This window comes from Eublepharis macularius, chromosome 12 (assembly GCF_028583425.1).
Source record: "Eublepharis macularius isolate TG4126 chromosome 12, MPM_Emac_v1.0, whole genome shotgun sequence".
In the NCBI taxonomy this organism is placed as follows: Eukaryota; Metazoa; Chordata; class Lepidosauria; order Squamata; family Eublepharidae; genus Eublepharis; species Eublepharis macularius.
Genome location: NC_072801.1, coordinates 48,692,854 through 48,814,262, shown reverse-complemented (window position 1 = coordinate 48,814,262; position 121,409 = coordinate 48,692,854). Strand labels below are relative to the sequence as shown.

Below are 121,409 nucleotides of genomic sequence, written 5' to 3'. Positions count from 1 at the left end.
CTTTAAGGTGCCCCTAAACTCTTGTTTTGATTCTGTGGCTATAGACTAATACGGCTATCCACCTGGATCAATAAAATATGAAATGTTCGAAAGTCAGTTTGGTTAGAGGTGAAAATGCAAAAAAGTAGGTCCAAGGAATGGATCCTAAACTTGAGTTTGTGCAGTTCTTCAACCACTGTGTAGGTGGTCCTTAAATTAAGAGCACAGTCCTCAAGCACTAAGTGTTTTTTAGCTCATTGAAAGAGGCTGCTTTTCACATGAGTGGAAGTGCCAAGTGCTGGAGGAACAGGCTTTGTCTCAAAGAGCTGCCTTCACAACAGAAAAGGGTACTGCACGAGTGGAAAGCAAAGCTTAAGGTTCAAGCCCTAAAGAAGAACCAGAGGCAAAGGTAAGGCAAGGATGCAGAGTGAACAGGAATCCGTTTCAGATGTTACTTGGCATGGGGGTGGCATTCAACTGTGCATGTTAGAAGTACACTCTACCTGCAGTCCGCCTGATACATGTGGTCACCATTTTGTCTCAATCACTGAGTTTCCAGCTTCAACAGCACTCAAACACATATTTTTAAAGGCAAGGATATTTAGCAAGAAAATATAGACAGCGACCTATTCAGACAAAATAGTGACTGCACATATCAGAAGGCTCATGAGTAGGGTTCAGCCCTGATTGGCCTGGGTTGCTGGATGATGCTCTGAGTCCTAACAAAGATGGCTTCTCAGCTCACCCAGCTCCATTTCATTCCTTTCCTCTCTGAGCTAGCTTTCTTCAACCAAGCTCAGACCACGATGCAGATATGCCAGAAAGAAGCTGAAAGAGGCATGCTATTCATCAACCCAGCATGTCCCTATGCTGAACTAGCTAGGCATGGGAGAGGGCTCACATTCTGATGGACGGGTGACATAAGCAATAAATGGATGCCAAACAGGCATGCCTAGGTAGCCAGCTCTCACGTTTTTAGATAGCTTCAGTAAGGTTTTCTTATTTTAATGTCTGATACCTGTGTAAAAGTGCTTTATGCTTTTCTTGGCAAACATTCCTTGAGCTAATAAACTTGACTTTTGTTTAATCTGAGTCTGGAATTCATGACTTGGGCGTGGGTTCACCCCAGAACAAACCTGGAGATGGGAAATCGAAGGTCTTTGGGAAAGGGAGAGCTTTCAGTCCAGCATCCCACCTGCCCTATTGCTGAGGTGGCTGTGATCAGTGCTCAGAATTGAGAGGAAGGGAGGTGACCTTCCCAACACGTGCCATAAAACACCCCCAAATCAGACACTTCCTTATCCTGTTCAAATATTAACTTTAGAAATTAGTTTGAAGTGTTTACCAGCTGGGTTATGCAGAAATGGCTCTTAATGATAGCGAAAGTGATATTCAGAAAGGAACATTTGATGGTACGTTTGCAACTCTCCTGTAAAACAAACAAGGCATCTAGGCTACACAACCCCCCTCTCTGATAGTTGTGGTCAGTTCCCCTTTCTCCACCACTATAAATATAAGAGCAAGGAGGTGACTTCCTCAAACCCACAGTTGGGGTACAAGAAACTTCCACGAATCTCAAGGTGAGTTACTGGAATGTGCACAATTTGGATTGGGTTCTATTAGCTTTTTCACAGGCAATGGAGAAAAGAAGGGCCCCTTTAGAACACCCAAAAAGGCTATACTGGGAACCCAGACAGCAGCATGAACAAAAGCCATCCAGAACAGGAGCCGCAGTGAGGAGAGGAAATGAATGAGAATTTGCAGGAAAGCTGGTAGGATCCCACCCTTTATCTCAGTTGCAGCCAGGTAAGCATAACCTCTGGGTGACCAGCAAGTACATTCGTTACCAGCAGCTGCCATGTAGCAGGTTATTGGCTGTTCCTTGTTTGCCATTTTCATAGTCCTTTCTGTTTGCAAATATGTAACTTGCTGCTTCTCACAATGAGCTACATGAGGTAAGTTCTGCTGAGCCACATGCCTAAAGCTTGCTTTTCAATCAGCCCTTTACCTGGGCCTTTGAACAGCCACCTGATCTAAGCAACTAACTGGTAAGAACATTCTTCTTCATATGGGCTGCCTCTACAAGGTGCCTGCTTCTTCTCTTCTGGTGACTGGCCTTGGTGCTTGGTGCTGACGGGAGGGGAGGCTACCTTCGCTGCTACCTCCTCATCAACACAGAGCGATTATGTCCTCAAAAGTCCTAAATAGAATCACTTTGTCCACACTTTACCATGAAGGCATAAACAAGGGGCCAACAAGCTGAATCTGAGCTTGGTAGCTAACTGTTATATTTACTACCCAGCTGTAAAGCTCGTAATATTACCTCATACTGTGTTAATGTAAGAAAACCAGCTGTTATACTTGAAAGACTAAAGTTGCTATCTTGAATTTCATCTGAATTAACTAACATTTTTAAAAAAACATTAAGCCACAGGGTTCCTATTTATTTTTATCGGTGGTGGGGAGAGCATCCTCAAGTCAAAGCTGACTTATGGCAACTTACTCCCGGCACGGTTTTCAGGGCAACAGATTTACAGAGGTGGTTTGCCATTGCCAGTTTCTGCAACCCTGGCCTTCGCTGAACGTCTCCCATCCAATTACTAACCAAGGTTGACCCTGCTTAGCTTCTGTGTTCTGATGAGATCATGCTCACCTGGGCTATACAGGTCAGGGCATTTATTTTTATTTGTAACAGACTAACATGGCTACCCCCTTAGAACGTTATTAATTTTTTATCTTATGGGATGCTTTGTCCTTTCAAATTTTTAAATTTTTGCAGCAAATGTGTGATGTATACCAGCCACTCAGGGAGATCTCTTTTGTGACAGCTGAACAAAATCCCTAATGTTACATTTTGGGCTTTTGTTTGTTTCACAAAATGTGGAACAAAAATTGGGTCTCTAGGAGAACTGATCTCTGTAGTCTGGAAATCAGTTGCAGTTCCAGGTAGATCTCTAGGCCCCACCTGGAAGTTGGTAACCCTATACCAGTGGAAAACTGGCCAGTTTGCAACTGGGGTTGCCAGCCAAACACTGGCAACTGGTAGGAGTTTTAGGGGACAGAGGACATTCAAATAGAATTTTGATGGGACCCTAGAGCATCGCTCTGACATCACTTCAGGGTTCACACCAGGAGTCATGTTGTGGCATTACTGTGATAGCCATTTCCCCATTATGAGGACAAAAGACTTGGCCTCCCTATTTGAAACCCTACTGCCTGCCACACACAAAAAAACAGCAAAACATTTAACTTGCTTCATATCTCCAAGCTGGACATCTGTTAAAGGTACAGAAGGCTGCTTTTAAAAACAATGGCAACTTTATTTCCAGCATGTGACACCCACCACCACCACCCCAGGTAACATCTGCCTCCTTTACATTTTAGATGCATCTGTGGCTCTGTGTGCTTGTTATGTCCTTGACTATCAGCCAATCATTGGCCAGCAGCAAGAATGTCACCCTCACAGTCTTGAAGAAAACGGTGCAGAAAAGTCCTCCAACAATAGAAGGTAGGGATTGGAATAGAGACTGGAAATGAATAGAGATCCCTGGAAATTGTATACTTTTTATTTTTTTTTGCAAACACTCCTTCAGGTATTAAACTTAACTTTTGTGCCATTTTTAGTTTTCTTACCAAGTGCAAAGGGACCTTCCTTCAGCCCAGGCCTGCCGTTGGCAACTGAGCACCTATGCAGCAATTCCTGCTTGGGGACCATCAGTAGCTAGACTGCTCTACAACTGTCCCCTTGTAACACTCTTTTACCTGATAGGTGCTTGGCCAGAGCCATTTCCTACCAATTAAGGCTCACTGAGGAAACCTCTATGGTAGTTACAGAGCATTACCATTCTTCTATCAACGTCTCCCCCCCACCCACCAACATGACACTTGATGCTATGCCTATAGAATAGACTGATTCACAATAACCAGATCCCAAACTCATATCCCTCCCTTTGCAAAGGAAGGAGTCCTAAACAAGTCTACTCAGAATCCAACTCAGCTCTACTCATTAGGACCTACTCCCAAAAAAGGATTCTTAGAATTGCACAGAAAAAGACCAAGGCCATTTTCACACTGCTCACCTTCTCTCGGAACGACCCGGAACATCACACAAAAAACGTGGAAGATTGCACAACATCGCACAAATCTCGCACGAGAAAACGCGATCTTCCGCGTTTTTTGCGCAATGTTCTGGGTCGTTCTGAGGGAAGGTAAGCAGTGTGAAAATGGCCCAGATCTCCCAATTAGTTTTAACAGGCGGTCTCTTTCCTAGAAAAGAGATTAATTTAACATATTAACGAGAAATCAAAAATTTACAAGTTAATCAAATACTAACAAGTTCATAATTTACCAAGACATTTTCCCACCATCAGTTAAATAAACACAATAACACATCAGTTAAATAAACACAAACACACACATAATTGCACGACATCGCACAAATCTTGCGCAAGAAAACGCGATCTTCCGCGTTTTTTGCGCAATGTTCTGGGTCGTTCTGAGGGAAGTGTGAAAACGGCCCAGATCTCCCAATTAGTTTTAACAGGCGATCTCTTTCCTAGAAAAGAGATTAATTTAACATATTAACAAGAAATCAAAAATTTACAAGTTAATCAAATACTAACAAGTTCATAATTTACCAAGACATTTCCCACCATCAGTTAAATAAACACAAACACACACATACACAATGTTCGATCTTTGACCCACAGCCATTGTCCCACTTCTTTCTTGTTGCTCACAGCTTAGTTGGAATTCTTGAATAATTGATATCTGACCAAAACTGATAGCTTGGCCAATCGTGAAGAATTATTTCTTTACATACTTAAAAGACACAGGATTAAAGAAAGACTATAAATTGGGGGCCTTCAAGGATTCACAGCAAGCTGGAACAATATGAAAATCCCACCCCACCCTCTAAACTGTCCCCATTCCAGGATTCTGTATTGTCTCAGGGACCTGAACAATCATTTATCTCCATTTCCTCCCTTTAATTGTATCCTGGTTGCTGTCAACATTTCATCCATTCTGCTGCACTTTCAGCAACCTATTTTTCGGGGGCGGGGGGTGCAGATGTTAACAGTCAAAGTCATATTTCTCTTCATACCTGAGAAGTCCCTTGGGTAGGTAATATGACCCCTATTTTGTCTGTGGGCGGCTGCATCTGTGGGTGGTAGATTTTGTCATTCACACCAGGCCAGCTGGTTTACTAATAGATTGAGCTCAAAAATCTGCTTTAGACAAATTTTGGTTGTAATTCATAATATTGTGCTTTTTCTGTGTTCATGGGGAGGGGGGAGTATCCTGAACTTCTGATCTGGTACCCCCCTCCCAAAAAAACTAAAGACTTATACAGATAAAAACACTCATACAGAGTAGTTTTTTAAAAAAATTATAAAATAAACAGAAATTTTTCAGATTTTGCTGTTTAAATTTTGCACTTAGTGTCAACATCCAGTCTGATTTCAAGACCTTCAGCCAGTGTAGTGTTTGGGATATCAGACTAGGATTTGGGAGACAAAGGTTTGAATCCCCAATCCATGTGAAAGCTTGCTGGATGACCTTGGGTCAGTCACACGCTCTCAGCCTAGTTTACCTCACAGAATTGTACTGTGAGGATAAAATGGAAGAGAAAATGATGTAAGTTGCTTTGGGTCCCCATTTGGGGGAAAGCAGAATTGAATGAAGTAAAATAAAATAAATATATGTAAACAAAAAATGGGGTCCTTCCACATAGTCTAGAGATCCTAATATTATTGTAAAGGCATGCTGCAAGCACATCATGAAGCAGTAGCTCTCATAACATGAAGATAACGAGAGAAGGAGCCGAGGACTTCATTTGTTTTCAGCATTTCAATCTTCACTCTATTGTTTTCCTCTTTTCATTTTGTTGTTTCAGTTGACAGCAAAGGCAAAAAGGCACCTGTGATCCTGAACAGAAACAGTCAACATCCTAGCAGGAACAATGATGCTCTCAGTGGTACCACTCTGAAATGGGTTTGGTTCCAAGGGTCTGCTCCCAATGGTGCTGTGTCCATCTGGAATGATTATGCCAAGAGGACAGAATACCCTTGCTATGAGCCAGGCTGCACTCCAGGTTTCTACAGCCCTAACAAAGGTCCCTACTGTTTTTATGCTTATGGAGACAAGGAACATAAAAAATCTCAGTTCTGGCTTTTGGTAAATGAAAATAACTTTGAATCGCTGAAGTGGCAAGAGGATTCCTGGGGTGATGTTCCATCTAATTCTATAAATAGCTGCCCAGGATACCGAGCATATGTAGGGAAAAACAAATATGGCCTTGGGAAGGTAGATCCTCGTAATAAAGCTTTCTTTATAGGGATTAATGGTAAGGAATACTGGTATAAATATTATGATGTTCTAGTGGTTTACAAAGACTATCTCTCTCAACGCATCTACAATGTTCGTTACATGAAGAAGAGGGGGACATACAGCAATCAAGCCTTCACCTTAGTTTCCAGCAGGGTCACCAACAACAACTGTAAACCAGTGAAGAAGATTACAACCTTATCCAAAACTGTAACTAATGAACGTCGCTGGGATTTTAGCACTTCCCTCTCAATAGGTGTGAGCGCCAGCATGACTGCAGGGATCTTTTCGGTACTAGAAGTGGGATGGAGTGTTACTATGGAGACAACCTTCAGTTGGAGTGAGGGTTCTACAATGAGTGAATCAGTCACATTTTCAGAAACAGTAGAAGTTGAAGTTCCACCTAACCACATATGTCACGTGACAATGGAAGGCCAAAGAATGTATGGAAACATTCCCTTCACTGCGACAGCAACTCGTGAATACCGCAATGGGGAGAGACGAAGTGCCACAGTCCAGGGAGTCAGCAAAAATACTATTGTGGCACATGTGGATACCTATGTAAAGAGGTGCCAACCCATCCCAAATGCAACTCCATGTAAATAAGTAAGTCAGGGGCTTCTGCCAACTCTCTCGCTGCATTAGCCCGAGCAGAAACAAGAAGTCAAAATGTGCTGTTGTGGCACTTCAGAAGCCAATAGGTTGGATCCAGCCTACTTTTTCAAGCAGTCTAATCCAATTCCCCTTCTTACTACAGCCTCAATCCCACATGGCTTTTGTCCATTCAGGTCCCGTGATCCCCAATGTGGCCTGTTTGGTGATCAGAGGCAAACCACCCCCTCCTTTTTTCAGCAGTGGAAAAGCTGGCTGGATCTGACCCAATGAATTTATTTGTAGTCTGTGGTTTGATAGGCATCATCCTGCTATATTAGACATATGGATTCAAAAAGTCAGTCTTCCAGTTTCCACCTAGAGCTTTTTCTATGTTATCACAATTAAAGAGGTCTCCTGTCTTAATCTTAGGCATGTTTACTTAAATGTATATCTCACTTCTTCCAGTAAGCCTTTCTCAGAAGCAAGTACGCACAGGACTGTAACCCAGTTAGCAATGGACAAATACCAATATTGATGAAGCAAGACTCAAACATTTATAGATAGCAAAACAATATTTACAACTTAACAGCACAACAAGCCAAAATTCAGATAACCGTCCATGTATGGCATTTTTGCTACCTGGGGCTCCAAAAGCAAAGGGGTTGACAAGCAACTATCAAGCTGGCATGCAGTGTCTGGTTCGATGAGTTTGATGTCAGGCTGTGTCATGCACATGATGAGCTGAGTTCTTGGCTACAGAAGCATTTACCATTATAAACTAGTTGCTCTCTAAGACTGATCCAAAATATTTTTCCTTGGATGCAGATGCCTTTTAAATGAATTGGACATCCTTCTAGTTAGTATGTTTTAGAGCACTTCAACACCTTTTATCTTCTTATGTTTAGATGGCCTTAAGCTAAGAGCTTGGTCTTCTTCGCCAGTTTCAGCTGTCCAAATTTATGGCTCAGCAGAAAAACAGGCAGCTAAAAATCCTTTCATTGTTTGACAATCTTATTTCATGTCAATCTTTCTAGACACTTGTCCTTGTATAGATTCAGATGCTGTTATGTTGTTAGTATATTTCATAAACCCTCTTGAAATCAATGTGAAATCAAAATGGACCATTCAGTTTGCTGTTGCTTGTTAGATATAAGTTAGAAGCCAATAAAGAAGATGTAAATTTCTTGCACCTGTGGTTATCTGGAATTTTCTCTACCTGAAAACTATGCCACTGTATACGTTCTTCGCAACATACACTTTTTTTTTAAAGATGGAACTATTTCAAATAGAATATGCTTCCAACAGAGAAACAGAGCATCTACAGCTCAAGAACAGAAATATATTTGGAGTGGGGGAAGGTATTAAAAAGCATTCATTCATTAAAAAAAAGAACCCTAATACAGCCCCAAGTCCTTACACTTCCTCGTGTTATACATTCTGAGTCAGTAAAATCTTGTCTTGAAAAGCATTTAACTCATTCCAAAAGGAAAAGTCATTTCACTCATTCCACAGGCGCTTTTTCCCCAAGACACTGGCAGAGGTTCTGGGGTTTGGCTTTGCCAGTTCCTGGCCACCAAAGACCATCTAGGACAGCAGATCACTGGAAACTTTCCCTATAAGTTAAATGGCTAGTGCACCCCTCCATCCCAAGGAGGCCCATCATAAAACCTACATTTTCAGTCTGGCTGCAGTTGTAGACTTTCTCATGCCTCTGAGCTAGGGTTGCCATCCTCCATGTGGGGACTGGAGATGTCCCAGAATTACAAAATATCTCCAGAGTTCCCCTGGAGGAAATGGATACTTGGGAGGCTAGACTGTACGGTATTATACTCCACAGAGGTTCCTCCCCAAACTCTGTCCTACCCAGGATCTGCCCCCAAATCTTCAGGGCAGATTTCTTTTACATGAAAGATAAGGGGACACCAAGGAGCCCTTCCCCTTAGTCTCCATCAGGGTCACCAAAAACAGCTGTACTACAGAGTGATTCTGCACATGGACAATGCACTTTATCAATCGTTTGAGGTGGATCTTTTGTTCTGCACACAAAAAAATCCGCCCCCGACACCCCCTCCGGCGCCCCTCCAGTTCCCTCGCGCCCGAGGCCATCACCTACCTGGCCTCCATGGGCGCGCCGGCCCTGAATAGGCATAAACAACAGCATGGCTGCAAGGATTGTTTCCAGACTGAACAATCTTTGACTGAAGTGAGGGTTCTACAGTGAAAGATGTTAGTCCTTAAGGGACAAGTAGGAGCCCTCTTCTTCTGTGTAGGAAATAGCACTAGAGGCTGAATAATGTTCAAAAGAAACAGCAACTTTATTGAGCAGGCAGGGTTGGAATAATGACAGTCAGTGAATAAAAGTGCTGAGGTAAAATTTGTTGGTAGAAAAGAATACTCTTTAAGTTACAGGCAAAAAAGTTTCCTCTGAGCTTAGTTTCTTATTCTTAGAACTTTACTGTGAGAGGTGATTGGTTTAATACTTTAATTTCAGCAACAATGTTTCTTCATAGAGTTTCCTTTTTCAACTCAGGCATCCTTCCTGATGTTAGTTCTACGTTATTTTCCCTTTACCCAGGGTCATCCTCAGAGCCACACTCCCTATAGACACTGGGTAGAAATTATTCTTCTTTTCCTAGAAGAAATAACCCTTCTTCACTTGGCTTGAATGGGAGTCTCCACTTACCATTCAATCACTATTGCTAAAAACACACCCTCAGTTCTATCTTGGCTGTGTAAACGGGTTTGTCTGGCTTTTATAGTTGGAGGCTGCTGAAGTCCTCCAGAACAACAGATGCCTGTTTGCAAGGCCTGTGCCTCCATTGAGGTAGGTCCAGCAATGCCTCCAGCTCTGAGGCGCCGGAGGGGGCACCAAGGGTGAGGGCACAAGCTGCGGAGCTGGCGGCAGCAGCACGTGAGCAGCGGAGCAGGAGGGATGGGAAGCCACCCATGCGCCGCCCCAGCCACCTGCCATGCCTGGCCCACAGCTACTGCTGCATCCCGGCCCTCCCACACTGCTGCCACCGCCACCAACACACACCCCTGGCCGGGGACAGCAGCCACGGGACAGGCACAGCAGGCATCCAGGGTAGTGCGCAGAGCAACAGATCAGGAGGGCTGGGAGGATGCACACGCACTCCCCAGCCACCCGCTGTGCCTGGCTGGGAGTGCACACCAGGGGTGGCAGCATGGGGCATTCTGAGCAGGCAGCCCTTCCACCCAGCTGCCCACTGCCCTGCAGTCCAGGTGCATGTACGCATACAAGAGGGCAAGAACAGACCTGAAGCTCCCTCCCCCAGCCTCAGGCGCCAGAAACCCTTGTGCCGGCCCTGCCTATTTGAGCAGAACATCCAGAGGGCGATTCTCAAACTCTAAATCTGGTTTATGAGAAACTTCCACCAATCCCAAGGTGAATAACCTCCAACACAGCAATTATCCTGGCTATAATATGCACTTTTTTTGTCCCAGATGCCACAAGGGTGGCATGACCTGTGGAGTAACTATTTATTGATCTCCAGGCCCCTGATTGTCCTGGTTGCTGTCTTCTGCATCCATTCCAATTTGTCCACATCCTTTTTGAATTGAAGCCTCCAGAACTGCACACAATACTGCAGGTGGGGCCTGACTAACATGGTATATAGTGGGACAATGACATCCTGTGATTTGGCTGCTATGCCTGTATTAATACAGTCCAAGATTACATTCACCTTTATTGCTGCTGCATCACACTGACTGCTCACATTTCACTTCCCATCTACTTGTATCCTAACATCTTGTTCTCAAACACTGCTACCCAGAAGTGTATCCCCCATAAAGTATATATCTGTTGCATTTTTGTTATCCAGGTGCAGAACCAGACACTTATCCTTGTTAAATCTCATTCAAATCTGCCCACTTTTCAAGTGTGTTCAGATCTCGTTGAATTCTCTCTCTTGTCTTCAAGGGTGTTTGCCACTCCTCACAGTTTGGTGTCATCTGCAAATTTAAGGAGTAATCCCTTCACATCCTCATCCAGATCATTTATATAAATCCATTTTAATTTCCATATTTATGTATACATTTTCCTTATAACCACCTTTCTACAGCCGTATTTGGGAAGTGTTCAAATTAAAACAGCACCATAAAACAATCACAAAATCAGTATAAATAAAGAGCACAATGCATTCTATTCCTCTGCGCACTAGAGGGTGCTACAATCCCATATAAAAACGTACTCTCTTGAAGTCTCAGCTGCAGGGGAATAGAAAGGGTTTTTTTATCTCAGTCCCCCAAGGCAGGCAGGCACCCGGAAGATCGCACAAAACTCACGCCATAAAAGCGTCTTCCCAGCACAATTTCTCAGCACGATCACGTTTAATGGCCCTTTTTCTGATGTCATCAGGCCATTAAAGGGGATTGTGCTGGGAGATCTCTAGGAAGACGCTTCATGCTGTGAGTTTGTGTGATCTCCCGGGGCGCGTGTGAAAACGGCCGGGGTGGGTGGTAGACAAAATTCCAGGGGCCATGGCAGGTCATGAGATTTATATCAAAAGATGATTTGGTTGGGTCTTGGTGGTGTCAGGAGAGACCTAGAAAGAACAGCAAGGCTCCCCATCCCCCACTAATACCCTAAGACTTTTAGGATACTACCACATATCATTCGATTTCCCCTCACCTCCCATTTGCTAGCTGGCTTTATTTTCCCCCATACGGAATTGAGAAATCACAAGCAAATGAGGAGGGGGATATATTTCTTATAGGCGTAGACTTCACAAGAGGCCCATCATATACTGTGATACGCAAGCTATTCTGAAACATGCATGAAGATGGATCTTCGTGCTGGAAGCTCTGAGGTCTGCAGTAGCCAGCAACTAACACAGTCTCCCAAAGAAGCCTTCGGCAATATATCTCCCAAAGAACTCTGCATGATTTGATCTGTATTGTTTCTTTAGAGCTCTTTGCTGTTGTGAGATGCCTATTGCTGATAGTGTAGTAGTTTAACTGCATCCTATAAGGTACAAAATGCAAAGACACCTTCTAGGCTCACAGCAGCACTGAGTGTTCAGCCAGCACTTTTGTGTGCTTCTGAAGGAAACATAAGCCCAGAGGTGCCACATCAGGTGCCGCAGGAGGCACGGCATGGGCGCTCAGGGAGAGGGGGAATAACTGGCATGCTGACCTCCAGAATCCAACTGGATGGAAAGGGCCAAAATTTCACTAGTCAATGCAAGTTCATTACCCAGAACAGAAAGGCTTGCACCCTGCAGGCTATCACAGGTTAGTTCTGTGATAAAGTTGCAGCACCAAAGCGAGTTTTAGAAGAACTCATGAGTGAAACATGAGGTTTCTCATGAATCGAGGATTGTTTCGTGTTGCCCCTCTTGACTCATGTGTTGACACATACATACACACACAAACAGATCCTTCCACATTGTAATTTTATGCAAGGATGTAATTTGTAGAAGTAAGCCAGGATGGTCTATGCAAATGGCTTAAATGTGGAAGTCCTGAATTATACTTACTTACTGAATGACTGACTGACTAATAATAACATTCGATTTATATACCTCCCTTCAGGACAACTTAACACCCATTCAGAGCAGTTTACAAAGTATGTTATTATTATCCCCACAATCACCCTGTGAGGTGGGTGGGGCTGAGAGAGCTCCAGAGAGCTGTGACTGACCCAAGGTCATCCAGCTGGCTTCACGTGGAGGAGTGGGGAATTAAACTCAGAGCCAAGCTGCAAGTGATGCCTTACACAGGTTGGACACTTGTCAGCTTCCCTCAAGTTTTGATGGGAAATGTAGACGTCCTAGTTTTACAGCTTGGCTCTCCATTACAGCTGCAAGACCAGGATGCCTACATTTCCCATCAAAACTTGAGGGAAGCTGACAAGTGTCCAACCTGTGTCAGGCGTCACTTGTAGCTTGGCTCTCAGTTCTTCAGATTAGAGTTCCACCACTCTTAACCACTACATCAAACTGGCTCTCCAAACACTAAATGTACTTACTTACTCACTTACTTCCCCACCTTTCTCCCCAATGGGGACCCAAAGCTGGTTACATCCATCTCCTCTCCTCCATTAGATCCTCACAACAACTCTGTGAGGTAGATTAGGCTGAGAGTCTCACTGGCCCAAAGTCATGCAGTAAGCTTCCATGGCAGAGCAGGGATTTGAGTCCGGGTCTCCAAGATCCTAGTGTGATAGTCTAACTACTACACCACATTGGACCTTAAGCCAAAGGCAGAATCCTCTTGCCTTGAATGTAGCCAGAGCTGTGCAGAAGACAGGGGCCACAGCAGGTCCATAGCCCCAGTGCAACTAGTGGGTACACTGCCCATCTGGGAGCACTGACTGTCACCCTCCAGCCAACTTAAACCACCACCCTACCCGGCCAGGGCCAGGGCCAGCCCAAGGACTCGGGCACCTTAGCCAGCCACATTGGCATGCCCTCCCTGCTGGCCTGCCACTGGGCCCACCATGAAGTAGGGAGGAGGGAGTGGAACCCAGCACTATAGAGCTGGAAGCTGCCTGCTGTCCCCCGGGGCAACATGGGGGAAAGGGAGCAAGGCAAGCCAGGGAGGGGCAGTGCAGCCAGGGGCACCACTTGCCACCCACAGCCCTTTGCTGCTCCTACCACTACCCCGCTCCCTGATGTCCTTGGAAATCAGCTAGGTCTGCCTGGTTGGTGGGATTCCTCTTGCCTCCTCCCCTCCCCCATATTAATGCTCTGAATTCCATATTTATTGTCCACTGTCCTCTCCAGTGGTGACTCAAAGCAGCTTATATCATAATTCTCCTTTCTCCATCTTATCCTTATAACAACAACCATGAGGTAGGCTAGGCAGCAAGAAGAAAGACTAGCCAGGGCTTTTTTTCTGGGAAAAGAGGCGGTGGAACTCTCAAGAGAGAAATGAGGAAGAGACACACAGGCCCCTTTACAAAATGGCCTCCAGGGGAACTGATCTCTGTCTGGAGATCAGGGGAGATGGGGACTCCGGACACAAGAGGAGCTGGAACTCCATTCTACTGTGTTCCCGCTGAAAAAATAGCCCTGAGACTAGCCCATCCTTACCCAGTGAACTTCCATGGCAGAATGGGAATTCAACCCTGGCCCTCCCAAATCCTAGCCTGGCACTCCAGAGCATGAGCCTAATTCTCCCAATTAAGATGCCCCCAGCTCAGTCATCTTTACCATTCTTAATTAATGCCCCCCTTCATGACTATAACTGTAGATGGTGATCATGCATTGACATTAAGAGTGTAGTCCCAAGCAGAGTTAAATCCTTTTAAGGCCATTGAAATCAAGGGGCTTAGACGGGAATAAATTTGCATAGGACTGCCCTGTAAAATTCTAATAGCACTTGGACTTGAGTGGGCTGTAGAAGTTTCTGTCAACTATGAGGCACTCACTGATATTTCCATTCATTTCTGTGAAACTCTGCCTGGAAATGTAGCTGCTCCATCTAGCCTCAAAGGCAACTTATGGCCTTGAAGGGGCACCAGTCCACCTGGCCTAGTACCAGGAAGCTTCTTGACTGCTACCCCAGAATACATGTTTTGCCCCCTACTCCCCCCCATCTTTTGGTGACTACCATCCATGCTTTCTTTAACCTGAGACAATAGGAAGAGATTTAGCCCAGGCTGGGAACCAGGCCCAGAGGCTAAGATTTCCAGCTCCTCTCTGGCAACCAGTGAGGGGTCAGGGGGCTTGCCGGTGAAAGACTGATGTCGTGCCCTGTGTGCTCAGAAGTGACATCAGCATGCTGCCATGATCACTACTAGGGATGCTCTGATATTTGGGCAAAACTCTTATCTCCCACTTCCCCTGGCAACATGCTGATGTCACTTCTGGGTGCACCATTTTTCCATGTTGGCCAATTGAGCAGTGATAGGAAGTTCCTCCTGATAACATAGGCTTCTGAGTTGGCCACCAATGGTGGGAAATCACCTGGGAATTTCCCCATTGCCTGTCCATTGCTGGCAATCAATAGGAAGTGACAAGCCACCGGGAGATTGCCCGCCACCGGCAGGCAACCCAGGAAAGCACATGCCAGGCACACTCCCAGTGGGGTGCAACAATGTCACTTCCTGGAGGGACATCATCACGCCAACCGCAGGTGTGGTCTCATGCTTCGCTGGGGCCAATTTTGCCTCCAAATTGCCCAGAACTAGCCCCACGCAAAGTGCAGGAGCACACCCATGGCCGTCATGATGATGTCACTTCCCAGAAATGACATCATCAGGCAAGTGCCTGGAGCACGCTCGCAAGAACAATCATAAGAAAGGCAAGAGGTAAGTGCCAGGTCCCCCATCTGTTGCTGGGCAAGTATAAGGACCTGGCAACTTTATGGTGCCAGGAGATCCTCCACTACTAGTGGAGGCATGTAAGGCCAACAGAGGCACAGCACCCTAGTTGAAATAACGGCCACAAATGCTTTGCTATATGGAGAGCAGAGCTGTCCCTGCCCAGTCACCACTGGGGAGGACCAGTTCCCTCAGATCCAGCCAAAACTGCATCCCCTCACCTGCTTTTCTACTGTCCACATTACTGGTCGCTAGGGTTTCCAGGTCTCTATACCCTCCCAGGGGGAGGGAGGGGCTCAGGACTTAGCTTAAGTAGACTCCTTGTGCATGCCACTCCTGGCCATGAGCCATGAGCCATGAGCACTTCTCACAAGGCCAATTCTGGACCTTTGAGGCCAAAATTGGTGCCAACAAATCACAGGAGCATGCCAGCAGCTGGCATGAAGACATCACTTCAGGAACTGACAACATCATGCCCGGCTGGAAGAGCACTCAGTGCACATTTTCCCATGTTGCCTGCCAGTGGTAGGCAATTGCTGAAGGGCTTGCCAGCAATCAGCAGGCAATGGGGTAAACTTCCAGGAGATTACCCACCGGTGGCCTACTGGGAAGCCTATTGGCAGCAGCACCAGCTGACATCTCAGAGGAAAAAGTTGCTCTGGATGCTCCTGCAGCATAATCTGAGCAAAGTCTTTTTCATGGGTGCACCGCAGAAATAAATATTTATCTGTTGCATAGTAAGCATTTAGATTAGGAGCCTGGAGACTTAGGCAGCTTAAGAGCTTTTCCATCCAAGAACATTCCTGCCTAGAGTATTTTTCCCGGTTGCCTTTTCCTCCTCCTCTGCCTTGCAGCAGGCCACAAAACCTGGGCCAGAGGGTTCAGACCTTGATTGGTCCAGCAGAAGCTTCCAGTAGTAGCTCAAGGTGTGCATTTCACACAGGCCAGCATCCACCTCCAGCCCCCTTGCCCTGTGTGGCAGCAGGTGAAAGCTGTTCAGAGTCAGACAGGGGATGAGTGAGGGAGAGACAGCAATGCATCACCCTCTGAAGAAATGTTCCTTAATTGGATTGCACAACTGAGCTCTTCCCCATTGGGAAATGCTGGTTATACAGTTGCTTTAATTAGGTGTCTTATTTAATTACATGGGTGGGGGAGTAGACCAGCATTTTTGCTCCCAGTCCCTGTCCCAGCCAGCTGAATAAAGGATGCTGAAGACATTCATGACCACGCGATGCCTGGAAGTCCCAAAGGAAATGCTTTCCATGTTTTCTGACTTCCTTCTTCCTTCCCTGGAAATGGCTCCAGTCCATGCCTGCATACAGACACAGCAGCAAGATCCCCCTCCCTGCAGTGGACGGTGGTGTCTTCTGCTCACCTCTTGCACAGGCAGGGCTAGCATGACAGCAGCCTATCACTTGGATGTTTAGGGCAGGGCACCTCTGGCACGGCCTGTGAACCTCACCCACCTCACTGGGCTGTTCCTGGCTTGGATAGGAGGGGCCTCCTATTTGCTCCGTATAAGATGCTCCCTAAAAGCCTTGGAGCTTCATCCTGTCTCATCAAGCTGCCCTGAGAAGCCCAGGACCCAAAGAGGGAGAGATCATGACTGGTAAGTGCAAGCAGCCAGCCAGCAGCTGCCTGGGCTTAGGCTTCAGGAGCACAAATTTATTTATTATTTATTTATACACTTTTTTCTCCCCCAACGGGGACTCAAAGAAGCTTACATCATTCTCTTTTGCTCCCCTCTGTGTCAGGAAGCCTTAGCCCACTGAGAGACAGTAAGTGAGCACAGCTGTGCCCCTTTTTGACTGCCTGAGAGCCAAGCTACAAGTGACAAATGATATTTGCCTGGCAAGTGAACTGACTCATATGTATTCCTCCCTGTTCACTTGCCATTCACTTGCTCTCCACTTGATCAAGTAGAGCACAAGTGAATGGCAAGTGAACAGAGAGGAATACATGTGAGTCTGTTCACTTGACAGGCAAGTGTCATTTGTCACTTGTAGCTTGGCTCTGAGTGCTATCAGGGGCAAAGCCTAGGTGGGCTGCTGGTCTATGGGATAGATAACATCAGTGGGGAGCAGCACAGCAGGCTCTGGGGCATGATGCACATGGCTGGAAAAGAAGACTCAATGCCCTTTCTTGGCAAGAGGGACCGATGGGCATCAGGATACAGGAGCACAATGGTCTTCGGTTTTCAGACTCACAGCGGAGAGCTCTAGTTTCAGGCAGGTAGCCATGCTGGTCTGCAGTAAAAGAGCAAGATTCGAGTCCATTGGCACCTTAAAGGCCAACAAGAATTCCAGGGTATGGGCTTTCGAGAGTCAGAGCTCCCTTCGTCAGATACAAGTAAGAGTATAGATTCCTGAGTCCTTATATCCCAGGCAGAAGGTGGGAGGGGACTAGCAAAGAAGGAAGTCAGGAAGCAAAGGTACAAGTTGGAATTAACTTGCTTAGAGGCGGTTGTAGTTTTCTATGTTAAAAAAATAAAAAAAATTATTAAAAAAAAACTTGCTTAGAGGCGGCATGTGAAACGCAGGAAATTAGCATGTGTAGCGAGATAAGAACTCCACATCCCTATATAGCCCTGGGGGAGCCATTGTTCTCAACTTGCCAATTAACTCAAGTTCAGCAAGCTCAGCAAAGTTCAGCGGACAACCTCATTAGTCCGGCTAAGGCCTGATTGCATCCATTTGCATCTCCCTGGTGCCTAGCAGCCCTGCCAAGGCAGCAGCAGAGCCCCTTCTCCGGCAGATGCCAAGTCCTTGCATGTGTTGAAGACAAGCTGGCAATGCTCAGTTATCGATCTGAGGGTTGAAACTACAGCAAATGAAGCCTGAATTGGCAGCTCCCTAAAGGCAAAGTTTTCTCTTCAGCTGCCTCCTGTGTTATGACCTGGGGCTGTTCTTTTCCTAGGAAATGTTGTGTATGCTGTTGGGGCAGCAGATGATGGTGTTAGTGGAGAGTGCACACTTCCCCCCATTTTAGAAAAAAACTTAATTCTAGGGGAAGCCTGAAACAGGCACCTGATAAGCAAGTGCCTTGGGGCTGACTTTTTTGTTTGCAGCTGGCCCAACCCAAGTAGAACTCCTCCAGGGTTCTAGGAAGGGAGCAATCTAGAACTCCCCCCCCCCGAGGGGGCTGGAGAAGCTAGCAAGCTTGTCCCAGTGGCTCCAGCTTGCAGCATCTAGAATGCAACGGGCTCACGAGGAAATGCCCCACTGGCTTGCCTCCTTGTGCATTTGCACAGAATTAACAACAATGGAAGGGCACACTTAGCACATTCCAGCTGTGGATAACTCTGAATTCTCCATCAGCATTACAAAGTGCCTTCAGAACTCTGTTTTCAGAGGCTCTTTGCCACTGAGGCTCACTTACAGTTGTGGCTTGGCAATACACTACTGGCTTTGGAGGAAATCCCCGTCAGGATCCTCAAGAGAGGCCCAAGCACGCAGCCCTTAGCCAGCGTTAACTCCTGCCATGAATACGGGGCAGTGCAAGAGCTCAGCTCTCTCCACACATCCAAGAACTTATTTCTTGGTTGATTTCTTAAAACACTTCTACCCCCTATCCTATACAGGCTCCTCAAGTGGTTTACAAGAAACATTAAAACAATAGTCAGCAAAAACACAACAGCTCAAAGCAAACTGCCTAGCAATAGCAGTGACCAAACATAGAAGGACCAACACTGCACTGAAACACCAAACTTCTTCCTGACCAAACCAGTACAAACTCCCCCCAGGCAGGGCATTCTGAAGGGCCTGCACTGTGATGTTGACTCACCCTGCCTCTGGCAGTGAGGCACACAGAGGTGTTTATGCTGCTCCTTTTATTGTTTTGCTGACTTTACTGACACTGATTTTGCTTGTGTATAGTGGATGTTGATTTCTTATACTGCTGAAAGTTGCTTTGGGCCCTTCTGTGAAGCAGCCGATGAGGAAAGAGGCAGTTAATCCATGTGCTGCCCCAGAAATCCCTCACCCACCCGTCTCAGCTGCCACTTGCTGCAGAGTGCTCCACCAGCCCTGGGCCATGAAGCAGAGGCCTGGAGATGTGGAGTTGCACAGCTGAGGGAGAAGAGATTGCACCAGGCTAAACAAAGTCAATTGAGGACATGCTGGGTGGCCAGGCAGATAGTGCCCTGGCCGTTTGCTCAGAATGCCGAATTGGGGGCCACAAATGACGTGCTCCTTCTCCACAAATGGTTGGCAGAGAATTGATGCAGTAAATGCAGTGAACTTTCTGATCCAGAAAAACAACCTCTGTACCAATCAATGGAATTCATGGGATTAATTTGAGGGCTGACACCTGCAATCACCCGAGCTTTGGGGTAAATTATATTCAGCTTATTTACAGCAAGGAATTGTAGGAAAGGAGGCCCCTTGGCTGCTTATCTGGAGGTTGCCAATTCTAGAGCAGGCAGGCAAAGGATGATCTAGGACCCCCCCACCCTCAACCATGGTTGGTGCTGGGCAGGACACGGGTACTGCTAAAGCAGAGTCTGTCTGGTCTGGATCTTGCCTCAGCTTTTCTCCTCACTTTCTTACAGCAGAGACTCTAGCAAATGTTGACTGGAAATGGGACGAGAACACTGTCGCCCATCACACCGACCGGTACAATACCAAAGAGCTGGTGGTGCGGCGGGGGCAGCCCTTTGTGCTCACTCTGACCTTCAGTAGGACCAAGCCGTTAGGGAACAACCTCACACTGATCGCAGAAACAGGTATGTTCCTCTTTCTCTCCTCTCCCAGCTGGGCAATGCTCCCCTCTCTGGGAGACTGGCTCAGGCAACACTTCCCCATGCCCTAGCCTTTCCCACAACATAGTCCATTGAACATGGCTGGAAGTTACTTCCAGTAACAAAGCAGGAGTCCTCTCTGACACTTGTACAAAGGCAGCCTCCAAAGGCCATCTTGATTGTATATGGATGTGCTGGGACTGCCCTGTTGTCTTCCTTGTCCTCAGATGCAAACCCTGATCTTCAAGCAAAGACACGCATGGCCTTTGCTGTGTCCAACACACTAAGCAGCAGCTCATGGAGTGCAGTCCAGACATCTACCGATGCCAGATCAGTGAGTGTCTCCATTTCGAGTCCACCAAATGCCATCGTTGGACGCTACAAACTCAGCATGACGACTAGCTCTGGGAGCAGCAGACCCGACAGGAGTCTGGGCACTGTGGTGCTGCTTTTCAATCCTTGGCTGGCAGGTACAAAATGAATGAATGTTGTACGCAACAGAACCCATTGTCTGCTATGGGAAGCCTAGCCATTCAAAACTTGTCCCTCAGTGTATCCCGCTCAACTGCAGCCCTTAGGCTTCAACAGGACTATTGGCAGGCAAATGTTTCCTTATTTCTCTCTGGTTGCTTCCACACAAGGAATTTTCTGCAGGTGGAACACTGCATGCCCCTGGTTTACTAGGAAGATTTCATTGCTGTGCTCTTTCAGAGCACGACTGCTGGGATTTTGCAAAGAAAAACTTATGAGGGAAATGGCTTGTGGACTGCAGGCAGAACCTCTATGTGACTGCTCTGCCTGCAGCCCAGGGTTGCAACTTGCCAGGTCCTCCCAGCACCTGGCAGGAATTGAGTGGAAGTCACTCTCCCTTCTTCTCTGTGCATGCATGTGTGCCCTTGGCCCATGTCAATGGCATCACTGCCGGTGCAACCTGGAAGCAACAGCACTGCATCAGGCGGATTCTTTAAGAATCAGGACAAAACACAGAGGGTTTCGTGCCAGAAGTGACATCATTGGCCCAGGTGCATGCCCATATCCCCAGCCTGCCTCTTCTCGTTGGAGCTCATGCCTCCTCCTGCCAATCAGTTGTGATCAGCAGGCAGAGGCATGAATCTTCAGGTGTTTGCAAACCACCAGCAAGCACCTGTCAAGCCTGCTGAAGCCCATCTAAGGGGGAGGGGCTTAGCACAGCCTTCAAAATGGTGACACTAGACATAATAGTGCCCTTGTGGCCACCACAAGGATGCTGAAGTTTTTTTTAAAAAAAATGCACCCATGGGACAGCAGTTGCTGGACTATGGTGAGATGCTTTCCAGGTCAACACTTCTGACTTGAGTCTAGGGTTGCCAACTTCAGACTGCAAAACTCCTAGAGATTTGGGGGTGGATCGTTGCAAGGGCAGGACATGGGGAGGGGAGGGACCTCAGCAGGATATAATGCCATCGAGTCCACCATTCAAAGCAGCCAGAGGAACTGATCAGTGCAGTCTGGAGATCAGTTTAATTCTAGGAGAAGTTGGCAACTCTGCTTGGGGTTGGCAACAGTTTCGGCTCTCCCACCAAGAGCTTTCTCACAGAGAATGCTGTTTGCCTTTCAGAAGATGATGTGTTCATGCCAAATGATGCTGAGCGTGAGGAGTATGTCCTTTCTGAGTTTGGTCTGGTCTTTTCGGGCAGTGCAGATCATATCTCTAACTTTGGATGGGACTACGGACAGGTATATTCCAAGGGAGGGAAGGGACTGAGCAACAGGGAAGAATTCCAGAAATTAGATGTGTGTGTTGAAATGAGCTGGCTGGTATGTAAATCCCAGAGCACGAGGAGCTGAGCCCAACCTCTGAATTTCACCATTGCCCATAACGACGTCCTCTTCCGCACTCTCTTCACTTTTCCAAATTGTGAAGAAGGAAGAAGACAGAAAATGACAGGCAAACCAAAGTTGAGGGCTCTTCCTGCTATCTTTGTTCTACAGACATGAAAATGGAGGGGGGTTACTACTGATTCTTTGAGCAAGGGTTGTGGCCTCAGGTCAAGCTAAATGAGACACCAGACATGGGTTCATTCCAGTTCATTCCATTTAGTGTCAGGCTCAACAAGATGGCAGGCATGGGTTCATTCAAGTGAACAATGATGCAATTTTACCTGGGAACTGTAGTTTACAAAGACAGAGCCACATGGGCTTGCTGAGGGACAGGAGGGATTCCTTTGCAACCCTCCGCTGCATCTGCCAGCTGCTTGTTTGGCTCCCTACATCCAGTCCCACTGGGTGGCACCACAGCAGTGGTCGTGCATCTGGGGCTGTGAGCTGTTATGCACTGCCACCTTCCTCCTGCCTTCACTCCCCCTGGGACTGCAGGGTGCAGCCACACAGAGCGTGAGGGGAAGGAAACAGGCTGAGCAGACAGCAGAGGTGGCAGAAAGCTGTGAAGAATCCCTCCCATCCCACAGCAAGCCCATGTGGCTCTGTCTTTGAAAACTACAGTTCCAAGTAAAATTGTGTTACTGGCCACTTGAATGAACTCATGCCCACCATCTTGTTTAGCTTGACGCTCAGAGCCAAACTACAAGTGATGTCTTACACAGGTTGGACACTTGTCAGCTTCCCTCAAGTTTTGATGGGAAATGTAGGCATCCTGGTCTTGCAGCTGTAATGGAGAGCCAAGCTGTAAAACCAGGGCGCCTACATTTCCCATCAAAACTTGAGGGAAGCTGACAAGTGTCCAACCTGTGTAAGGCGTCACTTGTAGTGTTCTTTCTGCAATGCAGGATCCAGTAGCTCTCTGAAGCCTTCACTGAGGAGAGCGGGGATACTTAGAGCAAGTTTTAAATAGTTACAGCAGCTCCTGTTCTCCCTCCTCACCTCCCCCTCAACTTGTTAAGTGTGAAATATAGGAAGGTATGACAGAAAGGAGTGGATGGTGAAGAGCACCCCAGGGGGGCTTTTGGGTCTTCGGAGAATTCTCAGGAAAAGCCCCAAATTTCCCCCAAGAATTCTCTGACAAAACTCCATTAGACCCAGCCCATTCTGAGTGGAGACAGGCCACTTTTGCTCACCTCTGTTTCCTACCAGTTCATTTGGGAGGCTGTGCCTCAACCAGTGAGGATTTTTAGAAAGAGCTCCCTGGGTCAGTCTACAAACGGCAGGACAGAACAGACTGCCTGACTAATACCTTCCTCCATAAACAGTTTCAAGAGGACATTCTGAATATCTGCCTTACTATGCTGGACCGGAGCAGAAGCTGCAAGCAGGACCCCCAGGGTGATCTGGCTCGCCGAAATGACCCCAAGCATGTTAGCCGGGTGTTGAGTGCCATGGTAAGAAGAGACTGGGAATATTCCCTCTTTGGATACAAGGGGCTTCTTTCAGGTGCGTAGCCGTATCGCTCTGCAGTACGATGGCCAGATTTGAGTCCAGAGGCACATTAAAGACCAACAGGATTTTCCAGGGCATAAGCTTTGAGATTGAAATCTCTCTTTGTCAGACACCAGATGAAGATATTGTCAGGTATTTACAAAGGGAGCGTTGACTCTCTAGAGCTTATTACCACTGGACTCAAAGTTTGCAATGGACTAATTTATGTATACAAAAATAGAAAAGAGTCCAGTAGCACCTTTAAGACTAACCAACTTTACTGTAGCATAAGCTTTTGAGAATCACAGTTCTCGTCTTCAGATGCATCTGAAGAAGAGAACTGTGATTCTCGAAAGTTTATGTTACAGTGAAGTTGGTTAGTCTTAAAGGTGCTACTGGACTCTTCTCTATTTTTTGCTACTACCAGGGCTTTTTTTCTGGGAAAAGTGGAACTCAGTGGGTTGCCAGCACAGGACCACACAATGATGTCACTTTGGGTCAGCTGGAACAAGGGGAAGTTTTTTAAAGTTTAAATCACCCTTGGTGAAAATGGTCACATGGCTGGTGGCCCCACCCCCTGATCTCCAAACAGAGGGCAATCTAAACTCCCCTCTGTCTGGAGATCGGGGGTGGGGCCACCAGCCATGTGACCATTTTCAAGAGGTGCTGGAATTCCATTCCACCGCATTCCCACTGAAAAAACGCCCTGGCTACCACAGACTAACACGGCTAACTCCTCTGGATCTTTGTGTATACAAGTGCTGTCAGATGCATCTCATCCCCAGCACATCCTGGGAACAAACGGCATGCAATCACACACCTTCACAACACTTCCCCTCTTATTTCCATCCCAACTGAGTTTCAAGGGGAAAGAGTAGGACCATCCCTTCCTTTCTGAAGTCAGATGTCTCCAAGCCGGCTTTCATGTCCAGCCACAGACCAGGTGCTGGCTGTCCATCCATTAACCAAAAACATGGTAATGAAAGTTTAGTGGCACAATCACAGGGGAATCCAGGCACCCAGGACTCCATTTCAAGAACACAAGAGAGATGTGTTCCGTGGCAGGATGGGTGGCAAGATTCCAGAAGCTCCAAAGACCGGTTCTTGGATGTATTGCAAGCAGTGCTGAGCGGAAACAAACACACACCCCTTTGTGATGACAATGGGAAACGGTGCACAGTCTGGACATGTTCAGTCATGGGATAGAACAATGGGTGGGAATTCAACATCAGAGAGAAGGAAGCGATGCTGAGAGAGAGAGAGAGAGAAGTGATGGGTCAGTGTTTCTTCCAGCAGTCTAGTTGTGCTTTGCAGAGTTACTGGGGCTGAAGGCTGGTGGTGCTGCTGAATGCACATCCCGTTGAAAGTGATGCCTTGCACGTAGTGGGTCTTGGTGCGCAACTAAATCTGGATGTTCGCCATCTGCACTGCATGACTTACACTCACATTCTTGCCCAGCTCCACTAGGGCAGCTAGACTTGCCTGGGACTGGACCAGGGGAAAGTCTCACCACGTCACCCTGGCAGGGAGGGAATGAAACTGCCTGCATAGCTTGGTGAGGCGGGGGCTTTGGACCCACTTCCCTAGGCAACAGCCAGGAATGCTTCCTCTCTCCTTCCAGGTTCTGCAGGAGAAACAGCCAATTGAGGAAAGGAGGGAAATGTGGCTCTGGGCAGGTGGAGGAAGGCAATTCCACACAACAACTGAGGAGTAGCCAAAGGATGTTGACCTCAGACTAGCTTCGCCTGTCTTGCAGGTCAACAGCAATGATGACAGTGGAGTGCTGAAGGGGAACTGGAGTGGCAAGTACAGAGGGGGACAAAATCCAAGCAGCTGGACGGGGAGTGTGGACCTCTTGCGGAAGTGGAAGGCTTCCGAGTTTCGAGCGGTGAAGTTTGGGCAGTGCTGGGTCTTTGCTGGAGTGCTGACCACTGGTAAGTCTCCCTCTGTTCTCTCTGTGCCTAGCCCATGCCCTGCTAGGGTGAGGTATTTGCCTAACCCAGTCTCCAGAAGGCTAGGTTAGAGTTACAGGCTTTGTTCCAGAGAGTTTAGGGCCAAACATGGATGGGAGCACATGCCACACCCATGGATGATACCACACCAAGGTACTTCTCCATCCAGGATCCCAGGCAGAGGAAGGTCTTTCCCAAGGGCTGCTCCCTGCTGGGAACAGAATGTGTCCTGCATGCAGAACTTGTGTTCTCACCTTGAGCCACAGCCCCTCCCTGCTTGTTCCTGATAGGGTGGGGCTTTCTGCAAGCTCCGGCAGGTGGGTCCAGATGTGCTGTCTGCCACAAAAAACAGCTTCGGAGCCCACCAAGGAAGGACCAGCCCCAGGATTCCCCCTCTCTTTGTCTCTGTCTTTTAGTCCTCCGATGTATGGGAGTGCCCACACGCATGATTTCAAACTTTAACTCTGCCCATGATGAAGACAGGACTCTAACTGTGGATGAGTACTACGATCCCTCTGGAAACTATCTGACAATGGGAATAGATAGTATCTGGTAATTATTTTGCTGCCGCACGGCTGTGGGTTCTGGCAGGCAGTGGGCTTCTGTGCACAGAATAAGGGCTCAATGGCATGGCCAGAGAGAGAGATGGGCAGAGGCTCCACAGCTGCAATCTATGAACTCTGTCCTTTCCCGCCAGGCCATCCCCTCTCCCACACCACCCTTGCTGGTTTTCTGGTCTTAACAACAACTGCACTTATTTACCACCCTTCTAGACCGATTAGTGCCCACTCAGAGCAGTGAACAAGGTTAGTGTTATTATTATCCTCACAATACAGCTGGAGAGCTGGGCCTGAGAGGAGTGGCTCACCCAAGGCCAATTCCTGAGCTCATCGCAGTAGTGGGAGTCAAACCAGCGAGTGCTGATTAACAGCCCAGCCACTTAACCACTGTGCTACAGAAGCTCTTCTGGCCACACAGGCAATGAGGAGCCACACATTACACAAACTTGAGTTTGCTTTTGACAAAACTCCAACCCACCTTGTGTTTAACATGTTACTGTAAGCTTACCTTTAAAACAGTGGGGGATGGGGGGGGCACAAATCATCTCCTGTGCTCTCTGAGGCAGAAGGGGAGTCTTCATACTCTCCTTTCACCCCCCCACATACTTTTACTAGCTGGGAAAGGCAGAAGGGGAGGGCTATTTGCATTACTGACTATCCCATGGGTCTGCCAAGGATCTTCTTATATTGTCTAATGATGCCTGGGAAGATGTGTGGGCTCCATGGACCTGCCTTGGTCTGCCCAGCAGGGCTATTCTGGAGCTCTAAAATTCAGCAGCCTCTGGGGCACTGTGAGGCAAATGGAGCCCAACACAGCACAGTCTGGCCAGCTCACCATGTTGCCTGCCAGTGAACTTTTCCAAAAGCAGCTCTGAGGGACCCCATGGCCATGTCATGGAACCCCCTCCTCTGCTTTTGGTATAAAGAAGTTCTGGGAAGCGTCTTCTAGTCTCTAGTCTCACAATCCTCTTTGATGTCTTCTGGGTTCACCTGCTCATTCATGGTTGCAGGAACTACCATGTGTGGAACGAAAGCTGGTTTGTTCGACCTGACCTTGGCTCTGCATATGATGGGTGGCAAATTTTGGACGCAACTCCACAGGAGAGAAGTACAGGTATGGGGAAGCTGCTCTGCATTTTACCTAAATCAGCTCCTTGCATGGGTACTGTCACAGAGTGGAAATACATGTTGCAAATTACCTGGAGATGCTCAAGTGCAGGATTTTATGTTTGGTCTCAATTCACATGCAGGCTGTCTTGCTCAGCACATGTGCAAGCCGCTTTCACAAGCACTCCTTTTGTGTTATTGCCTTTGCAAATGAGTACAAATGCTGAATTGGGAGAGCAGAGCTCCAATTCAACTCTCTTTTTGCAGCAAGAATTCTTGGGGATGGACACTGTAGAGCAAGTACTTTATTCTCCTCTGACTTGCCAATTTGCAATTCTTTAAGGTATGAGAAAGTGTCAAGATCTGCATTTCAATGAATGGATATGGGAGGTGGGGGAAACTGAGAATTTGGCAGTTGTAAATAGCCTGGAATACTTTTAGCAGTTGAGGAGGAACTGATATTGAATGTGTGAATGTAATCACGCAGATCAAATTGAAGTGTGACTGTGCGAGCGAGTGCATGGGAAGTTGGAGGGAGGACACATGCAACTAGATTCACTTGAGCGGTCCTAAGTACTTCGTAAAGGAAGCTCGCAGACTCACTGCGGGCTGCGTTGCAACCGAGGGCCAGGCTGTGGTAGAGGCGAGGTCCAGCACTGCAAGGGGAGGAGCAGGTGGGAGGTCCTCTTCTGAGGGTGACAAGGTGTTGGCACCATTCCAGAAGTGCCTTGTATTTCCATCCACAGACTTTGACCATAATGTTACAGAATCTTGAGCAAAGTCGACCTAAGAACTTGGTTTTTAGTGTTCACACCTGCAAATATGTATTCCTTCTTTCTTACTGTTTGTCACTGTTTTTACCTTGAGAAAAGTTAGTGAATAAATGACTTTATGCCCAGACTAAATCTTAGAAAGAACAGAATAAGTAGAACGCAGTTTTCAACAAGCATCCCTTGGGAATCATTTGCTCAGAGGTGACTCATACTACATCTTCAGACGGTTTAATAAAGCCATGTGAAGTTCATGTAACTGAGCCTCTTCTAGTGCTGGACCTCGCCTCTACCACAGCCTGGCCCTCGGTTGCAACGCAGCCCGCAGTGAGTCTGCGAGCTTCCTTTACGAAGTACCTAGGGCTGCTCAAGTGAATCTCATTGCATGTGTCTTCCCTGAAACTTCCCACGCACTCGCTCATGTAAGATAGCCACCCCCTAATACCCTGAATCTCTCAGGCATCTTTTCTGAAAATACTTTGGTAAGAATCTGAGAATCTGAAAAACTGCATATTATCTTTTAAATTAAAATAGGATAAGGGATGACACAACGATGCTTTTTATTAGTAAACTAGCAACAAAGCCCGTTGTGGGAAAAAATACAATGGGCTGTAGAAAACTCCTCCACCCCGCAGCCATTCGATATGGCCCCGATCCAGGCCAAATCACGCAGCTGGAGAGGTGGAGAGGGATGCCAGGGGGGAGGTAAGTGCGCTGGCATGCTCCTCTGTCTTTTAGCCACTCAATTCAGCCCTGATCCAGGCCAAATCATGCAGCCAGAGAGGCAGGGAGGGATGCCAGGGGGAGGTAAGAGCCCTGGAATGCACCTCTGCCCATCAGCTACCCAATTTTCCCCAACCCGGGCTGAATCATGTGGCTGCAGAGATGGAGAGGGCTGCCAGGGGAGAGGCAATCGCCCTGACACACTCCTCCACCCCTCAGCTGCCCAGTTCATCCCTAATCCTGGCTAAATCGCACGGCTGCAGAGGTGGGGAAGGCGGCTGGGGAAGACAGTGTTGCAGAGGACTCACCTTTTATCTCCATGGGGCATGCCAGTGCACCTGTGCGGGGATAAGAGGTGAGTTGTTGTAAGTACACCTTGCCTTTTATAGAGTAAAATTCATTAATACACACTAGTGTTTTTTGTATTGTGATTTTTATTTATTAATAATTTCAAGAGTGATTAGACTGATTTTAAATAAAAATTTTAAAAGATAATATTGAGTGATTTGTCACTAGGACACAAGATTTTCATGTGACACCTGGGATAAATAAACTTCTGGTCTCTCAGTCAGAGGGCTGATAGCCTGTCAGAAATGGATTATTAGAGAGAATCGTCATCTCAGTGCAATCTTGAGGTTCAAGGGTTAATGTGCTGCATTGCAACAAAGAGTCCGTTTCTATATGCCTGTTTTAAAAATAATGCCCCCATACAACTAGAACAATACTCTGTGACAGTGACATGTAGCAGAAATACCCACTGGTGCCAGCTGGGCATTCCCAGCATTCCCCGCTTGCCTTGCTTCAGAGGCAGTTCTCACTTTCCTTTATAAACTTGGCTACACAAAGAACCCAGCGTTCAGTGTTCAGAGGCATAAGTGATGCTGGGAATGGCACAGGCACAGGTGAAGTGGCCAGGTTTCCCTGCAGTACAGATGGCAGCGGGGTCCAGTCCTTTCTGATTGCAGCTCCTCTGACAGTGCTGCACGTGCAGTTTGCCCTTCCCACTTGGGTCTTTTTGCATTGGCTTCATCCCTTGTAACCTCCCTACTCTGAAGATCATAAGAAGAGTTCTGCTGGATCAAGCCAAGGGGGGGCTCCTCTAGTATGTCATTCAGATGCCCTAGAAAGACCCACCAACAGAGACACAGAGGCCAAAGCCTCCCCCCGCCCTGCTGTTGAGCCGTCTCCTTGAATGGGCCTCATCTTGTCTAAAAACACTTGGGCTTGAGGCTATGGCCACATGCTCCATGCTCTCACTGTGCATTGTGACAAGGAGCAGCACTTCCTGAGACTACAGACCACGTTCTTCCCCACCCAACCCCACTTACCGTTTTTCTGATACTCACAGGATTCAGTCTCTGGTTCTACTCTTCAGTCCACGCTGCTCAGCCGTCTCATTTTCTGAACCCTACAGGCATATTCCAATGTGGTCCGGCTTCTGTGAGGGCCATCAAAGAAGGAGATGTGGATCTGAACTATGATAGCCCTTTTGTTTTCGCTGAGGTCAATGCGGACCGAATCACTTGGACATACAACCCGTCCACAAGAGAATCCAAGAGACTTTACACGGAGACCAAGTCAGTCGGCCAGTTCATAAGCACAAAGGCTGTGGGCAGCCATACCCGTATGGACATCACCAACAATTATAAATACGCAGAAGGTAAAGTGAGTGGAGTGGCCTTCTCCTCAGACAGGCTAATTGCCCAGACTCGCTGCTGGACACTTGGCCCCCTCAAGAGCTATGCTTTGGACTGGAGCTGTCTCCCCTATGACTCCCCTCTTCCATAGAGCTTGTCCTACAGGGACAGACAGAGTCTCCATGAGATCAGAGTGGGCAGCTCAAAAGCCCTTTCAATAGTCTTGTTTTCCAGGCCATCCGCCCCTGCTGGGTCCCGAGGAGCCCTGCTGCAATTTAATGCCCCGCAGGAAAGCAAAGCCATAGCAAAGAGTAGCCCACGTGAGCACTAGCCCCACCTCCCTCACCCCAGCCTTTTGTGACCTCTTTTCCTACAAACATGAGCCGAGGCTCAGAACATGAGGGGCCGTGGCATAGATTTAGCATCAGCCACATGGAGATTGGTTACCCTCAACCACAGCAGTACTGTCCCTCCACGCTCCCACAACCACAGTAGCTGGCAGTGGGGCTACTTATGTTCAAGCCCTGCTCTCTCTTTTTCAGGCTCTGATAAAGAAAGGGCTGTGTTTGAAAAAGCTCGTTCAACTCTGAATCTGAATACAATGAGGGCCACAGCAGTAAAGATGGTCCGAACACCAAAGCCCCACGTTTCAGGAAAATTCAAGGTGCAGCGCACCCCTGAGGTAGGCAAAGATGTCCACTTAGCCTTGAAGCTCACCAACCTTGCTTCAGAGCCGAAGACTCTGGAGGCACACATGACAGCGTGGACCATAGTCTACATGGGGAAGCCAATCCATGAGGTCTGGAAGAATGAGCAGTCCGTGACACTGGGCCCCAAAGAAGGTAACTTTTCAGACACACCCCAATGCCTGAGGCATGCTTTCTGACTGACCAGACAGGCAAAGGAATGCAGGCTAAAGCACATCGCTTTAGCAGAGGTGCCCTTGCACCGGAGAAGGTGGGGGGCGGCATCAAACAGGGAGAAGCCACAGCTTTTAGATCAAGAATAAATCTGACATACTCTCTATGTAGCATTCTTCTGGAGGACAAGAAATCAGCCACCACCACAAGTGGTTTAACTAAACGCTGCTGAATGTTATGAAAGGAAAGATATTTTGCTGCTACAGGGGAGAAGGTCTGGGGAATTATTTGTGCAGTGTTTTGGGGCCAATGCAATTGGGAGCAATTGCTGCTACAGATACTCAAGGTTTCCCATCTGGAATGAAATATACTGAAGACCTCTCATCCTACCCCCAGCTTCCCTGACTTCACTCCTCTCTGCATCCCCTAACAACATTATTTCCGGACTAAGCACATCCATCTGCCCTCTCCTTCACTCGCCACATTCAGCCCATCAAATGTGTCATGCGCTGGTCATCCTCCACTTCTTCTCCCTAGACTTCTTCATTCACCTCTCGGTCTTCTCACTCCTTCCCCAAACCCTTCCCACATAAGTCACTGGACATGCAGCCCTTTTCTTTGCTCCTACAGCACAAACTGTTAGAGATCGCCACAACCTTTCGCCACTTTCCTTTCAGCTATTCCGTTGAGGTCTCCCGCCTGTGATATTTACAGGCCCAGTTCTGTCTCTTCCTTAGACAAAGTTGTCCTGCTCTGTTAAGCGACACCTGGCCATTCTCTCTCATTAATGTTTGCCTGAAACTCTCCACCAGAAAAGACAGTGTTGTGTAGTGGTTACTGGGCTAGTCTAGGATCTGGAGACTCAGCTTCGAATACCCACTCTGCAACAGAAGCTCATTGGGTGACCTTGGGCCAGTCACACTCTCAAGCTAACCGATTGCACAGGGTTATTGTTCAGACAATAAAATGGAGGAGGGGAGAATTATGTAGTTATCTACTTTATCTTTAAAAAAATTATTTCAGTGATACCCCACCTATCTCCCCAGTGGGAACTAAAAGTGGCTTACATCACTCTCCTCTCCTCTGTTTTTTCACTCACAAAAAGCCCTTTGAGGTAATTTAAGCTGAGAGTTTGTGACTGGTCCAAAGTCAGCCAGCAGAGAATTGAACATGGGTTGCCCATATCCTAGTCAGCCACTCTAGTCACACCACCACAGAGGCTCTCCTTCCCAAATCCTTCCCAGTCCCTCTTCTGGGAGGTGTGATTGAGGCTGTCTTGACAGGATTTCTGGTCTGTTTAGTGAAAGATGTTTTTATTCCAGAAAGCCTTAAAATGGAGCTGCTCTTTTGCCTGAGGTTTCAATATTTTAGAAGTTTTTTAAGCTCTTATCTGATTGTATATTTTATGGTTCTACCAACTGAAGATTTCTTATGAAGCAGAATAATGGTATGTAAAATAACTCATACAAATCGGTAATTCAAATCCTTCCTCAAAATTCACCTTTTTTCTATGGCTCTGATTGAACTCCCTGGTCCTCTTCCCGAACTAAAAACAGTCAAAGACCAGAAAAATGTCCCTCCTGGACCAAGTCAAAGGATGCCGGGCCCATTTGTAAATGAAAATGTAACATCCCGTAGAACAGCATTTCAAAACAGCATTTTAAAGACGTCCGATCCCAAACCAATAGCTCACCCCAAAGCCTGACAAACAACAAACCTTTGCCATGCTTTAAGGCTATGTCCATTTTATTTCCAGAGAAAACCTTGCCTATAAAGATATCATATCTTATAACGGTATCTCAGGGCCAAGCTACAGATGACGAATGACACTTGAACAGCAAGTGTATTTCTCCCTGTTCACTTGCCCTCCACTCAATCCACTTGCCGTTCAAGTGTCATTCGTCATGTGTAGCTTGGCCCTCAGTCTAACCTACCTCACAGGGTTGTTCAGAGAATAAAATGGAGGAGGGGAGAATGATGTAGTCCACTGCTTTGGATCCCCACTGGAGTGTAGAAATCTATTTTAAATAATGCATCATGCCCCTTCTTCTTCTTCCTTTAAAAGAAGGAGGCTCCTCCTCCCTGCCCCTAGGTGAACAGAGCACAGACGAGGGGCCAGGACAGTGTTTGGCTGGTTTGTCATGTGCAGCCATGTAGAAAGGGGCCCCAGTGTTTTCATGCACACCTTGGGTTCAGCTATGACTGCCACCTGATCAGTGTGGGGCTGTACTGGAAGATGGTCTGAAAACCTCAATGGGTACCAAGTGTGGTGGCTAAGGGCCAAGCTACACATGACGAATGACACTTGAACGGCAAGTGGATTGAGTGGAGGGCAAGTGAACAGGGAGAAATACACTTGCTGTTCAAGTGTCATTCGTCATGTGTAGCTTGGCCCTGAGATTCTGACCGCATGTCTCCCGCAATAAACATACAAAAAGCCAACGCTTTCCCAGTTGCACTGTTTTGCAGGATGTTTAAGCCTCATCGAAGTTCTGCTATTCACCCAACTTCAGTCTAAAATGCCCAGTGAACTGTCTCCACTCATTCTCACCTGCCCATGAGTTGAGGGGAACCACTGAATCCTTCTCATTGTCAGCAATCTGAGGGTGGGCTGCTTCCACTGCCGCCCCCAGGTTGTGGCATTCCCTCTGCCAGGAGGTGCTATTAGGACATCTGGACAAGGGACAAAGGATGCTGGGCCCAAAGGGCCTTTGGTCTGATCCAGCCAGATATCTCTGAGAAGTGACAGCCTTTCCTCACTACTTAACTCAGCCCAAATGGTGTGGTGTCTTTGCACATGGAGGCTCCATGAAGCCATCCTGGCTAATAGCCACTGAGACACCTGTCCCTTGCCATGAATTTCTCTGGCCCCTTTCAAAGAAAAGCTTGATTGTCATTCATTCCTTTTCTCCCTTCTCCTGTCTTCCCCACTCCCAGACTTAGGCTGAGTCAGAATAGAGCCTGTCTTCTTTCTATCTCTGATACTCTGCCCAGCTCTAGAGGACATAGCAGGAACAGCAATGGGAATAATGTCTGATTTGGAGAATAGACCCAAGCAAAAGTGCTCTGCTTAGGTGCTTCTGGAGGTTAATTGGTGCAACAAGAAGGGCAAAGATGGCAAATGGCCTTTTGTTTAACCTCAGCAATGTGGCTAGAGCATATGCCTTCAAACCAGGGACAGGGGGCACGCATCTCTCTGCCAACCAGAATGTGGCCAGGGAAGCCGCCTGCCTTCTCCATTCCTGCAAAAGTGGGGATCCCTCATCTTCCTGCTTCTCTTCTTTGCATGCAAAGCCCTGCATTCCTTCCAAGCAGAAAGGGGCTGGGTGGGAAAAGATGAGAAGGAGACAGATATCTCCTTGCACAGCTCCCACCGTCATGGGATACCATAAGAGGATGCAGAGGGAGCGAAGCCTCTCTGTGCTTCCCAACCTTCCTGAAGGGAAGGGAAGGGAAGGGAAGGGAAGGGAAGGGAAGGGAAGGGAAGGGAAGGGAAGGGAAGGGAAGGAAGGGAAGGGAAGGGAAGGGAAGGGAAGGGAAGGGAAGGGAAAGTGTTTTATGAATCAAAACAGCAGAGTCCTGGGCACACTTGCTAGGAATAATGCCAGTCATTCCCTAGCTGTGTTGCAAGACTCACATTCATGTAAACATTGAATTATTACAATGTTTTTACTTTGCTTTTCAACAGAAGTGCCCTCAAATCTGCTTACAATAAAAAATATAATAAAAGCAGTCAACTAAAATACCATACCATTTGAAACCAAAGAATAAAAATGTAACATTACCTAGAACAGTACAAACCAGCAGTTTAAAGGCATCCAATCCAAAATCAATCCCCCAACAAAGCCCACAGCAAAACCTGCCCAACTGAGAAATAGGCTTTGCCAGGCTTTGAGAGCATGTCCCTTTTCTGTCCATTTATTTCCAGAGAAAACCTTACCTATAAAGATATCATATGAAGAGTACCAGCAGTATCTAACGACAGACAACATGATTCACACCACAGCCTTATGTCAAGTGGAGAAGGAGGGTGACATTCTGGTGGATCGTGTCATCACCCTAGAGAACCCCAGCCTCACCATCAAGGTTGGTTCCTCCCCCCCCCCCCCACACACACACACATCAGGCCCTCTCTAGTTGTTAGTTTTCTGCACAGGCATACACTCATTTTATGTGCTTTCTGCAGCCACACAGCAGCTGTAGGAAACTGCTTCTTTTTTAATTAAAAGAGAGAGAGAGAGAGCTCAAATGGCCTTGGAAGAGCACTGCAGGGACAGGGAGGAAAGGCTCCTCCCTCCCTCCCAGTGACCTTTTCTCGTCCCAAAACCATGCAGAGGGAGTTATTTCACCAGTTTTGCTGCTGCATGAGGGAGAGGCTCCAAAGCACTTTGCAGGCCTTTGCATACCAAGCTGGGAGTGACTTTGCTCCAGCCATTTCAAGAAGAATTTCTGAGTTGTTGAGAGATATGGGGTGCCTGGTTGGCCCTCACAGGGGGCCCAGGTGCTAGAAGAGCCTTTGAATGCCTGACCCCTACTCCTCCGATGTCCTGGCCTGACAGTTTCTCCTCCTAGCCCAGTGCTATGACAGGCCAGAGGAGTGGAGAGAGCCAATCTTCTTTTGTGTTTGGGCAGGTACTGGGCAGAGCAAAAGTGAACGAGGAGGCGAGAGTGGAGGTGGTGTTCACTAACCCTCTCGATCAGGAAGTCAAGGACTGTGTGCTGCTGGCAGAGGGCAGCGACTTGCTGGTGGACAAGATCAAGCTAGAGTAAGTATCAGGCCGGGTCTTTGCACAGAGCATGGGAGGCCCTTCCTTCCAAGGCTACAGACAAGACTGACCACAGGAGGAACGGAGGGAGGGAGAGGCTGCGCTTGAAGGAGGTTGTGCCTGAGGGGGGTGGAGTCTAGGGAAGTGAGGGGCCTCAGTGGGGTATAAAGCCATAGAGTTTGCCCACCAAAGCAGCCATTTTCTCCAGGGGAACTGATCTCTGTCACCCAGAGATCAGTTGTAATTCCAGATGATCTTCTGCCACCACCTGGAGGTTGGAAACTGTAGACAGCCCCTTCATCCTGCCACCCAGCAGGTGCCCAGTGCTATGCAGCTACTGTTGTTAACACTTTGCCCTGTGGGTGCATGACAGTGCCCGGGTGAGTGAGGAACAGGTGGACAATGGGGGGGCGGGGCTCGACTGCATAGATGAAGTTTGCATCTTGGGGAACCACCACAGTGGGATACTGCATACATTTTGCCTGTGTAAAACCAGAGGATCAGTGGCTATGGAGACCAGCCGATCAGACAAAGAAAAGCAGTCCTGGGCTAAATCCACACTGTCTTACCTTCCGCTTTTCTCTCACAATGATTACGTTATTTTCTATTCCACAATTACTCAGCAGGCGTTCACATTCCCGCCCCAATAGCGTCTGTGTGGCACTGTCATTTGTGCACATTACTGTGTGAAATATGGGATATAGGGAGGAGTGAGACCTACCGTCACCGATGACAGCGGAATTTTTTTTTTAAAGAAAACCTGTTCAGTTTTGCGCTATATCGCAATTCTGACTATTAAAACCAAAAAAAAATAAAGTTCAAGTCTGAAATTCAGCAAAGAGTAATCTCAGAGTTGCAATCCTACCAGCAGTGCCTAGAGATCTCAGGATCACAACAGATCTCTTGATGACAGGGATCAGTTGCCCAGAAGAAAACGGTAGTTTTGATTAATGTGCTCCACGGCTCCATACCTCTCCAAACTCCCTACCCAGGTTCAGCTGCTGAAATCACTGTGAGTTTCCTAACCTCAGGCTGGCAATCCTACCTCAGCGTGAGGTTTTGCTTTTAACAGGGCGCCACATTCAAAGCAGCAATGGGGATCTAAATTAGAACGCGAGGTCGCAATAGTGCAAGGAGAGCGCATTTTTTTTAAAAAGAAAGAAAAAACAAGGGGGAGCTTTGGACACAGTCCTGTTCCTTTAAGGGGAGGCACTCTGAAGGAGGGGTGGTTTAGGGGGTGGTCTCTTGAGAAGCGCTTGTAAGCATTCACATTCATACTGAAAATAGCTCAAAAGAATCGTTTCCAAGCAGGAAAGAGTTTATCAAGGCGTTCTCAACTGAAGCGCAGCCATAGCGAGAGAATGACGGAACTGAATAGAGAACGTGTGAACAGCAGTGAATATAGTGCCACAGTAGCGAAAAACAGGCGCTAATGTAAGGATGTGTGGATTCAGCCCTGTAAAGAGCCACCTCCAAATGGGCTGACTCCACATCACAGAGGTTTCCCAATGAGCTAGAGTTGGAAAGATTTGGAACTGATCTCGTCAGATCTCAGAAGCTAAGCAGGGTCGGCCTTGGTTAGTAATTGGAAGGGAGACCTCCAACAAAGACGAGGGTTGCAGAGGCAAGCAATGGCAAACCACCTCTGTTAGTCTCCTGCCATAAAAACCCCACCAGGGGTCACCATAAGTCATCTATGACTTGAGGGCACTACACACACACACAATGTATGAGTTGCTAAGCAAGCAAGGAAGGATTTTTATTTCTTTGCTGCGTTGCTAGGGGGGAGGGCAAAATTAACATCAGAGGATTTCACAACCACACACACACACAGGCGCTAACTTCATGAAAGGCTTCACTGAAATTAAGACATACTCCACCAACAGCATGTCTGCCCCACTCTGTTTTCATAGCATTTGGGACTGCCTTACATGGCCCATGCATCTGTTGTCACAAAACTGCTACAAGGCAGGTTGTGACAACAATTCGACCTCTGAGAGTCTCTCTACACAAGACATCTAACACATGAAGAACACATGTTGGGAGATGCAACGTTAACCGAGAGCCAAAACACACGTTAAGAAATACCTAGGTTCAGCACGTGTTCTCTTACCTCAAGGTTTGCCGGGATCTGTAGGCGTCCTGGAAGCTTAAAGTTTAGCATTTACAGAGCAGCAAAAAGGGGAAGGGAAATACAGGCGCCTGTATTTTAAGCTTTAAGCTTCCAGGACGCCTTTAAGCTTCCAGGACGCTTACAGATCCTTTAAGCTTCCAGGACTTTAAGCTTCCAGGACCCCTACAGATCTTTAAGCTTCCAGGACGCCTACTTTAAGCTTCCAGGACGCCTACAGATCCCGGCAAACCTTGAGGTAAGAGAACACGTGCTGAACCTAGGTATTTCTTAACGTGTGTTTTGGCTCCGAGAAGGGTAGTTTAAAAAGACAGAGCCAGCAGCAGGGCAAAGGCTTTGCTATACACTGGAGCTGTGTGACAGGGCTGTGAAATGCCAGAAGGGAAACTTCAGCCCATTATAACTTCTCCAGGTCCAAGCCTGGCACTGGAAGGCAGCTCCAGCCCATTTCCATTCCTCGCTGCCCTCTGGTTGCAATCCCACACAGTTTTAGAATGGAGCCTTCCAGGAGGTGAAAATGAAATTAACAAACCTTCTGCGGAGTGATCTCCGCTAGCTCTGTCTTTTTAAACTACACTTCACGGATAACATTGTGCCTACACTAGATGAACATGTGCCGAGGCATCTTGTGTAGAGAGACTTTGAGTGGAAGGGCTGAGCTGAGAATACAATCTGAAACTCCCTCACCTCTGTCTCACTTTCTTGCCACTGCACCACACAGGGCGGTATTCTGCTGGGTAATGCTATTCAGGAACAAGCAGACCTGCTTACATTACCACTCAGCCTGTTTGCTAACTGAAGAGTATGAAGGGAGGTGCCAACCAGGTGACAGGATGAGTGAAATGCAGATGAATCTAGCCAGAGGAACCATGTGTCAGCTCTTCTCATCCTCTGGGGCAATGAACTATATCAGACCTTTGGTCTTCCCAGCATAGTAAATTTAACTCTCCCCAGAATCTCCAGCCAAGGGCTTTCCCAGCCCTGCTACCTAAAAATCACTCAGACTTCCTGACTGTCAGCACTAGGGGTGCCAGGCCCCCTCAACCTCCCAGCAGGGGGTAGGGGCCTGACACTTACCTTGGGGGAGAGGGCGGTGCGCGTGCACAATGCGCGCGCACCCCCGCACCCCCCACAACCATTGATAACGTCACTTCAGGAGTGATGTCATCGCGTGGCCCCTGGGAGTGCACCCAGGTTCCACAGGGGCTCAAAACAGGCTCAAGCCATGCCGAAACAGGCCCATTTTGAGGTGCTGCGGAGCACAGGAGCGCTCCTGTGCTCTGCAGTGCCTGAAAACGGGCCTGTTTCAGCATGGATCGGGCCCATTTTGAGGCACTGCAGAGCTCCACAGCACCTCAAAACGGGCCCAATCTGCGCTGAAATGGGCCCGTTGTGCCATGGATCGAGCCTGTTTTGAGGTGCTGCAGAGCAGAGGAGCGTTCTTGCGCTTGCAGCGGCCCTAATCCAGGCCAAAACAGCCTCGATCCCAGTGGCTGCTGTGCACAGTGCCACAGGGGAGTGCGCAGGGAAGGTGTGCCGCCCCCCCCACACTGGTTAGGTAAGTGGGGGCAGGGTGTGAGAAGCGAGTGTGGAGGTGGGGGATCCTCTGGCCCCGCCGGGGATCTGGCATCCCTAGTCAACACACATGCTGCACGGAGCTGCGTCCCTCCACACAGTGTGAGTAATAAAGAAGCATTTAGTGAGGTCAGCCATGCCCCAGAGTTAAGGAAGGACTGAAGCAGTTGCTGCTTTGGTCAAAAGCCTCAGTGGAAGAGAGTGTGTGTGAGAGAGAGAGAGAGATCCCCTTGAGTGCTGAGGTTCTGTGGTGATCACACTGCTCAGATAGGGACTGAGAGTCTCTCTACACGAGACATCTGACACGCGAAGAACACGTGTCGGGAGATGCAATGTTAGTCCGGAATGGTAGTTTAAATAGACAGAGCCGGCAGCAGGGCAAAGGCTGTGCTATACTCTGGAGTTGTGTGAAGGGGCTGTGAAATGCCAGAAGGGAAACTTCATCCCATTATACCCTCTCCGGGTCCAAGCCCAGCTCTGGAAGGCAGCTCCTGCCTATTTCCATTCCTTACTACCCCCTGGTTGCAATCCCACAGTTTTAGACTGGAGAGGTGAAATTGACAGAGTGTTCTGGGAGGGGAAGATGAAATTAACAAACCCTCTGAGGAGCAAGCTCTGCCAGCTCTGCCTTTTAAAAATACGCTTCCTGGTTAACATTGCATCTCCCTACTTTGACGAACACACATCCAGGTGTCTCGTGTAGAGAAACTATGAGAAGCAGGCAGGGCTAGGCAAGACACAAATACACACACCCAGTGAGATCTCCGTTGGCACCAGAGCATGCAACTCTTCCCCTCTGCAAGATCTCAACTGACCATCCACCATTCCTCTTCCTCCACAGTGCACCACCCGTGGAGGCTAAACGACACACAATCATCCATTTTGCACTGACCCCCAGGAAGTATGGGACCAAGCAGCTGCTCATCAATTTCTCCTGTGACAGATTTCAAGACATCAAAGCCTTTCAGACGGTGGATGTGGCCAAGTGATTCTGGAGTACACAGTGGCCAGGCAGCAGGGGAGGAGAAAGCCACAGCCACAGTGCCCAAAGTGTGAACGGCCAGCCTGTGAGCATGTGGGTTTGAGTGGCAACCTTGTAATAATACAAATGGTCTTCTTTTATCCTCATGGTGTGACCTGGTATTGTTTTCTTCTGACAAATCCCTCTGGCCACAGATCCTTGAAAAACCTGCTGGGCTGGGCGAGGTGGGCTGTTCCAGGCCATCAATCTGTTCACAACTATGACTAGCTGGAGGCCTTGGGAGATTCACATCTGGCGTGAAGGGATGGGAAATCTCCATCATCTGAGAGGGTCCACTGAACTGTCCTGGCCAGTCACTAAAAAAAAAGGTAAAGGTAGTCCCCTGTGCAAGCACCAAGTCATTACTGACCCATGAGGGGGGCATTGCATCACGACGTTTTCTTGGCAGTCTTTTTGTTACAGGGTGGTTTGCCATTGCCTTCCCCAGTCATCTACACTTTACTCCCAGGAAACTGGGTACTCATTTTACCGACCTCGGAAGGATGGGAGGCTGAGTCAATCTTGAGCCAGCTACCTGAACCCATCTTCCGCCAGGATCGAACTCAGGTCGTGAGCAGAGCTTGGGCTGCAGTACTGCCGCTTACCACTCTAGGGAGTGGCTTATCTGTTCACCATGAATTTCTTCTCCTTTGGTGAAGCTGTTGAGTGGGATGCATGGGAAGTGAATTGCTAGCCAGACATCTGTGAGGTGTGTATGTCATGAGTTGCATGAAGGTGGGGGAATTACTTTTGCAGAATCATCATTTATTATTTTAAGTAAATTTTAACCTTCCTTGTTGACCATGGGCCAGTCACTCTTTCTCAGCCTGACTTACCTCGCAGTGTTGTTGTGAATAGAATATGGAGGCAAGGAGAGGGATGTAAGCCACTCGGGCTTCCCCTTGGAAAGAAAGGTGGTGTATAAATGAAGTAAGTAAATATATAACAAACAGATAAAGAGGCTCGTGCTTATCCATCCTGCGGAGTCAGTTGAAGACTTCTGTCTTGGCACATCACACAAGGCAAGGAGGGAGATTCTGGATAACCCTGAGTCCCTGACAATTTACCAGGTTTATGCCTATAAGAAATGTACCCCATCCCCAATTTGTTTGTGATGTCTAAATGCAGTGTAAGTAGAAGATAAAACTAGCCATGGATGGGGAGGCAAGTGAGTAACATATGAGTAACAATGCGGTAGCACCCCATGAGTTTAGATTGGGGTGGGGGGAGTTGCTCTTTCTAGGCCTTCTCTTCATACCACCCAAACACAACCAAAGCATCATGTATCCACGGACCTCTATAATGACCAGGGCCCCTGGAATTTTGTCCATCCGTCCTCCCCAGCCCTGGGATAAAAACTTTCCCTCAGCAGAGACTTCAAGATAATAAGTTTTTATATGGGACTGCAGCACCCCCTAGTGCTCAGAAGTGTAGAATTCATTGTGAAAATAGATTGCTTACGCCCTTTATAAGATCAAAAAGAGTCCAGTAGCACCTTTAAGACTAACCAATTTTATTATAGCATAAGCTTTCGAGAATCAAGTTCTCTTCATCAGATGCCTTTATAAGGGATTCCTCCCCTCATATTTATATATTCTGATTTTATGATTGCTCTATGGTGCTGTTTTAATTTGAACACATACCAAATACTGCCATAGAAGGGTGGTTAGCGGAGAAACATATACATAAATAAGGAAATTAAAACAAATAGATGCTAAGAAACAGGACAAGTCACATGTTTACCTAAAAGCAAACATGTGACTGTCACCAATTTACAAGTCCAGGGTTGGAAGGGCAGGGACATCATGGGTGGAGAGAGTCACAAGTGTGACAACATTTCTGCGGGGAAACCCAAAACCATAGAGTTTTTGGCAATTCCTAGAACTACCCTCCATCACTTTCAGGCTTTCCTGGGAAGTGATGTCATCACACTTGCAATTCTACAAGGGTTTTTTTTATTCCCCCCACTGCTACTTGGAAGCTCAGGGTGGGAATTACCGTACCCCCACTAGGGAATTTGCAGCTCTAGTCTCAAAGGTCTGCCACGAACACTTAAGAGTGCACAGCATTGCATTTCAGTGGCAAGAAAAGCACAAAGAGGGCACCTAGCACTACTGAGGGAGCACTTAGCACTAACACCCAAGAGGGAGAGCAAAGTATATGCCCTGTGGCTAATGTGACTCATTTCAGAACCCCAACAGGTATCCCATCTCTGGAGGCTCAACTCAAAGGGGTGGCAATGAACTGACGGGTGAGCGGGGGCAGGAATCCAGTTCCTCTGGGCCAGCAGTCCACACCTGTCTCCTCCATACCCCTTGCATGAGCCTAGGCACTTCCTTAACAATGCTGGCTCCCACATCTGAGGACAGTGGTGCATGCATACGAGAGCAGCACAAACTAGGCCACCCCAGCATCATACCCCATGTCATGCAATGGGCATACTCCCAGGGAAGTATATCCCAGAGAGCCACTGATTTCAATTATCAACAAAACTGTTTACAATATGAAATACAACATGGGTAAATTGTTAAAAACTACATAACAGAGAAGGGTAAAACATGGAAAGACAAATTAAAGTTGAATGATCTGATATATTTTGGATTATAGATTCAGGATTGTTTGGTATATTTTATTGGGAGGATATAGATTTTCTTTAGAAATGTATTCAAAAAAAGGGAACCATTTTTCCATAAAATTTGTTGTTTGGGGGAAATTTTCAGCTTGATAGATTCCATCATTGATTTTTTCAAATAAAAAATGGTCCCATATTTTAGAATACCCCAGAGAGCCACTGATGACAAGAGGAGCAGGGATGCTAGCAGCCCCATACTAGGCTGTCAGCATGTTGCCTTATCAGGGGGCCCCCTCAGGCAGGGGACAGGGCACAGCTGTGGTTAGGAGTGCCTGGCAGCTGCCCCACTGTGCTCTGAGGATCAGCTAGCCAAGCACCCATGGGAACCATTGCCTTACAGGATCAGACCCCTATGCAGCAGCAGCAGTGAACAGATCACTTGCCGTTGCAGAGCACCTCCTCTCAGGATCCATAAGCATCATTTGGAAGGCTACAGCATGCACCTCAGGGAGGTGTCCCAGCAAATGCGCCCCCTCATGTGGGTGGAACTCCAGACCTTGTCCGGAGCCCACATGCATGACGGTAATCATCATGGTATCTATGCTATTAGTGATTGCTGCACATGTTTCTGTTGAGCATCTGTGCAGGTGGTGATTCAACAAGGAGACCTGGGAAGCATGATTGGTGCACTTCCAGCCACTTTGCTCAGTCACCCGTTTCAGCTCAGCTCTTGAAACATCCCACCTCAGGCAGCTTTTTGACATGGGTGTGTGTGTGTGTGTGTGTGTGTGTGTGTGTGTGTGTGTGTGTGTGTGTGTGTGTGTGTGTGTGTGTGTTTGTGTGTGTTATGCCATCAAGTCGCCTCAAACCTATAGTGACCCTATGAATGAAAGACCTCCAAAATGCCCTATCATTACTAGACTTGCTCAGATCCTGCAAACAGAAGGACATGGCTTCTTTTATTGAGTCAAGCCATCTCGTTTTAGGTCTTCCCCTCTTCCTACAGCCTTCCACTTTTCCTAGCATTATTGACTTTTCCACATGAATGCTGTGCAAGGGAGAGTTCCATCTCTTTCTCCTTTGCCCTGGGTGCAGCTTGCAAAGGCACAAGTGCCATACTGGACAGAAGGATTCGCTCTTCAGATGCGCACAAGCCACGAGGGAGTAAGCTTTCACCAAGGTACTCCATATTGCCCATGAATCAGGGGACAATGGAGAGGAGTCCCAGCCTGAAGATCAACATAATTATGAACTCTCAGGACCAAACTATACATGATGGCAGCCTTCTGTCTGCCATGGGGACGCTGTGTCCATTTTAAAGTTATTTCAAAGTGCCGCCAAGACATGACTCTGATCATGCCCGCAGTGTGGCATGCTGAGGCACTCCTGGTTCCACCACCACCCCCACACACCCTTTCAAGCTCCAGAACAGTTGTGGGCAATGCCCTGGATTCAACCTAATGAAGTTGATGGGCATTAGATACAAGACAGGTAAAATGAAATACTTCTTTATTCAACGAGTAATAAAATCATGGAATTTGCTTTAACAGGATATAGTGATGGTCATGAGCACAGATGGCTTTAAAAGATTAAACAGATTCATGGAGGATGGGTTCACCAGTGGTTATTAGCCATGGTGACCAGGGCTTTTTTTCAGCTGGAACGCAGTGGAATGGAGTTCCGGAACCTCTTGAAAATGGTCACATGGCTGGTGTCCCCACCCCCTGATCTCCAGACAGAGGGGAGTTTAGATTGCCCTCCGCACCATGTGGCGGTGCGGAGGGCAATCTAAACTCCCCTCTGTCTGGAGATCAGGGGGCGGGGCCACCAGCCATGTGACCATTTTCTCCAAGGGCAACTCACTGAGTTCCACCTCTTCTTTTCCCAGAAAAAAAGCCCTGATGGTGACTGAAAGGAACCTCCACATTCAGGGGTAGTAAATGTCTGAATTCCAGAGCCAAGATCTTGGCCGCTGTGTCTAGCATGTTGACCCTCCAGGCAACAGGCTGGCCACAATGTGAGACAGGATGGTGGACTAGATGGCCCCCCGGACTGTCCCAGCAGGGCACTTCTTATGTTCTTATGCCCCTGGGTGCTTTGGAGCTAAAGTCACCCACCAGCCCCAGAGGGCTCTGTACTCCAAGGGCTTGAGCCCACCTACATTCCCTCATAAGGAGGTCCTACTTTCCCTCTGAAATTCTGAAGACGTGCATCCTTGTAGGCATGGAGTTGGCATGCCACACAGCCTGCATTAGCTGACTCTTTACATTTCTACATTCCTGGTCTCCTGGTAAGTTGGCATGCCACACAGGAAGAATCAGGGAGTAGTTTAATATGTTTCATCTAAGTCTCTCATCCTTCACAGAGCACAATACTCCCATACACTCTAAGTAATATTCTCATACACTTTAAAGCTCATGATGTACCTTTCGCCATGCTTCACAGATAAGACAAAGCATGATCACAGCATATTTGCTTAGTTGGCTGTGACTGGTTTGGAATGTGTAACTGTTGCTGTAACTGTTGCTATAGACATATTTGGGCATTGCTCTTTTCCAGGTTCTTCTTAATAAAACTCTTGCCTCCATGCTGGAGGGAGAGACTTTGCATCTGGATCTGGGTCTCCTGTTGTTACTACACATCCTCAGCTGTTTCCCTACAGGGACAGGAAAAGCTACCGCCACCACCCTGCACTGCAGAAACAGCAATGAGCCGGCAGGTGGGCAAAGATAGCATCTGCATGCCCTGTCCCTGCACTGCTCCATAAATTGATGAGAATTTTGCCCACCCACCTCTACCCAACAGCATCCCCACACACACACACACACACACAACTGAGCCAAGGCTTATGGCTGAGGGGGAAATGGAGGGGCCTCTATGTGTGAAGTATTTAAAAGTTTGTTAAACGGCTGAAGGGCAGGGGGAGAAAAGAGGAGCTTCGCTCTGCCCTTCCTCATGTTGGTTGCAGGTGCAACTTCCACATGGAGATTTTTCCTTGACTCCAATGTCAAGGAGGAAAGTCTTGGGAGCTCCACATGGTGTATTTGGAATGAGCACATAATAAGGAAGCTCCCCTTAAAGCAGGGGCATGCCATGTCCCATCCAGTGAAGAAGCAGCAGCCTTAGGCAAATTCACCAGAGCCTTCAGAGACTGGAATGACACCTTGACCAGGACAAAACGTAAGAAGGAAGGAGGGTGGAAGCTTTGATTGGCAGCCACAGGAAGCGAATCTGAGGCCAATCGGTGGGCAGCTGATGAAGGCTGATGAGGTAAGGACAGAGAGCCTCCTTAGGTCCACCACTGGGGGCCACCCAGCAAGTCCACTCAGGGTCATGGGTGCCAAACACAAGGGCACCTTTGCGCAGCACTTAATCAGCTCGTGGAACTTCCAAGTGCCAGGCAAACCAGTGACACTACTGCACCAGCCACTCAAAAGCTTTACCAAAGGAGTCAAGAAATTCATGGTGGACAGATAAGCCTCTCCCCAGTGACCCTCCCAGGTGATGGAGACTTCCCTTCCCTTCATGCCAGTTGTGAACCTCCTAAGGGCCCTGGCTGGCCACAGTTGTGAACAGATTGCTGGCCTGGAACAGCCTACCTCGGACCAACCTAGAAGATTCTTCAAGAATCTGTGGCCAGAGACATTTGTCAGAAAAACACAATACCAGGTCACACCATGAGGATAAAAGAAGACTATTTGTATTTTTACAAGGTTGACACTCAGGCCACATTCAAGCTTTGGTTGCCGTGGCTGGGGTTTCCTCCCCTGCTGCCTGGCCAGTGGTCCCTGTGTGCTTCAGAATCACTGGGCCACATCCATGCTCTCAAAGGCTTTGATGTTTTGAAATCTGTCACAGGAGAAATTGACAAGCAGCTGCTTGGTCCCAACTTTACTGGGGGTCAGTGCAAACTGGATCGTCCCCTGCTTCTTGGCCTGCACTGGTGGTGCACTGTGGAGAAAGAGGAAAGGTGGAAGACCAGTTGAGATCTTGCAAAGAGGGAAATCACATGTTCTGGTGCCAACAGAGACCCCACTGGGGTAGGGTTGCCAATCTCCAGGGGGGACCTCAAGATCGCCTAGAAGGTCAATTGATTTCCAAACAACAGAGATCAGTTCCCCTGGAGAACATTGGACGGTGGACTCTATGGCATTATGTACACTGCTGAGCTCTCTTCTTTCCCCAAACCCCATCCTCGCAAGGATTTGCCCCCCAAAATCTTCAGGTATTTCCCAACCTGGAGTTGCAACCTTAGATGGAAGTGTCTTGCCTAGTCCACCCTGCTTCTCAGCTTCCCTCTCTGAGCAGTCACCCATTAGTCCTCTGCAGTGGGACCACCACAGAACCTGAGCAGTGCAGGGGGAATCTCTTTCTCAATCTCCTCCACTTGGACACAGGCCTTGGACCAAAGCAGGAGCTGCCTCAGCCCTTCCTTAACTCTAGGATATGGCTGATCTCTCACACTGTGCAGAGGGACTGCAAGTCCACAGTCACATGTGCACTGACCATACAGGAAATTTTCATGAGCAGCTCTTAAGTAGCAGAACTGGGAAAGCCCTTGGCTGGAGATTTTGAGGGGAGTTGACTTACTAGGCTGGGAAGACCAAAAGTCTGATATAGTTCATTGTCCCAGAGGATGAGAAGAGCTGGCACGATTTCTCTGGTTAGACATATCTGCATTTCACTCGCCCTGTCAGCCAGGCAGTGCCTCCCTTGGCACACCTCAGTTAACTGCTCAGGGTAAGGCTAGGCTGAACAGCAATGTAAGAAGGTCTGCTCATTCTGGAATAGAATTCCCCAGCAGAATGCCTCCATCTCAGCAGGGATCCTGTGTGGTGCAGTGGCAGAAAAGTGGGGCAGAGGTGAGGGAGATCTGGATTCCGCTCTCAGCTCAGCCCTGCCACTTGGAGGTTGAACTGCTGCCACTCCACCTGCCTTGCAGCACTGTTGGGACAATAGGCGCAGGGGCAGATGTGCTAATCCAGACCTCGTTGGAAACAGAACAGGACAGAAATCATAGGATGGGAAGGGGGGGGGGGTTGATGTGGCAAAGACAAAGGAGTTGCCTGACCGTTGTTTGCTGCTCAGCAATTGCATGTATTTTGGGTCTTTCTCGATTGTCCAACTGAGCTTAAGTTGTCATTGCCCTTGCTCAGCCTCGTCAGGGCATCCAGGTTCTTGAGGAAAGCATTTCTAACCAACCACTTTCCTCCCCGCTCAAGACGTCCGCGGCGATCTGGCAGGGTCTGGGGCAGTTCCACTAATTGGAGAGTGACTTCGACAAGACTCTTCCTCCTCCCTTGCCCACACAAAGTTTATACTTTCATTGTGTATTTTATTTTCTTTGCTCCTCAGAATCTGAACACTCTCTGCTGAGTGCCTTCATCACCACCCTCTTGGAACACCCTACATTCAAGAGCCCTTTTCCATAGTTTGGCAATATGTATTGGTACTTCCGTTGTGTGCTGGATGACCCAAATTCAAGCCTCGACATCTTCAGCTGAAGGGTTCTCAGGCAGCTAGGAAACACCCTTAGAGGGCTGCTGCCAGTGCCAGCACACATTACTGGGCTCAGGGAATCAGTGGCCTGACTGCAGATCAGTGGCACATGCAGATCAGGGCATTGGCAACTGAGTCCTCCCTGGGCCACTGCATCCGTTACTGAGGTTTTCTCAGCATTAGGAAGTAATCGTCTGCTGAAATTTACCCTCCAGCAATTGAAGCGATGTCTAGTCTGGCTCTTTGGAGCATTAGAGGACAAGTCTTTGCCCTCTTCCACTAGACAGCCCTTCAGGTATCTAAAGAACTCCATCATGTCTACCTCCAGTGTCCTTTTCTCCAGTCTAACTTTTACTCATAGAATTTGTTTTCCAGACCACAACACACCTTCGCTGCTCCACTCCTAGCCTGTTCCAGTTTTCTTATATCCTTCTTAGACTGGAGCACCAGAACTGGATGCGTCCTGACTTACCACAGAACAGAGAAGAACTATTGTTTCTCCACTAAGGGAGTTGTGGGAATGGGCACACCTAAAAAGCCCACAATAAAATAACAGTGGAGCTAAACATTTGTGGCTTTGGAAGTTTACACACTAGTGTTGTGAGTCTGGACAATAAACAAGGGGAGCTTGACCTGCTAGTTCACAAAGCTACTAGCCATGGGGACTGAAGGGATCCTCCATATCCAGAAGCAGCAAACCTCTGAATGCCAGTGCTGGGTTTTCCTCTTTCCTCTCGTCTCATCCCTGGAGTACTTTTAACCAGACCGATACTCCTTTTAAATTGATCCTTCTCAAGCATGGCAGGAGGAGCAAGACAGCTGGCAGCAGGGCTATTCCTATCACTTGCCAGCCTTTCTGGCAAGTGATTTGCAAGGGGAAGGGAAGCCAGGCCTCCCTTGCAGATACAGGTTCTGATTGCAACGGCTGTCCGTGCTCACACTGGGGCACTAGTTTTGTGTGCTAGGGAAGTGCAGTCAGGTCACTGAGAAGGTGTCAAAGAAGCAAGCCCTGCAGCCCAATCTTCTTCAATCACAGCCCCTCCCTCCCTCCCTCCCTCCTCCCATGGACCCCTTATCTGTGGCCCTGGAAGGAAGGGCCTCCCATGCTCTGTGCAAAGACCCTGCCTGATACTTACTCTAGCTTGATCTTGTCCACCAGCAAGTCGCTGCCCTCTGCCAGCAGCACACAGTCCTTGACTTCCTGATCGAGAGGGTTAGTGAACACCACCTCCACTCTCACCTCCTCGTTCACTTTCACTTGGCCCAGCACCTGTCCAAACACAAAAATAGACTGACTCTCACCACTCGTCCAGGCTGTGATAGCACAGGGCCAGGGAGAGAAAATGGGTAAAGTGAGGGTAGCAAGTGAGTAAGGTTCAGGTATGCAAAGACTCTTTCTAACAACCAAACTCCCCTGTGAGGGCCAAGCAGGCACTCCAAAGCCCTTTCTCTTATGCCCAATCACATCTCCTTGGCCCCCATTGCTAAAGCTGATTCTTTTGCACTTAGATATGATAGCAGAATATCCTAGTGAGTGCAGCTAAACATGGTCATGCATGCTGTTGAAATAATAAGCTTACACGGAGACTGTTTTATCTTTAGCAACGAAATAAGATTCCTTTATTGTGAGGAACTCCACTTAGGATAGGGAAAAATAGAAAAAGCATTATAAACTATCTAGACTAGAACAGAGAGAGATGCAGGAAGCATGTCCTGCTCTCATGGCTGCAAGACAGAGAAGACAGAAAGAAGAGGACGGTGAATCCGGAAGGAAGTACCTAAGAATATCAATCTCATTTCAGAGGGATAGCACTAGGACAGTGGAAAGGAAGAATAAACAGGCCCTGACCTCTCCATTTCTCTGTCTCTGTCATGGACCCCCTAATACAAAGCCCTTCACTTCCAACAAGACATTCTTCCCAAACTGGCTGGAGCAGAACAACTCCCAGGGTGGGATGCAAAACCACGCTTTGGAGCCTCTCCGGTGGAATTTGTAGACGAAGGAAAAACACACAAGGGTGCAGCTGGCCATTCGTGCCCATGTGGGCTTTCCAGAAACCTCAAAAAGAGTCCAGTAGCACCTTTAAGACTAACCAATTTTATTGTAGCATAAGCTTTCGAGAATCAAGTTCTCTTCGTCAGATGCATGATACAAAAGCGCAGCCAGACAATTACTCCACACATTGTTGAGGGGACATGCACATGAAACACGCCCTTGCCAGCAGCAGCCTGGTGCCCACCACTTCCCACTGCTTATTCCCTTACCTGTTGGTGTCATTTTGAACACCCACAACTGAACGTTTCCCCTCCAGTATTTTTCTTTGACCCCCTCCTCCCACCCTGAAAAATGTGTGCATTGTGCAATCCCCTGCTACAGACTTTCTATAGCAATGTTTTCCCCAGATGTTGCTAGCCATGAGTGTGCAGGAGTGAGACTGGGGTGGGGGGAGGCACTGACCTTGATGGTGAGGCTGGGGTTCTCTAGGGTGATGACACGTTCCACCAGAATGTCACCCTCCTTCTCCACTCGGCATAAGGCTGTGGTGCGAATCATGTTGTCTGTCATCAGATACTGTTGGTACTTCTCATACGGTATCTTTATAGGGAAGATTTTCTCTGGAAATAAAACAGACATGCCCTCAAAGCATGGCAAAGGTTTGTCTGTTTTTCAGGCTTTAGGGTGGGCTATTGATTTGCAATCAGATTTGCAATCAGATGGTTTAACATTGGTTTTAACTATTCTATGGGCTGTTACATTTTGCTTTACAAATGGGCCTGGCATCCTTTGACCTGGTCCAGCAAGGACATTTTTCTGGTCTTGGAGTGTTTTTAGTTCAAGAGGAGGGCCAAGGAGTTCACTCAAAGCTCTAGAAAAAGATGGGTTTTGAGGAAGGATTTGAATGACTGATTACATACCATTATTCTGTTTCATAAGACATTCTCAGTTGGTAGAACCATAAAATATACAATCAGAGAAGAGCTTAAAAAACTTCTAAAATATTGAAACCTCAGGCAAAAGAGAAACTCCATTTTAAGACTTTCTGGAATAAAAACATCTTTCACTAAACAGACCAGAAATCCTCTCAAGACAGCCTCAATCACACCTCCCAGAAGAGGGACTGGGAAGGATTTGGAAAGGAGAACCTGTGTGGTGGTGTGACTAGAGTGACAGGCTAGGTAGAATATGGGCAACCCATGTTTGGACCAGTCACAAACTCTCAGCTTAAATTACCTCAAAGGGCTTTTTGTGAGGGAAAAAACAGAGGAGAGGAGAGTGATGTAAGCCACTTATAGTTCCCACTGGAGAGATAGGTGGGGTATCACTGAAATATTTTTTTAAAAAAAATAAAACAGATGACTACATCATTCTTCCCTCCTCCAAACAATAACTTTGTGAGATAGGTTAGCTTGAGAGTGTGACTGGCCCAACGTCATTCAATGAGCTTCTAGGGCAGAGTGGGGATTTGAACCTGAGAGATCTTAGCCCTGCCAGTAACCAATATACGACACTGCCACCGCTGGTGGAGACTTTCAGGCATAATGGCAGTGGGAGAGAATGGCCAGGGGACGCTTAACAGAGCAGCACAACTTTGCATAAGGAAGAGACAGAATTAGGACTGTGAATATCACAGCTGGGAGACCTCAAAGGAATGGCTGAAAGGAAAGCAGGGAAAGGTTGTGGAAATGTTTCTCTAACAGTTTGTGCTGAATATCGGAGGAGATGGGGAGAGGCATCCCATGTGGTAGGAGCTGCGGAAAGGGCTGCATGGTCCAGTGACTTATATAGGCAGAGTTTTGGGAAGGAGTGAGAAGACCGAGAGGTGAATGAAGAAGTCCAGGGAGAAGAAGCGGAGGATGACCAGCACATGACACATTTGATGGGCTGAATGTGGCGAGTGAAGGAGAGGGCGGGTGGATGTGCCTGGTCAGGTTATGATGTTGCCAGGGGATGCAGAGAGGAGTGAAGTCAGGGGTGGGTGGGGGTGGGGGTGGGATGAGGGGTCTTCAGTACATTTCATTCCAGATGGGAAACTGCGTGTCTGTAGTGGCAACTGGTTGGTCCCAATTGCGTTGGTCCCAAAACACTGCACAAATAATTCCCTAGACCTTATCCCTTATAGCAGCAAAATACCTTTCCTTTCATAACATTCAGCAGGGTTTAATTAAACCACTTGCAGTGGTGGCTGATTTCTTGTCCTCCAGAAGAATGCTACATAGAGAGTATGTCAGATTTATTCTTGCTTTGAAAACTGTGGCTTCTCCCTGTTTGATGCTCCCCCCCCCCTCTCCAGTGCAAGGGCACCTCTGCTAAAGCGATGTGCTTCTGCCTGCATTCCTTTGCCTGTCTGGTCAGTCAGAAAGCATGCCTCAGGCATTGGGGTGTGTCTGAAAAGTTACCTTCTTTGGGGCCTAGGGTCACGGACTGCTCATTCTTCCAGACCTCATGGATTGGCTTCCCCGTGTAGACAATGGTCCACGCTGTCATGTGTGCTTCCAGAGTCTTCGGCTCTGAAGCAAGGTTGGTGAGCATCAAGGCCAAGTGGACATCTTTGCCTACCTCATGGGTGCGCTGCACCTTGAATTTCCCTGAAATGTTGGGCTTTGGAGTTGGTACCCTATTTACAGCTGTGGACCTCATTGTATTCAGATTCAGCTTCGAATGAGCTTTTTCAAACACAGCCCTTTCTTTTGCAGAACCTAAAAAAGAGAGAGCAGGGCTTGAACCTAAGTAGCCGCACTGCCAGCCACTGTGGTCATTGGAGCGTGGAGGGACACTTCTGCTGTGGCGGAGGCTCATCCTCCCCACGTGGCTGATGCTTGCTGTGGCCCCTCCCTTTGTTAGCCTCTGGCCCATGTTTATAGTGCAAATGGTCACAAAGAGAGGGGGGATAGTGTACGTGCAGGCTACTCTTTGCTATGGTTTGGCTTTCCTGCCGGGCATTACATTGTAACGGGGCTCCTGGGAACCGCCCAGGGGCAGATGCCATGGAAAATGAAAGAGTGCTTGGGAGTGCTTCTGAGATGCCCACTCTGATCTCATGGAAACTCTGTTTCTCCCTGAAGAATAAGCTCAGCTACAGACCTTCTATGGAAGGGGAGGAGTCACAGGAAACACAGCCCCAGACCAAAGTATGGCTCCTGAAGGAAGGTCAAGAGCAAGTCTTCACAATAAGCTTGTGTAAGGAGGAGGTCACCTCATAGACTGTTATATTTATTTACATTATTTATACCTTGCCTTTCTCCCCAGTGGGGACCCAGATTGGCTCAGATCATGGATTCATTTTATTCTCACAACAACCCTATGAGGTAAGTCAGGCTGAGAGAGTGTGACTGGCCCAAGGTCACCCAGCAAGCTTCTTCATGGCTGTTGGGATTTGAATCTCAGCCTCCAAGATCTTACTGCAACACTCTAACCACTACACAACACTGGCTGTCCTGCATATTACCTTCTGCATATTTATAATTGTTGGTGACATCCATTTGGGTATTGCTGCCCACGGCCTTTGTCACTGTGAACTGGCCAATTGACTTGGTGTCCACCTTATGTCTCTTGAATTTTCCTGTCAATGGATCCTTTTCCCAAGAGATTTGGTCTGCATTGACCTCAGCAAAGACAAAGGCAGTATCATAGTTCAGATGCACATCTCCCTCTTTGATGGCTGTCAGAGAAGCTGGACCACACTGGAATATGCCTGTAGGGTTCAGAAAATGAGATGGGTGAGCAGTGCAATGGACTGAAGAGAAGAATCACAGATGGAACCCATGAGTATTAGAGAAATGGTCAGTGGGAATGGGTAGGGATGAACGTGGTCTGTAGTCTCAGGAAGTGCTGCTCCTTGTCACAATGCACAGTGAGAGCAGGGAGCATGTGGGCATGGCCTCAAGTCCAGATGTCTTTGGACAGGATGAGGCCCATTCAAGGAGACGGCTCAACAGCAGGGGGGAGGCTTTGACTTCCATGCCTCTGCTGGTGGGCCTTCCTGGATCATCTGGATAACATCTTAGAGGAGCCCTCCTTGGTCTGATCCAGCTGAATTCTTCTTATGATCTTTAGAGAAGGGAGGTCTGGGTTACAAGGGAGGAAGCCAATGCAAAAAGACCGAAGTGGGAAGGGCAAACTGCATGTGCAGCACTGTCAGAGGAGCTGCAGTCAGAAAGGATTGGACCCCACTGCCATCTGTACTGCAGGGAAACCTGGCCACTTCACCTGTGCCATTCCCAGCATCACTTATGCCTCTGAACACTTAATGCTGAGTTCTTTCTGTAGCCAAGTTTATAAAGGAAAGCATCCCCCCACATGTGGAATAATACTTGGAAATAGCACCATGTGACAGAAATGCTCACTGGTGCCTTCTGGGCATTCCCATTTACCTTGCTTCAAAGTGTGAACTATTTAAAACAAGACAAGCAGGAATGCTGGGAATGCCCAGCAGGCACCAGTGATTTCTGCCATATGGTACTGTTATGGTGTCTTATTCCCCATGTGGCGAGACATTACTTTTAAAATAGGCACATGGAAACTAAGGTTCACTTTGTTCCAAAGCAATGCCCTATCTGTAAACCACAAACTGTAGTGAGATTATTATTATTTTATTTACTTCATTCATACCCTACCTCTCTCCTCAAGGGGGACTAGGGTTGCCAGCTCCCCCCACACCCCAGGGGGGAGGGGGAGGCCTAGAACTTACCTTTTCTTCACTTACCATGCTCTCGGCCTTCGCGATGACATCACTTCCGGGAAGTGATGTCATCATGTGGCTGTGGACCATCCTGGGAGCACTCCCACACTCCACAGGGGCCCCAACCCGGGCCGAATTGGTCCGCTGCGGAGTGTGGGAGTGGTGCTGCGCTCCACAGCAGCCTGATCCAGGCCAATTCGGGCCTGATCAGAGCTGATTCGGCCCCAATTCGGGCCCAGGAGGTGCATTCCCCCTCCGCTGACCAGGTAAGCAGGGGTGGGAAGTGAGAGCAAGGGATCCCCCTCCACCAGAGGGGGACTGGCAACCCTAAGGGGGAGCCAAAACAACTTACACCATTGTTATGGTTGCCATTCCCCCAGTAGGGGCAAAGTATCCTCCACTCCCACCCTTGGCCCTCGACCACCATTCGCCTGGCCAGTGGGGAAGGAAGGCAGGGGAACAGGCCTCCCAGGCATGCTCCTGGGGCAGCGCAACAACATCATTCCCTGGAGTGATGTCATTGCACTGCCCCAAGAGTGCTCCCGTGCTTTGCAGCAGGCCAATTTAGACCCCAAAGGGCTGAATCAGGCCCATTTTGAGCCCAAATTAGCCTGCTGCAAAGCACACACATGCTCCCAGACCTGCGCAGTAACGTCGCTTCCTGGAAGTAATGTCATCGTGCAGGCCCAGGAGCAGACGCTTCGCATGCGCACTGTGTTCTTATTCTGCTCTAAGATTTAATCTGGGCATAAAGCCGCACTCTATGGTTCTTTAGGCTGGAACAATGAGAGCTAAGCTGAAACAGTTTGCAGGTCTGAAAACTAAAAACCACGTTCTCAGGCCTACTTTGTTCAAGATTATATAACATTAAGGTAAAATTCAAACCAACTTCCCCATACCTGCACTCTTCACCTGTGGAGTTGCATCTAAAATTTGCCACCCGTCAAATCACCTCCCATGCAAGGAGCTGATTTAGGTAAAACGCAGAGCAGCTTCCCCATACCTGTACTTCTCTCCTGCGGAGTTGCGTCCAAAATTTGCCACCCATCATATGCAGAGCCAAGGTCAGGTCGAACAAACCAGCTTTCGTTCCACACATGGTAGTTCCTGCAACCATGAATGAGCAGGTGAACCCAGAAGACATCAAAGAGGTTTGCAACGAGAGGCCAGACAACTCTTCCCAGGGCCTCTTTTTACCAAAGAGCAGAGGAGGAGGGCTCCATGGCATAGCCATGATGGGATCCCTGCTTGCGGCAAAGTTCATTGGCAGGCAACATGGTGAGCTGGCCAGACAGAGCTGTGTTGAGCTTCATCTGCCTTACAGTGCCCCAGAGGCTGCTGAATTTTAGAGTGCAAGAACAGCCCTCCTGGACAGACCAAGGCAGGTCCATGGAGCCCACACATCTTCCCAGGCATCATTAGACAATACAGGAAGATCCTTGGCAGACCCATGGGATATTCAGTAATGCAAATAGCCCTCCCGCACTGCCTTTCTCAACTAGTTAAAGTATGTGGGGGTGAAATGAGAGTACGAAGACTCCCCTTCTGCCTTAGAGAGCACGGAGCCCAACGCTGGTCTTTCAGCAGTAACCAGTTGGCTGTCCCAGATGCTGATTGGCAGCACTTTCCCGATGGTTCTTGAACTCACTTCTGATTTGAAGACAAGGGGTTAGGGAAGTTCTGCTCGAAACTGATTTGCACAGTGGTATAAAGGAGCGTGCCAAACTGTTGTTCCACAGTGCCTGGACAGACAAAACCCAGCAATCCCTACGTTTCCACTGACAAAGAGTGATCCTTCAAGATGGGGACTATACTTTGCCAATGAGAGGAGAGGCAATTCAAGCATCAAGTTAGTAGCAAGTTTAATTTCCAAAGCCAACCCAATCACAGGGAAGAAAGATTTGGCATGCAAAGAAGCATTACACCAGCAGCAGAGGTGGAGGAGGGGAGGAGACTGTCTCCCCTTTCTACTCCCGCACCTTCCACATAGCAAGAGAACAGCTCAAGCCTCCCCCCCAAACCCATAAGCCTTTGCAATCATGCAGTGTGGTATAGGGGATCCAGAAGATGCTGTCCCATCCAGAGGGAGGGTTTGCAAGCTGAATCTGGGTTTGCAGGCAGGGAAGGGAAGGGTCACTGGGGGAAGAAAAGGGTAGAAGAGTAGAGGCCTCAGCAGTAGAGAGACTTCTGCAATCAAATGGAACAGAATTGAACAGAAGGTTTGCAAAATAGTGGGGTATTGTGTTAGCCTTGATTCTGTTCTCTGTTTAAAGAAAAAATAATTAATTTAATGTTCCTGTTCTTCTGTTGTGCAAGATCATCGAAAGATGATTTCATAAAAGAATACCAAAGAAAAAAGATATGCAAAATGGTGCAAGCCAAAGGGAGCTGTACTACTAGCCACATCGCAAGCAGTATCCAGAAAGGGCCTGTGATATTCACATATTCACAGCAGCAACCTAAGCCCTGCCTGGAGGATGAAAGCACGGATTTACTCAGAGAGGAAAACATCATGGCCATTTCCACACTACTCACCTTCACCCGGAATGCTGTGGAACGTCACCAAAAAACTGCAGAAGATAGCATCTTCTCGCTCGAGTTTTGCATGATGTCGTAAAACAGCCCATGTCCCAGCAAATGAGCAATTGCCTGTGTGTACCCATGGCAAAGGCCACAGAGCATCATTCCCTGAACCTGAATGGATCATTAGTTGCTCATTTGCATTAGCTACATTTTTTTCAAATGCCGGAAAAAGTACTGGGTAAAGTAAGTCACCCAGTTGTGGTTGATTTCAGGAGAAACACAGCCTCAGAGCTAATGGGTCTTTCCCCCACTGGAGTGACGATGTGGAGCTGGCTGATCACCAAGGCCAAATCAAGCAGAAGAAATCTAGAAAGCACTCGCCTCCATGGCTGCAGTAGAGAAGCAGAAACAAGCCCCTTCTGAAGGAGATGGAGGGGGAGGAGAAGAGTGGCAAGCATTGCAGCTGAGGACAGTTGACATTGGGGTGGGGGACTGCCCAGGAAGGTAACAAGGCAAAAATTGGTGCAGCATGGCCCACAGATGGCAATTGGAAAGGAAGGAAAGGGAGGAGTCAAGGAAGACCATGCAACTGGCAAGGGTGGTATGGGGGGCCTGGTGGGAAAAGGGCAGAGTTTGCAGATTCCAGCTGTGAAGCCTCCGCCTCTCTTTCTCTCTGGCCTGGCCATTGGATCCTGCTTGTGCACAAAAGCCCAGTGGCTGCCAGATCCCACAGCCATGAGGAAGGAAAAGAATTACCAGACACTATCTTTTGTTTCTGTTGTCAGAGGGTTTCCAGAAGCATCAAAGTACTCATCCACAGTTAGAGTTCTGTCTTTGTCATGGGCAGAGCTAAAGTTTGAAATCATGCGTGTGGGAATTCCCAGACAGCGGAGGACTAAAAGAGAGAGAAGAAAGAGAAAATTTTGGGTCTGGTCCTTCTTTGGTGGGCTCCAAAGCCATTTTTTGTAGTGTTCCTTAGCCAGCATATCTGTTTGCTGCTCCTAGACACATTTACAGAAGCTGAAGCTTGCTGAGAACCCTATCCTGCCATGCACAGGCTGGATGGGGCCATTGGTCAGGGTGAGAGCAAAAGTTCTGTATGCTGAACATATTCCATTCCCAGCAGGAAGCAGCCCTTGAGAAAGACTTTCCTCTTCCTGAGACCCTGGAGAGCCACTGCCAGACAGAGAAGACCCAGCTGAGCACGATAAGCCAAGAGAGCGACTCAGGACAAGGCAGCAGGCACCGTCCTCTGTCAGTAACCAGCCACGAATGCCTTTTTGGCCCATGGGATCTTGGAAGAGTTTCTTTTTCCCAAAAATACAAAAAATGGTGCTGAGGCTGACTGGTAGGGTTGCCAATCCTGGGCTAGGAAATTCCCAGACATTTGGGGGGTGGAGCTTGGAGAAGGCAGGCTATGTGGAGGGCAGGGGTCTCAGCAAGGTATAATGCCACAGAGATTACCCTACAAAGCAGCTGTTTTATTCAGGGGCTCTGTAGTCCGCAGATCACTTATAATTCCAGAAGATCAGAAGGCCCAACCTGGAGGCTAGCAACCCTATCAATTGGCAAATGTGCTGAGCACTGCCTGAGAGGACAGGAAGCAAGCCCAGCTTTGCTCTTTTGAAGCCCCTGCTGAGGACGGATTCACATTTCTCCCATTACAGAGAAATGTGGCCTCGGACACTTCATAGCAATGCAGCAGGGAGTTCTCCCCTTCTCCCTGCCTGTCCTGCTTTTAGCTCCAGTCCAAGAGCAGTTGCGATGAAGGAAGGAAAAGGGCTTGCTGAGACCCTGGCACTTCTGCAGCTGAACCATCTGCTTCTTTCCACTCCACCCGGTCTTCCTCAGCCACCTCAGTCTTCTTCAGGAAGTGCCTTGGGGATGGATGATGGGGTGTAGCTGAAGATTTCTAGCCTGCTTTTCAACCATTAAAATAGTACAGCATAGGATGATAACCACACCGTCATCATAGAAGTTAAACATTCTAATCCAGCAGCCAACTGCAGAATCAAAGGAGTACAAACAACAGTTAACCCAGCCAGCAAACCATCAAGTAATGAGTCCATGGAGAGACACAATGCAGTGATGAGAGGCCAGCCCAAGCTGCTGTTGGAGGCCACCTTGTGGACCCCCTGGACTCTGCATATGCTCAGAAGGAGCCCCAACCCATCTGAAGAGCCATGTGATGCAGAGATGCCTTGGTGTGGTATCATCCATGGGTGTGGCATGGGCTCCCATCCCTGTTTGGCCCTGAACTCTCTGAAGCAAAGCCTGTAATTCTGACCCAGCCTTTAGGAGACTGGGTTCGGGAAATGCCACATCCCAGCAGGGTATGGGTTGGGCACAGATAGAACAGAGGGAGACTTACCAGTGGTCAGCACTCCAGCAAAGACCCAGCACTGCCCAAACTTCACTGCCTGAAACTCGGAAACCTTCCACTTCCGCAAAATGTCCACACTCCCCATCCAGCTGCTTGGATGTTTCCCCTTATTCAAGTTCTTCCATTTTCCCCACAACACTCCACTGTCATCATTGCAATTGACCTGGAAAAAGGCAAGAGGAGCAAATCTAGTCTGAGGTCAATGTCCAGGCTGCTCTTCAGTTGTGCAGAAGTGCCTTCCTCTCTCTCATCCGTGGGCACATTTCCCTCTTTTCCTTAATTGGCTATTTCTCTTGAGGACCTGGAAGGTGAAAGAGTGCATCCCTGGCTGTTGCCTAGGGAAGTGGGTCCAAAGCCCCCACCTCACCAAGCTATGCAAGCAGTTTCATTCCCTCCCTGCCAGGGTGATGTGGTGAGACTTTCCCCTGGTCCAGTCCCAGGCAAGTCTAGCTGCTCTAGTGGAGCTGGGCAAGAATGTGAGTGTAAGTCATGTAGTGCAGATGGCAAATGTCCAGATTTAGTTGCACACCTAGACCCACTACGTGCAAGGCATCACTTTCAACAGGATGTGCATTCAGCAGCAGCAGCAGCCTTCTGCCCCAGTAAGTCAGCAAAGCACAGATAGACTGCTGGAAGAAACACTGGCCCATCACTTCTTTCCCTAAGCCCCTACTATAATAATAATAATAATAACATTCGATTTATATACCACCCTTCAGGACAACTTAATGCCCACTCAGAGCGGTTTACAAAGTGTTATTATTACCCCACAACAATCACCCTGTGAGGTGGGTGGGGCTGAGAGAGCTCCAGAGAACTGTGACTCGTCCAAGGTCACCCAGCTGGCTTCAAGTGGAGGAGTGGGGAATCAAACCCAGCTCCCCAGATTAGAGTCCCGTGCTCTTAACCACTACACCAAACTGGCTCTGTAAAAGCGCCTTCCTCAGCATTACTTCCTTCTCTCAGATGTGGAATTCTCATGCATTCTTCTATCCCATGATTGAACATGTTCAGACTGTGCATCGTTTCCTATTGCCATTAAAAAGGAATATGTGTTTGTTTCAGCTCAGCACTTCTTGCAATGTGTCCAAGAACAGATCTTTGGACCTTCTTACCCTTTGGAGTCTTACCCTGCATCCTGCCACTGAAGTCTCTCTTTTGGCTTCCTAAAATGGGGTACTTGGATCATGGATTCCCCCTGTGATTGTGCCACTGAACTTTCATTACCATTCTTTAGTTAATGGATGGACAGGCAGCAGCTGGTGCGTGGCTGGACATGAAAACTGGCTTGGAGACATCTGACTTCAGAAAGGAAAGGACTTGACAGTTCTACTCTTTCCCCTAAACCTCAATTGAGATGGAAATAAGAAGGGAGGTGTTGTGATGAAGGACAGGTATATGATTGCATGCCATTTGTTCCCAGGATGTACTGGGGGTGGCATGCATCTGGCAGCACTTGTAAACCCAAAGAAGCCCATTGCAAATTCCGAGTCCAGCAGTAATAAGCTTTTGAGAGTCAAAGTTCCCTTTGTCAAAGGGGCTTCTTTCAGGTGCGTAGCCATCCCAAATACCTGATATCTTCAAAAAGAGATTTCAGTCTCAAAGCTTATACCCTGGAAGCTTATACCCTGAAAGCCCCCCTACCGTGGAAAATCCTGTTGGTCTTTAATGTGCCTCTGGTCTCAAATCTGGCCATTCTACTGCAGAGCAATATGGCTACGCACCTGAAAGAGGGAATATTCCCAGTCTCTTCTTACCATGGCACTCAACACCCGGCTAACATGCTTGGGGTCATTTCGGCGAGCCAGATCACTCTGGGGGTCCTGCTTGCAGATTCTACTCCGGTCCAGCAGAGTAAGGCAGATATTCAGAATGTCCTCTTGAAACTGTTTATGGAGGAAGGTATTAGCCAAGCAGCCTATCCTGTCCTGCCATTTGCAGCCTGGCCTAGGTAGCTATTTCTAAAAATACTTGCTAGTTGAGGCAAGAATTCTGAGTAAAATTGTGTTACTGTCTACTGGAATGAACCCATGCCTAGTGTCTCATTTAGCTTGACCTGAGAGCCAAGCTACAAGTGACGCCTGACACAGGTTGGACACTTGTCAGCTCCCCTCAAGTTTTGATGGGAAATGCAGGCATCCTGGTCTTGCAGCTGTAATGGAGAGCCAAGCTGTAAACCCAAGGTTGCCTACATTTCCCATCAAAACTTGAGGGAAGCTGACACCTGTGTCAGGTGTCACTTGTAGCTTGGCTCTGAGAATGGCAATTCTTTACAACCCTTGCTCAAGGAATCAGAAGAAGTTTTTTTAAAAACCCTCAATTTCATGTTTGCAAAGTAGAAATAGCAGGAAGAGTCTTCAGCTTTGGTTTCCCTGTCATTTTCTGTCTTCTTCCTTCCACACAATTTTGTAAATTTAAGAGAGTGGGGAAGAGGAAGTCATTATGGGCAATGGTGAAATTCAGAGGTTGGGCTCAGCTCCTCATGCTCTGGGATTTACATACCAGCCAGCTCATTTCAACGCACACATCTAATTTCTGGAATTCTTCCCTGTGGCTCAGTCCCTTCCCTCCCTTGGAATATACCTGTCCATAGTCCCATCCAAAGTTAGAGATATGATCTGCACTGCCCGAAAAGACCAGACCGAACTCAGAAAGGACATACTCCTCACGCTCAGCATCATTTGGCATGAACACATCATCTCCTGAAAGGCAAACAGCACTCTCTGTGAGAAAGCTCTGAGAACTGATGCTGCCTCTGTTGCCAACCCCAAGTAGACTTGCAAACTCTTGGTTAGGAATTTGCCTCTCCCCAAATCCTCCTTAGGCTCCACCCCTAAATCTCCCAAGAATTCTGTAGCCCAGAGTTGGCAACCCAACAAGAATCTAGACAGAGTCCAGCAACCCCCTTCCCCCCAACTGCTGAGCCATGGCTGCATTGTTGTTTTTTTTAAGCCTTGGTAAAGGGGGGGGGGGAAGTGCCAGAGCACAGGATCAAAGTAGACTAGACATTTAAAAATGAGGGCAGTGCAGCAGGCTGAAATGCTCTTGTCCCCAGCCCCACTTCCTGATCAAGTGCTGAAATGGTTTTGCATCCCCCCTCCTCCTGGTGGTTGTCAAGCTCTTGAAAAGGTGCTCAAGGGGAAATTAGCTCCGCACTGTAGGAGTGACCAGCATTAGATCATAGAATCATAGAATCATAGAGTTGGAAGGGGCCATACAGACCATCTAGTCCAACCCCCTGCCCAGATCCTCACAGCATTTTTTAAATTTATATTTAATTCAATAATTTTTCAATGCTACAGTCATTAACAATTAATAAACAAATACACAAACATTAAACAGATTTAAAATGTTTGAATATGTCGTTCTTGTCTCCTTAACATTAATATAGCAATGTCGACAACGTGGTATACAGTACTTACAAACTATTTACAGATGTACGACTGTACAGTATTCTAAGAAGAAAATCAAAGATATACCAGACTTTGATAGTATTACATTCTTGGGGATGTTTGGTTTGTGGATTCATTATTAGTTAGATATTCCAAAAACTGGAATCCATTGCTCCAAGAAATGGGAGTTATGTTTTTGTTGTTCCGTTTGGGCTATTTGATCTGCCAGCATTTCCATAGTCTATCTTTCCATTTTGTGACTGACCAGCACAGCATTTTTAATGTTTTTTAAATGGTGGCGACATCCTCATGACAGCCGCGACACTGTCATATCTAGTGTCACCATATTGAAGGCCATGCTAAGCTCCACCCTCCTCATGGAGTGGCTGCAGGCAAAGCTGTCATATGGAGGTTCTGCCTGCAGCCGGCATGCCCTTTTCCTCCCTTTAAGTTTTTCTTTGGAAAGCCCCTGGAGCCCTAGAAGTCATGCTCTGAACAAGCATAGCAACAGAAGCTCCCCAGCAAAGCAGGGGCATGTGGTGTTCCTGCAGGAACGTGGTCGACTAGGCTCAGATTTCAGAAAGGGATTGCAAGAGAGTCAGCAAGGCCGAATCCACACTTCCCTACCTTCCGCTTTTCATACGCAATAATCGCGCTGGATTCTATCCCGCACTGTCTCAGTCTGTGTTCACATCCACTCTCTTACTGTGGCAGCATTGTGCTCTACGTTGTCCACATCCCTTGGAGAATCGCGTATTAGGGGGCGGGTTTAGATCCGCCGTAGCCGATGACGACATCGCGGTTTTTTTTTTAATTTTATACTAGATTTCCGCTATAGCGATTTTTTGCTAAATTGCTATGGTGAGGCCACATACCCCTTTCAGTGATAAACCACACAATGAAGCATGGCACACTCAAGCCAAGAGAAGCCGTGTTTTCTGATAGTCATAGAGCTCCAGGAGAGAACAACGGGCCACTGGGAAGAATGGCAGGAGGTTGATGCTGGCCACTTAGCACAGACTACTTATTTAACGCTAAAATGTCATTGTAGAATAGCGGATTTTTGCTATAACGGTAATTTCGGGAAAACAACAATGGGCGGCCCCGGTACCAATATAAAGCAAAACAACCAAACCGGGACTCTACAATCTTAAGAGCCAAAATATACTCTAATTTTCTGTATTATAAAGTGCAAGCAGTGCAATAAATATGCTTGGACTTTGTATTTTTGTATTTATGCACTTCCAAAATTTGTATAACGCATTCTGTATCCATGTTTGTATTTATTGCACTGCTTGCACTTTATAATACAGAAAATTAGAGTATATTTTGGCTCTTAAGATTGTAGAGTCCCGGTTTGGTTGTTTTGCTTTATAATGGTAATTTCAACATTTCTTTTTTTAAAAAAAAGGAACGGGGGGGGGCATGCCGCGGACAGAGTTAGAAACCATAATAATTGCACAGCAAAGAGGGATGGTTTTCCGGAAGAGCTATAAACAAGGAAGTGGGGATGGTTAAGAGGGGGCGGTCTCTTTGTGAACCGCTTCTATTTGTTCACATCCATGGTAAGAACTGTGCAAGAGAAGCGTTAGAAAGAGTGCCATACTCATCTGAGGCACAATGCAACAGATGCGAAAGAAAGGTGGGATTGAGGTAAGAGTATGTGAACAACCCTCTGAGACGCGCATAATTGGCGGGGGGGGGAAGCGGCAAACTTGAGATGTGTGGATTTGGCCCAAGACAGAGCAGTAAAGGGTCTGTGCATCCTTCTCTTTCTGCTATCCTGATACTATCTCTTTGAAGTGCAAATTGGTATTCTTAGGGAATTCCTTCCTTCCATATTCAATTTCCTCTCCTCACTTTCTTCTCCATCTTGCAGCCATGAGGGCAGGACATGCTTCCTGCATCTCTCAGTATCCTAGTCTAAATAGCTACAGTAGAATGCTACCTTCACTGCTTATATTTCTTTGCTAAAGATAAAGCCAGGCTCTGTTTGAATATTTGTTCCTTAGCATGCACACATTTCTGCGCACTTTTGCTATACCCACAAGGAAACTCTACCATTAGTTCCCCCCACATAAAATTCCCCATCTGAAAGCTTCCAGAGAGAAAGAGATATTTGCCTACCACGTCCCATTAAAGTTTGAGGGCCACAGTACAGCTGTATCACACTGCAGAACAAGTTCTGAATAGCTTAGCTATCCATAGTAGCTAAATGGTTCTGTTGAGCACAACATTTATTTTGTACCTTTCAGCCAAGGATTGAAAAGCAGCACCATAGTGCCCAGACTCGTAGCAGGCATGGTGCTCCCAGAGCCAGTCGTCACACTGAGTCTGTAGCATCCAATGATAGCGGTTGGTGGACTTGAAATGGAGACACTCACTGACATGGCATCAGCTGCAGTCTGGACTGCACCCCAAGAGCCACTGCATGGTATGCTAGACACAGCAAAGGCCACGCGTGTCTTTGCTTGAAGATCAGGTTTTGCACCTGAGGACAAAAGACAACAGGAATTTCCAGCACAGAGATTGTGTTGTACCAGTGAGTGGGAGGAGGAGCATGGGAAGTGTTGCCTGAGCCAGCCTCCCAAAGAGGGGAGAACATTGCCCAGCTGGGAGAGGAGAGAAAGAGGAACATACCTGTTTCTGCGATCAGTGTGAGGTTGCTCCCCAAGGGCTTGGTCCCATGGAAGGTCAGAGTGAGCACAAAGGGCTGCCCCCGCCGCACCACCAGCTCTTTGGTATTGTACCGGTCGGTGTGATGGGCGACAGTGTTCTCGTCCCATTTCCAGTCAACATTTGCTAGAGTCTCTGCTGTAAGAAAGTGAGGGGAAAAGCTGAGGCAAGATCCAGAACAGACAGACTCCGCTTTAGCAGTACCCGTGCCCTGCCCAGTACTCACCATGGTTGAGGGTGGGGGGGTCCTAGATCATTCTTTTGCCTGCCTGCCTGCCCTAAAATAGGCAACCCCCAGAAAAGCAAGCTCAAGATGGGGAGCCGTGTTAGTCTGTCTGTAGCAGTGGAAAAGAGCAAGAGTTCAGTAGCACCTGTAAGACTAACAAAATTAGTGGTAGGGTATGAGCTTTTGTGAGCCATAGCTCACTTCTGAAGACTAATTTTGTTAGTCTTTCAGGTGCTACTGGACTCTTGCTCTTTCCCAGACAAGCAGTCAAGGGGCCTCCTATACCACTATTCCCTTGCTGTAAATAAGCTGACAAGCTGAATATAATTTACCTCAAACCTCTAGTGATTGCTGGTGCCAACTCTCAAGTTAATCCCGTTAATTCCATTTATTAGTACAGAGGCTGTTTACCTGGATCAGAAACTTCACTGCATTTACCGCATCAATTCTATATCAGCTATTTGTGCAGAAGAAACAAATGATCTGTGGCTCCCAATTTGGCATTCTGAACAAATAACCAGAGCAGGAGGTCAGTGTACTAACTGCCTGGCTGGCCATAGTGTCCTGTAATGACTGCTCACTCAGCCAGGTGCAAGACCTGCTCCCTTAACTGCACAACCCCACATTCCCAGAGCAAAGGCTCTGCTTCGTGTTGAGGGGCTGGTGGAGCACTCTGCAGCAAGTGGCAGCTGAGATGGGTGGGTGAGGGATTTCTGGGGCAGCACATGGATTAACTGCCTCTTTCCTCATCTGCTGCTTCACAGAAGGGCCCAAAGCAACTTTCAGCAATATAAGAAATTAACATCCACTATAGACAAGCAAAATCAGTGTCAGTAAAGTCAGCAAACAAAGTCATCAAAACAATAAAAGGAACAGCATAAACACCTCTTTGTGTCTCACTGCCAGAGGCAGGGTGAGTCAACATCACAGTGCAGGCCCTTCAGAATGCCCTGCCTGGGGGGAGTTTGTACTGGTCTGGTCAGGAAGAAGTTTGGTGTTTCAGGGCGGTGTTAGTCCTATGTTTGGTCACTGCTATTGCTAGGCAGCTTGCTTTGAGCTGTTGTGTTTTTGCTGACTAATGTTTTAATGTTTCTTGTAAACCACTTGAGGAGCCTGTATAGGATAGGGGGTAGAAGTGTTTTAAGAAATCAGCCAAGAAATAAGTTCTTGGATGTGTGGAGAGAGCTGAGCTCTTGCACTGCCCCATATTCATGGCAGGAGTTAACGCTGGCTAAGGGCTGCGTGCTTGGGCCTCTCCTGAGGATCCTGACGGGGATTTCCTCCAAAGCCAGTAGTGTATTGCCAAGCCACAACTGTAAGTGAGCCTCAGTGGCAAAGAGCCTCTGAAAACAGAGTTCTGAAGGCACTTTGTAATGTTGATGGAGAATTCAGAGTTATCCACAGCTGGAATGTGCTAAGTGTGCCCTTCCATTGTTGTTAATTCTGTGCAAATGCACAAGGAGGCAAGCCAGTGGGGCATCTCCTAGTGAGCCCGTTGCATTCTAGATGCTGCAAGCTGGAGCCACTGGGACAGTCTCACCAGTTTCTCTGATCCGCTGGCGGTCTAGATTGCTCCCTTCCTAGAACCCAGGAGTTCTGCTTGGGTTGGGCTGGGATGCAAACATAAAGGTCAGCCCCAAGGCACTTAAGGGCATGTTTATCAGGTGCCTGCTCCAGCGTTCCCCTAAGGTTCTTTAAATGGAAGAAAGTGTGCACTCCCCATTAACATCATCCTCTGCCGGCCAATCAGTGTACACATTGTATCCCAGGAAAAGAGCAGCCCCGTATCATAAAGCAGGAGAAACAGAAGAGAATGCATTGAGGTCTTTAAGGAGCTGTCAATTTATGCTTCATTTGCTGTAACTGTAAACCTCGAATCAATAGTTAAGCATTGCCATCTTGTCTTCATCACATGCAAGGATTTGGCATCTGCTGTATTGATTGCGGGGGGGGGAGCTTAAGTACCTATAAAATGCAAATGAATGCAATTGGGACACCCAGGAGACCTGAGCCAGACTAACAAGGTTCTCAGCTGTGGGTCTGAGAACCAAAGGCAGTTGCACTTCTGTTTCCTGAACAAATCACCAGAAGTAAGTGGGATATCACTAGAGCTATTTCAAACTATAGAAACTGAGCCCATTAAAATATTAACAAGATTATACCTACCAATACGGGAAAGAAAGTAATGGCCCACAAACTGGAAACACTCAATATACATCCCCCTTCCAAAAACAAAGAATGCCAAAGAGTACAGAAACTATTAGACCATTCCATTAATTTCCCATGCAAGCAAAATGATGCTCAAAATTCTATAACAGACTCTTACCATATATGAAACAAGAAACACCAGATGTTCAAGCTGGATTCAAGAAAGGAAGAGGCATTCGAGATCATATTGCAAATTTATGTATCAGAGAATTATAGAAGAAAATCAGTTTGTGTTTTATAGATTACAGCAAAGCCTTCGGCTGTATGGATCATGAAAAGCTATGGAGAGTATTGAAAGAATGAGTGTGCCACAGTATCTGATTGTTTTGATGCGCAACCTGCCCTCTGGACAAGAGGCTACTGTCAGGACAGAATATGGGGAAACAGAATGGTTTCCAATTGGCAAGAGTGCTAATGATGTATATTATCTCCCTATCTGTTCAAACTATATGCGGAACATATCATAAGGAAAACTAAATTAGATTGAGCTGAAGGAGAAGTGAAAATTGTTGGAAGTAACATAAACAATCCGAGGGCCAAGCTACAAGTGACAAATGACACTTGAACAGCAAGTGTATTTCTCCCTGTTCACTTGCCCTTCACTCGATCCACTTGCCGTTCAAGTGTCATTCGTCACTTGTAGCTTGGCCCTGAGACGTGCATATGACACCACATTAGTGGCAGAAAATATAGAAGACTTTAAATGGCTGATGATGAATGTTAAAGGAGAAGGTGGCAAATCAGGATTATAGCTGAACATCAAGGAGACAAAAGTAATGACTACCAAAGAATTACACAACTTTAAGGTTGACAACAAAGAAATGAAAATTTCTGTTCCTTGGTTCAATCATCAGGAAGACTGCAAGACCCAAGAAATTAGAAGTTTGAGACTTGGAAGAGCAGTCATGAAGGAACTAGAAAAGATCCTTAAGGATAAGGTAGATCAAAATAATTCATACTGTGGTATTGTCCATTACTCTGTGTGGATGCAAAGGTTGGCGGCTGAAGAATGCTGACAGAAAGAAAATTTATTTATTTGAAATACAGTGTTGACAAAATGTTTTATGGATACCATGGACTGCCAAAAAGACAAATAAACGAGCTCTAGATCAAATCAAGCCTGAAGTCCCCCTAGAAGGTAAAATGAGGAAACTGAGGCTATTGTACTTTGGTCACATCACGAGAAGACAGGACTCATCGGAAAAGACAAGACTGCTATGTAAAGGTAGATGGCAGTGGGAGGAGGAAGACCCAACATGAGAAAGATTGACTCAATAAAGGGAGCCATGGTCTTCAGTTTGCAAGACCCAAGCAAGGCTGTTAATGACAGGAACATTTGTTGCCAAGTAGGCTCCCTCTCCTGCTTTAAGGCCTGCCATGAACTGTGTTAAAGTTTCCTGCATTGCTGTTTCACTGCTGCTACACAAAGACTGCTTTGCACGTGTGTGTTCCGGTACACGTGTCAGTGTCCTGCCTGCGTGTTGTTTACCTTGCTGCTGCAATAGACTGTGTAGTTTACTGACTCCATGTTTGGTTAACTGCACAAAGGACTCTTTTCCTGGGCAAACCCTGCCCTGACCTATATCTGGACTTCCCAGTGTGCGTTTGGACTTTGTTACAAGTGTGCCCCGTGCCTGCATTGCCATCTGCCACGGACTGTGCCTGTTCCCTGCCTTGGACTGTGTTTTAAAGTGTTGTTCCCCCTGCCCCCATGGAAGCCTGCCTCACATGGGCCCAAGCCGCTGCTAGCAGCCGGGCGCCTGCCGGGGAAACCTCCAGCGAGCCTGGCTAGGCGCTCCCTGGTCAGTTCCCGCCTGGAGCCTCCCACGGGTCGGCCCCCGAGCTCGCCCTCGCTACCGGGCAGCCTGCTATCCAGCCCCTGCTATGCCCAGCCGGCATCCATGTTCTCAGGCAGCCAGAAGACCCTGGGAAGAGACTGCTTTGGGAAGCCATTTCGGCGAAGCGGGCACACCACGTCCGCAGCGAGAGTACCTCGCCCCGCTCTGCATATCTTAGGAGCCGCCCCGGAGAAGGAACTAAGTGCCGACCATCCCAAGCACTTAGAGAATGCATCTCAAAGAAACCTCCGCATTCCAGAGCTGATGACATCAGGACAAGCCCTGTCCGCTGGAACATCCTTTCAGCCCACTTGGATTTCCCCCTCCCTCTTTTGTCCCCTCTTCCTGAGGTGTCACTTATCACAATCTGATTACCAAAGTGGCCCATCCAAGCCATTCAGTAGCCCATTAGAACCTTTGTTTTAATCTGTGAGAACCACCAAGTACAGCACCAGCCCCAGGGTACGTTTTGGGGTATTTAAGCTGGTCTCTCAGACCACTCGGTGCTTAGGCCATTCCTATCCAGAACCCCTCGCTGTCCGTCTGTGGTCCCAGTGCTGGCATTGGGCCACCCTCGCTGCCGTGTCTCTGCTTCGCTTCAGGATAAGTGAGTATTCCCTCTACCATCGTTGGGAACCAGCTAATGCGAATGTCTCTGTATTTCTTACTCTGTGTTTCCTAGTCCTTGTATGTTTTCTTGTATGTATGTGCAAGCTCAGGCTTACGCCACACTAGTAGAAAATACACGTGTTTGAACCTATTTGTAGTCCGCCTCTTTTTCACTAGAGTGTCTGGGATCGGGACCTCCGTAGACATAGGTTAAGATCCGCACTAATTTTAAGTTACAGACTGCTATAGCTAATTCCCCATTATAATAAAGAGCAGTTCTGGTAACACATTATGGAGGTCATTAATTCATAGGGACGCCATGACCTGGATCCATGCCATGGTAACATCGAGACTTGACTACTGCAATGCACTGTACATTGGTCTTCCCTCTAAATTAACTCAGAGACTTCAGTTGGTGCAGAACCCTGCAACTCAGCTATTATTGGGAGCTAAGAGAACCATGAATATTACTCCCATTCTACAGTCACTCCATTGGCTTCCTATCAGTTACTGAGCCAAATTCAAGGTATTGGCTCTCCACAGTCTTGGTCCTATAGGACCACCTCTCTCCCTGTATTCCGCCACAGCAACTTCTCTCATCTGAGAGATACCACCCTTCACATGGGCAAAATCAACACCTGCCCATATATGGACATTCTCTGTGGTGGCCCCCACTTTATGGATTAGCCTACCTGAGGGGTTTAGGAAAGCTCCTACAGTCCTGGCCTTCTGAAAACAATGCAAAACCAAATTGTGAAAAACCAAATTGCGTGAAAAGACGCTGTTATCGTGCGAGAAGACGTGATAGCAGTGTCTTCTCACGAGATTTTGCACGAGATTTTGCTGTTTTCCAGAACAAGGTAAATCATGTGGAAACGGCGGGGGAAGGACAAGGTTAGCTTGAACTAGACACAGGCAATGGTGTGGCAATTCGTGGTCTTTGCTCACATGCTTGGGTAGCACTGACTGCCACTTTCTGGGGTTGGGAAGGAATTTTCCTCCAGGGCAGATTGGCTCAAGCTCCGGGAGGTTTTTTCGCCTTCCTCTCAGCATCAAGTAAGGATCACCCATTAGGGAGTTGGGGCGGGAGATAAGATGGCGGCAGCATGATTCATCTGCAAGAGGCTCCAGATAAGCAGTTTTAAATTACCTTTTTACTAGGACATTTTAAATTTTTACCTACGCCACAGTTTTTTGGTCTGTGCTTAGCTGTCTCTCTTTCATTTAACAAATTTGGTCTCTGGCTGGAGTGGGGGTGAAAAGGGAGTGAAGGTTTCTCAGATAAGCATAACGGATGGGAGCCAAAAAACGCCGCCGCCCCCTTTCTGAGGAGTCTGAGAAAACTGCTGGTAAACAACTGAAGATGGATTTGTTCTTGACAGAAAACTCAGAGTCTATTTTAAATACCTTTCCCAATTCGAACAGGTTTTCCGTTTTAGATACAGACCAAGAATATCTTTGCGAACAAGAACTCTCCCGGCCAGACAAGGAAGAAATAGCTCGGCAGTTGTCTGCTGTGGAATTATCTCCAACAAGTGTTGAGCCCTCCCCAAGGAAGGAGGTTTTAGGCTCAAAAGATAAAGTAAACGTGTTGGAACTTTTAGCTAAGCAGACCTCATTAATTACTGAGACGGTTGCAAACTTCTTCAGTAAACTGGAGCAAATAAATGGAAAACTTGACTCTTTTAAAACAACATTAAATCGTCTCTCAAAGAAGCTGCTTATTAATTCCCCAAGGCATGATAGTAAGGAAATGCAAGTTAAGACCCAGAAGAAAGATACAGGTGATGCTAAAGCGCCCTGTATAATAGCAAGGAAGCTCTACTCTGAAGTCATGAAGAGCTCTCTCACAGCACAAAAGTTTCAAAAGAAGCCTTTAATCCCTCAGGAATCCTTTTGCAAACCTTCTCGATGTCTTCAACCAAGGAAAGTGGCTATACTGATAGGAAATCAGAAAGCAAATTTTGGCAGATGGAGTAATAAAAGGGCAGTTAAACTCTCTCTTAGCCAGATCTTGAATTGCAAATGTACTGACCTCGATATTGAAGATCTCTATTGGCTGCCAAGCATGAGTTTTTTGAAAAGAATTGTCATCTCCTTTGGGTCAGATAAATTTCCCTCACTGCTCTTAAAAAGACGTGGTCATCTAGAAAAATTTTTGATCTTCCCAATGAGAATGTTTGCTGACACAGAATGTCACCCTCTATGCAGGAGAAACTCTAACCCTACACACTCTAGAAGTGAACCTCGGGTGGTCGGCGAAGCTGGGGATAAGGGAAGAAACTCCTTAGTTCAGTCTAAAGGCACTCATCACTGCCATGGAACCTTAAGTCAATACATCACAAGGCAGAGGCCGAAGCAAAACTCCAGAAATTCCTTTAAGCCATCAAACCCAACTCACACTCAGTCTCCAGATCCACATGGTGACAACGGAGAAGTGGAACTGATAGTACTTGATTCATCATCGGAGCCACAGGTAGTGAACTCAACCACGTATGGTTCCATGCCAGATCTAGAATCTTCTCACAACTCCTCAATGGATGTGAGTTTGGAGCCAAAGGCCTCAGCCGATGCACTCATAGAGCTGACGGAGCATGAATCGGAAATACCTCAAGATGGTCAACCAGGAGAAGAGCAAGTAAAAGCATCAGAGCAAGTTTTGGTGTCATCCCCTAAATTTAGCAATAGAAATGATTATGACTGGGACTCACAAGTTCTTCTTCGCGCTCTTTCCTATCAGGAGTCTCAAGAGCAAAGTACCAACAAATCTCTGGCTCAGGAGTTGCTAGAGATAGGAGTACAAGAATGGGAGACCACCTGTGTGGAAGAGTGCCAGGGATCTCCCGAAAAGGAAACTGCTATCCTCCTTACTCCAGAGAAGTCATCAGAGAGGGCTGGCGAAGCGACATTGAATGGGGATCATTTGGCATTATCAGAAACCAATCCAGTCTTGAGGTCAGATACACAGGCCTTGGCACAGGGGTCTAATAACATCATGTCCCCTGTTTCATATACCAACGTGGCCCCAGCATGACTGGCCTTAGACAGCCACTATCGGAAGCCATCCAAGGTTCTGGAAATGATCTCTTGGAACATAGCGGGTTGGTCTCAATGGCTATCTAGATGCCCTAAGATCCTTTGTCATCATCAATCAGTAGATGTTTTGGCTGTTCAAGAAACCTGGACAGATTCATCCCTGGATTTGGATGGTTTTCTTTCATTCAGTATGAAGGCTGTTATGGGAAAGGGACGAGGGAGGATGAAGGGAGGCCTGGGCATTCTGATTTCAACAGCCCTAAAGGTTTCGTGTATGGAGTTGCAGCCCCTTGAACACCTCGCTATGACAATAGCCCTCCGTTGGGAGGGAAGTTGCCTGATCTTAATAAACAGCTATTTACCACCTTCAAAAAAGAAAGTGGATATTGATAGAAATTGGGCTGCATTGGAGGAGTATGTTTTATCGGTAGTTGAAGCTCACCCTCAAGCAATGATTTTATTGTTGGGTGATCTAAATGCTCGTATGGGACCTGATGATCCCTCCTTAAATGCTAAATTTAAACTATCTTATAGAGATCAAGAGGAGAGGTCTGATAATTTACTGTTACCCAGATCTTTCAAAGATAGACGATCAAACTATGCAGGGTCTTGTTTGGCCAAATTAATATTTAAAACGAACCTACAAGTTCTAAACGGCTCTACTATAGATGATTACCCCGGTAGATTTACTTATATGTCGGGGGGTTCAGCCAGTATTCTAGACTATATGTTAGTATGTACGTCCCTTTTACCTAGGGTTAAGAGTTTTAAAATTTTACCCCATTTGGATGGAGACCATCTTCCTTTATGTCTGCATATATCGGCTTTCTCTCAGGAGTTATATCTTGACACCCACTATCCAATTCAGGTGACCGGTTTAGAACAACAGAGATGCCGTGTTAGGTGGTCAAGCTGTTTGGATAGTCAGTTAAAAGAAATTCTGGCAGCAGAGGATCTTCAAAGTTATGTAGTTGCTTTTACAAATCTAAGCTCAAATGAGGACCCACTTACCTTATATGCAGACCTTGTTAGGAAGTTTATACCCCTTTTGCTAAAGGAGCGAGACCAGAGTGGCAAAAAGCCCTTCAAGTCAAAACCTTGGTTTGATAGAGATTGCTTGGAGGCAAAAAAGGTGCTTTCCCAAGCATTTGTCAACTATGTTAGCCAATATGATGGGAAGGATTCAAATTCTTACCTAACTCTAATAGAAAAGAAAAGAACTTATAAGTACTTAATCAATCTAAAAAAGAAGGAATATGTTAGGGAATCTTGGAAGGCTTTAATTCTAGCGGCCAAAGAAAAAAATTCAGCTTTATTTTGGAGTATGGTCTCAGGTCAAGGGTGGAATAAGAGCTCCTTCATGGAATCATTCATCTCACCGGATAGTTGGGTCTCTTTCTTTCAAAATATGTATAATGATACTCCCCCTCCCCTTCTCGTGTCCACAGTATTCAATGATTTACCTCTGTGGCCTGCGGTTTCGCCAAAAGAGGTGTCATCGCTTATTAGCCAGCTTAAAAGGGGCAAGGCGCCGGGTTTTGATGGTATTTCTCCTGAATTTTTGAAAGAAAATATCGATTGGTGGGCCCCTTTTTTAGCACACTTGTTTACTTATATTGATGCAACGGGAAGGATCCCAAATGATTGGGGAATGGCTGTGGTAGTTCCATTTTATAAAAAAGGCAGTAGAAAAGACCCCGCAAATTATAGGCCTATAAGTTTACTAAGTGTCATCAGCAAGCTTTATGCCAAACATCTCCTGGAAAAATTTACATCGTGGTTGGAGCAGGATGATATAATGGTCCAGGAACAAGCTGGGTTTAGGCAGGGTAGATCTACAATGGACCATTGTCTCATACTCCAGCACCTCATTGAAAAATATTCTGGTAAGGGACCATCCTCCCTGTATGCAGCTTTTATTGATCTTAAAGCGGCCTTTGATTCCATCTCCAGATCTATTCTTTGGAACAAATTAGAAGCCTCTACTATAGACAGGAGGCTCTTAGCTCTTATACGTGTTCTTCATGAACAAACCTCATTGAGGGTGAGATGTACTGGTCAGGGACATTTAACAGATAAAATCCCCACTTTTAAAGGAGTTAGGCAGGGGTGTATGTTAGCCCCAGTTCTTTTTAACTTTTATCTCAATGATGTGGTGGACCATCTAAATGGGGCTGATCTCCACTCGCCTAAATTGGCACAGCGTCCCATTTCCATTCTCCTGTACGCGGATGATGCGGTCATTTTCTCTAGAACTCCTATTGGTTTAAGGAGAACACTCAAGAGATTTGCCAGTTATTGTAATACCTACAAACTGGACATTAATTATCAAAAGACGAAGGTGATGGCCTTCGGTAAGAGACCTCGAAGTAGAAATTGGAGTATAAATGGCCATATTCTTGAGCAGGTTACTCATTATCGTTATCTCGGAATGATTATCCAAGCTTCAGGATCCAAGGTCGCGCATAGTCATGCATCAGCATGTGTGGGAGATAGATCTGCTCAAAGTATACTGAAGTTCTTCCGCACTTCAGGGGGATATTTTGTGCCGGCAGCCTTAAAATTGTTTAGGGCCAAATCACTAACTCAGATGTTATACGGGTCACTTCTTGGACCACCAACTTCTTGTTTTGCACCTTTAGAGTTAGTTCAATCGAAATTTTTGAGAGCGGTCCTTCAAGTTCCAAAGTGTGTTTCTAATGCAATGGTTCGCCTTGAGACTGGCATGCAGAAAGTTGAAGCAAAGATCACCCTGCATTCCATCTTCCTATGGATAAGGATAAATTTAAATCCTTGTGGTTTATTACCCCTAATCTTAACTGATGATTTTCAGTCCAAGTGGATGATTGCCACTAGACAGAAAATCAGGGCAATAGGATTTTCCCCTCAAGTACTTCTCATGATGGGAAGCGATCAAGCAAGGCAAATGGTTAGGCAAAGGATAGATGATATTGAACGACAATCCGACTTACAAGGCACTCCTGCTTTTATAGCTCCTCCTAGTAACAGATATATTTCTGCACCTGCTTCTTATTTATCCATTCTGGAGGTAAATAATCTCAGGAGAGCGCTTACTTTGGCCAGATGTTCTGCCTTACCCTCTGCTGTTCTGGATGGCAGATTTAACAAGATTCCTTGGAATGAGAGACTATGTCCTTGCATACTTGGGGAGGTCGAAACCCAGGAACATGTTTTCCTGAGATGCCCTTTCTATAAGGAAGCACGTATGAGATTTATTATTCCCTTTCTGGATGGTATCTCTGAACATTCGGATAAGAAAAAATTAGAGAAACTGCTGTCAAACTCCGATTTTACTGTATTACACCAGATAGCGAAATTTTGTGCTCTGGTCGTTAAAGCCCATTAGAGCCTAGGCCTCCATTTCAGTTGCTTGCTTAGAACTATGCTGACTTCCTGGTTTTTACAAATTTTGATAGATATTAGGAAATTATGTTTTTAAATTGTATATACTTATATGCTTCATGTTTCAAATGGTTGTAAAATGTGCACTTAAATTTTATGGTTAACGTACTGGCCAAGTGCTGTAATAATAAATTACTTACTTACTTACATGTGGAAACGGCCATGTTATCCATCCTACTGGCTAACACCCCACCCAGGCCTTGACCCTGGCAACACTCAGTCAGTCAGAAAGGGGCTCAGCTGTGCTCACCTCTCTCTCTTAACAGGCTAAGGCTTCCAAACACAGAAGGGAGGAGAGGAGAATGATGTAAGCTGCTTTGGGTCCCCATTTAAGAGAAAATGCAGTGTATAGTTAATTAATTAATTAATTTTTATGTCATTTATAGGTCACCTTTCTCACTGAGACTCAAGGCAGATTACGCAGTATGAGAATAGTAGTCAATATACAGAGCATTTCCATAAACAATGCCATAGGGTAAATAAATACAAAGTTTACAAACACATAGCATTATCAAGAATCCAATACAGAGCTGAAGAAATGCTGAAACAGAACATGGGCAATTCTAGGACTGACATTAGAAAACATAGAATTACCCAATAGGATCATACTTAAAGCAACAGCTAGTACGTAAGGCAACAGAATGATGAAATCTATAAATAAATTTATTTTTTAATAATTCAGTTTTGCATCGTTTGTAGAAAGCCAGGAAAGTGTGTTTGCTCCTGTGGCCTAAACCCAGGCAGCTGCTGGCTGGTTGCTTGCACTTACCAGTCATAATCTTTGGGTCCTGGACTTCTCAAGGCAGCTTATTGAACTGGATGAAGCTCCTAGGGACTAAATGGGAAGACTCTGCTATCCCATCCAGGAACAGCCCAGTGAAATGGGTAAGGTTCACAGGCCACACCAGCAATGCCCTGCCCTAAATTTCCTGGTTACAGATTGCTGTCATGCTAGCACTTTCCTTATACAAGAGGTGAGCAAGCTTGGAGTGGAGTCATTTCCAGGGAAGGAGGAAGAAAAGCAGCTTAACTCAGCAAACCCTTCCTTGAGACCTCCAGGCAACACACAGTCACCAATGTTGTGAGCAACCATCATTCAGCTGAGATAGAGACTGGCAGCAAAAATGCTGGTCTCCCCCTGCCCCTCGTCCCACAATGCAAGTAAAGGTTACAACTAATTCACTCAAACCAGCATTTTCCAATGAGTGAGAACTCAGTTGTACAATCCAATTAAGGAGCATTCCTTCAAGGGGTGATGCTCTGGTGTCCCTCACTCACTCACCCTCCTGTCCAGCTGTGAACAGCTCCTAGCTGCTGCCACATACCAGCCTATGTGAAATCCATACCTTGAGCTACTACTGGAAGCTTTTGCTGGACCAATCAAGGTCTGAAGGGAGAGGCCATTTCTGAAGACTCTCTGGTCCAGGTTTTGTGGCCTGCAGCAAGGCAAAGGAGAAGGAAAAGGCAACCTGGAAAAATACTTGAGGCTGGAATGGTCTTGACTGCAAAGTTCTTAGACAAGCAAGCAAGGCTCCAGGCCCCTTATCTAAATGTTTATTATACAATAGATAAATCCTGATTTCTGCTGTGCACCCATGAAAGAGACTTTGCTCAGGCTATGTTGCTGGAGTTTCCAGAGCTATTTCTTCCTCCAAGATGTCAGCTGGGCCGTTTCCAGACGGCCCCCCGCCTCGCGAAACGTCGCGCGTCGTCGCGCGTCGTTGCGCAGAAAACGCAAAATATCGCGTTTTCTCGCGCGAGTTTTGCGCGACGTCGCGCAAAACTCGCGCGAGAAAACGCGATATTTCACGTTTTCTGCGCAACGACGCGCGACGACGCGCGACGTTTCGCGAGGCGGGGGGCCGTCTGGAAACGGCCCTGGTGCTGCTGCCTTTAACATAATATGAGAAGCAAGTGAGGGGCTGTCCTTTGGACTGGCTGTGAGGGAACTGGTCTTCCACAATTCATGACTGGGCAGAGAGTTGTGCTCCCCATATGGCAAAGCATTGTGTCTGTTCATGGGCCTGTCATCTCATGACACCACAAAGATGGGTGCCAATTTGGGTGCTGTGCTACTAGGCCTGATTCCCAGCCTGGCATAATTCTCTTCCCAATGCCCCAAATTAAAAGAATGTTTACCACTGATAGTTTTTCTGACATTTACAGTTCTCCAGGAGTTTTGAAACTTTGAATCTTGGGGGAGGTGTGCTGTAGTGCTCAAGAAGAGCAGTATATTGCTTTCAGACAACTATATATACATTAAATGTCTATAAGAGCTAGCATGGTGCAGTGGCCAGAGTCATGGACTAGGATGAAGACAACCAAGGTTCAGTTCCCTGCTCTGCCATGGAAGCTTGCTGAGTCACCATGGGCCAGTCACATGCTCTTGGCCTAACCTACCTCACAGGATTGTTGTGAGGAAAAAATGGAGGTGAGGAGAATGATGTAAGCCACTTTGGGTCACCATTGGGGAGAAAGACAGTATAAATGAAGTGAAATGAATAACTATGTATGTTGTGCAGTTTGGGAACTGCGTCTTTACAAATGGTAGTCACCAAAAGGTGCAGGGAGTAGGGGGCAAACCATTTATGCTGGGTGTTGCCAGGGGACCCCCCCCCCTTGTTATGGAGCCCACTCTGGACTATGCCAACTTTCCTGACTTGCTGTTTTAAGGCTCCATCAAAGACTCTGTTTAGGGGCAGCACTGCCCATGTCTGTTTTCTGTTCTCTCTGCTGTAATGGACTGTGCCACCTACGCCTGTCTCCTGCCTCCTTGGACACCTACCTCACCTGGGCCCAGAGCCATGCCACTAGCAGTACAGTGCCAGCCGTAGGAACCCTCCACGAGCCTGGCCAGGCACCCCCTGGTCAGTACCCGCAGAGAGCCCCTTGCAGGACGGTCACTGAGTCTGCCCTCACCACTGGGCAGCCTGCTAGCCGGCCCCTGAGACATGCCAAGGAAGAAGCCTTGATCCCAGGCAGCAAAGAACCAACATGGACAGCTTACTCTGAGGCTGCCATTTCAAGACCAGGCTCCTGTCACGTTCACAGAGCCCAGCCTCACCCTGATATGCATATCGCTGGAAGCCGCCCTGAGATGGAAGCTACATGCCAGCTGCCCAGAACACCTAATGGGGGCATGTCAATACAACCACCGCATTCCAGGGCAGATGCCATCAAGACAACTCCAGCTTCCCATCATTGATCTCCTCATCCTTATCCCCATTATGTTGGAAGAATTGCAGACAAGACGGTTCCTACGCCCACTGCTGGTGGGAGTGCAATTGTATCTCTAATTTTTGGAAAGAAGTACTAGGCGAGATCAAAATAATTACAGGCTACAAAGTCCCTCTAGACCCCGAAATCATCTTCCTAGACCAATGGGGAGACTTAGCAATCCCAAGAATCAGAAGAGAGCTTATTGCAACGTTTTTTGTCGCGGCCAAAAGTGCCATAGCTACGCTGTGGAAAGTGAACCAAGCACTGACGATTGACAATTGGTTTGATAAACTTTGGAACAACTTTATTCTTGAAAAGATAAATGATGATTTATATAGAGCTGAACATTTCCCTAAGGAAACAAACTTCACTGACAAATGGTTTCCCTTTTTTACCTATATAGAAGAAAACAAGCTACAACTAAAATCAAAGATTTTGCAAACAGTAACTAACTCTGGTTACTTCACAATATAGACACCTATATATCAGGTCTAACTATTAAAAGATTGTTGTGTATTGTTGTGTTCTTATCACTATAACGGATAGTTTCAACTATGTTTGAAGAAGCACATAGTTGTAGAATGGTTATTCGGTATAAATTGAATAGGTGGTTCCTCAAACAAACCAAATTTAAAGGCAATATATATTTTACTTCTAGTTGTAAGGTTAAACAATGACAGTATTTTGGAGTTAAAACATTTGTAAACAACTTTCTTGTTTCTATACGACATTACCTCATGTATTCACTATACACCTTTTAATGTCTAGTACTGTTTATTATTGTTTAAAATAAAAAATAATTAAAAAAAAGACAACTCCAGCTTCCCAACAGATTCAATCAGCCCGCCCGGCAATCCCCTCCCCTCCTTTGTCCCCTCTTCCCAAGGTGTCACTATCACACAATTAGACCCTAAAGTGGCCCATTAGCTGTAGTTGTAGAGCCATCAAGCCTTTGTTTCCCCTCCTGAGAACCATATGGAAGGCCCTTGCCTCAGGGTACATTTTTGGGTACTTAAGCAGGCTCTGCCTGCCATGAGGTGCACTTCATTCCTCTCCCGATCCCAGCTCGGTGTGCCATTCCTCTCTTGAACCCCAACCGTCACTCTGCATGTCTAGTGCAGGCATTTGCTTCTCGCCATGACCAGGTACGTATCGCCCCACTTCTTCGATCTCAAGTGGGTTCCCTGCTAATGCAAATGGCTCTATTTTCCTACTCTTTATTTCTTAGCTCTTGTATGTACTTTGATTAGGTGTGTTATTGTAGGCATACACAACACCTCCAGTAAACACGTTTTATACTATTAGTCCTTGCCTCTTTATTGCACGAGTAATCTGGAAGATGGACTCTGGTATAGTTGGTTAAGATCCACACTTATTTAACCCAGACCGCATGCTAATTTCCCCATAAAATAGCAGTTCTGGTAACATGGGATAGCAGTCAAGCAGCTTCCTGGTACTAGGCCAGGTGGGCTAGTGCTCCTTCAAAGTCATAAGCTGCCTTTGGGGCTAGATGGAGCAGCTACATTTCCAGCCAAGGCTTCAAATAAATGAATGGAAATATCAGTGAGTGCCTCATAGCTGACAGAAACTTCTACAGCCCACTCAGTAAGTCCAAGTGCATGCTTTAAGGTAACTGGGCTTCCATGGACGCACCAGGCCTGGGCTTAAGTGATCTATTTACACAACACATTATACTGCTCTGCTCTGATCACCAGGTGGTGCTGCAATCCCATTTAAAACCTTACTCTCTTGAACATCTCAGAGAGGTGGAATGGAAATTTTTTAGCCCAGTTTCCCAAGGATGCACAGGGTGGGGGAGGTGGGGAGAAAATTCCAGGGGCCCTGGTCACTATAAATGGATACAGGCAGGTCATGAGACTGATATCATATGATGGTTTGGTTGGGTCTGGGTGGTGTAAGGGGGAGACCTAGAAAGATGGGCAAGGCGCCTCCCCCATACTAACAAATCTAAAATCCTTAGATTTTTGGGATGCTACCACATATTACTCATATGGCTTTCCCTTGCCTTCCCTTTCCTGGCTAGTTTATTTTCCACTCACACTGCATTTGGACATCACAAGCAAATTGAGGGGGGGGGTGAGTATTTCTGATAGACATAAACATCGTTAATTATCAGGGTTGTACATTCCTTCCCTTCTCTATTTATTTATTTAATTTATGCCCCACCTATCTCCCCAATGGGGACCCAAAGTGGCTTACATAATTCTCCTCCATTTTATCCTCACAACAACCCTGTGAGGTAGGTTAGGCTGAGAGTACATGACTGGCCCAAGGTCACCCAGCAAGCTTCCATCAAAGAGTGTGGTTTTGAACTTGAGTCTCCCAGATCCTACTTTGACACTTTAACCCCTATACCACACTGGCTCTCCTTGTGCGATGTCCTGAGATAGTAGTCTTCAACTGACTTCACAGGATGGATGAGTGTGAGTATCTTTATTTATTTTCTTACTTCATTTATTCCCTGCCTTTCTCCCCAAGGTAGAACCAAAGTAGCTTAAATCATTCCTCTCTCCTCCATTTATCCTCACAACGACCACCCTATGAGGTAGGTTAGGCTGAGAAAGAGTGACTGGCCGACGTGACCCAGCAAGCTTCCACACCAGAGTGGGGATTTGAACTCTGCCTAAGAGTCTAACCACTACATCATGCTGGTTCTCACAAATGGAAGTATCTTTTATTTCAAGTGGGATTTTAACCAGTTTAATCCTGTTTGGAATCCCAGTTCCTTGGACTGAAACAAACCACATCCATTCACAACAAACAGAAGCTCATGGAAGACTTCCATCTTCAGTCACACAAGAGGGAAGGGCAAAGGAAGGCGCTCACTCACCCTGGGTTCTTTGGGTTCTCTGAACTGAGCTTCTGCCTCTAGATTTAGTGCCAGAAAATGGCAAATACTGGTTTGAATTTACATTGATATGAATGAAATGCGAGTTTTTAAATGAGGCATGCTTCACTTACCCATCTGGGTCACTGGGTGCCTATAGGCGAATCTCATGGCTTAACCTACCTCACAGGGTTGTTTGTGACAGTAAAATGGAGGAGGGAGAATCCTATGTGCTGCTCTGAGCTCAGAGGAAGGACAAAATTTTTTTAAATGTGATAGATTGCATCTGTGCATCCCAATATAGCCAGCTGAGTCCATAACTGGAAAAAGGCAGGTTAAAAATAAAATAATAAATGACAATTCCATGAAAGTTACCTACCACCTTCTAGGGACTAGTCATGACATACACCCCTCACACGGTCTGTCATGCATCTAGTCAATAGACAGTTCCTTACATATACAAACTCAGAAACGTTAGTCTGTTACACACAAATCCATGCATATCATGTGCATAAAGTCTTCCATACAGAGGTGTCCACTGTCTTATATGGAGTCATCCATATGCATGCTTCAGTCTCACTGAAATGTGTGTGGCTTAAGTACCCCAAGTTCTAGACCAGGTTGTGTCCAATTATGCTACCGATGTGCCATTAAACATCCTTCCTTAATGAGAGTAAAATGTGGAATGCAGTGGCGCATCAGCACTTGTTCCACATTACAAACTTGCCTAGAAGATCCCCATGCACCTCTCTTCCTGCCACACACCAATCCTGCCCCCCTCCACACTACACACAGATACAACATGATATTCACACATCAGAATATAAACAATAATACAGTGCACATTAAAGGCATTCTTTTACTTCTCTTTTACTCACCTCTTCCAATCACAAAGATTCATTCCACCATGAATCTATGCCAAGCAATGCACAGCCACACATGCTGTGCACTATGCATACGGCGGGGGGGGCAGGAATCTACATCATATACTGTCTTGAGCCAAGAGGAATGGTGGAGTATAAATATTTTCATTTTAAAAATAAACCCTAAGATACACCAAACTGACCTTTCATCTCAGCCAGGGCTTAATCCCTACCTTCAGGGCTCATGCTTTTAAGCACAGCTATTCTTCTGTGCATGTGAAGAGTGCCATTCCTGCACACCTGAAATCAAGAAGTAGGCTTTCCAGGTTAGACTGCACAGAATCTACGCAAGCATGGCACCTCTCACCATCTCTGAAGCAAACTGCACCAAACTCCCAACAACAAACCACATGCAATTCAGCACCCCATAGCTCACAAACACACTCAAAAACAAAGCCCAGCTCTTCTAGAGGGGTCTTTGGTCCTGACCTCCTGTCCAGTCTCAGCTCTCTCCCATGATCTGAGGCTGATCCAAGAATGGACAGCTGTCACCGCTCCCTTTCATGGGTCATGAAAGAGGACAACAGACAGATGTTCCTCAGTCTTCTGAGGCAGTTTGTAGCACCCTGCTGCAGCTGATCAAGTTGGCCCTGCCTTTTGACCCTTTCCAGGTCAGAGTCCCAATTAAATGAGATGGTTAACTGTCCCCGGTGCAGTGGCAAGCAAAGAGAGGCTGCCTATCCCAGCTAAGCCTCTGCCAATCGACTTCGGCGCTGTCATGAGTGCATATCTCAAATACCCACGATCCACCCAGCCACCCCTCCCACCTGACTGGGCAGGGCTCTGGCTGCCTGCAGCCAGAGGAGTCATCAGTTCCCTCCATCAGTGCAGACGCAGGCACCCACACACCCAACATGTCAGAAAGCCCCAGCCAAAAGGAAGCTGCTGTGGAAGGACACAAAGCCCCTGATGGTCCCACGGAGGAACCTCCTTGTGCTGAGCTAAAAGCTGCTGCAGAAAAATGGTAAGTAGGGCCAAGACAGGGGATGGGGTGGAAGGACATTGGATGTGCTAGTAAGTATGCGCCAGGCAGGAATGCTTTGAAAGCCCACCCATCCCCATAAGTATGACAACCCAAGAAAGGTGGTAGCAGTGAAAGAAGTAAGGAGCAGAAAGCTCAAAGAGGGAGAAGGAGCATGCTGTGGCACATGGCACACTGATGCGATGAGGAAGGTCATTTTAGGGCACAGGAGCAGGCAGCAGGGAAGCGATCCCCCTCTTCTCCCCCTTACCCCTGTCGTCTTTCGAAAGCATACGGTGGAGTGATTCCAGGTCAGTTTTGACAAGCTGAAGGTTAGACCATGGACGATTAATCCTGTGTGGCAAGTAGAAGATGGCATAGGATGTCTGGGGGTGAAGGGGAAAGTTGGTGCTGAGAAGAACAAGAAGAAATCTCAGCAATGTTTGGAATCTCAGTGCATGGAATTGTGGTGTTTTTGAGAGACGCAAGTTGGACAGCACAGAATTACAACGTACTAGAGGTGAGACTCCAACCCCGAGGGACCTCTTTGGTACTCCTGCTGCTCATAAGAAGGTGCAGGATTGGCCAAAAATATATTGAGGCCCCTGACACAGAAAACACAAAATAATACCTCCACCCCTATGGTAAAAAAAATAGTATCATTATGACAACTAAAATGTGCTGCTTGAGAGGGCCGTGTCATTCTGTGAATGTCAAGCAATCCTCCTTCAGATTCATGTGGCAGGCACCCTGTTCTGTCACTAGAGATGTGGAATATTTACAAAGCTGGCCCAGACCCCGAGGCACTAGACCTTAAAGAGGAACTCACCTCTGTTCAGATTCAATTTTATCCCTAAAATGTTTTAGAGATAGGTCTTCTGGTAACCACATGCCATGGTTTTACCTCTTAAAAATACTCCTTAAATTAAGAACACCAGACCTTTCATGTTCACCTACTCCAAAATTACCCAGGACATCTCTCTTGTTCAATTAATCCATGTCCAAGCAGGAGTCTCTCTGCTTTCTCTTTGCACCTGGATAAGCAAATCTGTCTTTTGTGTAAGCATAGGCAGGCCATCATAATGCCCCATTCATAGAAGGAAAAATGCAATTCTACCTGTATCTGCAGTCATTGAGCACAGGAAATAAAAACAGTTGAGAGTCAGTATAATGTAGTCATTAGAGTGCTGGACTAAGAAGTCCAGCTTCACATCCCTACTGTGCCTTGGAAGCTTGTTGGGTGACCTTGGGCCTGGGATTTTCTCTAAGCCTAACCTACCTTACAAGGTTGTGAGCAGGTCTTTTTTTCAGCTGGAACGCAGTGGAAGAGAGTTCCGGAACCTCTTGAAAATGGTCACATGGCTGGCGGCGCAGAGGGCAATCTAAACTCCCCGCTGTCTGGAGATCAGGGGGCAGGGCCACCAGCCATGTGACCATTTTCTCTGAGGGCAACCCACTGAGTACCACCACCTCTTTTGCCAGAAAAAATGCCCTGGTTGTGAAGATAAAATAGATGATATAAGATGTCATTAATTCTTTAGATAAAGAGTGAGATTAAAAAATATACTAAATAAATTGTTGCCAAAACCCCAGAAAAATAGTTGAAAGAAAACTGAGAAAAGCAAAATAGAGCTGACACTTACCTGTGTATGATAGTAAGTTAAAAGGGAGGCAAAAAAAAAAACCCTTAAAATCAGACCATATTTAGGATTATCTGGGAGCAATCCTAAACAAGTATATTTGGGAAACAGTCTCATGTTAGTCGATGGGGCTTACTCCCAGGAAAGTGCTCATAGGGTTGCCAGGAAAGTGCTCATAGGGTTGCAGCTTCCTTTTCCAAGTCATCTGGGAGCCTTTTTCGTTCAAATATCTCCAGTTCTGGAAGGTTTCTCATTCCACAGTCAAGTCTTTTTCTTTCTCGCAGTTTCCATTCAAAGTTCCCCTTTCCAGCACCATTTGACTTCTCCCATCCTACCTGATGGAAAATCACTAGCTTCTTTCCAGGAGAGAGTCCTTTGCTCCCGAGTCCTGAGGCCGTAAGAAGACACTCTTTTGTTCTGTGTTATCACATAAGAAAAGCCGTCCTCCACCCCCCAGGCAGAATGAAGGCTAGCTAGAAAAATTTGGCCTGCAAACTCTTGCTTACTTGTGAAAGAGGTTTTAAGTTAACCTCTGAGTATTATCAGAGTGCAGTTTAGACCTTTACCATCTAAAATGGCAAGTTTTAAACAGATACCTGTGGGTAAAAATTCATTTCACCATAGCCTGTTGCTGGGTGCTGGCACAGTCCAAGGCCAAAAAAGAGCACTACAAAGATCAGCCAGTTTTCTCATTTTGAGCAAAAAGAGCTTTAATCAGTGCCCTTTTTCTTTAAAAAAAATGTTTAAGGGTACTCTCAGTACACGGGAATTCCAACATTTAAAAAATTTTACTTTCTTCCGTTAGATTCACAAAATGTTTAGGGGTATGCATACCCCTGCATCCTCCCAGAAAAAAGCACTGGTTTTAATACTCCATCTCACATTGTCATCTGATGCCCCAGCTTTTGGTTCTGGCTTTGCTTTTCCAATTTCCTAAAAACCATGTTAATTGTCAGATGCTGTTTGCAAGCACTGAGCTTGTTTGTGCAAAACTAAGCATCTTGCAAGACTGCAGCTCCTTGGCAAAATAATTAAGATAAAAGGGCTTTATTAGATCTGAGCTGCTCTTGGGAGAAGCCCATGCAGGAACTTAGAGCTCCATTTGCTAAAAATCTAAATCCACATTAAAATTTAAAGAGTAGCTCCTGCCTTGTGGAATGGGGTCCCAACCCATCAATACAGCCTCATAGATCATGAGATGAAAACAGGTGGGATCCAGTGGAGGACAGGTCTAACAGTGGCTACCAGCAACAGAGACTAAAGGAAATCTCCATATTCAGAGGCAATGAACTTCTGAATACCAGTGCCAGGAGGCAACTTCAGGGTAAGGCCTCAGCCTCTATGCATCTTGTTGGCCCTCCATAGTAACTGGTTCGCCATTGTGTGAGACCAGATGCTAGATAGGGCTACCAGGGCCCCCAGTGGGGGTGAGTTGCATGATGACGCCACTTCTGGAAGTGACATCATCACGCTGCACCAGGAGCGCATGTGTGCTTTGCACGTGAAGACAGAGAAATGGTGAGTGCTGGGTCCTCCCCTCCACTGGGAGGGTAAGGGGACCTGGCCACCCTAATTAGGACTAGATGGAGCCCTGGTCTGGTCCAGCAGGGATCTTCTTATGTTCTTAATCAGTTTTTCTGGTGGCAGGGAAAGGGAGGAGGGGGGCTCTTTTAACCACTCAAAAAGGCAACGCTAAGGATCATGGTGGACAAAAACTACATGAGATGGGACTGTAATAAGGAACAGTAGTCAGTGAAACTGTACAAAAAGCTGGCTGGATCCTACCCATAGTCTATTTTATTTCTGAAATGATACAAATAGATTGTGGGAATGGATTTACTTTACCAGGCCAGCAACCCCGGAATCCCTAGATTTCATTAAAGTGTAACCAGTTCCTCCACTTCCATGCTTAGGGCTCTGTTATCTATCCCTCTTTGCAAAAATACTACAGAGCCTTCTCATCCCCAGTTAATTCAAGCAGCTAAAGCTCTGCCAGGAGGATCACAGCTGGACTAGGTGGTTCTTCATTCCATGGGAATGATCTCTAAATCTCACACAGCCTATCACGTGGTCCCCATTCCAATAGGGGCACAATAGTCTGAAAAGTAATCTTTAAAAGATGGATGCTGGGTGGGAGGGGGCTGCAACCAAGTCAAACTCTTCAATCCCAGTTTCTTATAGATGTTTGTTGATTTTAGTCAAGAATGATTGGCATTTGTTCTTAACTGATAGAAGGAGAACCACCATACATTTTCCCCTGTAAAATTCCAGCTTGGAAAATTCCTGACGATTTGGGGTGGTGCCTGGAGAGGGGGGAGCTTTGGGGTGGAGAGAGAGAGATCAACCAGGATGTGATGCCACAGAGTCTGCCCTCCAAAGATGCCATGTCCTCCTGGTAAACTGATCTCTGTTGTCTGGAGCTCAGTTTTAATTCTAGGAAAACTCCATACCCCACCTGGAGGTTAGTAACCCTATGACTGGCTACCAAGTGGAAGTCAAACTACAATGAAATGTTTTGCTCATAAGGTGCAACGCGATGTAGAAATAGCATTTGTGTTGCACCACTGAATTTCTCAATATTGCACTTGTTGTCATCCTGAAGAAATATTGGGGACGAAGGAAAATTTCAGTGAGCACTTACAGCTTTAGTTGGTTAACATAGTGTTTAAAGCATGCAAACCTTTTTACATCCTGATTAGAGAATTAGAATAAAATACTGTGAATTGTCCCTTCCAGGAAGTTTTTCCACCCAGGAATAATACAGTCCATGAACATGTTTTTATTGCTTTTGGTTTATCAGCTGTTTGGGGGCAATTTGGTTTAGAGAAAATGTCCAGACAGCTCCCATTGCACATTGCTTTTGTCCTGTGATCCCTAGCAAAGCCTTTTTGGGGACCCCCTGCTCCCCTTTTCACCAGCAGGCAAACTAGTTGGAGCCAACACTATCCATTCTAAATATTATTTCATTAATCAATGGACACACTGTTCATTTCCCTACTTACTATACAACTCTGGCACAAAGACAGCAACTTCTTCGTTGATAACATGCCAAGACATTTTCCTTACATATTTTTCTTAAATGAACCCAATGATGCCCTGCTCCAATTATCTCCCCATAAGGTAGGATCTATGGGGGCAGAGAAGAGATTTTTCATTGAGGGCATTCCGGTTGTGGAATGCACTCCCCCAAAAAATGGCCTGGTAGAGCCCTTCAGCTCACATCTTTGCAAGCAAATTAAAATGATTTTATTGAGGCAAACCCTTTGGATAAGAGCGCCCCAATGTTTTACTGTTTTTACTGTATGCTGTGACAGCTTTAGCAATGACCACTCCGCTTGGCCTATATTTGGACCAGAAAATATCAATTACTTTAAATAAATGGCACAAACACTGCAAGTGCCTATCAGTGATCATTTAGGCCAACAGGAACACCCTGTGATTTGTCATCTGCTAGGCCTGAGGGGGAACACGGCTGCCACTAATAAGACCCCAGGGATTTTTCATCATCCAGAGACAATGAATTACATAACTGGGGAAAGGACCTCTGGAGCCATTATTGATACTTGCTGAGCCTTGCCCAACCTGAGTGAGAAGAAAAGACGCAGGGCTCTCATTAGTCATTAGGGTCAGATAAGGCGGAGGAAATTTGGGGACTTGGGGAAAGCAGAGTTTGGGGAGGGAGCTCAGCAGTAATGTGATGGAAAGCTGCCATTTTCTCTAGAGGAACTGATCTCTGTAGTCGGGAAATCTGTTGTAATTCTGGGAGAACTCCAACCCCCCTCCTGGAAGTTGGCAACTCTAAGCAGAAGGATTAACAGCCCCTCCAAGATGACTTCTACCCAGCCATCAACAGAGGGTGAACCAACCCCCTTCATGGGATGTGTTCAAGAAAAGACATCTGTTCTAGGGAAACTCAAAACACCTGCCCATTTGGCTCACCCCCAATTAGCAAGTAGTCAGTTTTTTGACAGACCTTTCATCTGTCCATCCTAGTTCGTGTGGCTGTTCAGCAGGTTTCTTCAATGGATTCCTTCACACAGCACAGTGGAATCCACTTCTAGTGCATGGCATTCTTACTCAGCCCAGAGGAATTCTATACTTCCCCTCATCCTTTTTGTGCCATTGTTCTGCACAGCAGGCATTTATTTAAACAGACAGGTTAATCATCCAGAAATCATATAAATCCGTCATAAATGAACTGTGGATTGGATCCAACTAGCTTTTTTTCCTGGTGCAGAATGAAGGAAGGGATGCCCTTTGAACACCAAAAAGGTTGTGCCAGGGATTATGGGACTTGCATGGACAAGTGTCATGTGGGTCAGGGGATGGAGTGTGTGTGTGTGGGGGGGGGGGGAATGCAGTAAGATTGAGTGAAAAAGCTGGCTGGATCCAACCCACTGTGTTTTTAAAAAATCCAGTCGTTAGGTGTTAATCTAAATGTTCTTTTGCAATGTGAATGGTTGTCAGACTCTGGCTCAGCAGCATTTTTGCACAGGCACAGTTTTGCAAAAACCCAGTGCAAATGTGTCCAGCTCAAGTCATTCGTTGCTGAACCAAACAAAGCATTGATCAGCTTACCAAAACACCTTAAGTTCAACTGTTGCACACACTTGTCATGAAATTTGCGGCATTCCTTAGGTACCAGCTACCATGTTTCCAAAAGTGGAACAAGAGTTAATTCGATGTGGTTAAGAGAATGAGCTGCAGCCACAAATAACCACAAGACAATGGCTTCAAGAGGCATGTTTAGCATAAAAGAGGAGGGGACAATTTGGCCCATGGGCACCCAGTGCATTACGAAACTCTTCTGCATGGGTCCCTCTGAAATGTGCTAGAGTGGTACAAGAGCACTGCTACTTCATTTCAGTGTATGGCTTGGGCAGGAAAAATTCCAGCAGATTGTTCCCCACATTAATCAGTAAGAGGAGAAAATATTGTTTGGAATTTTTACCCCAGGCACTAAAACGGCTTGGGGCAAGCATGCTAAGCTGGCAAGTCCTTACTGGAAATCTTACTTCAGCCCCAATGTCTCTGGGTGGCAAGAGACCTTTCAGGCTCAGTCCTCCTTCATGCGTAATATTGTGGTAGAACTGTGGATACCAGTTCTAGGGCTGTTGTAAGTATTACAACAATAGAGTGTGAGGAGCATTACGGAATGCAGGAGCAGCAGCACAGAAACACAAAGAACAGAAAAGTAGTTGCATCCCCCCCCCCGTCCCCAAACAAAGCCAAAAGCACTTGGGAGGAGGCACTTTCAATAAGAAAAAATGGGTTGGAGAAAGTACTTAATAAACCTTCCCATTCCAACGCCATTCTCGGGTCTTTAAATCGCAGCTACAGTCAGTGAAGCAAAATGATATTTAAACACACCTCTTGATATTATCTGTTACACAAATACAATGATGATATCTGCCCTGAGGATAAAGAAATGCAGAAAAGCAGGAGTGTGCAGTTCTCACTTGAAAGGGAAAATTTTCTGAAATACCCCCTCCACCCCAGTGGCTTCAGCAAATCCAAACTGTGAGTGGACACAAGGATGGGTTTCCTACTTGTAGTTCGGAAGACTTCAACTAAGATTCAGATCATTACTTGGACAAAATACAGAAACAAGTTCTTTTGAAATATAACTAAGCCTTTATTTTGAGATGCTGAAATTTGAAATAAATACGGTGTCTCCATTATAGCTGCGGAAATTCAAAATTACTTAGCAATTTTGCTGCTTAAGTCTTCCCTTCGATCTCTTCTCACACATACACATTTTTACTAGAATTATATTTACTAGAACAAAACAGTCAGAGTAGCATAGTGGGCCGTTTCCACACGGCTTACCTGCTTGCGTTATGTCTCGGCAGATCGCGCAAAAAACGTGGAAAATTGCATTTTTTCGCGCAAGATTTGCGCGACGTCACATGACATCGCGCATATCTCGCGTGAAAAAATGCGATCTTCTGAGTTTTTTGCGCGATCTGCCAGATCATAATGGAAGCAGGTAAGCCGTGTGGAAACGGCCGTGGTTAGAGTATCAGATGAGGATCTGGGAGACCTAGGTTCGAATCCCCACTCTGCCATGGAAGCTTGCTGGGTGACCTTGGGCCTGTCATGCTCCCTTAACCTAAACTACCTCACAGGATGGTTGTTATGAAGACAAAACTGAAGCAGAGAAAAACAAACTGGAAGCTGTTTCCCTACTTTTCTCCTCAATGTGAATATCTTGATAAAGATAAGTATTTGAATGTACAGACATTTAACATTGTATGTTGCTTTAAAAAAATTCTTGTCACAACACGCTGGCATATGCTCTGCTCTGCGATACCAACTTCCTTCCTTGTCACATGACCTCAGGGGAGGCTGATGGGAAATGACAGGTCAGGGCAGCTGGCCAAATCCTGTCTCTCTCCAGCAGATGCCCCCAACAGCTGGCCCGTGCATAGCCACGTGGATCCCGATTAATCCATTGCCGGCAGCACAATCCTGACCCACATTGGGCTCTTCCTGCTGCGTTCCCATGGCAACCGGCATTGTGCATGCCTGGCAAGCCAATGCGGAATGACCGGTGAAGCTTCCCACCCCCCCTCACTGTCTCTCCTTTCTGGAAAAGCTTTGCTGGTTGATTCTCCATCAGCACCTGTAATTTGAAAATGTCCATTTCCATAGTGATGGAGGAAGGAAGGTTTCCTCTGAACACTCTCAAATATACCCACTTCCCTAAAATACCTCCAAAGCTTTCCACCACCTCCAGTTTCTCAGTTTCTTGAAAGCTCGGGGAAAAGGAGGGAAAGTCCCTTTTGACCACCTCAGAAATCTGCTGGAACCCCCATGGACAAAAGCCACATGGCATGGGAGCCATAGTAGGAGGAGAATTTAGCAAGACAGAGAGGAAAAGCTGGCTGGGTCCAGCTCAGTGAATCTAACTATTACATCCTCTGCTAATTTCCACACAAACCTGAGAAGGGCAGCAGTGCGGGAGAAAGAAGGAAGTTGTAACGCAGCGAGCCAGGAGGCAGGGAGGGAACAGGAGAGGGGCTGACTCAGCACAAGCTTCATTAGCCCTGGACAGAGCAGGCAGCCACACAGCAATAATGGGGCTGGGCCAGCCCCCACACGAATAACCTCTTCTCCACAGCAACATCAACAGATCCTAGCCTGACAATCCAACTGCAGTACACCAAAACAGCCACCTACCCCTGCTACCTCCTAAGCATGGATCCCTTGGTCCTAATCCAGAGGAGTTAGCCGTGTTAGTCTGTAGTAGCAAAATTGAAAAGAGTCCAGTAGCACCTTTAAGACTAACCAACTTTACTGTAGCATAAGCTTTCGAGAGCCACAGCTCTCTTCGTCACGCATCTGACAAAGAGAACTGTGATTCTCGAAAGCTTATGGTACAGTAAAGTTGGTTAGTCTTAAAGGTGCTACTGGACTCTTTTCGATCTTGGTCCTTATGACTTTCCCCTTCAAGGAGGAAGTGAGCACAAGGACTGGCAGGATTCATTTAACTTAGGAATCTGAGCAAATTTGTGGTGCTGGTACTTTGAAAATTGTCTCCACAGAAATGCTTGGTGGCATAAGCCTCCCTGGGTGGATGTGGTCCTGCTACTCAAGCTCTTCTCTCCTTAGAAATGGGGATGGAAGGGTTAACATCCAAGGGTTTGAAACCCAAATAAACTAAGACCAGGCTGTGACCCTAAGGCACTGTCTGCCTGGAATGTTCTCAGGAAGGAGGCTGGAACAAGAGGGGGAACGTGGGGAGAAGAGGCAACACAGACCGTGGCAGCTCAGACACGCTCCTGCTCTGCTGCCAAAAGGCAACGCCACGTACATCCAGAGGGACAGCCTTGGCTGAAGCCTCATCCACAAATGAAGGAGGATTAAGAGGCAGAACGCCAGACTGTGTTCCTATTTTGTAATTACTGTGAGTTGGAGAAGCAGCCGTTTCTTTGCTTTAGATCCCTCATTTCCAAGCAGCTTTTGCTCATATAGGATAAAAAAGGTTTGACAGGGAGGGGCCAATTGGCAAGAGAGAAAGAGTGCATGAGGAAATGGTTTAGTGCCACCCCTCACTGCTCAGGTTCCAGCCATTCTAGCTGACAAATGAACCATGGGAGCATGGTTATATCTAGGGTTGCCAGCCTCCCGGTAGTTGCAATCTAAGCAAATGGCTACTCCCGTATGTAAATAGGCACAAAAATGGGGAAACCCACGGGAAGTAAACGTCACCTTAATAAGCTGTAAACAATTTTTATGACAAATTTTTTATATAAAGTGCAAGTGCAATGAATTAATTAAGTGACAGAATATCAAATGCAGATCATAAATTCATCAATATCTCATAAAAATGAACATTCAATGAAAACATATTCCCAACAGCAAACAACAGCAGCAGACAGTTCTTAGACACAATGAATTTTAAAGAGACACCTGAGTATAATGGACCTATAGTCCAAACAACGATCCCGTCGTTATATCTTCTTCCGTGTTTTAGAATGACTTAATTCTTCCACTGAGCGGCAAGCCGTGATGGTGAGGTTGGTGGAAACTCCTCTCAACGCCCAACGCCCGATCTGGGGCCGGCTCAACTCCACAGATTTCATGTTGACTTTTTCAAGAGCAACCTCTACGGCAAATATCAAAACGATTCAAGGGTGAAACCTTCCAATGCTGGCGGCTGTAAATTCTAACGCTCATGACTCAATAAACAGGAGGTCTGATTATCTCGCAGCCAATTTCCTTAAAGGAGACTCCCCCAACGAAGTTGGTACGGATCGGATCGTTGGGGGAGTCTCCTTTAAGGAAATTGGCTGCGAGATAATTTACAGCTTATTAAGGTGACGTTTCCTTCCCGTGGGTTTCCCCATTTTTGTGCCTAGCCTCCCGGTAGTGGCTGGAGCTCTCCCGGAATCACAACTGGTCTCCAGGCCACAGAGATCAGTTCACCTGGAGAAAATGGCTGCTTTGGGGGGATGAACTCTATGGAATTATGCCATGCCCTTTCCCTCCCCAAACCCCACTTTCTCCAGGTTTCACTCCCCAGATCTCCAGGAATTTCCCAACTTGGAGCTGGCAACCCTAGTTATATCTGTTGGCATGTAATGAGAGTGAGAGTAGTGTCAATAGGGTACTAGACTAGGCTCTCAAAGACTTAGGTTAAAATCTCCACTCCACCATGGACGCTCACTAGGTGTCAATGGGGCAGTCACAGATACGCAGTCACAGAGTTGTTGGGAAGATAAAATAGAGAGAGATCGTTGTAAGCCATTTTGGATCCCATTGAGGGGAAAGTGGGGTATAAATAAATAAATAAATAAATAAATAAATAAATAAATAAATAAATAAATAAATAGAAGTGCTAACTGGCCAGGGGGAAAAAAACCCTGCTCTCCTCTTTTGTCTCTAACTGAGAACTGAAATGCAGTGATTTACAAGCCAAGTTTCTCAGGGTTGGGAGGTGAAGGTGGACACCTGTTAACTGCGACAAATCAAATAAAGGTTTAAAAGAGACCTACAGAGGCAGATTTGACAATATGAAATTGATTTGTTGGTCCTCAAGTCCCATTCAAAACCATGAAGTGGGATCTGCAGCCCAATTCTGTGCTTGTTTAGTAGAACCGATTGGATCCAACCAGCTTCACTGGCGAAAAAGGAAGAAGGCTTCTCCTTTGATCACCCCAAATAGGTATTCTAGAGACTGTGGGATATGCATGTGCAAAAGTGATTGCGAACCAGGGACTGAGCCAAAAAGCAGGCTAGATCTCACCCAATGAATGGGAAAGGACTTGCTCCTGGTATGTACAGGACAGGACTCGTTCGTTGGTTACAAGTAACCATTTCTGGATTTATCAACTTTCTCCAGTGCCAACTCTGGCTACGTCAACTCATTTAGGAAGGAAAGGCACTTTGCACTTGCTCAGAGGCACTGTTCTATAAAGGTTACTTCATCTGTCCCAGTGTATTTTTTTTAAGACCAGATTCAAGGCTCTCTCCAGCTTTTATCTGGTGTTTTTATCATCATCATTATCAAGAAAGAACTGCCTTGAATGGAGCCAACTGCAAAAGAGGTTTCTTTAGCCAAAGGGATTAAGGTTGGTGTACTTCCAAGAGAAAGTGTGTCTTCAGGCTCTACCAAGGAGTGCAGTCACATGGGAGAGGAAGAAAGTGAAACTGCCTTTACTAATCCCTTTAGCTCAAAAGAGTCCTTAGGTGGCGGCTTCCTCTGGAGACTGATCGGCTCCCAGGGGGGACTTACTGTGATCTTTTTGCATGCAGTATAGACTGCATTTTCATTGCATGTGGGAGCAACTTGCATAGCACTGCAAATTGCACCCACATGGAAGTAAAACTGTAACATGCTAACTGGGATCTGCTCTTCTGTGTGTTTTGCTCTTGCCACTAGCCCAGGCTGCCTTTTCCTAGGGTGCTCCAGGTCCAGACCAATAAATGATGTTTACTTTCCAAAATGTGAGGTACGGGATTTCAGTCATAATCATAATGTTACAGCACTTATCTAGCATTTTCCAAAAATTAAATCCATGTGAGAATTTCTAATATATGTGACAATAGCCCTTTAAGGTAGGCCAGTTTCATTACTTCCAGGTTGTAGATAGAAAATCTGAGGGGCTTGCCTAAGGTCATCCAGTGTGGCAGAGAGGAGATTGGAACCAGAAAGTTTCCGGGTCATACATACATACTTTGTAGCACCAGTTCTGAAGTCATATGGTCTGCCCTGGAACTGCAAGAGAGACCAAATAGCTGAACCCCCTTTCTAGCAAAGAGGTGCAGTCCCAGAAGGAAAACTTCACAATCTATAAATTTGCTTTTTAGGAACAGAAAACTGAAGGGAGGACGAGCCTTCTACAGGCTCACCCCCTAAAGCTGAACATTGCTTTAAAATGCTACCAGCCCAGAGCCCAAAGCCCGTAGCAGTTAGGCCTGGAGGGCAGAGATAAATGCAGCAGAGAAGCAGGGTGGGCCACTGATGAGATAACCACAGGGAAGGCCACACGAGAGCGTCTTCAAGTCAGAACCACCTCTGAAATATATGAAATATGAAATATTTCCTGTGCTGCCTTCTTTGGACTTTTAAAATACTTCTATTGTACTGTTTTTATATTGTTTTAATTTTTTAAAAAATATATATTGTTGTTATTAATGTGCTGTTTTAGAGAATGTAATCTGCCCTGAGCCTGCCAATTTGGGGAGGGCAGGATAGATAGATAGATAGATAGATAGATAGATAGATAGATAGATAGATAGATAGATAGATAGATAGATAGATAGATAGATAGATAGATAGATAGATAGATAGATAGATAGATAGATAGATAGATAGATAGATAGATAGATAGATAGATAGATAGATAGATAGTGTCCAAGAGTTCTGAACTTGAAAGCTTGCAAACTGGTGATATTTCAATTGGACCTAATTGGTATTACGTAACATTTTCTTTTGGAATTGTTCTATTGATCAACTCATCTACCTGCAATCCTTATCTAGTAAGACTAATAATTGTAAGCAGCCAGTCTGGGGCCTTCTCATGTGTATGGTCCTCTGCTACCATCTAGTGGCTATTCTACTAATTTAGTCAGTTCTCTCAAAACAAAGATTGCAGGTGCCATGGTCCAATATAAAATCCAACAAAAAAGGATACTTTTTATTTAAAATATTTAAGACTAGCAACAAAGCCCATTGTAAGAAAAAATACAACAGGCTCTAGAAAGGGAAGGGCGGGCATGTGGGCATTCCCTCCTCCGTCACTGATCCCTGCTGGGCGAAGTTGAGGGGCCAGCGTTGCCACCTACTCCGTGCCTGATCCCAGTTAGATGAAAGGTGGGCAGGCATTGCCACCTGCTCCGCTCCTGATCCCAGCTGGGTGACAATGGTGGAGTCAGGCATTGCTGCTTGCTCCACGCCTGATCCCGGCCTGGTCTTCCTGCCGTGGTGCACTCTCTGGAGGTTTGGCTGCCTCATCTGGGCTTCCCTCCACAACAACACCCTCTAGAGGTGCACTAGGGTAGGAAGCGAGTTGTCTTGAATACGCTCAGCCTTTTATATAGTAGGATATTATATATCTTTCTCCTCAGCATCTCGGGACCCAAGACAGGTAACACCACGAAAAAAATTTGAACCAAAACATAAAAAATATTAAAAACCTGTTTAAAAACATCTTAGGTAAAGTATACCCCCTTTACTAAAGCCAACCAAAACAATATAAAATAGCATGCAAGCTTTTCAAATTCTTCAGAATTCTTCATCAATCTAAATGTTAGAAAAGATGATAGAATAAAAATATGATTCTCAAGGCCCTATTTGCATTCTGTGTAGACTGCCAGGTAACTTTGAATTGCTAAAGTAGCTCTGGGTGGAGCTTGGATTAGGTTGCACAATTGGCCTGAGGGGTAGGGGAGAGAACAGCAGCCTCCAACTCCAAATATAAACACCAGTGATTTATTCAATGTCTAACAACAAACAGAACACAAGAGGCTTAAAAGGCTGAGGGAAAATATAGTATTATGTTAATATATATGGATGATATAGCACACTAGCGCTCTTCAACTTTTCCAGATTCAGGATCCCTCTGAGCATGGGACCCACTGCTGTGTTTGACAGGAAGTCACATGGCAGGAAGAGAAGTTGGCGTTGTGGCTTCACTGGTGTCAAGGCCAGGACAGGAGGAAGGCAGGGTTACCAAACTCTAGGTCAAGGGTCCCCGACATTTTTGATCCTGAAGGCAGAGTTGGAATTTTGGCACAGTATGGTGGGAGCAGGGGCAAAATGGCTGTGGCAGGAGGCTGCCACAGCTTACCTTCAATCACACAGTGAAGACCTTGTGCTGTGGAAGCAGCTTCTGCCAAAGCCATGTTTTTAGAAATCTGTACAGCCAATCAAGTCTCCAGTGGCCAATCAGAACCCATGCTTGGCAAACGCCCCACCTGGTCTCACCCTCTGTCTAAAAACACTTGGGGGGTACTAGGAAGAGGGTCAGCAGGCACAACGGTGCCCATGGGCACCACACGTTGGGGAATCCCTGCTCTGGGTGGTAGCAGGCATTTCCCCAGTTTTCATGCAGACTTCCTGCTGCTTTCCTCCGTGCAGTGGGAAGAAAATGTGTGTGAGAGAGAGGGACCAGCATTGTGATTATCACAATGTCACTTCTGGAAAAAAAGAACAAGAGTTACATCACAACTACCCCCGCAACAGTCTAGGAATTCCCCAAATCCCTATGATGTTTACTTACTGGTGGCTGTGATGTCACTAACAGCTTTTCACATCCAGAAGTGATGTTGTGATACACGTGACACTGGTTATGCCTCTGCAACCCTAGAGGCAACAGGGGCCAGGAAACACAATCCAAGCACCAGAAGGAGTTACTATAGTAAGGAACGAGCCAAGGGTCAGAACTATAGAGCAATCCTCTCCAGCAAGCACCCTCACTCTCCTAACAGAGTGTATGCAAGGAAAGCAGGCACCTTAGCTGACTAAGTATACAATGCTAGGCAACAGGCCTTTCCAAAACCCCTTTTAAAAGATGGTAGTTCTATACTGGCTTGCAACCCAGCAGGTGGCACTCCATCACCTGAGTGTTGAAGACCCGTGAATTAAGCAAAAGCAGAAGACAAAGAGGTAGTATTTCCCAGCGGTTTCTAGTAAAAGTTTCCTTGTTAATTCCTCAGGGGAAGTCTTTAAAAAAAATAGTGGGGAAATTATGCTTTCTGATGCAAAAACTGGTGTATTTTTATTTGCAAGAAAATTCTACTGTTTTTAGTCATCACTTTTTGAGAGGTGACATAAGATACCTGACCATTTGAACCTTGCAAATGAAAATGGCTCAGTTTTTCGTGGCTTTTGTCCATGCAGATCCCAGCATAGCCTTTTCATTGTGCAAAAGGACACTGCTCTCTTTTCCAGCCGCAGAAAATTGTGCTGATCCAGCCCAATTACTTGATGTTCTTAAGCATGACTCGGGATCACTTAACACAAATTATTTCTAAATCCAGAATATGCGTTTTTTCTTCATATATTTTTTAAAGGACATTCATTGACATCAAATGTTAGCTCAGCTTATGCCATCAAACCACATTCTCAAGAAACAATAAAACATCATCTGTATTACAGCCAATCACTGTTCCCAGTTCAGGATGTAAACTTTCAAGTTAAACACAATTATCTTTCTATCTCGCCGTTTTAAAAAGGAAGGTGTGAGAAACTACAGAGAGGACTCGGCATCATGTCCTCACCCATAAAACCTCACTTTCCCCCATATACTTTTTAGATCAGAACTGGAAAAGAACTATATACAAAACTCAAAAATATACCACATTGCAAAAATTAGTTTTAATAATAATTATTAAAATTAATCATATTTGGTTTGGATCCAGCCAGCCTTTTCACTCAGTCTTTCCCAATCCCCCTCCGTACAATAGCCCCTCTCCCCCGTGTCTGTCGTTCATGAAGGTCCTGTGAACTCCAGCAGAGTCATTTTGGGTGGTCAACGGTACACAGATCCTTCCTTCCTTCCTTCCTCACAACCCATTAACTGGTCCTAGCACATTTCCCCTTTTCACCGATGGTTTGGCTCCATACCTTGTATACCTTGTTCAAGAATGAAATTTGGACTTCCCAAGCAACTATAATGCACGTGCCTATTTTTTACAGGTCAAAATCTCCCAGTCCAAGTCAGTCCATAACCTGCCCCTGCTTCCTTTTACTTCTGCAGTGTTAAAGAAAATGGGGAAGAGGCTTGCAAGGAGCTGCTGGAAGCATATCACTCGTGTCTGCGGGCACTGGGCATCAGCCACCAAGATGTAGCAAACCGCTCCATGGTAAGATGTCCTCTTCTACAGGCACTCAAGGAGGGTGAATGGAATGACTGGGTTTGCAGGGCATTGGCAGTGAATTATAGTGCTCAGGGCTGTGTCGGTAATACAATTGCACATTGCACCCATCAGAGTACAATCAAGGGCCAGCAAGTGGGGGTTCTTTCAAAAAAGATGGCCACTGGATTCTGGTTACGATAGCAGCATAGAGCTACCAGCAATAACTGGACTTGCCCATCAGTGATTTTTTGAGGGTGCTGACTAGGGTGGGTAAGACACGCATCACGTGCAAGCAGGGTTTGGAATCAGAATCCAACCTCACCCTACCCCTACTCAAAAGAGCTGGGTTATAGGAAGGTTTCCTGGGATGGAACTATTGTATTCAGCTAAAAAGGAAGATGACCCTGAAAGTAAGATGATTCTTCCCAAACAAGGTTGTACACAAAATGGTTTTGTTTTTTTTTAACTACCATACAACTTGCACGTGTATTAAAGATGATCCTCTATTTGTCTTGAGGGCACTCCAGGAAAAAAACGAATCTTCCTTTCAGGTAAATAGGGGTAGGTGAAAATTTAGCATATACCTTTGCTGGGAAAGAGAGGAATGGGAAGATCTTCGCTCTCTTGAATGTCACTTCTGGTATGTTCCCGATTTCCCATCATTCCTACAGCTTGCAGATAGTACCTCCTTGCCATATCCCTTATGGAATCATGGAAGCAGTGTGGGTAGATATACAGAGAAACTACAAGCTAGAACAGAAAGCCATTTAATGCCTTTTACTCAGACCAACCATAATAGCAAACAACGCTGTGCACGCCTTTAAGTTCTCCAGAATTCTTCATCAGTCCAAACATCTAACCTGATGGAAGAGTTTTAGAGAACTCAAAAGCTTGCATGCTGTGTTCTGCGTTGTTTTCCCTTGGTCTTAATAAGAAGTATTACATGGCTTTTGTTATTGAGTTTTGAAATGGGCCAAGCTGGCTAACACCTCTTTAAGCAGAGACAGGGTGACGCTGTCATGTTTTCATTACCCGCCGAGGCTCAGATTACTTCTTTCTTGTTCTTCCAGCTGCCAAGCCGCTAAGGGTCTTGCCCTGCCAAAGCTCCCGGCTTCCCACCACACCCCCTATGGCTCTCGAGGAGTGACAGTCCACGCGGAGGTGTACCCCGGAGCTGGATGCAACACACCGTGGGGGTCCCGGTGCAAGGGTTGGTTCCCCAGTGCAATAAAGCCCTTGCGTTTTACTTAGGCTGGGCCTGCGTCAATTACTGAGTGGTTGCACCCTCAATCACGGTGCCTCCAATCTCTCCCCCCCCCCCCAATATTGTTCCTGCTCCAGGACTAGGTCTGCCAGCTCTGGGCTGGGAAATACTTGGAGCTTTGGGGGTGGACTCTGGGGAGGGTGGGGTTTGGGGAGGGGGCGGGAGCTCAACAGAGTATAATGCCAGGCATAGGTTCCACCCTTGAAAGCAGCCATTTTCTCCAGAACTGATCTCTGCCACCTGGCCATTCGTTGTAATTCTGAGAGATCTCCAGATCCCACCTGGAGGTTGGCAAGCCTACCCAGGACCTTCCTTTCCCCCATTTGTGCCATCTTCATTTTGCTTCTGTAACATTTTATAGCACCTTAAAATGTTCCCAAAGTGCTTTATGACTCCGTTGCTTAAATAAATTGGCTGATGCCCCCGACTTGTCTGTCGCTGTTTCCCTGCAACGCTCCAATCCTGCCCTCCACATTCCCATCTTGCCACCTCTTAGGAAATGTTTCAGCTGAGCAGCTACCACTAAAATGGCCACAAAAGACTGCAAAGAACACCAAGTGGCTTTTATGGAGCAGTAGCAGAGGCTCAGCCAGCCCAGAAGAGTTTAGCAGCTATGTGCACAGAGACAAAAGACTCCTGGAAGACTTCTCTTTCCCATCCATTCCAAAATTGGCATGTTGTTTACATTTCAGAATGAAGTTGGTCTGCAGTTTTCTGACTGTCCCTCAAACTTCGGTTCTCCCATCTAACAGGAAACTTTCATGCACAATTGCTCATGCGCAAAAAGTCTGCGGATCAGGGCAAATGCATCTTTCAGGAGTGGCCCTCTGCCACAACTTCCTAGTCTCTTGCCTGGATCAAGCTCCACCCAGCCCTTAGTGCTGCAGGCAACTGGGCCTATGAGGATACTCTGTTCATTGGCTTGAAGAACAGATTTCCTCCAGCCATTCAACATCTTAGGGAAGGCACCCACGTCAGAACACAATGAGTTGCACGCGCTGATTTTCTCTTGACATCAGCCAATTACTTTCAGTCCCAGCAGTTGCAACCCCAATAAGGGCTAAGTAAGCACACAATTCAAGAACCTAAACATTGTACATAAAAGCTACAGGCAATCATCACTGGGAATTCTGGCTGGACTTGCCATGAGCCAAGGAGTCATCCTTGAAAGGAATACTTCGTGACCTTAAGTGTGAATTTTCCAACAGCCAACACTAAGATTGTTTTCAGTGGTGATATTTAAGCATGTGCTCTCAAAAACAGAAGCCTGTTCACCCATCTAATCTTGTGCCACCATCAACCCCGCTCCCTAAAAAAGGAGGGGAAATTTCTCCAAGGACTACTTTGTCTCAAGAATGCATTCCTATAATGGGTCTTGTACAGCAGAACGAGAGAGGGAGGGTGAGGATTCTTAACGTTTCTCACTCAAGACGCTAGAAGATTCCTGTACACGAACAGCCAGAATATTTCTAAAACTGGATCTACACCCGGCTTCAGAGTATATCTCACCCCACGGTCTGGAAGCGCAAAAGGGGAATGCTGGTGGTTTGGCTTGCAAGGACCTGGAAAAAGGGCTACATATTTTATATGCTGATTTTCTAGAAAACCAGGAAGACTCAGAGCTGGATACAGCCAGCTTTTTTGCTCAGTCTCACAAATTCTCTTTCGAGATCCTATGTGGCTTTCGCCCATACAGGCTCCAAGATCCCCCAGCATAGCCTTTACGTGTGGCCAAAAGGGATCCCTTTCCTCCCTTTCTTACCAGCAGTAAAACTGATTGGATGCAGCCCACAGTGAGCAAGTCTTTCATAATACTACCAGATAGAATGTGCAACAAATGTCCAATGCCACTCCACTGCAGGACCCAGCTGCTGGCTGTGGCCCAGGAGCTGCTCCAAAAAGGGTCCCAGGACCTCCAACAGAAGCCTGACCTCCCTCCCCGTGCAGATCCTTATTGCCTTGCAGAACGGCATTCCTACTGTTTCATCTGGCAGTGCTTCCCATTGCTGAAAAGTGACGGGTTGCACCCATGAGGGCAGAGAGACTGAAGGGTCACGGATGTTCTCACAACAGCTAAAGGGCCGAGACATGAGATGAGCTTGAAGCGCGGAGTTTCAGCCAGGCTTAGGGCAGAGAGTGACTTTCAACTAAAAGAGGTTTGAGAATTTTGGAGGGGTAGGGTAGATTGCGGCAAACCTGGCCCTTGTACAGCACGCACCAGTTGTGCTTCTTAAGCAGTTTTACAAGCCCAGCAAGCAGAGTTGCAGGAGAGGCTGTGCCTCACTGGTAGAGCATCTCCTTGGCATGCAGAAGGCCCCAGGTACGCCCCTTGCATCGCCAATTAAAAACGATCACGTAGCAGGGGACGGTAAAGATCTCTGCCTGAGACCCTGGAGAGCCACTGCCGGTGTAGACAAGACTGACTTTGATGGAGCGATGATCTGATTTGGTATAAGGTAGCTTCATAGGTTCACTTAACTTGCCAAAATCAACAGCACTCCAAACTCAGCACAACGCCATGCACACACTGATTTCAATGGCTTAGACTGGAGTAACTCTGCTCAGGATTGCACTGCCTATCCCAAAGAGGCAAGAATACTGCCAAGGCGTTTAGGGACTAAGGGCAGATGGCACCACCCAACTTTGACATTCCATCATTTGGAGGAGTGGGACTGCAACAGCAAACTGGCACCAAGTTCTTTCAGTACAAACCTACTACCTTTATTACAAGAGAGACGAGAGGGTACAATGGCGAGGCCCATCTGTCTCCCAGGGGTGTACATAAAGCTTTCAGCCAGAAAAAATGCTGGGAAACCTCTTGCTGCCTTCGCAGAGGCAGGAGGTACCAGCCAAGGTGCTGCCTGTAGGTATCCGCCAAGGTGCTCCCCTTCACCACCCAAAAGAACATCAAGAACTGGACAGGGGATTATAACGGGTTCCATCACCCACACCCTCTGTTCAGAAGAGAGCATATTAGAGTCTCCAAACCACCCAGGCTTGTGGAATGGAGACATTTAACAAACCAAATGAAAGAAAAACCCTTTGGGGACCACAACCCTGCTGGGTGGCATTAAGAAGTCCTTTTCAAAACAGGAGGAGGAGGAAAGTAAAAGCACTACCAGGTGCTGGCACCACTGCCTCCCTCTATGATGGTCGCGGTCATCCCTAGAAGTCAGTGGGGCTCTATTCTCTGCCACAGAGGCAGGTGTGAGATGGGGGAGGGGGTGTTTAAGAGCTACACCACAGCTTTGGGAAGGGGGAGAACAGGGAGCCCAGCTCCATGCCCGCTAGTCCCGCCGCAGGTTCTTTAACCGCTCCTCCAGGTCAGCGTCTGCATCAGCGAGAGCTGCCGAAGCCTCGGCTTTCTTGCCACCAGCCACACTCAAAGAACCACCAGTTGAAGGCAGGTCTGCAAAGAAAGGGAATCAGGTTGAAGACACGGCATTTCTTTCCTCAGCTCCCAACCCCATCAGCCACATGGTAGGAGTAAAGCCCCCCTGGCCTGCATGGAGAAGGGGAGACAGAGGCACGTCTGCACTTCATGGGGACTTTAACCTTCAGCTAGTCCAACGCCTAGCCAGAATGTTTCCTTTCCTTATGCATTTCAATTTGGGTGCCACTTCTTCCTAAATAAACCTTGTCTGTGTGGGATGATATTCCTGGGGCTTGCCCTACTAACATAACCCCCACCCCCATACTTGGTTATGTGCTGGATGATAACCCTTGGAAGGGTGGCTGGCAATGTTGAAAACCAATCTGTGTTAAACTAGAAAGTGGTAAAGTCTTCCCCATCAATGGTTGTTGTGGGTTTTCCGGGCTGTATTGCCGTGGTCTTGGCATTGTAGTTCCTGACGTTTCGCCAGCAGCTGTGGCTGGCATCCTCAGAGGTGTAGCACCAAAAGACAGAGATCTCTCAGTGTGACAGAGAGATCTCTGTCTTTTGGTGCTACACCTCTGAGGATGCCAGCCACAGCTGCTGGCGAAACGTCAGGAACTACAGTGCCAAGACCACGGCAATACAGCCCGGAAAACCCACAACAACCATCGTTCTCCGGCCGTGAAAGCCTTCGACAATACATCTTCCCCATCAGTCCAGCTCTTGTTTATGAGCCATTTCTACGTGGACAATTTGCTCCCTTTGGATCTCAAACGGCAGCAGGGTTGGGGACGGGGGCATCCATACAGCGTCGTCTTCCTCCTGTTGTAACATCTCCTTTGGTCTGATGTTTTCCGACTCTGCTTTGATCAAATTTGGGCTTCTTGTAGGACTGAGCACACATCCAGCACCATTTCCCCTCCCCATTTCTTTGTGCCCATTGTTCCTCCATCACCAAGGGCCCTAAGTGTATTGCTATAACACTACAGCAATTTGGCTACTGCAGTTTTTACAGAAGTCATGAAGCAGTGGAGAAGAAATGGCAAGAATGAGGAGAGAAACTAGAGAATCACCCAATGCAGACCTTCTGCATTTGCAATGGCAATGAGTCAACAACGAGGAACCATCTCTGTGTGGAAGCAGCCCTGGTATTCATACCCAGATATAAGAGCATGGTAAAACAGTAGCAGCTGACCTATTCTTGTGCTGTAAGTTCCCGTGTATGAACATACAAAGCTGCCTTATATCAAGGCAGGGCACTGGTCCACTTAGACCAAGATGGCTTACTCTGACAAGCCAGAGAGATGTTTCTAAAAGTTCACAAACAGGGCATGAAGTTGTTGGCTGCTCCCCGTTAGTTCCAATCTGGCCAATTCTAGTCCACCCTGCCAATGAATCTGATCCATGCTAAACAGGACTGGTACTAGCCCTGCACACATATGAAGCTGCCTTATACTGAGCCAGACCACTGGTCTGTTAAGGTCAGTTTTGTCTACTCAGCCTGTCCGTGGCTTTCCAGAGTCTCTGGTAGCAGCTGCTCCAGTCACCTGCTGTGTGGCCATTTTAACTGGAGATGCTGGGGATTGAACCTGGGACCTTCTGCATGCCATGCAGATGCTCTACCACCGAGCCATGGCCCTACACCCTCTGGTGAGCAGCTCTGGCTCACTCGCAGAGCAAACAAAATCTCAGCTTACAAGTCTGCCTCTCCAAGTTAAGAGCTGTCCAAGTAGGGAACATCCTTTCCCTGCTAGCGATGCTGGAGAGCTACTGCCAGTCAGAGAAGTCAATGCTCAGCTAAATGGACGAGTGATCCGACTTTGTTAAAGCAGCTTCATAGGTTACCCTGAATGCAATCTCTCGTCCTGCCATAATTATCTTCCCAACTCTAAGCTCTACCTCTCCCCAATACTTACTAGACAGTTCATCTGTCAATGTCAGACCCAGTTCATCCAGCACCTGGGAGACTACAGCATCACTGCAAACAGAAGAGGAGAGTATGAGACCGAGAGCTTTCTCAGTGTCCAGAATGGTGCATCTGCACATATCCTCGGCCCCCCATTTCTGAAATGCAATATGAATTTCTTTCATAAAAAGAGATCTAGGCCTGCATAACTGGAAAGCGTACCAGCCTACCAAAGCCAGTCACCCTTCCCAATGGTAACTGCAGTCCCCATATCCCAAGCAGTTAAACGTATCATTTAAGCTAAATTGCCTGGAGTGTTACACACAGCCAAAAATATTCACATACATAAAACCAGAGGGACGTGCAATTTCTTGTATGTGCCCAGCATTGGATCCAAACAGTTTCTCTGCTGGATCTCCTCACTGTAGTCCCCATGCTGTGTGGTTTTTAGATCCACAATCCATGGCATAGCTTTTTAAAAGATTTTTTTAAAACTTTTTTTTAAACTTTTTAAAAAGTTTTAAAAGATCTAAATAGGCCCTTGCTCTCTATTCTGCTAGCTGAAAAGCTGGTAGGATCCAGCCCACCCACTATTCCCTCCATGTGCACATTCAAAGAAATAGGTAGGGAAAGTAGCATCTTGTCTAGAAATCCTCCAACTCATCCTGCTAGCCCCTCTAGAATAGGGATGGGAGAAGAGTAGCTTGTATCCTACTTCTGGATGATTGGCTACTGCGACTCTTAAAGAGAATGCTGGATTTGGTGGACCTTGTTCTAATCCAGCAAAGCACTTCTGCTGTTCCTAAATAACTGAATCATCTACCAAATTAGCTATGCTTTAATTTTTAAGAGATCTCCTCTTGGTTTGTTTGTAACACCTGATGAACTAACATATTATTAAAGGGGGAGCAAGCAAGTTTAGAATCAGGCCATGACCCAAGGACATCACCATTCAAAGGCAGTAACACCAGTCCTGCTAGCCACAGCATGCACACATCTCTTCTTGGGCTCAGAGCTCAAACGCAAACTCAAACACACAGTGCAGGGAAGCTGGTTTCAAACAGTGAAAATGATGGGAGCTTGTAGAGTTAATATGCCTACTCTCCGTTCTTTGCATGAGCCCATGGTGACTTCAGGCTTACAAGGTGTTTGCAGTTTGCAGCTTTCAGACAGACTGGGCCCTATGTGCAGTGCGTACAAGTTACACAGAAAGGGAAAAGGAACACTGGTGCAAAAACCACCGTCTCTGAAAATACAGAAAAGGCCTTTCATTTCATCATTTCAGTACCACTGCTATCTGCTGTGAGGGCAAAGCTGCAACACACCCCTTGCCTGATCCCCATCAGCTTTGCTTTCCCTGCCATGCCACCTACGCTCACCTTTCCTCCTCATCCTCCTCATCCCCCATGGCATCATCAATGGCATCGTTCATCATCTCCTCCTTCATCTCCATGATCTCTGACTGCTTCTCGAACTCCATCATGATCTTCTGGATCTGGGGTAGCTTCAGCTGAAAGAAACCAAAGCGGCAGGCAAGTGTATGATTCTGAGTTTAAGAATGGGCCAGGGCCATGATCACAGGTCCCAGGTTCAACCTCTAGGCTCCTCTCATGCCAACAAGACTGAAGGAAGCCTGCTGAAAGTGTGACACTTTACCCACTGTGCCACGCTGGCTCTCTGTATCTTGTAATTCAAATATAGTCAAATTCAAGATGGATATGCTTCATATCAATGATGTCACCTCTATGTTTGAACTGATTTTTTGGCAAGATACAAACAATGGCTTATGGTGCAGGAAGGGGGGAGGGAATCAAGCCCCTGCTCTCACCTGTTATTATGAAAAGTAAACACTGAGCAACAGGTGAACTATTCATTTCAAGAAGTTACTCCCAATGACATGCTCAGCATCTGTCCAAGAACACAGTGATGTGAACACTGACCCAAGGAGCTGGAAGGAAGACAGCCTATGCCGCTCCGAGCATGCTTAATAAATGCAAAATAAGTGGTGTCATGATTCAAGTTTGACAGGATACAAAAAGGAACAGATAGCAGGAGCCATAGAGCTGGATGGGTTCCACCCCCATTTCTGTGAGTCATGCTATCTATCACCAGCGGTATGATGACTCAAGAAAGCTTCCTTGTTGTCAAATTAAGTCTTGCACCTTCTTTAACAGCAGCCATATCACGCAGGCCCACCATGAAACTCCGACAAAGTCTACAGGTCCCAGACGTCCACCCAAGCAGACCAAAAAAAAAAAGAATATTCCAAATTCTGGAGGCGCGGTGGGTGGGTGGGTTGTTTTTAACAGGCACAAAAAAGGGGGGGGGGGAGATCATGTCACACTAATTAATTACAAGCCTGTCTGCCTTTCATAATTTATTCCTACCACTGAATTTTAGTAAGAAGATATGAGATTTATTAAAAAATGGGAATCACAGCATACATTTATACATGCCAGATGAATGAGGCCATTCCAATAATTCCATCAAGAGACAGTAAGTGCCAAAAGCCAGTCAAAAAGTCTGTTACCCTAGATACCAATATTTTGTACTGCTGGCAGAGAGGCAAGTGGAACAGTCAAGAGGAAAGGGAAACCAGGGCCTGCCTAGCTGCCTTGAAATGCTGCGTGGAGGATCTGTCCCCATGCAATCCTCTCTGAGCATTCTCTGTTTTCTATCCAGGCTCCCTCTGCCTGTCCCCACTTTCTCTCATCAAGGCTTCTCTAAGGCAGGGGACAGCAGCCGATAGCTCCACAGTCAAACGTGGCTCCTTACAGAATCAAGGACAGCTCTTCAAGAAAGTAAATGAAATCTTTAGATCCAGGTATATTGGAGGTGGTGGGATGCCAGAACAGCCAGTATACAAAGGCAGGAGAAGATTTTGATGGGACTAAAGGGCTTCTGAAACAAGCTTTACAGAAAGGGAAATAATATACTATGCCATGGTGCTTCTGAGTATATTTATTACTTATTGCAAGACCTCATGTGTGATACTTCCCAACAAAAGACTTGCAGCAACCAGTATTTTTAGGCTGTTGAAACTTTATGGATTATTAATCAACATGTCAATCATCAATAATGCTAATTTGTATATTTTCAGTTATGTAAATGGGCTTTATTATACTGGCTCTTTGCTGCTCTCCTGCCCTGAATTTGGATGCTTTTTGGCTCTCTATAAATGGTTGCTGACTCCTGCTCTCTATGAGGTACCGAGCTCACTTTTTAAAAAGCTTTCAGAAAGCCTACTCTGCAGCCCGGCACACCCTGTTGCAAGAAAGGGGACCTGGGATAAAGAACTAAGCCCCAAGAGATGGAAGTCTTCCTCACAACCCTACAGCACCTGCCACCCCACTCAACTGGCTTTGAGCCAACTTACCTGTCGGTTCATGGTGGCCATGGCTTTAGTGACACCCTTCATTGCCTGAGCCATGGAATTGTTTGACTTGAGGGTCTGTATTTTGAGGGAGACTGCCTGGATGTTGGCCCTCATCATGATGAACTTCTTGACGTAACGCCTCGTCCGCACCAGATCTTTGGCCATGATCTTGACTGCATCCTGCCGTGAGAGAAACAGATTTAGAGAAGGAGCTCCAAACGCCCTCCAGTGGTCTTGGTGCACCAAAAATTGTCTTCATTTTATTTTACCATCTGCCCCTGCTTAGCCATCTTTTTGATGTCAGCAATGATCTTTTTCTCCTGGGTTTCCAACTTCTGTCGCTCACGATCCAGTTCTCGCATGGCGCGGTTCAGGGCCCGCTGATTTTGCCGCAGCATCTCTTCCGGAGTCTTCCGGCGCCCAAAGAGCAAATCCATGGTGGCAGAAAATGGGTTGGACTGCAACTGTTAAGAGAGAGAGTCAGGGTGGAGTCTTCAAACATCTACACCTGTTCCCATAATAGGATAGTGACTTCGAGATAAGACCCAAACAGAGCTTTGAGCCTCAGAACAGTGAGTGACCCGGACAGCAACCCACTAAGCTTAGCAATTAACACATCAGACTGGTGCAGAGATGAGCAAAGACAACAAGGGGTGGAACATTTCTGCTTTGTAAGCCAGCCACAGAAGCACCCATCTTTCTAGGGAGAGTAAAGAGAAATCCTTCTTGGTTTTGCTCTTGGTTGCAGCAGAGCTTCAGGAGCTCACTTATTTAAGCCCTCAAATAATCACAAGCATCAAGACCAGTGTCACAAAGTTCTGCCAGTGCTGAATAAACCTGTTACCACCATAACATCCTGAAAGTTTTGATCTGACTGTTCACTTAACCTCACCCAATTCCCCTCCTAACTACAGCCTCTGTCCTACACGGCTTTTGTCCATGCAGGTCCCAAGATCCCCAACACAGCCTCTCTCTCAGTGGGCAAAGTGGACCTCTGCACATACCTCCCACCTCTACCTCCTTCATGCCAAGACCACGGCAATACAGCCCGGAAAACCCACAACAACCAATGTATAATACACTATTTGTCCTAAAGCTTGGTGTGTCATGTCTTCTCTTGAACCTGCCACCGAGGCCAGTGTACCGTAAGCAGACCGCGACAGGGTTATGGGCCCAGTTCCCACGTGGCTGCACTAGGCTGTGGAGGTTCTGAAGCAAGAGAAAGAACGAGAGAGCCTGGAGCAGGAGGTGGATGTCCACGTCTGACGGTGAGAGCAGCCAAGAGGATGTGTTGGACGGTGTTGCTGAGCTTCCAGTGACTGCTGAAGTGGGTGAGATGGCGCAGTCCACGGCAGTGCTGGTGGATAAGCTAACAGCAACAAATTACTCTATGTGGTCCTTAAAAATGGAACATTATCTAAAGTAGGAGTCGCTCTGGAGGTATGTAATTGACCCTCAGTTGCTCCCACAGCTGCCGAGATAACTGCCGAGGAAAAAGCCCTTGTGCACATTGTGTTGAGCCTGGCAGATGACCAACTGCTATACGTGAGGGGGGAGGCGATGGCAAAGCAAGCGTGGGACGCTTTAATGACTGTGTATGCAAGAGTGTCTGCTGGCTCCCTCATAGCCCTGACGAGGCGTCTGTACTGCCTGGTTATGAAGCCAGGAGACTCTATGCAAGGACATATACAGGGCCGGTGCCAGGGTTTCTGGCGCCTGAGGCAAGATACCTACTTGCGCCCCCCCCCCACTAACCAATTATAAAAAACAGAAGAAATGTAGGAAAAATGAAAATTACAAAACTTAAAACTTTTTACATTTTTAATTTAATTTTTTCTTAATTTAAATTTAAATTTTTAAATAAGCGTGAGAATAAATAACAATAAATCTTTTGTTTTTCTTTCTTAAACAGGAAACAGATAACAAATCACAAATAACTTTGAATAAACCTGTGAACTGTGATGTCAAAATTATGTCTCTTGCATGTTTTCATTTCAGGCACGTCAAAATCTTACTTTGCGTGCCTTTTCTCTTGCAAGGTTTTCACAGGGCATGCAAGGTTCTCTCTTCCTCATTTTACATTTTTATCCTCCCAACAACAACCCTGTGAGGAAGGTGAGGCCAAGTGAGAAAGGTTGAATATGAACTGACAGTAGTCTGTCCAAACTTTGATCTCCTGGACAGTGGCAGGAGTTTGCAGAAGCATAAATGGCACAAGGAACAGAATGGTTTGGCAGAGACAGCACTAATTTATACTCTGCTACTGCCTCCTGGCTGTTGGCAACCAAAGCTTTAGGAAAGTCCAGGTTTTAAAAGGTCTGACTGTCTCTCCTTTGAGCAAACTGGGGGAGCAGCATCTTGTCACCTACCATGTCTTAAACACCATAAATAAAGAAGGTTGTCCAAACACAACACAGACATGGAAACCCTGTATTAAACATTCACACCCCTTCCAATTGCATGCCTTTTTTTTCCTGGCAGGATGAAAATGGGGATGTCAGGAGATTAGGAGGAGGAGGATGTCAGCAACCTGTGTGTGCATTCTCATAAAACTATTTTTGGAAATTTACTTTGCCTGGATTCTTCTTTTGCTGTGAATCACCAAGAGAGCTTCTATCCAGGTTGACATTAAGGTGGCATTCTTAGGTGAAATTTTGTTTTTTAGCACATTCATCCTTTTGTACAGCAGGAATGCAAGGGAAAGTATGAAGGATGGAAATCCCATACATCTTGCATTGTTCCACCTGTACACTGAATGTGAATGGGAGTTTCCAGAAATGCTTTACAAGCTGTTCATTACATCAGGAGCAGAATCATTCTGCTAGTTCAACCCTGGGCTGCAACACAGACAGATAATAAACTTTCCAAATATGTGCACACTGTGCTGTACCTGATCCCCCGCCAGGCCCCACAATGCAGGCAGGTCCCGTCTCTTGCAGAAATTGCAGACTTTCCCTGCCCAACCTCTGCGCTTCGTGCTGCTAATCAGCCCAAGAGGCCAGCACACGCTTCTGCTTGGAGCAGGGGCAGGGCTGCTGCTGCTGCGCCCCAGAGCCTCTGCCCGCCTGCGCGTGCACCAGGACGCTCACAATGAGAGCGGGGCGGGGCGGAGCGGGGCTCCGGTGCGTACACAAACACCACATGGAGAGCCAGGGAGGGGATTGGCTGCCAGCTGGGGAGAACTGAGAGGCACAAGCAAACGGCATGAAGCGTTGCTGGCTGCTGCTCTAGTGCTGGGTCAGGCTGAGATGTTGTTGGAGGCGGGGCTGGGGCCAGGCAACGGCGCCTCCTTCGGGAATGAAGCGCTCGCGGCCATCGCCTACCCCGCCTCTATTATAACGCCGGCAGTGGACATATAAACGCTTTAACTGAATGTTTTCAGCAGCTTGAAGCAAGTGCAAAAATCCTGGAGGAGCTGGACAAAGTGTACGTCTTGCTAAGTTCCTTATCTGAGGACTATAATGCTTTAATAACTTCTCTTGAGTCCTTGGACACAGTTCAACTAACCATATCATATGTGTGTGGCCATTTGCTGGAGGAGGAGAGGTGAGTCGGAGCTGCCGGAAGCCGAGCCAAGTCTGAGCCAAGCGGTGGGGCCAGCCAAAGGGGCTCTGTGAGGATGACAGCCGACTGCAAAAAGCAAGCCAGCCAACTGTTTCCAATGTGAGAAAGTGTTTCCACTGTGGGTCTGAGGCACACCTGCGGCGCAGATGTCCAGAGCTGAGGAGGAGGCAACAAGCACCCCAGCATCCAGAGAAAGGTGAGCAGGCGAGGCTCGTTACCGTAAGCAGACCGCAACATGAACAGATGGTATCTTTGCTGTAGATTGTGGCACCACAATGTCACCATCCCAATGTTTGCAAAGAGAGGGGTCCAAGAGATACTTGGGAAATGGGGTGCTGTGGAGCTACACAAGCAAGTATCTGGCAACACCAACACACCCACCACCAGACCACACCAGGAGGACATTTGTTTTAGAGCAAAGACACTTACTACATAATTCAGTAAGCAGGCTTCCGACGATGCACATTTTATTCCCATGCAGGTGCACTCACGGGGATTAAAAGCATGTCTCGGCAGCACGCCTTGCCTTCTGCCACCATGGCAGCTTCCTCGGAGGCCCCTAGGAATGCCAATGTTCCCTGCACCCCTCTCCAGCAGCCGGGAGCCCATTGGGCAGAGCGCCCCAAGCAGCAGGTGTGGAGGAGGAGCTGCTGAGTGGGAGCCTCTGGCACAGGCCCCTCAGAAGCCTCGTGAGCGGCGGCGCTGCCCCAGCAAGCAAGGGGGCTGACAGGGACCTCGTGGGGCTTCAGGTTGCTGGGCCTTAGTGGGAGGCTAGGGGAGGCTAGAAGCAATAGGGCTGGGATTTGTCAGTGCCCCTGCGAGGGCAGCGCAGCCTTGGGAGTGGAGACGGAGTCGCACACCACCCCTCTCCCCAGCAAGCACTGGAGGGGCTCCAGCATGAGAAGTAGGCAGCCTGCAGCTCCTTGAGCTCATCACACCCTAAAGGCGCTCCAGCAGGTCATCAGGTTACCAGCTCCAGGTTGGAAAATTCCTGGAGATTTTGGGAGTGGGGCCTGGAAAGGGTGGGGTTTGGGGAGAAGAGGGGCCTTAGCAGAGTATAATGCCATAGTCTGCCTTATGAAATAGCCATTTTCTCCAGGGAAATGGCTCCCATGTCCTGGAGATCCACTGTAATTCTGGGAGATCTCCAGCTGAAGCCACCTGAAGGTTGGCAAACCTACAAGGTGACGTTTCCCTCCTGCACTCGCACTCAGCAGGGTTCCAGTCAGCTTATAGATGTAACCCAGTTACGGCTCTTTTCTCCAAAGGGCTCCTTGAACTGCACAAACTGGGGATGGGTGGGGGAAGAATGTACTAAAAGGAATGACAGGATTGCCCACTGGAAATAATGGGAGAGGCTTGAAGGCCCACTGGAGAGAATGGGAGCCAGAAATGCCAATTTACTTGCATGGACTCCATTGAAATACATTACAAGCTGGAGTCTGTCATTCCAGTGCCAGAATGCTTTTGCTACTCCCAGGGGCTGCCATTCCAGTTGGGCGGCTGTCATTCCAGTCCTAGGACGCTTCTGCTACTCCCAGGGGCTGTCATTCTCCTCTGGGGCTGTCATTTCAGTCAAAGAATACTTCTGCTACTCCTAGGGGGCCGTCATTCCTCTCAGTGGCCTGTCATTCCAGGCCCAGAACACGTCTGCTACTCCCAGGGACTGTCATTCCTCTCTGGAGGCTGTCATTCCAGTCCCAGAATAGTCTGTCTGGGGCCAGAGACCTTTGTGGAAAATCCATTCCACTTTTTCTTTGCTCAAACTTGCATGTGATACACGCATTACATGTTTTATTGAAATGGTCTTTGATATTGACTGTATTGACCCACACTGTGTAATCTGCCTTGAGTCCCAGTGAGAAAGGTGGACTACAAATATCCTACTATACAAAAGGCATGCCGTATCAGCCCGGTGCAAGGCGCAGGAACGCTGCTGGGGCCCTGGAGTGCTCCTGTGCTCTGTACCAGTCTGATTTCCACCTGTTTGAGGCCAAATCAGGCTGGTGCAGGGCCGCATGCCCTCACAAGGCCCTGCTAGAGCCTGTTGTATTGTTAAACAATGGGCTTTGTTGCTACTTGTTTATATTTGTATCTTTAAATCACCTATCTATTAGTAGGATCAAAGGGATCAGTGTAAAGCTAAAGTCATTTAATGCAACTCATGTACTAAGCATACTAAAGTGAACGTCACCCCCAACCTCCAAGATTAATCAAAAAACCCTCTTAATGCCAATATACTGAGTATCATCAATATAGAAAGAGAGCCTTATATCAAGTATAATATTATAAAGATTTTTCAATAATAATGCCAGGCCTTTGGATAATGCTTAAGAAAAAAATTTACTCATTTAACTATTTTTTTATAGGTAGCAAACATTGGAAAGAATAATAATATCATTGTATGCTAACTATCTTTAACATCTGTAATAGAAGACTTATTTTATATCATTGTATAATATCTACCTTTATTGTATTTGCAACTGTTTATTAAGCGTAATTTAATTAAAAAATTATTATTTTTTTTAAAAACCCTCTTAACATAAACAGGGTTACCACATATTGGGTTTTTATTTTATTCTAATCCTGGGGTCTCCAAGCTTTTGAGCACTTCTGGAATTTTGAGACCAGTGAATGGAAGCCATCACCACATGGTAGCCACAGAGGGCAGTGTCAACCTCCAAACAGTTACCATAGATACTGAGCCCAATGACAAAATATTGGGAAGTTCTAAGCCACATGCCCTCCTGTAATGAAGATAGCTCTGTAAGGGTTCTTCCCACAGACAGAAAGGTCATGTGCCTTTGGGACTCTGCTGAAGAGCCTGCTGTTTTGCTTTGGGGAGCAAGGAAGCAGTCACCAGAAAACGTAAGGGCACGTTTTCTTGGTTTTAACTTATTGTGCACATAGAAGCAAGGTTCATTATTCCATCTTGTGCCCATGCAAAAACAGGAAAGGGAGCCCTGACCATGGTTACATAGATGAAGAGGTCTGGCAAAACAGACCAATAGTGGCTCTCATTGACAGACAAGAACTAAAACCTGGGAAATTCTGAGGAGTGTGGAAGAGAGTCTGTTCCCTATATAATCCAGCATATAGAGAAAGACAAAAAGCTCATACACATGGAAAATCACATTTTCAAGTATATCGATAACAAGCTGATGTCCAGTGTATCCTACACGCCCCCTTTAAATATCAGTGGAGCAAATGGCAACACTAGCTGGCCACCCAGAGACAAAGAAATTCTCCTTATGGTACCCTGAAGAACGAGTTCTCCCTTGGGAGAGAGGGTGGTGAGAATTGAATAGCTCTGCATCTGGGAAGTGAGATATGATTCTAAGTAAATCACTACAGCTACAGATGCAAAAAAGGGTGCCGCTGGCAGTGTGAACACACTCAAGGATGGTAGGCAGAAGCCCAAGCAAACCAGTTGCCAGAGGTCTTTAACTCAGGAAAACATGTATTATTCTCTCTCTTTTTTGTACGAGGCCACCTCCTCAAGTCCCTGAGATACTTTTCCAACCTTGTCCATGGAAAGGGGGTGAGAAATGCAAATATAAGAATGTCAGACTAGGGTGAGCCAGGTTCAAATCCCTGCTGTGCCACGAAGCTCACTAGATGACCCAACCCTGGGTCGGCCACACACATAGACACAACATAGTCCACCTCACAGGAATACTGTAAGTATAAATCAGCAGGAGGGCACCATCTTCTTAAAGAAAATGTCGGATAAAAACGTTTAAGAACAAAACAAAAGAAACAGGAGAGAGGCTTAGGTAGGGTTGCCAACCTCCAGATGGTAGATGGAGATACAACTGATCACCAGGCCACCAAGATCAGAGTGGAGTCTACCCTTCTAAGGTCCTTCCCCCAGGCTCCACCCCAAATCTCCAGGAATTTCCCAAGCTCGAGCTGGCAACCATGAAAGCTCGCCTCCTTCGATAAAAGGACTCACCCACCTCCCTCAGAGGAAAGGGGAACCCTCAAATGGGGCTCGTCTGTCTGCCCCACCCTCCTTCCCTCCTTACCCACTTACGCACCAGCAGAAGCAGCAGCCCTTCAACCTCTCTGGGGTTTCTTGTTATTTCTTCTTCTTCCGTCTTGGTCTGTTGACGTCACAGGAGTGGCACTCTCGCATCAGGGTCATGAGGGGAGGGAGCCAATAGGCGGAGGGCCCCTCAGGGGGAGTATCATAGAGGGGAGTGGAGAGAGCCTGCACACAACCCAGCAACTTCCGGTCTAAAATTAAGCTTTAAAAAATCACCTTGGAGAAGTGATCATAGACATGGGCTGGAGTAGAGCGGCGCCTCCCATCGGGAACCAGTCCATTGCAACCGGAAGTTCCGGCTGTACCTCAGTGAACACTTTTGTCTCATAGGCGAAAGCTGTAGCGTGTAGGTTGCTGTAGCCCGTAGAGGCGGGGAAGTTCCTTGCTTTATCCGAACCCAAGGAAGCAATTCAGACCACAGAAATTACCCTTATATTGTAGTTTCAGGTGTGTAGCCATGTTGGTCTGCAGTAGAAGGGCAAAATTTCCAGAGTATAAGCTTTCGAGAGCAAGAGCTCCCTTCGTCATAGTACCAGGGGTGGAAAAAAGGAGCCCTGATAATCATGGGGGGGGGATTGTAAATCAGTGCCTGGAAGCTAGCTGCAATACGTTGCAAGTAGCTTGATAGAGCATATATTAGTAGTAGTACAGCAAACCAGTGTGCTTGTAGCAGTCAGAGCTCACAGTTGTCTCCAGGTGGTTGGAGATAACCTGGAATTACCAGCTCCCCTGCAGGAAAATGGCTGCTTTGGAGGGCGGGCTCTATGGCCTTATATACCCGGTGAAATCCATGTTTTCCCCAGGCTCCGCCCCCCCAATCGCCAAGATTTATCCAACCGGCTGCGGGCACCCCAGCTCAGACTAGAACCAAGCTCAGATCTTCGCTCCCTGGATGAGGCACAGCCTCCCCACACCTTGACCTACCTTAGAGTTGTTACGATAAAATGAGAAAGTCATGTAGGTCTTAGAGGAAGTGCTGCATGAAAATGGGAGCCCCCCTTAGTGCCATGAACCCTCAGCATAACAATCACAAACATCAGCAGGTCGCCTTAAAGTCACAAGCCCTAGTGCCCGTATCAAGGCTACGACTTGCAACCCTTAAGCTTTTCCATCAGATGCGGAAGCGTCTTCTGCATGCAAAGCAGGTGCCCCATCACTGAACTGCGCCCCCTCCCCTTGTATCCCCCCACCGGGAGCTCTAAAATCCTTATTACACAAACTACAGACTCAGTGCTCTGTAATTCCATTCCTCTAACAGCAGCTTCCTCCAAACCACTTTCAAGTCTGAGGCAGGTTCGAAAAAACGAGTGTGCTTTTCATGGAATGGTAGGCAAATCCTCTCTCTGCCTGACGGATCTCTTGGGTGCCTTAACGTAGCACTCAGGATGCTGGCTGTAAACTCTCCCCCCACAGCCTCCAAAACCAACTACTACGTGTATAAGAAAGCAGGTATTCTGCACCTATTGAATAGATATTGGGGAGTGTGTAAATCCTTGCACGTGCAGAAAAGCGTAAGAAAAATTGTTTCTGGAAGGCCTATGTACAGCCATCAGAATTTTGTTACCTGCCTAAAAAAGGTTAAGTGTATCTGGATTGTGATTATTTTTAATCAACAGCCAGCTTGATATAGTAGTTAGAATGTCAGATTAGCATCCAGGAGACCCAGGTTCAAATTCTTACTCTGCCATGTAAGCTTGGTAAGTGACTTTGGGCCAGTCACTGAACTCTTTCTCTTATCCTAACCAACTTCATAGGGTGGTTGTTACAAGGATAAAATGTAAGCTGCTTTGTATCTCCAGTTGGGAGTAACACAGGATATACATAAATAATTTTTCAAATTCTAGGTACATACGTAGGTCTATTTTCATGGCCAAACCAGCATCCTCCTCTTCTGAACTTTTTCTCCCTCACTGGATAAACTCCCTACAAAACAAAAGATCATCCTCTCATCGAAAATGTCCCTAAGAGCTAAAGCAGTTCACCTGGTAGCAGCACAGGATCTAGAGAGCGTAGAACCAACCATCTGCAGG

The 121,409-nt window shown here is 46.8% G+C and overlaps 5 protein-coding genes across 8 annotated transcripts; 3 read left to right on the top strand and 2 right to left on the bottom strand.

Annotated features, from left to right (window-relative positions):
- The first annotated feature begins 261 nt into the window (after window positions 1-261).
- On the top strand, window positions 262-8,089 carry LOC129340443 (natterin-3-like). 2 transcript variants are annotated; one of them, XM_054995250.1, is made up of 3 exons: window positions 262-388; window positions 3,364-3,487; window positions 5,876-8,089. In XM_054995250.1, the coding sequence occupies exons 2-3, from the start codon at window positions 3,364-3,366 to the stop codon at window positions 6,910-6,912; spliced, it is 1,161 nt and encodes a 386-aa protein (XP_054851225.1). In that variant the 5' UTR covers window positions 262-388; the 3' UTR covers window positions 6,913-8,089. The 2 variants fall into 2 exon arrangements, with proteins under 2 accessions (XP_054851225.1, XP_054851224.1); XM_054995249.1 differs by lacking the exon at window positions 262-388 and adding an exon at window positions 1,478-1,559.
- Window positions 8,090-16,756: 8,667 nt separating this feature from the next.
- Window positions 16,757-40,488, top strand: LOC129339035 (protein-glutamine gamma-glutamyltransferase E-like). 2 transcript variants are annotated; one of them, XM_054993636.1, is made up of 13 exons: window positions 16,757-16,799; window positions 19,740-19,913; window positions 20,156-20,398; window positions 21,526-21,644; window positions 23,114-23,242; window positions 25,036-25,213; window positions 25,648-25,783; window positions 26,802-26,905; window positions 29,806-30,051; window positions 30,571-30,870; window positions 34,817-34,974; window positions 35,521-35,654; window positions 40,202-40,488. In XM_054993636.1, the coding sequence occupies exons 1-13, from the start codon at window positions 16,793-16,795 to the stop codon at window positions 40,347-40,349; spliced, it is 2,076 nt and encodes a 691-aa protein (XP_054849611.1). In that variant the 5' UTR covers window positions 16,757-16,792; the 3' UTR covers window positions 40,350-40,488. The 2 variants fall into 2 exon arrangements, with proteins under 2 accessions (XP_054849611.1, XP_054849612.1); XM_054993637.1 differs by lacking the exon at window positions 30,571-30,870.
- A 6,268-nt stretch (window positions 40,489-46,756) lies between these two features.
- Window positions 46,757-66,335, bottom strand: LOC129339116 (protein-glutamine gamma-glutamyltransferase E-like). The gene is made up of 12 exons (XM_054993720.1): window positions 66,071-66,335; window positions 65,679-65,921; window positions 62,622-62,740; window positions 61,796-61,924; window positions 60,027-60,201; window positions 58,412-58,550; window positions 56,136-56,239; window positions 53,900-54,145; window positions 52,851-53,150; window positions 50,911-51,068; window positions 49,589-49,722; window positions 46,757-46,904 (listed from the first exon to the last, which is right to left on the bottom strand). Exons 1-12 carry the CDS (start codon window positions 66,333-66,335, stop codon window positions 46,757-46,759), a joined length of 2,160 nt encoding a protein of 719 aa, XP_054849695.1.
- Window positions 66,336-85,274: 18,939 nt separating this feature from the next.
- On the top strand, window positions 85,275-103,378 carry LOC129338706 (cytochrome c oxidase copper chaperone-like). The gene is made up of 3 exons (XM_054993137.1): window positions 85,275-85,400; window positions 101,746-101,851; window positions 102,916-103,378. The coding sequence occupies exons 1-3, from the start codon at window positions 85,291-85,293 to the stop codon at window positions 102,928-102,930; spliced, it is 231 nt and encodes a 76-aa protein (XP_054849112.1). The 5' UTR covers window positions 85,275-85,290; the 3' UTR covers window positions 102,931-103,378.
- Window positions 103,379-105,805: 2,427 nt separating this feature from the next.
- Window positions 105,806-119,483, bottom strand: CHMP2A (charged multivesicular body protein 2A). 2 transcript variants are annotated; one of them, XM_054993135.1, is made up of 6 exons: window positions 119,372-119,483; window positions 112,037-112,231; window positions 111,768-111,947; window positions 109,771-109,901; window positions 108,402-108,463; window positions 105,806-106,518 (listed from the first exon to the last, which is right to left on the bottom strand). In XM_054993135.1, exons 2-6 carry the CDS (start codon window positions 112,202-112,204, stop codon window positions 106,397-106,399), a joined length of 663 nt encoding a protein of 220 aa, XP_054849110.1. In that variant the 5' UTR covers window positions 112,205-112,231; window positions 119,372-119,483; the 3' UTR covers window positions 105,806-106,396. The 2 variants fall into 2 exon arrangements, with proteins under 2 accessions (XP_054849110.1, XP_054849111.1); XM_054993136.1 differs by having other exon boundaries at window positions 119,360-119,477.
- Between the last annotated feature and the right edge of the window lie 1,926 nt (window positions 119,484-121,409).

What these genes read in the sequence shown, in the direction of transcription:
- LOC129340443 (XM_054995250.1), top strand. Translation starts at nt 3,364, where the DNA reads ATGCATCTGTGGCTCTGTGTGCTTGTTATGTCCTTGACTATCAGCCAA. An exon ending in AAGTCCTCCAACAATAGAAG is followed by an intron (nt 3,488 to 5,875) that starts GTAGGGATTGGA and finishes TTGTTGTTTCAG; the next exon opens with TTGACAGCAAAGGCAAAAAG.
- LOC129339035 (XM_054993636.1), top strand. An exon ending in TTTCAATCCTTGGCTGGCAG is followed by an intron (nt 20,399 to 21,525) that starts GTACAAAATGAA and finishes TTTGCCTTTCAG; the next exon opens with AAGATGATGTGTTCATGCCA. An exon ending in GTGGACAAGATCAAGCTAGA is followed by an intron (nt 35,655 to 40,201) that starts GTAAGTATCAGG and finishes CTTCCTCCACAG; the next exon opens with TGCACCACCCGTGGAGGCTA.
- LOC129339116 (XM_054993720.1), bottom strand. Translation starts at nt 66,335, where the DNA reads ATGGTGAGTACTGGGCAGGGCACGGGTACTGCTAAAGCGGAGTCTGTC. An exon ending in ACCCCAGCCTCACCATCAAG is followed by an intron (nt 49,723 to 50,910) that starts GTCAGTGCCTCC and finishes GTGTTTGGACAG; the next exon opens with GTGCTGGGCCAAGTGAAAGT. An exon ending in GTGGACAAGATCAAGCTAGA is followed by an intron (nt 46,905 to 49,588) that starts GTAAGTATCAGG and finishes CTTTCTCCACAG; the next exon opens with TGCACCACCAGTGCAGGCCA.
- LOC129338706 (XM_054993137.1), top strand. Translation starts at nt 85,291, where the DNA reads ATGTCAGAAAGCCCCAGCCAAAAGGAAGCTGCTGTGGAAGGACACAAA. An exon ending in AAAGCTGCTGCAGAAAAATG is followed by an intron (nt 85,401 to 101,745) that starts GTAAGTAGGGCC and finishes TTACTTCTGCAG; the next exon opens with TGTTAAAGAAAATGGGGAAG.
- CHMP2A (XM_054993135.1), bottom strand. Translation starts at nt 112,204, where the DNA reads ATGGATTTGCTCTTTGGGCGCCGGAAGACTCCGGAAGAGATGCTGCGG. An exon ending in TGGCCACCATGAACCGACAG is followed by an intron (nt 109,902 to 111,767) that starts GTAAGTTGGCTC and finishes GGTTTCTTTCAG; the next exon opens with CTGAAGCTACCCCAGATCCA. An exon ending in ATTGACAGATGAACTGTCTA is followed by an intron (nt 106,519 to 108,401) that starts GTAAGTATTGGG and finishes CTTTCTTTGCAG; the next exon opens with ACCTGCCTTCAACTGGTGGT.